The 108,641-nt window shown below is 52.4% G+C and overlaps 5 protein-coding genes across 15 annotated transcripts; 2 read left to right on the top strand and 3 right to left on the bottom strand.

The window, feature by feature from the left end:
* The first annotated feature begins 3,129 nt into the window (after positions 1-3,129).
* On the top strand, positions 3,130-40,240 carry CNNM4 (cyclin and CBS domain divalent metal cation transport mediator 4). 2 transcript variants are annotated; one of them, XM_070380014.1, is made up of 8 exons: positions 3,130-4,644; positions 30,095-30,238; positions 30,474-30,608; positions 31,590-31,759; positions 31,986-32,079; positions 33,596-33,658; positions 36,990-37,171; positions 37,686-40,240. In XM_070380014.1, the coding sequence occupies exons 1-8, from the start codon at positions 3,243-3,245 to the stop codon at positions 37,881-37,883; spliced, it is 2,388 nt and encodes a 795-aa protein (XP_070236115.1). In that variant the 5' UTR covers positions 3,130-3,242; the 3' UTR covers positions 37,884-40,240. The 2 variants fall into 2 exon arrangements, with proteins under 2 accessions (XP_070236115.1, XP_005891681.2); XM_005891619.3 differs by lacking the exon at positions 33,596-33,658 and having other exon boundaries at positions 3,131-4,644.
* Positions 40,241-43,332: 3,092 nt separating this feature from the next.
* Positions 43,333-76,811, top strand: CNNM3 (cyclin and CBS domain divalent metal cation transport mediator 3). 2 transcript variants are annotated; one of them, XM_070380016.1, is made up of 9 exons: positions 43,333-44,721; positions 69,095-69,238; positions 70,214-70,363; positions 70,618-70,787; positions 70,981-71,077; positions 71,414-71,547; positions 71,906-72,044; positions 73,909-74,007; positions 74,521-76,811. In XM_070380016.1, the coding sequence occupies exons 1-8, from the start codon at positions 43,371-43,373 to the stop codon at positions 73,956-73,958; spliced, it is 2,235 nt and encodes a 744-aa protein (XP_070236117.1). In that variant the 5' UTR covers positions 43,333-43,370; the 3' UTR covers positions 73,959-74,007; positions 74,521-76,811. The 2 variants fall into 2 exon arrangements, with proteins under 2 accessions (XP_070236117.1, XP_070236116.1); XM_070380015.1 differs by lacking the exon at positions 73,909-74,007 and having other exon boundaries at positions 43,334-44,721.
* Positions 76,812-79,751: 2,940 nt separating this feature from the next.
* Positions 79,752-85,680, bottom strand: ANKRD23 (ankyrin repeat domain 23). Of its 3 annotated transcripts, XM_070380017.1 has the most exons (10): positions 85,560-85,598; positions 84,414-84,521; positions 84,039-84,185; positions 83,733-83,861; positions 82,370-82,495; positions 82,116-82,214; positions 81,932-82,030; positions 81,736-81,834; positions 81,486-81,584; positions 79,752-81,407 (listed from the first exon to the last, which is right to left on the bottom strand). In XM_070380017.1, the coding sequence occupies exons 1-10, from the start codon at positions 85,581-85,583 to the stop codon at positions 81,312-81,314; spliced, it is 1,026 nt and encodes a 341-aa protein (XP_070236118.1). In that variant the 5' UTR covers positions 85,584-85,598; the 3' UTR covers positions 79,752-81,311. The 3 variants fall into 3 exon arrangements, with proteins under 3 accessions (XP_070236118.1, XP_005891682.1, XP_070236119.1); XM_005891620.3 differs by lacking the exon at positions 84,414-84,521 and having other exon boundaries at positions 85,560-85,680; XM_070380018.1 differs by lacking the exon at positions 81,932-82,030.
* A 2,180-nt stretch (positions 85,681-87,860) lies between these two features.
* Positions 87,861-95,149, bottom strand: ANKRD39 (ankyrin repeat domain 39). The gene is made up of 4 exons (XM_070380019.1): positions 94,968-95,149; positions 93,857-93,960; positions 92,887-93,090; positions 87,861-88,995 (listed from the first exon to the last, which is right to left on the bottom strand). The coding sequence occupies exons 1-4, from the start codon at positions 95,065-95,067 to the stop codon at positions 88,852-88,854; spliced, it is 552 nt and encodes a 183-aa protein (XP_070236120.1). The 5' UTR covers positions 95,068-95,149; the 3' UTR covers positions 87,861-88,851.
* A 1,662-nt stretch (positions 95,150-96,811) lies between these two features.
* Positions 96,812-106,893, bottom strand: SEMA4C (semaphorin 4C). 7 transcript variants are annotated; one of them, XM_070380011.1, is made up of 15 exons: positions 106,646-106,893; positions 103,674-103,819; positions 102,130-102,278; positions 101,743-101,805; positions 101,509-101,607; positions 101,338-101,434; positions 101,104-101,220; positions 100,867-101,018; positions 100,606-100,781; positions 100,175-100,319; positions 99,855-100,077; positions 99,613-99,725; positions 98,498-98,655; positions 98,338-98,408; positions 96,812-98,210 (listed from the first exon to the last, which is right to left on the bottom strand). In XM_070380011.1, exons 2-15 carry the CDS (start codon positions 103,780-103,782, stop codon positions 97,381-97,383), a joined length of 2,502 nt encoding a protein of 833 aa, XP_070236112.1. In that variant the 5' UTR covers positions 103,783-103,819; positions 106,646-106,893; the 3' UTR covers positions 96,812-97,380. The 7 variants fall into 7 exon arrangements, with proteins under 7 accessions (XP_070236112.1, XP_070236114.1, XP_070236109.1 ...); XM_070380013.1 differs by having other exon boundaries at positions 103,674-103,822; positions 106,646-106,663; XM_070380008.1 differs by lacking the exon at positions 106,646-106,893 and adding an exon at positions 106,257-106,447.
* Positions 106,894-108,641: the final 1,748 nt, after the last annotated feature.

Below are 108,641 nucleotides of genomic sequence, written 5' to 3'. Positions count from 1 at the left end.
ATAAAGCTGAAGATCCAATACTTTGGCCACCTGATTCGAAGAACTGAATTATTGCAAAAGATGCTGATGCTGGGAAAGACTGAAGGCAGGAGGAGAAGAGGGCGACAGAGGGTGAGATGGTTGGATGGCATCATCAACTTAATGGTCATGAGTTTGAGCAAACTCTGGGAGATGGTGAAGGACAGGGAAGCCTGGTGTGCTGCAGTCCACGGGGTCGCAGTTGGACACAACTTAGTGACTGTACAACAACGAGTCTTGTCTTCCCTGCAGGTTGAAGGCCTTGGGAGGGTGAAGAGGAATTTCTTTATTCTGTCTTTCTTCTTTCTCTCTCTCTCTTTTAAGACCGTATAAACTATTTAATAACAGATTCCTTCTCTTCCTTCATTTGCAGGACATCAAGGATTTTGGATATTGCAAAAGTTTCCCTTTAAGTTACACTGGGAACCCAGAGCAAGGCTGTATGGACCCCTGCTGGGGTAGCACAGAAAGGGGAATTTCATTTCTTGACTTCATTGGATCAGCTGTATTCACTTAATCACTGGTGTGAATAAGAGCATGGATGGGTATAATTAAATGAACTGTGGTGGTTTAGTCGCTAAGTCACGTCTGACTCTTTTGCGACCCCATGGACTGTAGCCTGCCAGGCTCCTCTGTCCATGAAAGGATTTCTCAGGCAAGAATACTGGAGTGGGTTGCCATTGCCTTCTCCAGGGGCTCTTCGTGACCCAGGGATCGAAGCAGCACCTCCCGTATTAACAGGTAGATTCTTTACCACTAAGCCACCAAGGAAGACCCACCCCTTGCATTTTTAACCTAAGTATCTCGAAAGCTTCTGTTTGTTCTTCCTTCTCTTTGCTGGTTTCTGTCATTGGGCTCAGTCCATGCATAGAACACTTCTGAGTACAGACATCTGAAAAGGGCAAAATAAATACAGCCAATTGGTTGATAATAGGATGGGAGTCTCTGAGGACCCTGGGGGAAGGTGCTGGTCCTAAAACTGGCTGGAAAGATATGAGGGCAGAAGATCCCTTGAGACTGCACTTGTTCCCAGGCAATGGCACATGCTGGTTGGAGGAGGTAGGTGGAAACAGCTGGTCAAAGGTTCTGCTTGTGTTCTGTGTTGGCCAGTGCCCACCTGAGGGTCCTGTTTTCTGAATAACTGGCAAGCTGGGCGCTCCCTGTGAAATATGAAGTGAGGGACCTCCCTGCAAAGGATTGCTTTAGGCTGGCCTGGGATGCCACACTCACTACCCCTGCTAACAGGGCTTATTTGAGTCAGCCTTCTGCCACCTTCCTAAACACTATATGATTGTTCCTCTCTGTTTAGTCTCTTTCCGGCTGCTATTGATTGTTGCTTTTACTGGCAAACAGTACACCATTATAAAAATAAACACCAGTGTTTGTGCAGAGAGACAGTGAAACGGATTTCTGTGTCTCCAGGGCCAGCAAAATCCTTGCTTCAAGACACAGTGCTCAACCTGGTACCTGATCCTCTCATCAGCACGCCTCTGTGATTATTATAAGGATGTTTGTCTGTCTTTCTCCTTCCCCCCTAACAGGAGCGGCAGCTGCGGTTGGTCTTCCCCCCACACCCTGAGTGCTTGGCACTCAATTCATAGTTGCTGACTGACACTGAGGAGGGCTGGCCAGGAAGCAGTCATTTCAGGGTTAGGCCTGGCGCCGTGCCTCTCAGCTCGTTTCCACACGCAGCTGTCCCAGCTGGTCAGTCACCACAATCTAGGGTTAGGAGTTTGGTCCCGGAAGGGCAGACAATAACAACAACAATAACAATAACAGCTACATAGTCAAAGAGCATTCAGAGTTGTCCTGTCCTGTTCCACGCCTAGGGCAGCTGTTCCTACAAGCTTAGTGAAGCGGTGCTCTGTTAGCATCTTTTGCTTTTTATTTATCGATTTGGCTGCGTCAGGTCTCTGTTCCCTGCAGTGCACCCGGTTTCTCTGGTTGCTTTGCGGGCTTAGGTGCCCTGCGGCATGTGAGATCTTTGTCCCTGGACCAGGGATCGAACCCACATTCCCTGTATTGGAAGGTGGACTCTTAACCAACTGGACCACCAGAGAAGTCCCTGTGTTATCATTCTTACCCCCATTTTACAGGTGAGGAAGCTGGGGCTGAGAGACATTCCAACTTGTCTTACTGAAGTCACACAAGCCTGCTCTAAAGATAATAGTCTAGATGGGCCCTGATTTGTGCCCAGACACAATTTCTTCATCTGTAATATGGAAATATTTAGGGTTGTTTGCGAGGATTAAAAAATATTATGTATTAAATTTTTTTTTGGCTGAATTGGGTCTTCATTGCGGCACAGGGCCTTCTCAGGCAGGCAAATTCTCAACCACTGGACCAACAGGAAGTCCTTGTACGTGCTTGTTGATTGCCCATTTCCTATCCTAGACTGCCAACTCCAGGGGGCAGGATCTTTGGCTCATTCACTGCTATATTGTTTGAGCCTGGAACAAGCGCCCGGCATGGGAGCGCTCAGTATTTGTGTCCTAAAGGAAAATGACAGACCATGCTCCTTCCATCTGCATTCCCTGCATCTGGTCCCCCAGATTTCCCCTCCACTGGCCCGAGAGATCTCTGGCCTGGTCCTGGGGGATCACCTTCTAGCCTCTGGACAAGGTGGGCAAAAGCCCCAGCAGTGCAGAGGTCAGAACAATGTCTGTGGACTTGAAGACCTCCCTCAGGCCTCTGCTTTCGGATTCTCCTTTTCTTTTCTTAAAGCAGGAAAAGCAATTTTCTGGCCCGAGCACCACGTGGTGCTGCTTCGGAGGTTCTTACAGAGGAGTCACCGCCTCCGTTGCAGCTTTTTTGGGGAAGGGGAAGGAGCCCAGCAAGCGAGGCCAGGATAGGCTGCGGAAGGGGAACAGTGCGATAGGCAGAGCAAGTCGGCGCGGAGGACAGCAGGACCCGCCAAGAGGGCGGAAAAGCTTGCGAGGAGGAGGGCGGGGCGGAGAGCCTCCCGCTGCTCCCGCGCTCTCGCGCCACGCCACCTTAAATGCCGGACTTCCTTAAGGGAGGGCGCCCGAGCCGCGCGCCACGGGGCGGAGCCTCCCATGCAAATGAGAGGCGTGGGTCGCGGGGCGGGGCAGATGGGGCGCTGACCTGACGTCAGGGCCGAGGCCGGGACAGTTGGCTCGGCGGCGGCGGAGCGGCAGGAGCGGCGGCGCGAGCGGGGCTGCGCGGCGGGGCGCGCGGAGCGGCGGCGGCCGAGCCGGAGCAACATGGCGCCGGTGGGCGGGGGCGGGCGCCCGGGCAGTGGGCCGGCCCGAGGGCGCCTCCTCCTGGCGGCGCTGGTGCTGCTGGTGCTGCTGTGGGCGCCGGGGGTCCGCGGCCAGGGCGACCCCCAGCGGAGCGCGATCCTGGGCATGAGGCTGGCGAGCTGCAACAAGTCGTGTGGGATAAACACAGATGGCATCATCTACGTGTCCGAGGGCAGCACGGTGAACCTGAGGCTGTACGGCCAGGGGCTGGACTCCTTCTCCAGCAACCTGATCTCCTTCACTGAGGTGGACAACGCCGAGACCTTCCACAACTCCACTGACTGCCCCGAGCTCACCAAGGACCTGGTCGTCCAGAAGCTGGTCAACGTGAGCCGCGGGGATACGTCGGGGATGCTGGTGGTGCTCACTAAGTTCCTCCGGAGGAGTGAGAACATGAAACTCTATGCGCTGTGCACCCGGGCGGGCGTGGACGGGCCCTGGCAGAGGTGGACGGACAAGGATTCGCTGCTCCTCATGAAGGAGGAGGCTGGGAGGCTCCTGCCCCTCTGGCTGCACGTCCTCATCATTATGGTGCTGCTGGTGCTGTCAGGCATATTTTCTGGCCTCAATCTGGGGCTGATGGCCCTGGACCCCATGGAGCTGCGCATCGTGCAGAACTGTGGCACTCAGAAGGAGCGGCGCTATGCCCGCAAGATCGAGCCCATCCGTCGCAAGGGCAACTACTTGCTCTGCTCCCTGCTGCTGGGGAATGTGCTGGTCAACACCTCCCTCACCATCCTTCTAGACAACCTCATCGGGTCCGGCCTGGTGGCCGTGGCCTCCTCCACCATTGGCATTGTCATCTTCGGGGAGATCGTGCCTCAGGCCCTGTGCTCCCGGCACGGGCTGGCCGTGGGTGCCAACACGATCATCCTCACCAAATTCTTTATGCTGATCACCTTCCCCCTCAGTTACCCCATCAGCAAGCTCCTGGACTTCTTCCTGGGTCAGGAGATCCGCACCGTTTACAATCGGGAGAAGCTGATGGAGATGTTGAAGGTGACTGAGCCGTACAATGACCTCGTGAAAGAGGAGCTGAACATGATCCAGGGGGCCCTGGAACTGCGGACCAAGACGGTGGAGGATATCATGACCCAGCTGCAGGACTGCTTCATGATCCGCAGCGATGCCATCCTGGACTTCAACACCATGTCGGAGATTATGGAGAGCGGCTACACCCGCATCCCAGTGTTTGAAGACGAGCAGTCCAACATCGTGGATATCCTCTATGTCAAGGACTTGGCCTTCGTGGATCCCGATGACTGCACCCCGCTCAAGACCATCACCCGCTTCTACAACCACCCAGTGCACTTCGTCTTCCACGACACCAAGCTGGATGCCATGCTGGAGGAGTTCAAGAAGGGTAAGGCCCCAGGATGTGGCTCCCGCATCCCTCTATGCGGCACCTCGCATATCCTGACCTGTTTTGTGTCTGCTGATCTTATCATTCCATTCGTGTGACTCTGTCCATTTGCCCAGCACTCCCTATGCCTCTGCAGAGATGGGCACTCAGGCCAGCAGAAATAGCTCTTAAGCATCTGCCAGGAACCGTGCTTTGTGCCCCAGGTGGATCCAAGCAGGGCAAGACATACTTGCCCGCGTGGGAGCAGGATGGAGTGAGGCTAATGCCTTCAAGGAGGCCAGCACCGGGGCATGGAGAGTAGGGCATGGTACTGGAGCCAGCAGGTCCTATTGGGGTCGGGTGCGGAAGGGGCTGGGGAACCCGGAAAACCTTCACAGCAGAGGGAACATTTGGGGAGATCCTTGAAAGCTGGGGAGACTTGGTCCTTGAGGCAGAGGGTACCCCTTGAGCAGAGAAGCTGAGTTGGGCAGCAGAGAATGTGCTTCTGGTTCAGCAGGTGGTTCCATTCCTGTGGGTACAGGCTCTGCTGATCAGTGGTCAGTAGGGGAGAGACCGAGACACCCAGGGCCTTGGGAAGAGCCTGAAAGTCAGGGCAGTCCGTCTGCTGGGCTCTCGGAGCTCTGGAAGGTTCTGGAGCCAAGCGAGTACAGTGTCACCGGAGCGCCTGGCCCCCGGAAGCCAAGTTGGGAGGGCACTCGCTGGCTCCCTGCCGAGAGCAATGCCAGGTAATGCTTTTGACTGTTCAGCAGAAGCGAGCAGATTAAGCTTTGGTTATTCTATCTTTCCCAGGCGCCGCACATAAGCGTTCCTCCTGTGGTCTGCTGGGCATCTTCAGTCGGCCTGGTGTTTTTTTTCTCACACGTGCTCTTGGTAGTTAGACACTTGGAGGGTTTACTCGGCAGCTTCAGCGCTCAGAGCACACACCCCTTTCCTTACTTCTAGCAAAACTTTCCTCCTGCTTCTGCCACTCCGAGTGACAGTAAACAAGCCAATTATGGAGCAAAACCCTCCTCGGCCAAAGGCCCAAAGGCGGTGAGGAGACCAAAAGGGGAGCTCTTTATAAAGGAATGGGGGAGGTCACCTAAATGCCAGAACTCTGCTTCACTCCCCACACATGGGACTCCTGCTGGCTGAGGCAAGACCTCAGCCCGTTGTTGCTCATTTCTGGAGAGCCTCAACTGGCTGGATCAGTGGGTGACAGAGTAGGATAGGGAGGAGCTGGCCTGGCAGGGATGCTGGGGTTAGAGCCAGGGTGGGGACTGGGTACCTTCCCTTTTTCAGTTTGACAGACTGACTCTCAGCATCAGATCTGAGGAGAACTCCAGTTATATAAGCTTGAGTGGGAGACAGCCTGTAAGGTGGTCTGCAGAGGGGCTGGTAATGGCACAGCCCCGGGGGAGCTTCAGTGTGGGCAGACCCAGGAATGGCGGAACCCAGGTATCAAGTCCAAACAGAAGAGCAGGGGGGATTTGAGTTCCACCCCCACCCTGCAGCCTCTAGGCCCGGAGGGCTTTTCCTGTGTTGCTTGGTCAGGAGCAGGGCTAGGACTCACCAGGGCGGCTTCCTCCTTAACCACCTCTATGGTCTTTGGGACTTGCTGGTGACACACCCGACAAGCACGTTTGCGTCGTCCAGCCCGGATCTGGATCCAACCCGTATGGACTGGCATGGTCAGGCGTCTCGGCCCCTGATCAGCAGGGTGGGAGCTTCCTGAATCCTGGCAGGGCCATCTTTGGGCTCATCTTTTTTTTTAATTTAAAAAGTACCACCACTTCCTGAAGCTGGGAAAACAGAGCTAGCATCTCTGAGGGCAGAGCTGTGTTGAGTGGGGCTCTGCAGATACACACTTTAGTCCCCTGGACCCTCCTCCTTATCAAGCCTGTAGCCTGAGGCTGACGCCTGGTGGGGCTGCTGGTGGTTCTGTGGGCGCACAGGCACAGTTTGCGTCCTGCGTTGTGGGGCCCTGGGCATCACACCATCATTTCTTGGTTCCTAGTTTTAACTCATGGCTGTGCTGGGCTCCCCAGAGTGTGATCTCTCACACATCTTCTCCTCGGGCATCTAAGGCCCTCTTGGACATGGCAAATGCTCAGTGTACACCTGCAACTTACTGCCTTTTCTTTACAAATCTGGTATTTAGAAGGCTTCTTTTTTATTTCATTTTTAAAAATATTTATTTGGTTGTTCTGGGTCTCAGTTGTGGCACATGGGATCTTTCTAATTTCTACCTGTGAAATCTTTAATTGCAGCATGTGGGATCTAGTTCCCTGACCAGGAATCAAACCCAGGTCCCTGCATTGGGAACCCGAAGTCTTAGCCCCTGAACTGCCAGGGAGGTTCCAGGCTGCTTCTTTTTTGTTGTTGTTAAGAAAAACCAATGAGTCGGGTTAACACAGCATTGTCAGCAGCACAGATATTTGAGCCGGGGTCCCTGCCTAGTCGAGCCAAGGGGCTTTTCTGTGTTCTGGGGACCCTTCATCACCTCCAGGCTGGATGAGGGCCCTGAATCCCTCCAGAGTCTTTCCGCTGTGGGTGTGACCCTCTTTTAAGGTCATTTCATCTCCACCTCACCCACCAGCATTGTGAGTTCATTGAGGGTTGGCATCGTGTGTACCAGCACTTTCTCCACTCATTTGCCTGGCGAAGAAACGAACAGTAAACGTTTGTTAAACAATGAGTGAGCAACAAGTGAGTGGCTCTGTCACTAGCCAGGCCGGCCTTGCTGGCCCTGAGGACACTCCCAGCCTGGAGCCTTTGTGCTGGCTGCTCCCGCAGGCGGAATGTTCTCCCCCAGACTCTGTGGCTCACTCTCCCCTCCCTTGTGTCTGCTTCATCTTCTCAGTGAGGCCTTCCTGCCACCCTTATTTAAAGCTGCAACCCCTGGTCCCTCCCTGACCTTCCTAATCTAACCTGACCCACCCTGTGCTCATTTTTCTTTTTCTCCTATCACTTTCTAACAACTGTGTGATTTACGGGTTTACATTTTTATTGTCTGACTCCTCCCACTGTACCAAAGGGCAGGTCTAAGTGTTGTTCACCCATATATCCCTGCCCATAAAATGGTTCTTGTTTAGTCCCTCAGTTGCGTCAGACTTTTGCGACTCCACAGACTGTAGCCCACCAGGCTCCTCTGTCCATGGGATTTCCCAGGCAAGAATACTGGAGTGGGTTGCTATTTCCTCCTCCAGGGGATCTTCCCAACTCAGGGATTGAACCCATGTCCCCTGCATTACAGGCAGATTCTTTATTGCTGAGCCACCAGGGAAGCCCTAAAATGGTTCTTGGTACATAGTAAGACTTTGATTAAAAAGTCACTGAAGGAATGAATGACCTGTCAGATTTGAGAATTACCCCCATTCCAGAAGTGTTAGAATTTTGAGGAGCTGATAAGGGATACAGACAAATGGGTGTGCGGTGCTGTTATCCAGGGACTTGACCGTTTCCAGCTGCACCAGGAAAGCCAGGAGGAGCTCCTGCAGAGACACACGTGTTAGAGGTTCGGGTCACGGCCTGAGAAGCAGAGTTTGGGGTCCTGGTTCCCCTTCCCTGTGCTTCAGTTTCTCAGTGAATAAGCGGTCTTTGAGCATCAGGAGCTGACATAACTTCACTCACCAGTGAGAATCATGGATATGCTCTGCACACTTAGAGACAGGTGCAGAGAGTCATTGCAAGCCTGCGGCTTTGAGCTTTGCCTTGAGACTAAAGCAAGGAGGTAACAGCTTCCTGGGCTTCCCAGGTGGCTCAGCAGTAAAGAATACACCTGCCAGTTCAAGAGACATAGGAGACACAGGTTCGATTCCTGGGTAGGGAAGATCCTCTGAAGGAGGAAAAAGCAGTATCCCTGCTCCAGTATTCTTATTCTTACTGGGACAATCCCATGGACAGAGGAGCTTGTAGTCCATGGGGTCGTGAAGAGTTGAACTCGGCTGAGCATGCCCACCTGACTGCTTCCCAGTTGCTTCTGCCTCCCAAAGGAAGGCAGCTGTTGCCAGGTGTTTACTGAGCCCTGTACAGTGTGTGAGACCTGGCGCCCGGCGCTGCGGGCCCCCAGAGCAAGGCCCGCCAGCTGGTGCAGGCTGTCAGGCCACTGGGAGGCTCCTGCTGTTGGAACCTTGGTCCTTCTCCTTGAACCTCCCCTAGAATGTTGGCAGTACCGCGTGTTGTGGTTGAGTTTGGCCACAGCTGGAAATCTGAAAACAAAGCCTCCCTGGGCTACTCCTGGCTGGCCATGTCTTTCTTTCACCACAGATGCCTGTGAAGACCCTGGAAGCACAGTAATGAATGAACTCTCCACTAGAGGGTTTGGAAGCCCCGCCCCTGATTGAAACCCACCCTCCAGCTTCTGCTCTGCCCCTCCCTGCAGCTCATTCCTCCCCGCCCCAGACATTCAGCTCTTCTTTAGTCATCTTATCTTTCCCCACCCACTTTATAACCACCTAGCCCCCAATAAAGAGCTGGGTTTAAACTCTGGGTTGGTCACTGACCCCTGAGGTAACCTTAGGCCTATTACTGTTCCTTATAGATAGTGGGTTATATATTGGAGGGAAAAAGCTAGAAATGATTTCATTAAAAACTCCTCCTGTATTTCCTATGCCATTCTTCCCCAGCGGCTTAATTTTATTCCTGAAACAACTTTATAAAGGCTGGAAAGAACACTGCATAATTTTTGCTTTCGGTTCCTACCATCTGGCACACCTTAAAAGCATCTTGTTTCCCTCCGCCTGCTTGTTCTTTCATTTGCTCAACAAACATCTAATTTTTGGAATCCTGTGTGTCAGACGGTGTGCTGGCTGTTGGGAGTCAGAGGACTAACACAGCCCTGTTCACAGAAGTCGTGGTCTACGAGGGAGACAGACGTGTAAACAAAACTTAGGTAGGCACTGTGGGGCTCCCAGGAAGGCCTAGGCTTCCAGAAACTTCTGAAGTTAGAAGGACAGGACCCAGTGATTATTTCAGAGATGTCGAAGTCTGACTGGGAAGTATTTGTGAACATGTGAGGTTTTTGCCTGGGATTCAGGTTGAAGATGTTGTCATTTAAGGGAAGTGGAGGAGGGAGCAGAGCCAGTGTGGCGAGGGTGGGGGGAGGGGCAGTAGTAAAGAATAACGGGATGACCCTTTCTGGGGCTGCAGGGTGTCTGGTGGGTCAGTGAGCATCCATACCCACCTGGGCTTCCTGTTCACGTGCAGATGGGGCACAAACAGAACTCAGTGGGGCTGGGGTGTGGCTCTCGGTCCTAGCATGTGCTTGCTGGTCCTAGACCACCCTGAGCGGCACGAGCGCAAATTCCACCCGGGTAGGTGTGCAGGCCAGGTGCCATGTGGGCTTGGGAGTGAGGCCCGTGGGGCTGAAAGGTTTGGGAGTCAGCTGAGAGCGAGCAGCATGTGTGAGGCATGGAGGAGCCTGGCTGAAGCGAGCCCAGGTGTGGGATGGGACAGTCGTCAGGAGGAGCTGGGAGAGGGCAGCCTGCAGAGTGGAGATCAGAGGCAGTCCTGCACCTGGACGGCGCCACCTAGAAACAGTCTCAATCTGAGCTGGTGATTTGATCTCCAGAGGCCTCTCTGGGGGCTGGTGTATCTGAGCGAGTGAGGGAGATGCCAGCGGGCAAGCTGAAAAGACGCTGGCCAGGCTGCTGCTTGCTTCTCTTCACTGTGAGGCTTGTGGGCACCTCTTCCCCTCGCTGGCATCGTGCAGCCCATGGACAGCTTCCACAGAGGTGCTGGGGCTGAGAGCACTTTGAGCCATCTTCTGTTTACAGACCTCTTCCTACAGCTCTTGTGTGTGTCTGGAAGGTGCTGCCTTACAGCCAGGCCCTAGTAAGAGCTGCTTAGAGCTTTACTTGTCAAAAGTCTTGTATTCCTAATTCAAAAGACCAGCTCCAGAGTTTTCCTTGACCGCTCTGGTCAGGACAGGGGGTATCGGACAGTGCACAGACATCAAACCCCAAGCCGCAGACCTGTGTCCACAGAAGTGGGTAAGAGGCAGGAGACTCCCAGGAAGTGAGGCTTGTCAGTAGAAGTCTGACGTTTCAGTTGGCTTTTCAAAGCAGAGTAGACATGGCTCTTTTCACGTGCTACAAGCACTTGGATAAGGTCATGGGGTGAGAGATGAGCTTCTCAGCTCTGGGTGCCCTCCTTGGAGAAAGCTGCTTCTGTGTGTTGTGACTGCCTCTCAGGCCTTCCCAGAGGGGCGGGGAGACTCCAGCATTGAGTGCCCATCCCCACGGTGGTGCTGTCATGTTGACCAGCCGGGTACCTGAACCGCTGGGACGTCCTTGAGGGAAAGGAATGATGCCTTGTGACGTTTTTCTTGTCTCCTCGATGGCAGGGACTGCGAGCCTGTTTATCAGACACTCTCTAACAGGGGAGTGTGCCCGGAATGGAAGGATGGACCGGGCCCTTCTGTCACTGACTTGGTGACTGATTCTGGTAGAGCCCCTGGTTACTACAGCCCCTCCCCGTGGGGAGGGACGGCTTGTCTTGTCCTCTCATCACACCTGAGCATCCAGGATGGACATCCGGTTGTACAGAGCTTCCTGGCTACAGCACAGACTCCTGGCTCGTTTCATGGACTGGATTCTAGACTACGTAGTCTATTCCTGTTCCGTTGATTATGTGATTTTCTTTTCACTGATGTTAATTGAAAAGACCTGTGTATTATTATCAGAATCTTTGAAAACACACAGAAATCAAAACAAAATATCTATAAGCCTGTGATCTTGTAGATAGAAAGAACCACTTTTGCTATTTTGATCTATTGTGATAAATTTTTAAGAAACTAAAATTTTTTTTTTAATTATTGTTGACTTTTTTTTTTTGGATGTGGGCCATTCTTAAAGTCTTTATTTGTAACAATATTGCTTCTGTTTTATATTTTTGTTTTTTGGCCTCGATGCACATGGGATCTTAGCTCCCCCGCCAGGGATTGAACCTGCACCCCCTGCATTGGAAGGTGAAGTCTTAGCCACTGGACCACCAGGGAAGTCCCTTAAATGTTTTTTTCTTCTAAGTTTATAAAGTCTTATGACAAAACAACAGGGTCAAAATCATTTTCATTTTTATTGTCATGCCCTCTCCATTGAGCTTCCCATGTGGCACAGTGGTAAAGAGTCTGTCTGCAATGCAGGAGACCTGGGTTCAATCCCTGGGGAGGGAAGATCCCCTGGAGAAGGGAATGGCAACCCTCTCCATTATTCTTGCCTGGACAATTCCACGGATGGAGGAGCCTGGCGGGCTACAGTCCATGGGGTTGCAGAGACGGACACAGCTGAGTGACTAACTCTGCTCTCTCCCAGTAGCTGTCCTTATGTGTGTTTCACACTGAAATCACTGTTTGTGTACACAGTTTGCTGCTCTGCTCTTTGGACCAGAGTTTAGATCCCTTCTTCAGATTTCCCCTTTGATAAGAAAGGAAATCCCTTTCTATCCCTGGGTTTCTTAGGAGGAGCGTCTAGGAGGATTTCCAAAGGCTGAGGGCTGGGCTGTGCCCTGTGGCTGACAGGGGAGCCCAGAGGGCTGGGGTGTGCAGCCTCCAGCCTGTTGTGTTGGGGGTTAAAGCTGCGATTGCTGGAGCGGTCCCCAGAGCTTACAGCCAGAGGCGCTCCCCTGCTGCAGGGCCCATTTACCGTGAACTGGGCAGGGTGAACTGGGCAGGGTGCTCGAAAGACTGGTTTCCCCGGGCTCTCTGGAACGCCTGGTCTCTGGCCAGCAGGCAGCCAGGAGCCTTGGTTGGAAGGTCTCCCCCTCCTCCACATTGTCACCGCCCCGGGCAGGCTCACTCACACACCCAGACACATCCACACCCCTACACACATACACAGTCCCCCACACGTCCATACCCACACACTCAACAACCCCCCACAGCCACAGCCACACGCTCACATAACCCCACAGCCACACCTGCACGCTCACACACACAGCCCCATACCCACACCCACACATTCACACGTACAACTCCATACCACACCCACACGCTCACACACACAACCCCATACTCACACCCACACATTCACACGTACAGCTCCATACCCACACCCGCACGCTCACACACACACACACAGCCCCATACCCACACCCACACATTCACACTACAACTCCATACCCACACCCGCACGCTCACACACACAGCCCCATACCCACACCCACACATTCACATGTACAACTCCATACCCACACCTGCACACTCACACACAGCCCCATACCCACACCCACACATTCACACGTACAACTCCATACCCACACCCGCACGCTCACACACACAGCCCCATACCCACACCCACACATTGACACTACAACTCCATACCCACACCCACACATTCACACTACAACTCCATACCCACACCCGCACACTCACACACACAACTCCCGCCCACCCACTGCACACCCAGACACATCCATACCCACCCCCTCACACATACAGTCCCCCACACGTCCATACCCACACACTCAACAACCCCCCACAGCCACAGCCACACACTCACATAACCCCACAGCCACACCCGCATGCTCACACAGCCCCATACCCTCACCCACACACTCACACAGCCCCATACCCACACCCGCACACTCACACAGCCCCATACCCACACCTGTACACTCACACAGCCCCATACCCACACCCGCACACTCACACAACCCCATATCCACACCTGCAAACTCATACACACAACCCCATACCCACACCCGCACACTCACACACACAACTCCATAGCCACACCCGCACACTCACACACACAACTCTTGCCCACCTACTGCACACCCAGACACATCACACAACACCCCCCCCCCACATCCACATACATGCGCACATCCCCCTACCCAGCCTCACACACCCCACACAGGCAGGCTGACTTACACACACACAGGGACATGCTTTTACACGGGCAGACAGGCATACGTATTTATCCCCTCCAGGCAGGTGCTTCCCTCTCTCTCACACACACACACGAAGGCCTGTGCACATACACTCAAAGTCATCTGGAGTCCTGCTTTTAATGTACATCCGTCTCTCATCAAACTTGCCCAAGAGTGAGTTTAAAGAGGAGCAAAAGCTTATGTAGTGGAGTTTATTTTGTTAAAGGCTCAAAACAGTGACTGGCTTTTGGGCTCTGTGGTGTCTGGTGACTTGGTCACCCACATTAATGACAGCATCTAGCCAGAGGCTGTGGGGAGGATGGAATGAGGTGAGGCACGCATGGGGCTTAGTTCAGGGCCTGGCACCGTGTCGTCATGCAGGGTCAGCTATCTTAAACATTACTGTTATTACTGTCCGAAAGATGCCCCCATTTGGACCATGGTGGTTCACACGTACCAGCTTTGCTGGCACCTGCCCCACCGTCTGGGCGTGGTGCCTTTCTTGGAATTATGAAGACATTGAGGTCAAAAAGAGCCTGCTATATAATTACAGGCTCTTTTTAATTCAGATGGCATCTTATCTGGACCCTAGTGGGTATGTTAAGGGTAACAGAAACCAGAGCTTAAGGAAAAGAGAAGTCCAGAACAGTAACTTAAAACTGAGGAAATGCTCCTCATTTACTTATAATTTTTTCCCTGAAAATTCCTGCCACCATCCCTATTGCCAGCACCATCATGGCAGGAGCACAGAGTGGAGGTCGCTGCCCTGGGGAGATGGCCAGGGAAGCAGCGTGGCTGCACCCCGTGTGGGTTCTCTCATCTCAGGGCCTGCCAGTCGCCTGTCCTCCTGGGTGCCCTGGTTAGGGAGGGCACCTGATAGAAAAGCAGGAACAAGAGGGGGACCCACAGCCTGGAAGAGGGTGGAGCAGGGATCATGAAGAAGGAAGTGCCTTCATGAGTGGTTAGCCTTTGTTGAGTCCTGGGTTAACCCTCCAAGCGCTGTAGACGGAGAGCCAAGGCTCAGAGAGGACAAAAATCTTTCTTTCTCAGCCACGTGACAGCTAAGTGGCCGCCCCAGACTGCTCCCCTCCCCGGGGCCAAGCCCTCAACTGCTGTTCTGTGTCACTTAGTGAGATTGTAGATTCTGAAAATGAGACCAGAAGATTGGGATATCCCAATAACCCCAGGCTAAAAAATGTACTGTCTGTTCTACATTAAAAAAAAAACTTATTTAACCAGTCAGGTAGGTGGGTGGTAGTATATCACTGTAATTTTCTTTTCTTTGTGATTTTGATATAGAGTTCCCCAGTGACTAATGTTGATCGCATTTTCAGTTGCTTATCGTCCATTTTGGTGATTAATGCCTTTGATTCCCTGTTTAAGATTCTTGGGGCTTCCCAGGCTGTGCAGTGGTGAAGAATCCACCAGCCAAAGCAGGAGACTCAGAGGCTCAATTCCTGGGTCGGGGAGATCCCCTGGAGGTGGAAATGGCAACCCACTCCAGTATTCTTGCCTGGGAAATCCCATGGACAGAGGAGCCTGGTAGGCTACAATCCATGAGGTCACAGAGAGTCAGACATGATTGAGCATGCACACATGAATGCATTAAGATTCTTTGCCCGTATGAAAACCAGGAGGAATCCTGTGTTATATTCTGGAAGCTGTATTGTTTACCTTAGAGATCTATAATCCTTCTGGAATTTGCTTTTTATGTGTTACAGGTTAAGATTTTTTTTTTTTAATTCCTATGGATGTCCAGCTACTCCAGTAGAACTCATTGAAAAGACTCGTTTCTCCACTGAACATGCTGTATGTGGGGGTCTGTCTCTGGACACTTTTCCATTGGTCTGTTTATTTTTTTTCTTTTTCCAGTACTGCATTGCCACAATTGCAGTAGTTTTATAGTGAACTATAGTTTTATAGTGAACTTTGGTTAATGTTAACACTTTGTTCTTTGTTGTTCTTCGAGATTTAACCTCTTGCCTGGGAATTATATGGAATTGCGTTGATTTCCTGCGTAGCTCAGTCAGTGCCCAAAATACGGGAGACCTGGGTTCAATCCCTGGGTGGGGAAGATTCTCCTGGAGGTGGAAATGGCAGCCCACTCCAGTAGTCTTACCTGGAGAATCCCATGGACAGAGGACCCTGGCAGACTGCAGTCTGTGGGATTGCAAGAGTCAGACTTAGCACTATCTTTTTTTTTTTTAAACATAACTTGAAGACTTAACATCTTTATAGTAAAGAATCTTCCAGTCTCCAAACATGGTTACCCCTGTCTTAGTACATGCTCTCTCTCTCTGTGTTTTCAAATCTATACTTAAAAATTTATTTATTTGGCTGTACCAGATCTTAGTTGTAGCATGTGGGATCAAGTTCCCTGACCAGAGATTGAACCCAGGCGCCTTGCGTGGGGAGCTCAGAGTCTTAGCCACTGTAATACCAGGGAAGTTCCTAATTTGTACTCTCTTAATTTCTTTCAACGATAATAGTCATTTTCTGTGTAGAAGTCTCACGCTTTTCTTAGATTTATTGCTAGATATTTGGTGATTTAAAAAAATTCTTTTTCCAGATGTTTGTTGCAGATTGTTCCAACCAGGGTGTTCTGCAGTTCAGTTCAGGTGCTAGCCACCTGGAGTTAGTAGACTCAGTCCCCTCTCGTGTGAGGGCTCAGACCTCCACAGACTGCCCTCACCTCAGATGCCAGCCTCAAGTGGGGTTCCCTACACCTGTGTACGTCTGGCCAACTGGCTCTAAATTCAGGGGTCTGAGAATTTGCTAGAATGGCTCACAGAACTCAGAAAAGTGCTCCACTCAGGATTGCAGCTTTGTTTTACGGGCTGTGCCTAGGATGGAGTCTGTCTGAGGGATGGAGCGCTCCAGGCCTTCTCCCCCTGAGCCCGGGTGTGTCACGCTCCTGGTTCATCAGTGGTTTTACCAGCCGGAGCGCTCCCCTGAGTTTTGAGATCCAGAGTTTTCATCATCAGAACTTCCTCAGCATGACTGGTGCAGGCATCGGGCCTCCCTGGAGGCAGGGCCTTGTGTAGCTTCTTGTATTTAACTGGTGACCATCTCCAGTCTCCCTCTAGGGTCCCACCTAGAGTCACCTTATTAACATCACAGAGACACTGCTGTCACTCAGCAAGTCCAAGTGTTTTCCAAGCTCTTTGACGGGAAGCAGGATCAGAGACCAGGTATATTCTTTTTATTAAAAATTAAAAAAAAAAATATATATATATATTTTTGGCTGCACTGTGTGGCATGTGGGATCTTAGTTCCCTGATCAGGGATTGAACCCGTGCCTTCTTTGGTGGAAGTGGAAGCTCTTAACCCCTGGACCACCAGGGAAATCTCAGATGTATTCTTTATTACATTATACAAATATAGTGAAATGTAGTTAATTTTTGTATAGTGACTCTGAATTTATTGACCTTACCAAGTTGACTATTCTGATAGTTTATTTTAGATTCTTTTGGCTTTTCTACATATATGATTATGTTGCCTATGAATAATGGCAACACTACTGATAAACTTTAAGCATTTTATATCTTGTTCTTGCCTTATTTCACTGGTTAGGATCTTTGGGATCATGTTGACCTGGTGACAGTGGGCATCCTTGTTTAAATATCTATTGAGATAATTGAATGATAAATCTCTTTTTTTTCTGAATTATACTGATTGATTTTTGAGTGTTAATCCTTAAACATTTGTTGCATAACTGGAATAAACCTAACAGTCACGATGTATTCTTTTTACACATCACTGGATTTGCCAGTACCTTTTTTAGAATTTTGGCATCTACATTCATGAGAGAGAGAGGTCTGTAATTATTTCTTCTGCCATTAAAAAAATAAACAAAAAACAATTGAGAAAGATATTATTACAAGGTGTCCCTGTTAGGTTTTTGTTTGTTGTGATAGGAAAAATAATTGCTTAATTATTACACCTTTTCCCTTCTTTCAAAATATCCCAATTTAGGCAAGCAGATTTGAACATGGTAAGTAATATTCTCACCCTCTCCTTCCCCCTCACCTGCTTCTCCTTCTGACAAGCCTCTTACATCACAGCAAATGTTGCTGCAGGTTTTTTTTTTTTCCCATTTTTTAGTTTTTTTCTCCTTCTTCGGGTTTATGATATCAAGGTCTTGAGTTATTTTAATAGTTTACAAATTATTTGGGAACATGTGTGACTATCAGGAACCAACTGAGATTCACCAAAGAAACCCCCCCGCCTCTTTTTTTTGTGTGTGAAAGGGGTAGGATTACTAGGTTAGTTCAGGAGAAAGCCAGCCCTAGACATAAGGTATCTTGATGTCAGCATTTAAGAGAATTTCCTGTTATGTCTTCATGGCTAACACGAGACACGTGGGCCATGAATGTCCCATTTAATTTTTTAAAATTTACTTTTAATGGGAGGATAATTGCTTTACAATGTTGTGTTGGTTTCTGCCTCACAACAAGGTGAGTCGTCCATACGCATACGTATACCCTCTCCCTGTTTGGCCTCTCTCCCACCCACCCCGAAGCCCAGCCCTCTGGGTCATCACAGAGCGCTGAGCTGAGCGCCCGGTGCTGTCAACAGCTTCCCACTAGCTCTCTTACACATGGTAATGTGTATATTTCAGTGCTTCTTTCTCATCTCACTCTCTCCTCCCCTCACTGTGTCCGCAAGACCGTTCTCTGCGTCTGCATCTCTGTTCCTGGACGGTGGTCCAGTTTTTAGATTGATTTGCCCGTAGTTATTAGTTGGTTGCACAAACAGGTCCGAAGAGTGGATGCCTCTCAAGGCAGTAAGTGCGCTGTGAGTCTGAGCCATCGTGCGAGGAGTGATGGGAAAGGAGCGCCTCCTGGGGTGGGGGGCTCTGGGGTGGGAGGCCAGGCAGCCAGGAGCTGGGGTTCTAGGGGGAAAGGCCAGAGGGGCTGCTGAGACCAGAGGACTGGGCGGAGAGAGAATCAGTTTGCTGGAAGTGTCTGAAGTCGGGAGGCTGGCGGCTCCTTCCTCCCGTCACAGGGCGGATCAGCCGGGCGGCATCTTCTCTCCTATTGCCTCTGCTGTGTAACGCTCCTCCAGTTCTGTGTTCCTCCCCGCCTTCTGCACCATCCCCGCCTGTGTCCTCCAGGAGAGGTTTTTATATCCCTGAGGACCAAGACACCAGCTCGAGGTCTGAACTCAACGCCTCAGCTGACTGAAGAAACTTCAGACAAACAAGAAATAACCCCTGTCCTTTGATCCAGGTATTCTCCTTCCAGATACCTATCTTAAGGACATGAAGATAGACCCAAATATGTTTATTACAGGGATTTTCATAATGCAAGAAACGGGGAAGGGCACACTTTAGGAACCCAGTGGGGCTTGGGATTATGTGTATGTGTGTACAATGAAATATTATGAGGCCATTCAGTCTCTATAGATATTTCTATGACATGGGCAAATACAGAGAATGTGAAATATTTAAAAAGCAGGGTACAAAACTGTTTACCCAATGATCCGGTGCGTGGAGAAAATATATTGGGTTGGCCAGAAAGTTCAAGTGTTTGAATACATGGAAAAACATGAATGAACTTTCTGGCCCCTGATGTACGGTTCCATTTTATTTATGTATATTTTAAAAGGCCAAAGAAAACATGCAGTTACCAGTACTTACCTCTGATGAAAGGTAAGATTAAAAGTTACATTAATTTCCTTTTTCTATTGTTGTTACTGGTATCAAAAAAATCATGTAAAAATTAGTTAAATGTGAGAAAAAATTACTAGAAAATTGGGAAAGTTAGAGCACTGACTGTTGAGGATCTTAAGGAATTACACGTTAGGGTGTGATGATACTGTTGTGGTTTTGCCTTTTTTTAAGGGTCCTTAACTTTTTGAGATGCTTAGTGAAGTGCTTTGGGCTTCCTTCCCTGGTGGCTCAGTTGGTAAAGAATCCGTCTGCAATATAGGAGCCCTGGCTTTGATTGCTGGGTCAGGAAGATCCCCTGGAGAAGGAAATGGCACCCACTCCAGTATTCTTGCCTGGAGAATCCCATGGACAGAGAAGCCTGGCGGGCTACAGCCCATGGGGTCACATGAGTTGAACATGGCTGAGCGACTAAACCATGGCCACTGAAGTGCTTGGGTAAAAGTAGCAGATGTTTACAGATAAGATCTGGGATTTCCTTCATAATAAACCAGTGGAGTGGGTGGGAGGAGAGAGGAAACAAGATTGGCCAGAGGAGTCGTTAATTGTTTCAGGTACGTGAGGGGTGTAATTATATTATTTCCTCTACTTTTGTATATGCTTTTATTTTCCATCATAAAAGGTTGGAAATTAGAGACTACTGGTTAACTGAAAAATCAAAGGCATGAAGACCTGTCCCCAGCGTGAGAGACCAGGCTTAGGGTCCCCCAGCATCTGCTTGTCAACAGCTTCACCCCTGGGGCACTTGGGTTAAAGAAGGCTCTTTGGGGAAGTCCCATTTCTGAGTCCCACCTTGCTCACTCCCTCACAGTGTGATCCCGGGCAGGGACCTCTCTGAGCAGGGGTTCCCTCCTGTGAAGAGTGGGGTCTATCGTAGGTGCTCCTCAGGGCTGGAGAAGAGGAGAAGGGCACAGTTCCCTGCCCCCTCCCCCAAACTCACTTGCCCTGACTGCTCGGTGCTGGGGTAGGGGGGAGTGGACCCTGGGAGGGACACCCAAGTGTCCACTAAAATGAAGGGACAATGAAAGTGTGGCTGCCTTTACAGGGAGGCTCTAAACAGCTCTTTAAACTTTTTGGATTATGGACCTTATTAGGAAAAAAAAATGTGTGTTTTTTTAATTGTTTTGGCCACGCCGCACGGCATGTGGGATCTTAGTTCCCTGACCAGGGATTGAACTCTTGCCACTTGAGTAAGAAGCTCAGAGTCTTAACCACTGGACTGCCAGAGAAGTCCTTCTTCTAAATTTTAAAAATTTCTATTTCCGTTCAAACACTGTATACATGTATGTTTTACTAATACAAATATTATAAAACAAAGGAAAAAATTTTTGAAGTAAAAACAGAATAACTGTTCTTTTAAAATGTTTTGCTAATAGTTATCACTTCCTATCATCTCTACCACATACTTTATATATTTTCTCAAAGCACAAAATACCCTTGTGCTGGGGTCCTTCAATACTGACAGTGGCTGTATGTCTATGTTTCACATAGTTTTCTTTGTTTTGAATTATTTTGGCCAGTCACTCAGCCCTGACTCCATCCTTACTGATTTCCCCCCAGTGCTGGTTGGGGCGGCTGGTGGCAAGGGGGCCTTTGTAGGGGCCTCTGTCTTCATCCCGGGATTTCCTTGTTAAGCAGCTCTCTATCTTGTGAGCTTTGCTCCGGTTATGTTTTTCACATCATGTGTAAATCCCTGTCTGCACTTGCTCTCGATTTGCTAAAATATGAGTGAGTGAGTGAGTGAGTGTGTTTGTGTGTGCAGGATCCCCGGAGCCCCTTGGTCAACCGTGATGGCTGGTGACTTGCTGGCTTGCAGACCTAGTCTGGGTCCACCCATGGTCAGTCTGTGTATTAACAAAAGCTAAAGTTGCTTATATATCTTGGATTTTCTGTGTAGTAAGAAAAGCTAAAGTTGCTTATATATCTTGGATTAAAAATCCATGGAAACTGTCAGGGATAGGTGCTGCCTTGGGAGAGCCTGTCCTGACAAGCCATGTCTGCGTTGCTGTCTTTTTTAATCTTTCTTTATTTGGCTGCGTCGGGCGTTAGCTGTGGCACGTGGACTCTTCTCTGCGTAACGTGGGGTCTTCTGTTGTGGCTCACAGACTCTCTAGTTGTGCTCGGGCTTAGTGGCCCTGCAGGTTGTAGGGTCTTGGTTCCCGGATCAGGGATCGAACCCCAGTCCCCTGCACTGGAAGGTGGATTCTTAGCCACTGGGCCACCAGGGAGCCCCTGCGTTGTTGTCTTGCTCAGGGTGGCTGGGCTGGTTGGTTTCCTGGTCAGCCTATGAACCCCTTTTACCTGCGCTCTCCTGTCCTGTGTCTTCATTTCCATTTCTCTTTTCCATGAGGCTGTCCCCATATCACTTTTTTTTTTCTGCTTTACTCTGTTGAACCCTTTTTCTTGCCATCCATTTTCATGTCTTTCCTTTTACAAGCCCACCAAAAGGCAGTATTTTCACTGGTGATATTTACTGAGTAGCTTACTTATCGAGTACCTGCTGTATATCTAGACATGGAGGAATGAGTCAGGAACCACCAAGTAAAATTTCTATAGGTGAGAGTGTAAATGCGGACACATCCTGGAGAAGGCAGTTTGGAGGTTTCTGTCAAATTTGCCCTTTGACTTAGTGACTCCACATCTGTAAATGTTATCTCACATGTGTCAAATGAGGGATTATCCTTGCGGGGCTGTCTGCAGTAGGAGGAAACCTGGAAACAGTCATGTGTCCAGCAGCAGAAGCTCCATCCTAGCCCCTACCAGGATTTCTCCACGGGCAGCTGAGGAGCCCTGTGCTGCAGCGACGTCGCCGAGTGCAACATGCCAGGTGCAGAAAGGTGTGCCTTATATTTTTAGTTATAATAAAAATAGAAGTAGTGGACTTTATCATAGAAACTTTCAGAAAAGTGGAAAATGATTAAGAATTAAAAGTCAGAGTCACCCTCATCCTGCCACTGGAGATGTTTGTTGGGTTTTCTTCCAGTGAGTCAGCAGTGAACTAGATCGCTTTTCCCCTTCAAATCGAGATAGGCTTCTTTTCTTTTCTGATTATAAATGGAAACATTAAAAAGTAATACAGATTGACTTTAAAGTCCATTTAAAATTCGACCCCATGAGCTGTGGCCTCTCTCCGTGGAATTCACCAGGCAAGAATACTGACTCGAGTGGGTTGCCATTCCTTTCTCCAGGGAATCCTCCAGACCCAGGGATCAAACTAGGATGTCCTGCGTTGCGGGCAGATTCTTTACCATCTTACCCTTAAAATGCATTAAGCCAAAGTGAAAGAAACCGCCGTCACTCTTACTGCCCTGTTTTGGAGCTGTCTGCTTTACACGGATGGTGAGCCACTGTCTTTTAAAATAAACCTGTATCTACATTAGCCTTTGTAGTGGCTGTCGCACTGTGTCATGAGCCACACCGGGTGGGCCCTCCTGGGCACACCTTGCTGGTGGCCTGGGCACTTCCTTTGCGTTAAGGCCCTTTTTAGGAGTGACAGAAAACTGGCCAGTCCAGGCCTTGCCTGTCTACATCCTGATGCACTGTCAGATCATGATGGAAAAGCTTCATTGTTCTTTCCAATGGCACTCTCCTTTAGTCATATTTTAATTTATTAAAATGATTCTAATGAATTAAGGACCTCCCTGGTGTTTTTTTTTAAGTAAAAAACTAAAAAGTTTTTTCATTGTTTTTTTTTTTTTAGTATTTAAAAACATTTATTTATTTAATTTTATTTTTGGTTGCCCTGGGTCTCTCTTGCTGTGTGTGGGCTTTCTCTAGTTGCAGCAAGTGGGGGAATACTCTAATTGCAGTGCTGCTGCTTTTCTTTGCTGTGGCTTCTCATGTTGCAGAGCACAGGCTCTAGGCTCAAGAGCTTCAGTAGTTGCAGCCCTCGAACTCGGTAGTTGCAGCTTAGGGGGCCTAAAGCATGCAGGTTTCAGTACTTGTGACACAGGGGCTTAGTTGCGCTATGCCACGTGGATCTTCTGGGACCAGGGATCGAACCTGTGTCTCCTGCATTAGCAGGTGGATTCTTATCCACTGAGCCACCAGGAGAGTCCCTCTGTTCTTTTAAATTGCTCATTGATTAAACAGTTCCCTTCCAGCCCTCCCCAGTCAGGCCTTCCCTGCTGTAGATATTCTGGGTTATTCTTTTCGTGTGTAACTCTCCCACCCCCTTGGAATTGATGGCACTGGGGGTTGGGAGGGCTGTGCTTTGCCGCTCTGGTTCCTCTCCTGTCCAGCCCTGCCTTCCTGCTGGGCTGGGCTGAGGCTCCTCCTGCTGGCTGAGGTCAGCACTATTAATAGTCAGCTTAATCCTGCCCTGGCCGGATGGAGGGAGGCAGAGGAGGGGGATTCCCAGGAAGTCGGGGTGCCCACTGTCTGCAAGTGCCGACCTGTGGCCCAGGGCTCTGTCTTCTGGCAGCTTGGCCAGCTCCTCTCCTGGTAGGGGTTGCTGAGAGTTCAGGGCCAGCCCTGGAACCTGGGTTGGCAGGAGATGGGACCTGCCAGGAGGCCAGAAAGAGATGCCGAGGACACCATTTTGGGTTGTGGGATGCCCGCGTCTGATCTGGGGCCCCTGGATCTTTCTGTGAGCAAAGGCAGCTAGAGCAGGTGAGCAGGGCCTCTTAGAGCCCTTGTGGACTTTGAAATCCAGCACCTAGTAACGTGTGTTTTTCTTACGGTCTTTTGAGAGACTATAAAGGTTTTTTATGGGGGAGAAGAGCACACAGGCGCTTGCTAAAAGGGAGTTGTGGCGGGTTGAGGAATGGGCTTTCCGGTGCCCCTGGAGACCTCCCTGTGTGTTTCTAGCAAAGACTTTGGAGTGTCTGCTGTGTGCCGGCATTGGGTGAGGGGTGGTGGGAGGATGCCTGGAGAGGAGTGAGTTACCGAGCTGAGCCGAGCCGCATCCTGACCTGGCTGGATGCCAGGCGGCTGATGAGACAAGCCCTGCAAGTACTGAAAGGAAGACCTGGGGCACGGCGGGGGCAGTGAGCGCTCACAGGGCACCCAGGGCTGAGCCTGGGCAGGGGGAAGGGTGGAGAGGTGGGGAGGGTTGTTGAGGAACTCAGGCAGGTTCTGGGTCCTCCCTCTGCTCGCCTCCTCTTCCCCGTGGGAGAGGGAAGTGAGAGGCCCAGGCTTGCTTGGGCCACTTGGCAGTCTGTACCTGCCAATCGCACCAGGGTTTCTCGAGGTCTCACGTGCAGGCTTCTGACCTGGGCCAAGGCTGACCAGGGCAGAGCGGGCAAGCTTGCAGCCAGATATGGCCCAGAGGTGACCTGGGGACAGCAGCTTCAAGGTGCCTCTGGCCCCACAGGACTTTCCCCGTCCTCGTCCTCGCAGTGCTTGAGTGTAGAAGGCATGGGAAGCCCTAAGCCCCAAGAAGCAACATGAGAACGTTTGTAAGAGTTTCTTTCTTATGCGTTTCTTTCTGATTGTACTATTGACTATGGAAATGTTAGAATTTCTATTTAGGAAAGTATAAAAAAGAAAACAGAAGCCATACTGAGTCCTCCTAGACTGGTTAAACTGTTTGAATTGAAATTGTCTTTTTTCTTTTTTTCGGTTGGAAATACTCAAACATCAGTAATTTCATATGGCTCAGCCAAATATAATCTTTTTGCTACATTTTTTTTTAAATTAAGACTGCTTTGGAAAATGTGGGATGATCAGTTTTTGGAGTAGACACATTATGTCAGTTTACATGTCTCATTTCTCATTCCTACCATCCCCCAAAACCCAGTTATCCAGTTGAATGGACACTCATAATCAAATGAGGTGGCTCATTAAAATAAAATTCTACATTAGATTTAATAAATATCATACAATGAGAGTCACAAGTCTGAGTCCTGAGTTGATCCTCTTATTCTAAATGGTAAATCAGCTAACAGTAATTTCTAAATTATAGAAGCTTCTTTTTTTTTTTTAGTATATTTTCTGTTTATTTCATCTGGTTGCCTGGGTCTCACTTATAGCATATGGGATCTGGTTCCTGGATCAGGGATCGAATCTGGGCCCCCTCCATTGGAAGCACAGAGTCCTAGCCTACTGGGCCCCCTGGGAGATCCCAAAAGCTTCTTGATGACTAAAACTCAGAAGGGTTCTTTGCCCAGTCTCTGTCCTTCTCCCCCTCCACCGTTGGTTCCTAAGGCACAACCACGTGAACTGTGTCATCCATTCCACGGGTGTTTGTTGCACACCTGTTACGTGCCGCTCGCTGTTCTGAGTTTGGGGAACACAGACGAAAGCCTCGGGCTATGATGGAGCTCTCAATCTAGTGGGAGAAGATGGGCCATAAAACGATAATCACAATAAACAAGCACTTTCTATTGTTTATTGTAGGTGATAAAGACCCGGGTTGTGGGGCTGGAGGAAGGGTTGCAGTACTCAGTGAGGCCCTCTGGGTAGGCCTCACCGAAAGGTGATGTTTGAACATTGAACGCAGGCCTGAAGCAAGGCTGAGCCGGCAGGTGTTGGGGGTGGAGCAGGTCAGGAGGAGGGAGCGGCCTCAGGTGTTTGAGGAAGAGCCAGGGGGCTGAGAGTCACCTGTGCTGGAGAGGAGCACAGCGTGAAGGGCTTTGGGGCCCAGGCCTCTGTGAGGTGTGTGGCATCTCTGTGGGGTGAGAGAGCCACTGGAGGGTTTGGGGTGCAGCAGGGCTCCCCCTTGCTGCTGTGTGGAGAGTAGACTCAGGTCCAAGATGAAGACTTAGGATCTCGCTCTTTGGGTGAGAGGAGATGCCCGGGGCTCAGCATACTCAAGACGGTAAAGAATTCGCCTGCCATGTGGGAGACCTGGGTTCCTTATCTGGTTGAGAAAACCCCCTGGAGGAGGGCATGGCTACCCGCTCCAGTGTTGTTGGGCTTCCCTGGTGGCTCAGACAGTGAAGAATCCGCCTGCCATGCAGGAGACCCAGGTTCCATCGCTGGGTCGGAAAGATCCCCTGGAGGAGGGCATGGCAACCCACTCCAGTATTCTTGCCTGGAGAATCTCATGGACGGAGGAGCCTGGTGGGCTGCAGTCCATGGGGTCACAGAGAGTAGGACATAACTCAGCGACTAAACAACAACAGCAGCATGTGGCAGTAGCAGTGGAGGCTCCCAGAAGCAGTTGGATTCTGGGTGTCCGTTGCAGGCAGAGCTGATGGGATCTGCTGAACTGGCTGGATGTAGAAGGGTAGTGAAGTAGTGGAAGCAGTTTATTCCCCCAGGCCCCCATCCGCTTCCACAGGTCTGGGGCAGGAGGTTGACTGAGTCAAGGTCAAGATATTGGGTTGGCCAAAAAGTTGATTCAGGTTTTTTTCCATAACATCTTACAGGAAAACCCCAATATTAGACATCCATGTGGAGCTAGCTGTCAGCCAGCAGCTGGATGTGAGTCTAGAGGGCGCAGGAGAGGGCTGCAAACAGTTGTTGGAGATGCCTTGATGTATAGTTTGTATTTAAAGTCGTGAGGCAAGGGCCAGGGGCAAGGACTGAGCCCCGGGACTCTTCTCAGGAAGGAGAAGCAGCCCTGGGGTCACAGGAGCACCAGGAGAGCTGTGCCTGGAAGCCGAGGGGAGGGAGGGTTTCCAGGAGGAGGGAGAGAGTTGCTCAGAAACTGTAGCCTGGGCAGGTCTCCTGGGAATGAGACGCCACCATTGGAGGTCATTGGTGACCTGGGCAAGGGAGGTTTTCTGGCCAGGGGAGAAGGTTCTGCTAAGACCGAAGAATGGCCTCTCTGGAGACAGATAAGTTAGGAAAAAGGCAAAACACAGCCCAGGGTCCATACTCGGGTCAGCAGAGGGTGACCTCTGTGTCGGGGCCCCACCTGGCCAGCCACAGTTGGCGCCAGGGCTCCAGGCTCTTAGCCTACAGGGCAGGGCTGGCCGAGGGCGGTGCCCCAGGTCCGCTCACCTACAGGGTACCTCAGTCCAGTTCAGCCTCTCAGTCATGTCCGACTCTTTGCGACCCCATGAATCGCAGTACGCCAGGCCTCCCTGTCCATCAACAACTCCCGGAGTTCACTCAAACTCATGTCCACCGAATCAGTGATGCCATCCAGCCATCTCATCTTCTGTCATCCCCTTCTCCTCTGCCTCCAATCCCTCCCAGCATCAGAGTCTTTTCGAATGAGTCAGCTCTTCCCATCAGGTGGCCAAAAGATTGGAGCTTCAGCATCAGCTTCAGGACTGGTTTCCTTTAGGATAGACTGGTGAGATCTCCTTGCTGTCTAAGGGACTGTCAAAAGTCTTCTCCAACACCACAGTTCAAAAGCATCAATTCTTCAGTGCTCAGTCTTCTTTATGGTCCAATTCTCACATCCGTACATAACTACTGGAAAAAGCATAGCTTTGACTGTATGGACCTTTGTCGGCAAAGTGATGTCTCTGGTTTTTAATATGCTGTCTAGGTTTGTCATAGCTTTTCTTCCAGGGAGCAAGAGTCTTTTAATTTCATGGCTGCAGTCATCAGTCAGAGGGGAAGACTTTTCCTCAGATTACTGGAACTGTCCTTTCTCTCCAGGGGCTCCGACTTCTAGGCTGTGAGCAGGGACCCCCTCTAACTGAGCCATATCCGACACCCACCTGCTCCCGGGGCTTAGTCTGCGGTAGGGGTTAGGCATGGAGGGTCCTTGTCTACCCTCTCTCACCACTTTCCCTTTTTTCCCTTTAATTTGTTTCTCCCCTTTATTTTTTTCTCAGTTAAAAAAAAAAAAACGCTGTAGAAGTGAAACATGCCCAGCAAGTAGAACAATATAGAAGGGTACTGAGGCCCTCCCTCAAACTCCAAATACCCGCAGAGGTGACCATCGTTAGCGCCCCCGACAGTGACAGGGCAGCTTAGCACCCCCACCCCCCGGGTCTGCAGACAGCGCCATGCATCCTGTCCCCTTGCAGTCTCACCAGGGCTTCCTTCCATGCTTGGTCCATCCCGCTCTGCCACATTCTCCCCAGAGCGGCAGTAGCCCCTGCTCCGTTGCCTTTTTTTAAAAAATTAATTAATTTTTAAATTTTAATTGGAGGCTAATGACTTTACAGTATTGTGGTGGTTTTTGCCATACATTCGCATGAATCAGCCATTGGTGTACATGTGTTCCCCATCCTGACCCTCCCTCCCACCTCCCTCCCCATCCATTGCCCTTGAGGTTTGAGATTGTTGAATGTTCTGATGAACCCTTTTGCTTTTTCTGCATTTTGAAATTTACACCCATAGAAAAAGTTCCTACCCCTGAAATTTCCAGATCCAAGGTTAGGAACCCTGAATTTTGAGACATACTGCCAGTTTGGCCTGCTGAAATGAGTGACCGACCTGCCCAACAGACAGAGTGCCTGTGAGGACCTGTGTGTCTCCCCAACACTGGGTACTGCCAGGCTTAATTAGGGCGTGTCGGTCAGAAAGTGCTAAGAGCTGCCTTGCTTTAATCCTGGCTCCCCTCCCCACCCCATGACATAGTTTAACTGGCTGCCCCAGGCCCCTGGGGACATTGCTTCTGTCTCCAGAGGGCATCCGGCAGGTCAAGAGGCTGGGGGCTTGACCCTAGGCTCAGGTCCCTGACTGGCCGCCGCCTACAGAGGACCTTGGCCAAGCTCTTGCTGGCTCATCTCTCAAGATCCTCGGGAAATTTTGATCGAGTCTAGCCATGGTTCTGCCTGGCAAGGTGCTGAGAATTATTTGACCATGTGCATGCGTGCTAAGCTGCTTCAGTTGTGTCCCACCCTTTGTGACTCTATAAACTGTAGCCTGCCAGGCTCCTCTGTCCATGGGATATCCTAGGCAAGAATACTGGAGTGGGTTGCCATTCCAGGGGATTCCAGGGGATCTTCCTGACCCAGGGATTGAAACTGCATCTCTATGTCTGTTGCATTGGCAGGTGGGTTCTTTACTACTAGTGCCTCCTGGGAAGCCCTTGTTTGACCACAAGTGGAAATCAGTGTACCACAGTGACTGGCACATTGTGGAAAAGTTTCATAGAAGGGGCAATACTTCCCCCATCACATGTGGTATACTCTGTGATTTTTGGCTTTATTTTATAAAATGCCAGTCACAGGAAGTGGCACTTCTCTGTTCCCCCTCCAAGGCCCGTGGGAGTTGTGAAGATGCGTCCTGGGGCTGGGCTTCCCAGGGACCCTGGAGACCTGGAGAACCTCCTCCAGGGACATGGTGCAGAGTCACGGCTACGATAGGGTCATGAAGGGGAAGCTGAGCGGCAGGCCTGACTTGACCTTCACTGCCCTCCGGCTCTTTTCCCCTTAGGCCCTTCCAGACCCGTGTCCCTGTGTGGGGGGCACACAGTCCCTTTCAACCCAGAGTGCGGGCTAGGCCCTGCCATTGTCACTTGCCGGGGCTCAGGACCTGCGAGACGCGGGGGGCCCCAGAAGGCCTGGGGAGCCTTGCCCCTCCACCCGGCTTTGTGGGGGGTCCTTCCACCCCACCCTCTGCCTCCCAACTTTCTCTTGTTTTGGGTTCAAGGGTGGCCCTCCTCTAATTATAGTACCCGCCTGGCCTAATTATAGCCTGGGCTAATTTGTTAATGGCTTTGGGAACTGAGAGCCTTGCCTTGGGCAGGATCATGGCTCCTGGGTACACGAAGAGGCGTTTTGCCAAGGGGCACTGAAGGAATGTGGGTGGCCCTGGAGGCCCCCCGGGGAGCCCCGTGTCCCCCGGCGCACACAGGGCTCTGACAGATGCTGTCTGTGTCTGCAGGTTGTCAGGGTGGGGTCTCCCCTTCCAGGAGCCCCTGATACACCACACCAAGCAGGGACTTGCTGTCTTCATTCTATTTAAACACATGGTCCTAAATTAAAAGATATTTTTGGTTTCCCTTTCTTTAAAAGCAATATCCGTTTCCAGCAACAGCTTCAGGACTCGTGACCCCAAATGTGTTAATATTTTGCTCGAGGAGTCTCAGGAATAGTCTCTCTGCTCCTCCAACTCATTACATTTTCTCCTCAGGGAAGTCCCACCTGGCCATCGTGCAGAAGGTGAACAACGAGGGCGAAGGTGACCCCTTCTACGAGGTGCTGGGCCTGGTCACCCTGGAGGACGTCATCGAGGAGATCATCAAGTCCGAGATCCTGGACGAGTCTGATATGTACAGTGAGTTCCCTGCCCCACCTGGCTCGCTCAGATGGACCCCTGCTGTCCTGGGGTGGGAAGGCCAAGTGTGAGGCAGGGCCATGCTTCCTCCCGGCCTTCGTGTCTCGGTCCAGATGCTGCTGCTGCTGCTTCTGGTGGAAAGAGGCCCCGCTCAGCTGGGAGCCGGCGGGTGGGCTCTAGTCTGTTCCCGAGTCCTTGCAGGACGCTGGCCTCAGTTTCAGATTCTCTCTTGCAGCTGACAACCGAAGCCGGAAACGGGTCTCTGAGAAGAACAAGCGCGACTTCTCAGCCTTCAAAGATGCTGACAATGAACTCAAGGTGAAAATTTCACCTCAGCTACTTCTGGCTGCTCATCGCTTCCTGTCCACAGGTAAGAGCAAGAGGGGGGCCCTTCGGGTAGGGGCAGAACATAGCCATGGAGGGAGACATCCTGGCTTCTCCTCCCCAGAGGGCTGTGGCAGATGAAGGGCCCGGGCAAGCTTGCCTGCCTCTGGAAGGGGGCGGGGTGTTGTCCCTGCATCCGCCCCCACCCCTGACAATCCCTGCAGTTTATTTTCCCTGTTAATGAGTTGCTGCTGCAAACTTCCAGGAAGCGTCCGGGTTTGTTTTGGAAGTTTTGTGCTGGGAGGATGGGAGGTGGGCACCAGGTTCCCCATTGAGGAGGGAGAAGGCCCTTCCACATGCCGCCTCCCGGTGGGTGTACCTGCAGCCCTGCCCGCTCATCCTCTCCAAGCCCCTGGATCCTGCTCTGTTCTCATCTCTCCACCTCCCCTCCGCCTGCATCTGCCGGGTCCCACGGGACCTGACCTCCCAGTCAGTCATTTTTCTCTCTTCTCACCCCTGATTCATAGCTCCCTTGGAGACCTCGGTGATTAAATGGGAGCATGCCTGCCTGCCCTGTCCTCTCCCCTCACTCTTGACTTCCTTCCCGCCCTCACTTGCTGAAGCTGTGATCCTGTGATTTCTCTGCCAGGATACGGATGCTGTGGACTCTGACAATAGCACTAGTCACGTGTCCCAGGCACTTCCCACACGGCAGGCGCGTGGCTCAGTGTCTTACGTCTGTTATCCCATTTCAGCAAGCAGTGACCCCATGACGTTTTAGATCCCCATTTTACAGATGAAGAACCTCAGACTCAGGTGAAGGAACGCGTCCGAGGTCGTGTTCTATTAGTGCGGGAGCCATGGTTACAGCAGGCAGACAGCTTCATGTCTACTGAGGCCGGAGCCGAGGCTGCACCCCTGCCCGCCCCAGGGAGGCAGGGCCAGGCGACGAGGAGCTGTCCAGTGCAGATGTGACCGAGCCCCAGGTGCCGCCTGGCCTGTGAAACTCTCCTCTCTCCTCCCTCAGAGGTCCCCCAGTTCAGCCCCTCTCTGGTATCAGAGAAGATCCTGCTGCGGCTGCTCAAGTACCCAGACGTCATCCAGGAGCTCAAGTTTGACGAGCACAACAAGTACTACATCCGTCATTACCTGTACACTCGCAACAAGCCGGCCGACTACTTCATCCTCATCTTGCAGGTGGGTCTGCCCCCCCGTGCCTGTGCTGCCCCCTCGCCTGCCCTCTGCCCACCCCCCACTGCCCATCCTCCTCCCGAGGCCCCCCTTGGCCTCCTCGCTGTCTCCCGGTCTCAGCGCCTCCGCTGGGTCTGCGCCCACTCACGCCTCGCTCCTCCCTTGCGCCTCAGGCTTTTCTCCCTGGTGGTGTTCTCCTCTCAGTCTGTGACCATGACCCTTGCTCTTTCAGGGGAAGGTGGAGGTAGAGGCCGGGAAGGAGAACATGAAGTTTGAGACGGGTGCCTTCTCCTACTATGGGACCATGGCCCTGTCCTCGGCCCCTGGTGAGTTGTTGGGCCACCCCCAGCATGCCTGGAGGGGTCGGGATATGGGCAGGCTGCTCCCCCGGAACCTGGGGCCGTCTACAGGCTCATAGCCCAGGTGCCTTCAGGGAGGGGAGGCCAGTGAGGGCCCGGGCTTTGAGGAGGTAGGCTGGAGAAATGATTTGCCCATGGGGACAGGGGTCTGAGGGTGGAGGGAGGAGATGGGAAGGGGATTCTGAGCAGAGCCTGGAGGGGAGTTGAGAGTGCGTTCTGAGATGGTGAGACCAGCCTGGAGGAGACAAGGGAGCTGGTGGGTGTGTGTCAGGGAGGCCCAGGAAGTCGATGGCGTTCGCTCATGATACGAAGCAGGAGGCCGTTAGTGGCCTGTGAGCAGGGGGACCTACACCAGCAGAATGGGCGAGCTGGGCAGGCAGGCCACCGTGGCCATGACGGTGGAGAACAGTTGAGAGAGAGGCAGGTGGAAGGAGGCTGTGTGGCCTCACTAGTGAAGACTGGGCCAGGGGAGTCGGATGGGGTGAGGAATCCGAGGCGCCTTTGGTCGGGGGCCAGGCCAGGGCCTGTTGGCCATGCAGTAAAGGGGCTGAGCCACCGCCTCTTGGTTAAGAGTCAGTTCTAATGGAGTAAAGGAGCTCGGGGACAGAGAAAGGACTGGGCAGCCTCTGAGAAGACCTCTCTTGCCACCACAGTGCCCTTTGCTTCCCCAGTGTTAGGTGGCTCAGGCTCCTGTTACCAGAGGGGCCTTGTGGCTGGAGTGGGCGCCCTGCAGACAAGGCCCACGTGTCACCCAACTTGGCATCTCGCTAGTGGTGTGATGCCTCCAAGCCTTGAGAGCAGCCGCGGGTTCTGCAGGCTGGAGAGGGGAAGTCTGCTTTGGTGCTGAGCGGTGCGTGGTAGTGGGAGGGGCGCCTCAACGCTATGCCTGCTGCTCTCCTTTGACAAAGACAACCCCCGTGTGGGCGGCCGGGCACACATGCGTTCTGACACAGTTCGGCTCATCTACCGGCATGAGCAGGCACCTGTAGGGAGGGGGATGGGAAACAAGGCTCCAGAGCCGGGTTTGGGAACAGGTGCCCCTGCCCAGGTGCCCCAGGCCTGGGGAGGACGTCTCTGCCCCTCCCAGGAGGACCTCTTACCATCTAGCTTGGGGAAGACTTCTAAAGCAGGGCACACCATCACAGGATGTTCCTCTAAGCTCTCTTTCTCTGCAGCGATGCCTCAGAGCCGGGTTGGGGGCCTGGGCCCTGTCTTGACCTGGAGGCCCCTGCTTTCCACTTGCAGTGGCCGGAAGGGAGGGGAGATGACTTCTGGGGGCTCTGTGTTCACTGTGAGAACTCTGGGCTCACTCCGCCAGCCTCCACCTTTCTCTGATCAGGGCTCATTAGTGGGCTCTGAGCACCCTCCCCATCAGAGCCAGTGCCCCATCTCTGCTCAAGGCAGCCTGGCCCCAGCAGGTCTGCTTCTCCTGTGGCTCTGTGTCCACCCCACCCATCACTGACCTTCTCCTCTTTTGCTCCAGTACCTTCCACCCTGGTTGGGTGTCCGCCTGGCAAGCGGAACTCCCTGCTCTCCTGGCTCTCAGGTAACAAGGCATGGCTAGAAAATTTGCACTGCCTCCTGTCGCCTGAGCCTGCATCCTGCTGCTGCATTAACCTCTCCCAGCAGGCAGTGGGGCCACCTCTGCCCCTCCTCCCAGCACCCCACCTGTTCACATGTGTGGGCCAGCCTGACAAGCGTTGGTTCTGCTTGACCTGGGGTTCTGTGTTACTGTGTCCCTTGGCCCAGGTCCTGGAAGCATTTCCCCAAGGCCCTTCAGTCTTTGAGAAGACTCGTGCATACCTACATACACCCGCAGGTGACAGGCTGGGAGTGAAAGGCTGTTCCTGGCCAGGCCAGGTGAGCCCTGCTGCTCAGGGCCACACAGACTTCAGCAGGATGACTTGTCACCTCTCAGTATTCTTGCCTGGAGAGTCCCAAGGACCGAGGAGCCTGGTGGGCTACAGTCCATAGGGTTGCAAAGAGTCAGACATGACTGAAGTGACTGAGCACACACACATGCAACTTTCTCTAAAAAAAACTTCCCACCTTTCCTCACAAGCTTTGCTTTTTTATTCTGTGGCTGAAATGGTGTCCACCAGCCATGGGGAGGCAGCCTCTGGGAGTTAGAAGTGCGGCCACTCAAACTGCCCTAGTTGAGTGGCGTCTCCGCCAAGACTGGCTGAATGGTTCTGGTAGCTGACTGACCGTCTCTGAGTATTGATTTCCTCCTGTGAAACGGGAACAAGACATATGCCCACTTCTTAAGAATTGTTGGCCACAGTAGGCAAGAGAATTGATATAAAATGTTTAGCTAGAGCTCAATTACTACTTGTACTTTCTCTATTATAGTCAAACCAGGAAGTATTCGGGCAAAGGCCAAAGGCCTGTGCTGTTTCCGGCCTTCCACAGGTCACACTCCTGAGCGCTGAACCAGGGTCAGCGGGAACCGTGTTGGCCCCAGCATCATTCAGTTCATGGGATCCCCGTATCCCATGTACACTGGGGCAGCAGAGGTCCTGATGGCAGACCCGTGGCCTGGGCTGCTGAGCCCGGGGGTGAGGAGCATGGCGAGTGTCTCTGAGCTCGTTTCAGTGCATAGCTTAAAGCAGCTTCCGGGACCCTGGCCGTCCTAGAAACCTATCGCTTCAGGCTCCTGTTTCCCATTGATGTTCATACAGTTGGGCTACTTTCCTTCCTAAATATACGAAAGCACACTTAAAAAAAACAAACGAATTCTCTTAAAAAAGTAGAAGGATGACTTAGCAGTCACTGGTCCCATTCAGACGCAGCCAACTTTTGGCTGTGACGAGTGGCCTTTGAGCAGGAGGCTGCCTGATGAGAACAGAGTGGACCGTGTTGGCCTTCACTGGCCAGCCCCTCAGCCTCCCTCTCCTCTCTTGCACTTGCTCCTGTCTCATAGATGGCGCGGTTGACACACACATGGCTTGAATCCTAATGTCTTTACCTGATATGGGAACCGAGACACTTTTCCATAAGCTTTCTAGTTAGAGCTATGCAGGGTCTCACTAAGCAGAGATGCCTTCGTTTGTTACTTCCCCTTATGCATGTTCATGGGGGTCTGTATTCTAAATAATGGCATGATATGACCTCTTTATGGAAAAACTTCTTCTGTATTTAAGATATGTCCTTGGAATATTTTTTAAAGAAATGGAATTACCAAGTCAAAATTACTGTGGTTTTCTTTTTTGTTACATTTTTGGGTTTGTTTTAATAGTAACATAGCTTATTTAGAAAATTAGAAAAGTAGGAAAAATCCTAAGAAAATTAAGTATCATAATTTCATTATTCAGAAACAAACCTTCATATTTTTTAAATTTCTAGGACCTCTGTTTTAACACACCATGTGACTAATGTATGTTGGTTTAAATTCACTTCCTGTCTCTGGAGTGCTAATAAGCATTAATTAAAAGCATTCTGTCATCCCAATAATTAATGTTAAACAGTAAGAAATATTGAACTTCCAGGTGTTACTTAGGTTTGAATGAGTGATAGATGCACGTGGTTCTCTAGTGTTTATATACCAGGGGTCCCCAACCTCCGGGATCTAATGCCTGATAATCTGAGGTGGAGCCGATGTAGTAATAATAGAAATAAAGTGCACAAGAAATGTCATGTGCTCAAATTGCCCCAAAACCATCCCCCCTCACCCCGGTCCACGGAAAACTTGTTTTGCATGGAACTGGCCCCTGGTGCCAAAAAGGCCGGGGACTGCTGCTGTATGCTACCCGTCATAGAATAACCAGACTGTGTGTTCCTGGTTTTATGAATGCATTCAGATGTGGAGTATTACTGAATTCAGTCTCATTTGGTTCAGTCAGTCACCCAGACTCAGTGGTTGCTTTTTTCACTGGGCTGTTTGTTAGAATAGTTAACTGAGTCATTAGTAAGGTAGTAGTTAACTCAGCAGATCAGCTTAGTGCACTACCTGTTTGTTTAAAACAAGCCAGCATGCCTTCACAATTAACTTCTGGATTTCATTGTTCTCTGAATGTTCCCCCAAAATATGAGCTAATGAGGTACAATAATGTGTGTGCCCTTCCTTTTGCAAAATAAGGAGCTGGTTCCTTCCTCGTTGGAAGTTGAGTCATTCCCCTTTCCTGGTTACTATCAGCTGAGTGAAGCCTGTTCTGCCCCTAGTGATGGGAAGAGGCACTGCTATAGCTACCCCAGGGCTCTGCCTCCTGGGACGGAGACTGGGACCAGTCTCCAGACACCCCAGCGTGGGAAGCTGGAGCTCTGGGGCCTCCAGGTTCCTGTGAGAAGAGTCTGCTGCCTCCATCCCCCTGCCAGACTGGCTGGGCTCAGCAGACACAGGCAGGACTGTTCCACACACAAGTCTCATGGAACACACTTTTGAGCTCTTACAAGCATTTTGAGATATGAACAGGATGTCACGTTGGGGGTGTCTGTATGTATGGTGAAAGAGTGCAAACTGTAGGTTCTTCATCTTCATATAGTTTAAAAGTGTGCAGTTTACATCCCTTGACAGAAGTGGTCATTGAGATGTTATCTGCCACACTCGGGCCATCTTTGTGCTGCCCCTGCCTCGTTAGCTGTCCGGGAAATGAGAGCTTCTGTAGACATAGACTTTCTGCGTCTCAGGTTTTTGTTTTCTGTTTTGTTCTCTGTTCGGGTAGACTTTTGGATACTTACTGCACAACACTTCTAAACAAACTAACTCGTTTGCTCTGATGAAGTCAGACCTTGCAGTAAGGGCTTTGTTTGCACCCAAGAACTCCTTCCCGTTTCCAGTGAGGGCTCCACTGCCCTGGCGTCTGAGGGACGCAGTTGGACAGGAGGCTGTGCGGGGCGCCAGGCTGGCCGCTGGCCTCACAGTCTCTGTCCCGCCACAGACCGCTCCCCATCGCACCCCACGGCCCTCAGCCGCTCGGCCTCCCTCAGCTACCCAGACCGCTCAGAGACGGCGAGCACCGTGCCCTTGGCAGGCAGCAGCAACCAGTTTGGCAGCTCGATCCTGGGCCAGTACATCTCTGACTTCAGCGTGCGGGCACTCATGGACCTCCAGTACATTAAGGTGAGCACTCCCCATAGCCCTCTGCCTGGGGCAGCCCCTCTTCTGCCTCCAGGCCACTGGCAGCTTCTTTGATCCACCGCACCCAGCATGGATAGCTTCCCAGGTATGGCTAGTGGTAAAGAACCCCCTGCCAGTGCCCGAAACACAAGAGACCTGGGTTCCATCCCTGGGTTGGGAAGATCCCCTGGAGGAGGGCGTGGCAACCCACTCCAGTATTCTTGCCTGGAGAATCCCATGGACAGAGGAGCCTGGCCGGCTACAGTCCATGGGGTCGCAAACAGTCGGACACGACTGAAGCGACTTAGCACACAGCACACGCACCCAGCATGGCGGGCCCGGACCTGGGATGTGTGTCCTTCCTACTCTAGTTTCTCACTCTGTGGTCGGGAGGGGGCTTCTGATACCCTCTGCCCTGGGTCATGCCCTCTTTCCTGGACTCAGCTTCCATCCCAGCCACGTTTCCCTGGCCCCCCAACCCTGCTCTCAGTGACCACCCCTGCCCACCCCCCTGCAGATCACCCGGCAACAGTACCAGAACGGGCTACTGGCCTCACGCATGGAGAACTGCCCCCAGTTCCCCCTGGACGGGTGTGCCATCTGCACCGAGAACTCAGCTGACAAGGCCGAGGCGCCGCCGGTGGATGAGACCACGAACCTGCTGAATGAGCGCAACTCCTTGCTGCACAGAACGTCTCACGAGAGCGCCATCTGACAGGAGGGCCCGGGGTCCCCCGCCAGCCCCGCGGGGGCCTCCCCAGTGGGCCCACAAGAAGACAGGGAGCCTGTTAGGCAGGAAGGGGTACAGTTACCCTGTCTGACTGAGCAGCCAGAGGGTCCCCTGCCTGAGGGGGATCTGGTCTCTGACAGGGACCTCTGAACAGCTTGGAGGTGGCAGCTGCACAGCCCTGGACTGCAGGGCAGTATACCGACGACCAGGAGCGCTTCTAAATTCAGCTCATTGCACCTCTTTTTAAATATCATAGGGGGAAGGGAAGACAGGGTTAAGGAACTTTATTTAAAAGCAATTTTTTTTCCCACAAAAACTTTAAAAGGGGTAGGGTTTCTCACCCCGGGAAGCAATAGCCATAATGTGCTCCCAGTTGTGACCTCCTGGCTGCATCCCTGACTCAGGGAGCCACTTCTCCCTGCTCCTCTTCCACGCCCTCCAGAGATGGCACCGCCATGGCCTCCTGGAGGAAGATTTCTTCTTGGGAGAGAAGACAGTTCTTCCCAGGAAGCAAAGAACCAAATAGCGCTGAGAACAACTGCCTGGACGCATGCTGAGGCTCACCTGTCGTCACCGAGGCCAAGGGATTTTTCTGGGAACCGTGGTCAGGGAGGTGATACTCCAACTGTGGAGAGGAGCACGCCTCCTCCTGTTAATCGCTGGACCCAGGAACCTCCTAGAACTCTGCTGATGGGGTCTCCTGGTGAGTTGGGCTGGGCCGAGGACTCTCAGCCCTGTCCCTGCGATCTGCCTCACATCCACCCCTTTGGACAGCTCTCCTCTTGTCGTGGGGCTGACTCCAAGTGTTAGGGCAGGGTCTCACACCTTTAAGACTGCTAATCAGACTGCTCCCCAGGCCCTGCCCTCAGTTTCACCAAAGGTTTTCCCCAGGTGGGGAGAGTGTCTGTGTTAGAGGGGCTTACCTGTGATGCTCTTTTCGGGGCCAGGAGGGAACTTGGTCATGAGCATCTACATTGTTAGCAATCAGTTTATCCCCCTCCCACCCCATAGCCAAAGTCAAGTCTCGTTACTGACCTACAAAGCCCTTCTTTTCAGACTCCCTGCTTCTAATTCCAAACCCCAGTGTCTCTTGGGGATTGAGGTCAGGAGGATGTGTAGGAAGCCAACCCAAGTGGGTTCTTCATGGCCTTTCCTCTGTGGCTGAGGCTCACCTGACCTTGTTCATGCACTTAAAGAACCCGGGAAAGGAGGTTTCCACCTAGAAGGCACCCAGCCAGCAGCCCTGTCCTACACACGTGTGAGATCCTAGTGTGAGCTGTCATCCCAGTCTTTGCTGAAGCCTGTGGTACTGCACCCTGAGTGCCCCAGCCCCATCTGCAGTCCTGCACCATCTCCCTGAGCAGTAGGCTTCCCACTGACGGGGAGGCTGTGGGACCAAAGTCCACTTTGACCCTTTGGTTGGGTGGAACACTTGCTGGGGGGCCTGGAACAGACGAGGGAGCCTCGACAGGCTTTCCCACATATTATTTATTCACTTCTTTCCTCAACCCGTGAGACCTGGAACCCCAAGTGCGCTGTTGGCAATGACCAGAAAATGCCTCGCACCAAGTATACTGGTCAGCTTAACAGACCTTCCCAGTGACAGAAGTGATTCCTACAAGTCTGGAGAGAAGGTGGTGACACCTATGGGTTCTCAGCCATAAGGAAGACACCAGACCTTCGTGCCCTGTTCAGGGAAACCCCTTAGTTTTCTCCAGGAGCAGCTTGCTCTTCGCGTCCACATGGGGGCTTGCAGTGCGGTTTTCCTGGGGCCTGAGTGCTGCCTGAGCCCACCCACTGCCCGAACCTAGTGTTTGTGTGTGAAGTCCATGGAGCAGGTACACACACTTCCACGGCTACCTCTGTGCACACACAGATGCTCTCAAGAGACGGTCCTTCCTCCCCACCTCTCCCTGTCCCCATTTATAATCACTTTCAGCAGAGGGTCATGGTTATTTCCAAATATTACTGGTCCGATGACTTCCTCTTCCCAGTGCAATTTCTCATTTCCTATTCCAGCCTCTGGTTCCTGGGCTGAGCTGTACCCTGGACCTGGCCCAGCCTTGCGTGTCTTCCCATGGAAGGGGGACCTCCGCAAACAGCAGGCCTCCATGTGGGTAGGCGAGTCACAGCCACCGTAGCAAATAACTCGTATTTATTTTGCATAAGATTTTAATTTGTATATTTTTGTGATTTATTTTGGCATTGTTATGAGTTTTGACTCTCGGGGAGTTTTGTTGTTATGACTCTTGTGTCTTTTGTCACAAAACAATGATAATATTTGCTAAACGATATATGGAATTTATTTTTGATTGGTAATAAAAAAATGAAATATGGATAAATCTTGGTGAGCCTGCAGTTGGCCTGTCTGAGCTCCGGACTTGTCGCAGAGCTCGAAGTGGCTGTGCTTAGCTATGACAGGGCAAGAGTTAAGCATCCTGGGATTGTTTAGCACTAAAATTAATGAAACGGACATGTAACATACAAAACATAATCAAGGCTGTTGTCACAGGAGCTAGAGAGTGCCAGCTGCTGCTAGACCGGTACGGCAAGTGTGCTCAACTGCCACCGTTACGAATCCAGTAAAATGGAAACCAGAGGACCAAGGACAGCTGGAATGGACAAACTGCCCCTCCTCTCTCCTCTAGGGGCTAAAGGAGAAAGGTGCTTCATTTAAACTATGATCGCATCGTCTAAAAACAGCAGTTGCCTCTCGGTCCAGACTTGGAGGCTGGTTGTGGTCTCCAAGTTGGAGTGCCCACCCCCGGAGAGCCCACCTAGAAGGGACCTCCCAGCATCCACTCCGGAGGCTTCAATCGGGAAGACGCCCACAGTGCCCCCCAGGTGCCTAGCCGGTGGGTAACCGAGTGCACCCAGGCCAGGGGCTCAAGGAACCCTGCTTTAGAGGGGAACTGGGGGGAACGTTAGGCATTGGGTAGACAGAAAGGAAAGAGAACATTTCAGATAAAAGGAATAACAAAGGCAGAGTCCTGTGTATAGGTGGGCAAGAATAAATTTCTTTCATCCATCTGCCCCACACACATTTCAGCCTCTGCTACATGCCACATGCCACCAACCCTTCAGGCTATCTTCTCCACCTGGAACATTCTCCCAGATCTGTGTGAGGCTCACCCCTTGCTTCATCTAAGCCTCTGTTCAAATGCTACCTCCTTGAAGAAGCCTTCCCCCATCAGACCACTCAAAAGAGTTTGGCCCCCATCCCTCTGTCCGTCTCCTCATCTTGCCTTGTTTTTTTCTCTGTAGAACTTAACTGCCAGGTATTAAAATAAGGATTTGTGTATTTTTTGTTGTCCTCACACTAGAGCTTAAGCTCCAACAGGTCAGGGTATTTGTTATTTCAACTGGCAGTCCCAGTGCACTGCAGGCACCGGATGCAGGAAATACTTGTTGAATGAATGAATGAATGGGCCTTACCAGAAGGTAAGCACCGGATTTTATTGGAGGGGAGCATGCTACTCCTATAACCTTGACTGAACCTAGTAGAGATGGTCGAGGAAAACTGGCTGGAGGAAGTGACGAATATAGACTTGAGAGAGGAGGAGGAGTCAGGGGTCACACACGATAGTTTTGGGTTTAAAACTCAAGAATGAATATTTCGATAAAACATGGAAATGTCTTGAGCTGAATGGCCAGAAAGGAAAATCACCCATGGGGGACCTGAAAGTCTGGTGACAAGTGTCTCCACCGATGCTGTGATAATGGACCAAAGAATGGTGCAGAGCCAAGGAAGACAGAAGCTGGTAAAGTGGTGTGGGACCTGTGCTGTTCATAGAAAGTCATTCATGGGCAACTTTGTTTGCCCTGTGCTGGATCCTTTGGGTCTCATGGTTTAAATCATCATTTGTGTTTTCCAAGTGTGATCTGATTGTTCTATCCAAAGGTTTCCCTGCCAAAATAAGTTACAGAGTTGTTTTCCAAGGGAGTCTGAGACCAGAGGAAAAGTAACTTGTCAGAGGTCAGAGCCCTGTGTAGATGTACTGGGCGTTTTTCCCACCTTGCCTCTGGAACTGTTCTTTGCTGGTTAACTTTTCAGGCATGTGGCTCATTTCAAGCTGTTGTCCATTCTATCTGTGTCAGCATTTTTATCTGGACTTAGAGACAGAAGTGTGAACCAAAGGGACTGAATCTATTATTATTTTTTCAAAAGAGGCATGCCAGTCCGGTGGAAAGGGTCAAAGGTCATAATTGCTTCTGCTGGCAGCTTATTCTGGAATTTTTCAGACAATACTTATGTTGGTCACTCACCACAGGTTTACTCATTTTTGTACATTACCTTCCACACAAGTATATTTCACTTAATTGTGACCGCAGTGCCTAAGCTTTTTAATAGTATTTTTATGACAACATATGTGTTTCTATACAGTCCTTGCAAAGACCATTTTAAATGACACGCATATGGATGGTCTTATCAGTCTACTTATGTTAGGAAAGTTGAAAATACATAAAAATGTAGAAAATACAAAAAAAATCATTTTGTTGGGACATTTATAGAGAAGTCTTGTTAGCTTGTCTATTTCCTTCCAACCAGGCAAAGTTCACATATAACAGGTTGAGGAACATTCCATAATGTCAAGCACCATACAGTCTTCTAAAACAACAATCCGGGGAGGATCCTCTTGAATAGTTCCTGTTGGTCGTTAGGAATTATTTTCCCAAGGATGCTCTGCTAGAAGTGAAGTGACCAGATACAGTAATTCCTGACAGAGATGCCAACTCCTAGTGTGGCTGGGATGGCGACAGGGTATTAGGCTGATCGCTTTGGAACCCATCATCCGTGCCCGAGTAGTGTTCACTTTTCTCTGGTAAAGTGTATTAATAACGAAGTAGCTGCGAGGATCCAATGAGGCAGTGATTTCGTGTGTTTAGGTACTTCGTTCTCTCTGGCAGGGGTGCAAGTTCATCTAAGGAGGGACTGAGTGTGTGTCACGTCCCAGACCCATAGCAGAGTCGCGCGCGATCAAGGAATACTTTCAATAAGCTTTAGCTTCCGACGCCCGGTCGTCGGTTCTTTTAGCCCTCTTCGAGATTTGGGTCGTTGGTGTCTGGGAAAACGGACCATCTCCCTTCGTTAAATTCTCTATCTGCAATTTCAGGAGCGCCACTCCTCTCGGCGGCCCAATTCCCGAGCCAGGGACTTCCCAGAGTACGGGCCTGGCCTCCCGGCGCTGGGGACGGCCGAAGGGAACTAGATCCCCGCGGAGAGCGGGCCAGCTCGCCGCCCAGCGTCCTCCGGGTTCTGCGGCCCAGGCCCACAGGGCCGAGAGCCCCACGCCCCCAGCCCGCCCCGGGATCGCGCCGCCGCTTGTTTACTCCCCGGCGCAGCCTAGTCCGACCCTGGGGCCCGCCTCCGCCCGCCGCCTATTGGCTGAAAAGACTCCAGGGCTGGCGACGATTGGCCCGGCGGAGGCGGAGAGGTAGGCTGCGCGGGAGGCCGAGAGGGGGCAGCAGGCGATGGCGGCGGCGGCGGGTCGGCTAGGCTGGTTGCTCGCCGCACTCTGCCTGGGCAATGCCGCCGGGGAGGCGGCGCCGGACCCGCGAGTGCTGGGCGTCTGTCTAGAGGAGGACGGAGCGGCGGGCGCGGGGTGGGCGCACGAAGGGGAGGTGCGGGCCGCGCCGGAGGCCACCTTCCGCTTGCGCCTCTTCGGCTCGGGCTTCTCCAACAGCTCCTGGTCCTGGGTGGCTCCTGAGGGGGCGGGTTGCCCCGAGGGGGGGCCGGCCGCAGCGCCCGACGAAGCGGCGGCCCCCACGGGCGAGTGGCGTGCGTTGCTGCGCCTGCGCGCCGAGGCCGCGCGCCCGCACTCTGTGCGGCTGGCGGTGCGCGGGGAGCCGGGGGGTTCGGCGGCCGAAGAGGCGGCAGCCCTCACGGGCGAGTGGCGCGCACTGCTGCGCCTGCGCGCCGAGGCCGCGCGCCCGCACTCGGCGCTGCTGGCCGTGCGTGTGGAGCCGGGCGGCTCGGCAGCCGAGGAGGAGGCGCCGCCCTGGGCTCTGGGCCTGGGGGCGGCGGGGCTGTTGGCGCTGGCGGCTCTGGCGCGGGGCCTGCAGCTGAGCGCACTGGCGCTGGCGCCCGCCGAGGTGCAGGTGCTGCGCGAGAGCGGCTCGGAGGCGGAGCGTGCGGCGGCGCGGCGCCTGGAGCCCGCACGGCGCTGGGCGGGCTGCGCCCTGGGCGCGCTGCTGCTGCTGGCCAGCCTGGCGCAGGCGGCGCTGGCGGTTCTGCTGTACCGCGCGGCCGGCCAGCGCGCCGTGCCGGCCGTGCTAGGCAGCGCGGGGCTCGTGTTCCTGGTGGGCGAGGTGGTGCCGGCCGCCGTGAGCGGGCGCTGGACGTTGGCACTGGCCCCGCGCGCGCTGATCCTCAGCCGCTTGGCGGTGCTGCTCACCCTGCCCGTGGCGCTGCCGGTGGGCCAGCTGCTGGAGCTGGCGGCGCGGCCAGGGAGGCTGCGCGAGCGCGTGCTGGAGCTGGCGCGCGGCGGCGGCGACCCCTACAGCGATCTCAGCAAGGGTGTGCTGCCCTGCCGTACAGTGGAGGACGTGCTCACGCCCCTCGAGGACTGCTTCATGCTGGATGCCAGCACCGTGCTGGACTTCGGCGTTCTGGCCAGCATCATGCAGAGCGGCCACACGCGCATCCCTGTTTACGAGGACGAGCGCTCCAACATCGTGGACATGCTCTACCTCAAGGACTTGGCTTTCGTGGACCCCGAAGACTGCACGCCGCTCAGCACCATCACCCGCTTCTACAATCACCCACTCCACTTCGTCTTCAACGACACCAAGCTGGACGCCGTCCTGGAGGAGTTCAAGCGAGGTAACTGTTGGGGAATCGCGGAGGGGACTCGAATGTCAGCTCTCTCTCCCCAGAGAAAGAGTGGGGTTTAGGGAAGCCTTGGGGAAAGGTCCCAACCCGGTGGACGACAGGGAGGCCTCTGCGCGGCCTTTTAATGAAGATGATGGTTTTTTAGCTCCGAATGATCTTGCCTTTGGTTCCGAAAATGACAGTACTGTAGACAACAAAAATCTTTTCCGGGCATGCTCCCAGTTTGGGGAGATATGTGTACTTGACTAACTCTCCAGCTTTTTACCGGGTCATTTTTGTGGGCTTGGGCTTTGTGGCAGGTCCAGACTCGGATACAAACTGAAAGAACATAGAGTATACAGTCTAGATACCTGGACGCTGCTGTTTGCACATGTGTAATACCAAATTAGCTGAACCTGTGATGTTTCCAGCGTGTCGTTGTTAAGGTCAGTGATGGGCTATTGCCTTCCTGGTTACAGAAAAGGGTATGATTGATCATTACTTCCTGTAGTGTGAAAGAAACTTCCACTTTAACCAGAAGCAACTTGATGGAGGCCAGTCAGTCTCCCCTTCCTTTAAAAAAAACAATAACCCAAGTAAGGGCTCAAGTTCTCTTAACTCCACATTTTTGTCCTCTCCTTTCACCTGCGTTCAGGTGAAAACTGAGACCCTCCCATTGTGAAGGTTCGGGTTCCCCTGCAGTCTCCCTCTCTGTGATTGGGCTTGAGGTCCTCCCCAGAGCTTGGTCATGCTTCTCACACCTGAACTTCTGTGGGGACACTTGTGGACTCTGAATGAGCTTGACCATAAAGACTGCATAATTGAGGCCGAGAAGTGAGCAAGGCCCCCTCATAATGACTTCCTGACATCTGTGAAGTCTCCAGGTCCCAGGATCCCATAGGAGGTTCCCTGTGAGCCCCTGGACTGTCAGGGCAGGGAGGCAAAGCTCTGCCATAGTGACCATTAGTACTGCTGTATGCCAGCCGCTTGGAGAAGGCAATGGCAAGGCACTCCAGTACTCTTGCCTAGGAAATCCCACGGATGGAGGAGCCTGGTGGGCTACAGTCCATGAGTCGGTCGTGACTGAGCGGCTTCACTTTCACTTTTCACTTTCACGCAATGGAGAAGGAAATGGCAACCCACTCCAGTGTTCTTGCCTGGAGAATCCCAGGGACCGCAGAGCCTGGTGGGCTGCTGTCTATGGGGCCGCACAGAGTCAGACATGACTGAAGCAACTTAGCGGCAGCAGCAGCATGCCAGCCACTAGTGGGCACACTTTAATCCTTTCAAAAGGCTGGGGTTTTAAAGAATTAGGCAGTTACTGTTACTACTGTTTCTCGGGATTGGGTGGGAGACTTTGATGGGCAGCTCTGGCTGCTGCACTGGAGAATCTCTGGATACTTCTACTTGTTTCCTCAGAATGTAGCCATGCAGCCCTGCTCTGGGGAGAGGAGCCCGGGATCCCGGCAGGCAGAGCCTCCCAGGAGCAAATGCTCCATCTCTGAGTAATACGGTATTTTCTGAGGCAGTGGTGGTTCTCGTGGCTGTGTGGCCAGCTGGCCTGGCCCTGGAGTCAGCAGGGGAGGGTACCATCTTGCCCCTGCCATCTTTCAGCTTGAGGCCAGGCTTGACCACCAGGGTGGTGGCTGCAGGCAGAGCATAGCACCCTGTTTAAGTGGTTTCCACAGATCACTGACTGGTGTGGAGACCAGAGTAGGGGGGTCCCCGTGGTTGGGGGGCCCAGTGAGGTGATGGTAGCCTGAACAAGGGTGCTCAGTGAGCATAGAAAGGAACACCCAAGAAGGCCTTGGAAGGTGGGCTTAGGATTTTGTGGTTTGCTGAGGGGTTGTGGGAGAAGGCAATGGCAACCCACTCCAGTACTCTTGCCTGGAAAATCCCATGGACCAAGGAGCCTGGTAGGCTGCAGTCCATGGGGTCGCTAGGAGTCGGACACGACTGAGTGATTTCACTTTCACGCATTGGAGAAGGAAATGGCAACCCACTCCAGTGTTCTTGCCTGGAGAATCCCAGGGACAGGGGAGCCTGGTGGGCGGCCGTCTCTGGGGTTGCACAGAGTTGGACACGACTGAAGCGACTTAGCAGCAGCAGCAGAGGGGCTGTGAGGCGGGAGGAGGAGCTGGGGATGAATGTGGGTTTGGCTTGGTGGTGGCCCTGCCTTTCCCTGAGACGGAGCACACGCAGGGAAGAGAGGGCTTGGGGTTGGGGCCGGGGCGGGCAGATGAGTTTGTTGTGAACACTGGAATTTGTGTGCAGTGGCCTGAGATGTGGGTTGCTAGGAGCAGCCCACGTGCAGTGAAGCACAAGTGAAAGTCTCAAGCAGGAGGGAAGGATCTGGATGTCGGTAGGGAGGTGGTCCTGGGGAGTGATCCTAGAAAGCCGAAAGAGAGGCACTAGCAGGGCAGGGGTGGATGGGCAGTGAGGACGGGTACTGAGGACAGCCAGGGCCCTGGAATGTCCTGGAAGCTGAGGGAAGGAGAGTGATCAGGAGAGGAGGCTTACATCATGTCCTTTGGATCCAACAACCAGGATACCCTTGACCTTGCAAGAGCAGTTGTGGCATGGCGTGGGGAAGCCGGGGTGGGGGCCAGCAGTGAAGGAGGACGGCCCAAGGAGACTAGAGAGCGGTGGCTCGGAGAGGCCCGGCAGGGCGGGAGGCCTTCTGCTCTGGTGGTGGTTTCGCGCCTTTTCTTCTTTAGCTTTTAAAACATTCTTAATTAGAGGAAAATTGTTTTACAATGTTGTGTTGGTTTCTGCTGTACAGTAACTCCAGCTATAATTTTACATATGTTCCCTTCCTCTGCTGTTTTTATTTATGTATTTAATTAGGCTGTGTGGCATGTGGGATCTTAGTTCCCTGACCAGGGATCGAACTGCAGCCCCTGCGGCCAGAAGCGTGGATCTTAGCTAACCACTGGACCACCAGGAACGCCCTGCTCTTTGGTTCTAGTATGCGGGAGTCCAGTAGGCTTAGGTCTAAATGTTGGTAGGAAGTTGCTGGTAGGGAGGGACAGCCACAGTGCAGGCTGGGGTGGTGGCCTTGGGGCAGCTCTGGAGAGCCCCCTTCTAGAAGGTAGTGGGTGGGGGTACAGTGTGGAGGTTGAATGGAGGACTCTTTGGTCCCCTTGACCTTCTGATTCCTGTGGACAGTGAGGGCCATTCTCAGGGCAGGATAGCCTTATCTTTCCTGTGTCACCTGAACTCTCTGCTTCTCCTATGCAATGCAGTCCTTTGGCAGCTAGCTTTGTGTTTCCTCACTGAAGTCCTCATTAACCCAGCCCTCTTCTTCATTCCTCTGCTCATGAACGTAGAGCATACTGTAGCCTCCGTGGTGCCCGAGGTTTTAGAAATCAGTCCCCTTCTTGTCTCTCTGCCAAGGGTATGAGGCAGGGGTCCCTCTGAATTCCCTGAGGCGGAAGGCCCTGGCATCTTGGCAGTTACCATTTCAGGCCCCATTCCTTTCTCTCTTCAGATTGTGGTTTGTTCTGGAACTTTAGAGTCTGGAAGAGGCCCTTTCCCCGGTGAGGTGCCCCTCAGTCAATGTGCAGACCTGAGGTGACAGCTGATTGTTTTGTGCACACGTTTCCAGGAGGAGTGTAGACTTATGGAGGTGTAGTTCAGTTCAGTTCAGTTCCTCAGTCGTGTCTGACTCTTTGCGACCCCATGGACTGCAGCACACCAGGCTTCCCTGTCCATCACCAAATCCCAGAGCTTAGTCAAACTCATGTCCATTGAATCGGTGATGCCATCCAACCATCTCATCCTCTGTCGTCCCCTTATCTTCCTGCCTTCAGTCTTTCTCAGCATCAGCGTCTTTTCCAATGAGTCAGATCTTCACATCAGGTGGCCAAAATATTGGAGCTCCAGCATCAGTCCTTCCAATGAATATTCAGGACTGTTCTCCTTTAGAATTGATTGCTTTGATCTCTTTGCAATCCAAGGGACTCTCAGGAGTCTTCTCCAACACCACAGTTAAAAGTATCGATTCTTCAGCTCTCAACTTTTTAAAAAACTTATTTATTTTAATTGGAAGCTAGTTACTTTACATTATTGTAGTGGTTTTTGCCATACATTGACATGAATCTGCCACGGGTGTACATGTGTTCCCCATCCTGAACCCCCTTTCCACCTCCCTCCTCATCCCATCCCTCAGGGTCATCCCAGTGCACCAGCCCTGAGCACCCTGTCTCATGCATCGAACCTGGACTGGTGATCTGTTTCACATATGATAATCTACATGTTTCAATGCTATTTTCTCAAATCATCCTACCCTTGCCTTCTCCCGCAGAGTCCAAAAAACTGTTCTACACATCTGTGTCTCTTTTGCTGTCTCACATACAGGGTTATCGTTACCATCTTTCTAAATTCCATATATATGTGTTAGTATACAGTACTGGTGTTTTTCTTTCTGGCTTACTTCACTCTGTATAATAGGCTTCAGTTTCATCCACCTCATTAGAACTGATTCAAATGTATTCTTTTTAATGGCTGAGTAATACTGCATAGTGTATATGTACCACAGCTTTCTTATCCATTTGTCTGCTGATGGATATCTAGGTTGCTTCCATGTCCTAGCTGTTGTAAACAGTGCTGCGATGAACATTGGGGTACACGTGTCTCTCTCAATTCTGGTTTCCTCAATGTGTATGCCCAGTAGTGGGATTGCTGGGTTATATGCCAGTTCTATTTCCAGTTTTTTAAGGAATCTCCACACTGTTCTCCATAGTGGCTGTACTAGTTTGCATTCCCACCAACAGTGTAAGAGGGTTCCCTTTTCTCCACACCCTCTCCAGCATTTATTGCTTGTAGACTGTTTGATAGCAGCCATTCTGACCAGCGTGAAATGGTACCTCATTGTGGTTTTGATTTGCATTTCTCTGATAATGAGTGATGGTGAGCCTCTTTTCATGTGTTTGCTAGCCATCTGTATGTCTTCTTTGGAAAAATGTCTGTTTAGTTCTTTGGCCCAGTTTTTCATTGGGTCGTTTATTTTTGTGGAATTGAGCTGCAGGAGCTGCTTGTATATTTTTGAGATTAATTCTTTGTCAGTTTCTTTGTTTGCTGTTATTTTCTCCAGTTCTGAAGGCTGTCTTTTCACCTTGCTTATGGTTTCCTTCATTGTGCAAAAGCTTTTAAGTTTAATTAGGTCCCCTTTGTTTATTGTTGCTTTTATTTCCATTACTCTGGTAGGTGGGTCATAGAGGATCCTGCTGTGATTTATGTCAGAGAGTGTTTTGCCTATGTTTTCCTCTAGGAGTTTTATAGTTTCTGGTCTTACATTCAGATCTTTAATCCATTTTGAGTTTATTTTTGTGTATGGTGTTAGAAAGTGTTCTAGTTTCATTCTTTTACAAGTGGTTGACCAGTTTTCCCAGCACCACTTATTAAAGAGATTGTCTTTTCTCCATTGTATATTCTTGCCTCCTTTGTCGAAGATAAGGTGCCATTAGGTGCGTGGATTTGTCTCTGGGCTTTCTATTTTGTTCCATTGATCTATATTTCTGTCTTTGTGCCAGTACCATACTGTCTTGATGACTGTGGCTTTATAGTATAGTCTGAAGTCAGGCAGGTTGATTCCTCCAGTTCCATTCTTCTTTCTCAAGATGGCTTTGGCTATTCAAGTTTTATTGTATTTTCATACAAATTGTGAAATTATTTGTTCTAGTTCTCTGAAAAATACCATTGGTAGCTTGATAGGGATTGCATTGAATCTATATATTGCTTTGGGTAGAATACTCATTTTCACTTTAGTGATTCTTCCCATCCATGAACATGATACATTTCTCCATCTATTTGTGTCATCTTTGATTTCTATCATCAGTGGTTTTTTTTTTTTTTTTATTTTTTTTATTTCTACCTGCACTATAAGCACTTTATCATCAGTGTTTCATAGTTTTCTATATATAGGTCTTTTGTTTCTTTAGGTAGATTTATTCCTAAGTGTTTTATTCTTTTCGTTGCAATGGTGAATGGAATTGTTTCCTTAATTTCTCTTTCTGTTTTCTCAGTGTATAGGAATGCAGGGGATTTTTGTGTGTTAATTTTATATCCTGCAACTTTACTATATTCATTGATTAGCTCTAGTAATTTTCTGGGGGAGTCTTTAGGGTTTTCCATGTAAAGGATCATGTCATCTGCAAACAGTGAGAGTTTTACTTCTTCTTTTCCAATCTGGATTCCTTTTATTTCTTTTTCTTCTCTGATTGCTGTGGCCAAAACTTCCAAAACTATGTTGAATAGTAGTGGTGAGAGTGGGCACCCTTGTCTTGTTCCTGACTTTAGGGGAAATGCTTTCAATTTTTCACCATTGAGGATAATATTTGCTGTGGGTTTGTCATATATAGCTTTTATTATGTTGAGGTATGTTCCTTCTATTCCTGCTTTCTGGAGGGTTTTTATTATAAATGGATGTTAAATTTTGTCAAAGGCTTCCTCTGCATCTGTTCAGATAATCATGGTTTTTATCTTTCAATTTGTTAACATAGTGTATTACATTGATTTGTTGATATTAAAGAATCCTTGCATTCCTGGGATAAAGCCCACTTGGTCATGGTGTATGATCTTTTTAATATGTTGTTGGATTCTGTTTGCTAGGATTTTGTTAAGGATTATGTTCATCAGTGATATTGGCCTGTAGTTTTCTTTTTTGTGGCATCTTTGTCAGGTTTTGGTATTAGGGTGATAGTGGCCTCATAGAATGAGTTTGGAAGTTTACCTCCCTCTGCAGTTTTCTGGAAGAGTTTGAGCAGGATAGGTGTTAGCTCTTCTCTAAATTTTTGGTAGAATTCGGCTGTGAAGCCTTCTGGTCCTGGGCTTTTGTTTGCTGGAAGATTTCTGATTACAATTTTGATTTCTGTGCTTGTGATGGGTCTGTTAAGATTTTCTATTTCTTCCTGGTTCAGTTTTGGAAAGTTATACTTTTCTGAGAATTTGTCCATTTCTTCCAAGTTGTCCATTTTATTGGCATACAGTTGCTGATAGTAGTCTCTTATGATCCTTTGTATTTCTTTGTTGTCTGTTGCGATTTCTCCATTTTCATATCTAATTTTGTTGATTTGATTCTTCTCCCTTTGTTTCTTGATGAGCCTGGCTAATGGTTTGTCTATTTTATTTATCTTCTCAAAGAACCAGCTTTTAGCTTTGTTGATTTTTGCTATGGTCTCTTTTATTTCTTTTGCATTTATTTCTGCCCTAATGTTTATGATTTCTTTCCTTCTACTAACCCTGGGGTTCTTCATTTCTTCCTTTTCTAGTTGCTTTAGGTGTAGAGTTAGGTTATTTATTTGATTTCTCTTCTGTTTCTTGAGGTAGGCTTGTATTGCTATGAACCTTCCCCTTAGCACTGCTTTTACTGAGTCCCTTAGGTTTTGGGTTGTTTTGTTTTCATTTGTTTCTATGCATATTTTGATTTCCTTTTTGATTTCTTCTGTGATTTGTTGGTTATTCAGAAGCGTGTTGTTTAGCCTTCATATGTTTGTATTTTTAATAGCTTTTTTCCTGCAGTTGACATCTAATCTTATTGCATTGTGATCAGAAATGATGCTTGGAATGATTTCAATTTTTTGAATTTACCAGGGCTAGATTTATGGTCCAGGATGTGATCTATCCTGGAGAAAGTTCTGTGTGCACTTGAGAAAAATGTGAAATTCATTGCTTTGGGGTAAAATGTCCTATAGATATCAATTAGGTCTAACTGGTTCATTGTATCATTTAAAGTTTGTGTTTCCTTGCTAATTTTATGTTTAGTTGATATATCCATTGGTGTGAGTTGGGTATTAAAGTCTCCCACTATTACTGTGTTACTGTTAATTTCCCCTTTCATACTTGTTTGCATTTGCCTTATATATTTTGGTGCTCTGATGTGGGGTTCATGTATATTTATAATTGTTTTATCTTCTTGGATTGATCCTTTGATCATTATGTAGTGTCCTTCGTTGTCTCTTTTCACAGCCTTTATTTCAAAGTCTGTTTTATCTGATATGAGTATTGCTACTCCTGCTTTCTTTTGGTCTCCATTTACGTGAAATATCTTCACTTTGAGTCTGTGTGTCCCTTGTTTTGAGGTGGGTCTCTTGTAGACAGCATATATAGGGGTCTTGTTTTTGTATCCATTTAGCCAGTCTTTGTCTTTTGGTTGGGGCGTTCGACCCATTTACATTTAAGGTAATTATTGATAAATATGATCCCGTTGCCATTTACTTTGTTGTTTTGGGTTCAAGCTTATACACCTTTTCTGTGTTTCCTGTCTAGAGAAGATCCTTTAGCATTTGTTGGAGAGCTGGTTTGGTGGTGCTGAATTCTCTCAGCTTTTGGTTTTCTGTAAAGCTTTTGATTTTTCCTTCATATTTGAATGAGATCCTTGCTGGGTACAGTAATCTGGTTTGTAGGTTTTTCTCTTTCATCACTTTAAGTATGTCCTGCCATTCCCTTCTGGCCTGAAGAGTTTCTATTGAAAGATCAGCTGTTATCCTTATGGGAATCCCCTTGTGTGTTATTTGTTGTTTTTCCCTTGCTGCTTTTAATATTTGTTCTTTGTGTTTGATCTTTGTTAATTTGATTAATATGTGTCTTGAGGTGTTTCACCTTGGGTGTATCCTATTTGGGACTCTGAGTTTCTTGGACTTGGGTGGCTATTTCCTTCTCCATTTTAGAGACGTTTTCAGCTATTATCACCTCAAGTATTTTCTCATGGCCTTTCTTTTTGTGTTCTTCTTCTGGGACTCCTATGATTCGAATGTTGGGGCTTTTGACATTGTCCCAGAGGTCTCTGAGGTTGTCTTCATTTAATTCTTTTTTTTTTCCCTCTCTACTCTATTTATTTCCACCATTCTATCTTCCACCTCACTTATCCTATCTTCTGCCTCAGTTATTCTACTGCTGGTTCCCTCCAGAGGTTTTTTTTTAAATCTCATTTATTGCATTATTCATTATTGATTGACTCTTTTTTATTTCTTCTAGGTCCTTGTTAAACATTTCTTGCATCTTCTCAGTCCTTGTCTCCAGGCTGTTTATCTGTAACTCCATTCTGTTTTCAAGATTTTGGATCATTTTTACTATTATTATTATGAATTCTTTTCCAGGTAGACTCCCTATCTGCTCCTCTTCTGTTTGGTTTGGTGGGCATTTATCATGTTCCTTTACCTGCTGAGTATTTCTCTGCCTTTTCATTTTGTTTAGGTTGCTGTGTTTGGGGTGGCCTTTCTGTATTCTGGCAGTTTGTGGTTCCTCTTCATTGTGGAGGTTCCTCCCTGTGGGTGGGGTTGGACGAGTGGCTTGTCAAGGTTTCCTGGTTAGGGAAGCTTGTGTCCATGTTCTGGTGGGTGGAGCTGGATTTCTTCTTTCTGGAGTGCAATGAAGTGTCCAGTAGTGAGTTTTGAGATGTCTGTGGGTTTGGTGTGACTTTGGGAAGCCTGTATATTAAAGCTCAGGGCTGTGTTCCTACATTGCTGGAGAATTTGCATGGTGTGTCTTGCTCTGGAACTTGTTGGCCTTTGGGTGGAGCTTGGTTTCAGTGTAGGTATGGAGGCTTTTGGACTTCCCTGGTGGCTCAGACGGTAAAGCATCTGCCTACAATGTGGGAGACCCGGGTTCGCTCCTTGGGTCAGGAAGATCCCCTGGAGAAGGAAATGGGAACCCACTCCAGTATTCTTGTCTGGAAAATCCCATGGACGGAGAAGCCTGGTTGGCTACTGTCCATGGGGTCGCAAAGAGTTGAACACGACTGAGCGACTTCACTATCTATCTATCTATGGCGGCTTTTGGATGCGCTCTTATCGATTAATGTTCCCTGGAGTCAGGAGTTCTCTGGTGTTCTCAGGTTTTAGATTTAAGCCTCCTGCCTCTGGTTTTCAGTCTTATTCTTACAGTAGCCTCAAGACTTCTGCATCTGTATAGCACAGATGATAAAACATCTAGGTTAATGGAGAAAAGATTCTCCACAGTGAGGGACACCCAGAAAGGTTCGCTGAGTTACATGGAGAAGAGAAGAGGGAGGAGGGAGATAAGGGAGATGGAGGTGACCAGGAGGAGAAGAGGGGGAATCAAAAGGGGAGAGAGCAGGCTAGCCAGTAATCACTTCCCTGTGTGCTCTCCACAGTCTGGATCCCTCAGAGACATTCACGGAGTTAAACAGAGAAGAGAAGAGGGAGGAAGGAGACAGAGGTGGCCAGGAGGAGAAGAGGGGAAATCAAAAGGAGAGAGAGAGAGCCAGTCAGTAATCAGTTCCCTAAGTGTTCTCCACAGCCCGGAACACACAAAGAGATTCACAGTGTTGGGTAGAGAAGAGAAGGGGGAGGGAGGAGATAGAGGTGACTAGGGGAGAAAAAGGAGAGTCAAAAGGGGAAGAGGGCAATCAAGCCAGTAATTATACTCCTAAGTAAAAATAGGTACTAAATAAAGATTGGATTCTTAAAGGTACAAAATTGATAACAAATACTAAAAAGCAAAGATTAAAAATCTAGAGTAGAGGTTAGACTCTCAAAAGTACAATATTAAAAAAACAAAACTAAATCACAAAAATTATAAAAATATATATATAATTTTCTTTAAAAGTAGGGTATTTTTTTTTTGCAAGGTAATAGGTTACAAAAATGAAAATTAAAGGAGTAATAAAGGACTAAAATTTTTTTTTTAGTTTAAAAAGTGATAATAGTAAAAATATATCTAGGAATTTCTCTGGAGCTGTTGTGGGCAGTGTGGGGTCAGTTCAGTTTCAGATAGTTCCTTGTTCTAGCTTATACTTCTCAAGGTCTGTAGGCCCCTTCCAGTGTAGTTGGTGCTAACTATAGGGTTTTAATCTGTTGCACCTGTCACTTCCAAAGCGGTTCCCTGTTCTTTGTTTATTTTGGCTTCCTCTGTTTGCAAGTCTCTTCAGTATCTAACTTCCGCCCTGACACAGGGGGGCGAAGGGGGTCACTTGTTTAGGCTAACTTGTTCAGTTGTGCTGTGGGGAGGGAGGAGCACTGCAAACAAATATCACTGGTGTGTGTGGGGAGTGCTTGCAGTGTCTGGGCCACACTGGGTTTGCCTCCACTCACGGCGTGTGTGCTTTCCCGGTCTACACTGCTCAGGCTCCAGGTTGTTCTGCAGGGGGACTGTCTAAAGGGGGCCCTGGGCTGCGTGCACTTCCCAGGTCTAAGCCCCTCAGGTTCAGGTTCTTGGGTACTCCACAAAGGCGCAGACTCAGTTGGGCCTGCGTTTGTGCCCTTCCCAGGTCTGAGCAGCTCAGGCGCCCAGGTGCTTGGCAAGCGCGCTCTCCCCAGGTGGGGCAGGGCGTCTTATCGCCTCCCCCGTCCCAGCCTCTCAGTTTCGTAGTCTCAGGTGTGCTGTGTGTCTCCTCTGGGGAGCTGATCTCTGGCTGCGATCCTCCTGGTGGATGTCAACCATCCAGAATCCCAGGAAGACTTGGTTAGCAACTGGGAGCCTGCTCGCAGTTTGGTAGAGGATGCCATCCCTGGGGCCGAGATTGCCCCTCTCCAGCTCTGGCTGCAGCCCGCCTGCCTCCCTGCCTCTGGTGGGGCATGGGCCGGTCCGCAGCTGGCTAGCTCTCCTCTGGTATTCGCTCAGTCCTTTGTTCTGTGAGCGGGCCTGGCAGTGCCCTAGGTTAGAGCTTTTTGCGGAAAAGTTCTTTCTCTCTCTCTCTTTTTTCTCTGGCTATGCACAGTCTGGGTTGCTATCTCACGTTATCTCCCTCAGATTGCCCTCAGGGCATTCAGTGCCAGTCCTTACCCTAAGCAGTGCAGGACGCGCCTCCCTGTTCAGCCCCCGCTTGCTGGTGGTGGATCCCAGCGTCTGGGCTGATCCCAGCCCAGCTGGGCTGGATCCCAGCAACTCCGCTGGGAGTTGCCGTTAGGCACGTCTGTTTTATTTATTTATTTATTTATTTATTTTTCCTCCTGGTTATGTTGCCTTCGGAGATTCCAAAACTCCCCACAGACCCGCGGGTGAGAGGGTTTCCTGGTGTTTGGAAACTTCTCCTCTTTAACAACTCCCTCCCTGGGATGGGTCTCCATCCCTAACTCTTTTATCTCTCTTTTTATCTTTTATATTTTGTCCTACCTCCTTTTGAAGACAATGGGCTGCCTTTCTGGGTGCCTGGTTTCCTCTGCCAGTGTTCAAAAGTTGCTTTGTGGAATTTGCTCAGCGTTCAGATGATCTTTCGATGAATTTGTGGGGGAGAAAGTGGTCTCCCCATCCTATTCCTCCATCATGTTAGGACTGCCCCCTCAGCTTTCTTTATAGTCCAGCTTTCACATCCATACATGACTACTGGCAAAACCACAGCTTTGAGTAGACGAACCTTTGTTGGCAAGGTAATGTCTCTGCTTTTTAATATGCTGTCTAGGTTGATCATAGCTCTTCTTCCAAGGAGCAAGTGTCTTTTAATTTCATGGCTGCAGTCACCATCTGCAGTGATTTTGGAGCTCAAAAAAATAGTCTCTCACTGTTTCCATTGTTTCCTCATCTATTTGCCATGTGATGGGGCCAAATGCCATGATCTTAGTTTTCTGAATGTTGAGTTTCAAGCCAACTTTTTCACTCTCCTCTTTCACTTTCATCAAGAGGCTCTTTAGTTCCTCTTCGCTTTCTGCCATAAGGGTGGTGTCAGCTGCGTATCTGAGATTATTGATATTTCTCCTGGCAGTCTTGATTCCAGCTTGTGCTTCATCCAGCCTGGCATTTTGCATGATGTACTCTGCATAGGAATTAAATAAGCAGGGTGACATTATATAGCCTTGTTGTACTCCTTTCCTGATTTGGAACCAGTCCATTGTTCCATGTCCAGTTCTAACGTGCTTCTTAACCTTCATACAGATTCTCAGGAGGCACATAAGGTGGTCTGATAGCCCCATCTCTTTTAAGAATTTTCCGCAGTTTGTGGTGATCCACACAGTCAGGGAGACCCGGGTTCAATCCCTGAGTTGGGAAGATTCCCTGGAGAAGGAAATGGTAACCCAGTCCAGTACTCTTGCCTGGAAAATCCCATAGACGGAGGAGCCTGGTAGGCTATAGTCCATGGGGTCGGAAAGTGTCAAACAAGACTGAGTGACTTCACTTTTCACACAGTCAGAGGCTTTGGTGTAGTCAATAAAGCAGAAGTAGATGTTTTTCTGAGATTCTCTTGCTTTTTCAATGATCCAACGGATGTTGGCAATTTGATCTCTGGTTCTTCTGCCTTTTCTGAATCTAGCTTGAAGCGTGTGAGATGTGTGCAATTGTGTGGTAGGTTGAACATTCTTTGGCATTGCCTTTCTTTGGGATTGGAATGAAAACTGACCTTTTCCAGTCCTGTGGCCACTGCTGAGTTTCCAAATTTGCTGGCACATTGAGTGCAGCGCTTTCACAGCATTGTCTTTTAGGATTTGAAATAGCTCAACTGGAATTCCATCACCTCCACTAGCTTTGTTCATAGTGATGCTTCCTAAGGCCCATTTGACTTTGCACCCCAGGATGTCTGGCTCTAGGTGAGTGATCACAGCATCGTGGTTATCTGGGTCATGAAGACCTTTTTTGTATAGTTCTTCTGTGTATTCTTGCCATCTCTTCTTAATATCGTCAACTTCTGTTAGTAAGTAACAGATGGTGTAGTAAGTAGCACATACTTTCTGTAAAGCCATTAACCCCTGCCTTCTTTGTCAACCCTCAGTTACCTCAAGGACATTCAGCCAAAGGAGGAATTAGAAGAGGGGAGCTTTTCAGAGTCCATTTCAGATTCGCTGAGTTCTAGTTCATTGTTTGGCAGAAACCAAAGGATTGTCTCAGCTCTGAAAATAGTTAGACCTGCTCAGGCATTTGTGAGGGACGATCACACGGTACTTTTCTCATAGGATACATTCAAACAGTTTAAAAAAAAAACTGAAGTGAGAAGACAGGAATTTTAACTCCAATTGCATTTTTAGGAATGTTCTAGAAATTAGGTCCTCTAGCATCCGTGTCATTGGTGAGGGTTCTCAAGCCTGCTAACTAAAATGAGAACGCTGGAGCTTTCCCCGGCTTCCTGGTTGGTATTGGCAGGTATGTGGTCCATCTTGGCCTTTTGCAGGGAGCGTCTGTCTTGGGGCGTGTATCAGTGTTTGTAGTCAGCCAGCCAGGGCCCCGTATCTTGTGAGCATTTTACCCGGTCAGATGAGGAACTTGAGTCTCTCCAGCTGCCCTTTCTCTGTGTGCCTCTTAGCCCTTTCTCCTGGTTGCCTCCTGGACCCCTCAAATGTTCTGTCTTAAGGTTAAGTCACGCAGCCAGTGTTTGAGGGATCTTCCAAGGCTCTGCTTTCTTCTGTTCATTATTGAATCATCTCCTCACTGAGAACTGAGCTTCTTCTGTAGAAGTTTAAAGCATGGGAGGACTTTGTCATTTCTGTAGTTTCCTGGAAGGAAGGGGATCCTCTCTGCTCCCAGGTGGCCATCTCGAACCTGAGCTTTGGTTCTCAAAATCCAAAAAGACTGTTGACCAATATTCTGTGTTGAGGCTCAGGCTTCCTCATGTGGCCTGATGAATTTATATTCAGTGGTTGTCTCTCCGGGACCTTCGTAGCAATGCTGCCTGCCCACTGGTGTCAGCCATTCCCAGCTCAAATATCATGGGCTGGGAAATGTGTAGAAGTTCCTCATTTGGTGTCTGTGTCTCAGCAGGAATGGGCGGGCAATGCCCCAGGCATCCCTCACCCATTCCTCATGGGAAGAGGGGAGGCAACTTAATGTGGGCTTTTCCACCTTTAATTTTTGCCCCGGGATGGTGGAACCCCCTGAAGAAGGCTGCTTGCATCTCTCCAGCTGGGCCCTGTGCTGAGGATGGTGCCTTGGCACCATGCGTGTCACCCAAAGAGAATGAGGCTCCTGAGATCCAGTCTGTTGTTCTCTTCAGTGAAAGTCACTTGTGCAGGGCATGAGGAGAGTGGACCCAGAGCCAGCTGTCTGGGTGCCAGATTGGGGGGGGCGAACACTGACTCTCTTGGCCTCAGTTTTCTCTGTAAACCGTAAAATGCAAATAAAAAATACTATGTGCCTCATAGAGTTAGTTGCCAGAGATTTGATAGGTTAATCAATGACTAAAGCACCTGGTGGCTGACACTCGCAGGCAAGCATACAGGACAGGCACGCCTCGGCTCCAGACCACCGTGATAAAGTGAGGCATGCAAATGGTTTGGTTTCTCAGTGCATATAAAAGTTATGTTTATGTTGCAGTCTGTTAAGTGTGCAATTGGCATTAGGTGTGAAAAAAACTATGTATCCTAGTTTAAAAACATTTTATGGCTAAAAGATGTTAACACCATCTGAGCCTTCAGTGAGTTATAAACTTTGATGGAGGAGGGTCTTGCTTCCATGTCAGTGGCTGCTGGCTGATAATTATGGGTGGTGGTTGCTAAAAGTTGGCATGGCCACAGCAGTTGGTTTTTTTTTTTTTAATTGGAAGGTAATTGCTTTACAGTATTGTGCTGGTTTCTGCTACACATCAATGCGAATCAGCCACAGATTCACATGTGTCCCCTCCTGCCCACCTCCCGCCCCATCTCATCCTCTAGGGTAAGCGCCCGACTGGGCTCCCTGTGTCACACAGCGTGTTTCCACTGGGCACCTGTTTGACACATGGTAATTCGTGTGTCTCCTTGTCCCCCTCTCCTGCCCCCACTGTGTCCACACGTCCCTTCTCTGTCTGTGTCTCCATTGCGGCCCTGCAGAAGGTTCATCCGTACCGTCTTTCTAAATTCCATGTATACGTATTAATACATATTTGTTTTTCTTATTTTGACTTCACTGTGTATAACAGGTTCTAGGTTCATCCACCTCATTAGGACCGACTCAAATGTGTTCTTTTCTATGGCTGAAGAAGAGATAAGAAAGCCTTCCTCAGCGATCAGTGCAAAGAAATAGAGGAAAACAACAGAATGGGAAAGACTAGAGATCTCTTCAAGAAAATTAGAGATACCAAGGGAACATTTCATGCAAAGATGGGCTCGATAAAGGACAGAAATTGTATGGACCTACCAGAAGCAGAAGATATTAAGAAGAGATGGCAAGAATACACAGAAGAACTGTACAAAAAAGATCTTCACGACCAAGATAATCATGATGGTGTGATCACTGACCTAGAGCCAGACATCCTGAAATGTGAAGTCAAGTCGGCCTTAGAAAGCATCACTATGAATAAAGCTAGTGGAGGTGATGGAATTCCAGTTGAGGTATTTCAAATCCTGAAAGATGATGCTGTGAAAGTGCTACACTCAATATGCCAGCAAATTTGGACAACTCAGCAGTGGCCACAGGACTGGAAAAGGTCAGTTTTCATTCCAATCCCAAAGAAAGGCAATGCCAAAGAATGCTCAAACTACCGCACAATTGCACTCATCTCACACACTAGTAATGCTCAAAATTCTCCAAGCCAGGCTTCAGCAATACGTGAACCATGAACTTCCAGATGTTCAAGCTGGTTTTAGAAAAGGCAGAGGAACCAGAGATCAAATTGCCAATATCCGCTGGATCATTGAAAAAGCAAGAGAGTTCGAGAAAAACATCTATTTCTGCTTTCTTGACAATGGCAAAGCCTTTGACTGTGTGGATCACAATAAACTGTGGAAAATTCTTCAAGAGATGGGAATACCAGACCACCTGACCTGCCTCTTGAGAAATTTGTATGCAGGTGAGGAAGCAACAGTTGGAACTTGTCATGGAACAACAGACTGCTTCCAAATAGGGAAAGGAGTACGTCAAGACTGTATATTGTCACTCTGCTTATTTAACTTCTCTGCAGAGTACATCATGAGAAACGCTGGGCTGGATAAAGCACAAGCTGGAATCAAGATTGCCGGGAGAAATATCAATAACCTCAGATACGCAGATGACACCACCCTTATGGCAGAAAGTGAAGAGGAACTAAAAAGCCTCTTGATGAAAGTGAAAGTGGAGAGTGAAAAAGTTGGCTTAAAGCTCAACATTCAGAAAACGAAGATCCTGGTATCTGGTCCCATCACTTCATGGCAAATAGATGGGGAAACAGTGGAAACAGTGTCAGACTTTATTTTGGGGGGCTCCAAAATCACTGCAGATGGTGACTGCAGCCATGAAATTAAAAGATGCTTACTCCTTGGAAGAAAAGTTATGACCAACCTAGGTAGCATATTCAAAAGCAGAGACATTAATTTGCTAACAAAGGTCCGTCTAGGCAAGGCTATGGTTTTTCCAGTGGTCGTGTATGGATGTGAGAGTTGGACTGTGAAGAAAGCTGAGCGCCAAAGAATTGATGCTTTTGAACTGTGGTGTTGGAGAAGACTATTGAGAGTCCTTTGGACTGCAAGGAGATCCAACCAGTCCATTCTAAAGGAGATCAGCCCTGGGATTTCTTTGGAAGGAATGATGCTAAAGCTGAAACTCCAATACTTTGGCTACCTCATGAGAAGAGTTGACTCATTGAAAAAGACTCTGATGCTGGGAGGGATTGGGGGCAGGAGGAAAAGGGGACAATAGAGGATGAGATGGCTGGATGGCATCACTGACTTGATGGACGTGAATTTGAGTGAACTCTGGGAGTTGGTGATGGACAGGGAGGCCTGGTGTGCTGCAATTCATGGGGTCGCAAAGAGTCGGACACAACTGAGCGACTGAACTGAACTGAACTGAATACTCCATTGTGGCTGTTTCTTAAAATAAGACTACAGTGATGTTTGCCACATCGATGAACCCTTCCTTTCACCAGCAGTCTCTCTCTAGCAGGCAGCAGAAATGTTTGGTAATGTTTTACCCACGGTAGACATTCTTCCAGATTGGGAGTGTGTCCTCTCAACTCTGCCAGCCCCTTATCAGGTAACTTTGTAGAATGTTCTAAATCTCTTCTTGCCATTTCAACAGTCTTTGCAACATCTTTAACATGAATAGCGTCCATCTCAGGAAACTGCTTTCTTTCCTCATCTATGAGAAGCAGCTCCTCATCTGTTGAAGTTTTACCACAAGATGGCAGCAATTCAGTCACTCTTCAGGCTCCACTTCTAATTCCCATTCTCTTGCTGGTCCCACATGTGCAGTTACTTCCTCTAGTGAAGTCTTGAACCCCTCAAAGTCATCCTTGAAGGTTGGAATTATCTTCTTCCAAACTCCTGTTAGTGTTGATATTTTGACCTCTTTTCATGAATCATGAATGTTCTTAATAGCTTCTTGAATGATGAATGTTTTCCAGAATATTTTCAGTTGACTTTGCCCCGATTCATTAGAGAAATCTTATCTATGACAGCTATGGCCTTATGAAATGTAGTTGTTAAATAATAAGACTTGAAAGTTGAACTTCCTCCTTCATCTGTGGGCCACAGTATGATGATGTGTTAGTAGGCATGAAAATAACATTCACCTTGTTGGACATCTCCATCAGAGCTCTTTGGTGACCAGATGCATTGTCAGTGAGCAGAACTACTTTGAAAAGAATCTTTTTTCTAAGCAGTAGGTCTCAACTGGGCTTAAAATATTCAGTAAACCACATTGTAAAATGACGTGTTGTCATTCAGGCTTTATTATTCCATTTGTAGAGCACAGGCAGAGTAGATTTAGTGTAGTTTGCATAGGCCCTAGGATTTTAGGAATGGTCAGTGAGCACTGGTTTCAACCTGAAGTCGCCTGCTAACTGCATTCAATTCAGTTCAGTTCAGTTGCTCAGTTGTGTCCAACTCTTTGCGACCCCATGAATCGCAGCACACCAGGCCTCCCTATCCATCACCAACTCCCGGAGTTCACTCAAACTCACGTCCATCGAGTCAGTGATGCCATCCAGCCATCTCATCCTCTGTCGTCCCCTTTTCCTCCTGCCCCCAATCCCTCCCAGCATCAGAGTCTTTTTCAATGAGTCAACTCTTCACATGAGGTGGCCAAAGTACTGGAGTTTCAGCTTTAGCATCACTCCTTCCAAAGAACACCCAGGGCTGATCTCCTTTAGAATGGACTGGTTGGATCTCCTTGCAGTCCAAGGGACTCTCAAGAGTCTTCTCCAACCCAACAGTTCAAAAGCATCAATTCTTTGGTGCTCAACTTTCTTCACAGTCCAACTCTCACATCTGTACATGACCACTGGAAAAACCATAGCCTTGCCTAGACGAACCTTTGTTGGCAAAGTAATGTCTCTGCTTTTCAATATGCTATCTAGGTTGGTCATAACTTTCCCCCTGACAAGAGGGTCAGCCTGTCCTTTGACACTTTGAAACCAGGTCTTGACCTCTCCTCTCTGACTGTGAAGTTCTTTATGGTATCTTCTTCCAATAGAAGGCTGTTTTGTCTACACTGAACATCTGTTTTTTTAGTGTAGCCACCTTCATTAATGATCTGAGCTAGCTCTTTTGGATAACTTGGTACAGCTTCTACATCAGCACTTGCTGCTTCACCTTACACTTTCTATGTTATGGAGTCAGTGCTCCTTAAACCTCATGAACTGATCTCTGCTAACTTCAAAATTTTCGTCTATAGCTTCCTCACCTGTCCCAGCCTTGATAGAATTGACAACAGGTTGTGGCTGGTTTGATCTTCTCTCCAGACCACTCAGACTTTCTCCATATTAGCAATAAGACTGTTTGGTTTTCTTGTCATTCACGTGTTCATTGAGTTGTTCAGTCGCTCAGTCGTGTCTCAGTCTTTGTGACCCCGTGAACTGCAACACGCTGGGCTTTCCTGTTCATCATCTCCCGGAGTTTGCTCAAACTCGTGTCCATTGAGCCAGTAATGACATCCAGCCATTTCATCCTTGTCGTCCCCTGCTCCTCTTGCCCTCTGAGTACTGCATTTATTTATATGCTTGTTTGTGTTTATTTTGAGGGAGTAGCTCTTTTAATTTCCTTCAAGAACTGATTCTTTGCTCTCATGACTTGGCTGTTTGATGCACGAGGCCTAACTTCTGGCCTGTCTCAAATGAGTCAGCTCTTCGCATCAGGTGGCTAAAGTATTGGAGTTTCAGCTTCAACATCAGTCCCTCCAATGAACACCCAGGACTGATCTCCTTTAGGATGGACTGGTTGGATCTCCTTATAGTCCAAGGGACTCTCAAGAGTCTTCTCCACCACCACAGTTCAAAAGCATCAATTCTTCGGCGATCAGCTTTCTTTAGAGTCCAACTCTCACATCCATACATGACTGCTGGAAAAACCATAGCCTTGACTAGATGGACCTTTGTTGTCAATGTCTCTGCTTTTGAATATGCTATCTAGGTTGGTCATTACTTTCCTTCCAAGGAGCAAGCGTCTTTTAATTTCATGGCTGCAGTCACCATCTGCAGCCTAGAAAAATAGTCAGCCACTGTTTCCTCTGTTTCCACATCTATTTGCCATGAAGTGTTGGGACCAGATGCCATAATCTTAGTTTTCTGAATGTTGAGCTTTAAGCCAACTTTTTCACTCTCTTCTTTCACTTTCACCAAGAGGCTGTTTAGTTCTTCAATTTCTGCCATAAGGGTGGTGTCATCTGCGTATCTGAGGTTATTGATATTTCTTCCGGCAATCTTGATTCCAGCTTGTGCTTTATCCAGCCCAGCGTTTCTTACGGTGTACTCTGCATAGAAGTTAAATGAGCAGGGTGACAATATACAGCCTTGACGTACTTCTTTTCCTATTTGGAACCAGTCTGTTGTTCCATGTCCAGTTCTAACTGTTGCTTCCTGACCTGCATATAGGTTTTTCAAGAGGCAGGTCAGGTGGTCTGGTATTCCCATCTCTTGAAGAATTTTCCACAGTTTATTGTGATCCACACAGTCAAAGGCTTTGGCATAGTCAATAAAACAGAAATAGATGTTTTTTTGGAACTCTGTTGCTTTTTCGATGAAACTAAGCTGTGTAGGGCTACCTACATGTGAAACTAGTTTTGATGAAACTAAGCATGTGTAGGGTCGTGGTGGAGAGATCTGCCAGAATGTGGTCCACTGGAGAAGAGAATGGCAAACCACTTCAGTATTCTTGCCTCGAGAACCCTATGAACAGTATGAAAAGGCATAAAGATAGGACCCTGAAAGATGAACTCCCCAGGTCAGAATGTGCTCTATATGCTACTGGAGATCAGTGGAGAAATAACTCCAGAAAGAATGAAGGGATGGAGCCAAAGCAAAAAGAACACCCAGTTGTGGATGGGACTGGTGATAGAAGCAAGGTTCGATGCTATAAAGACCAATAGTGCATAGGAACCTGGAATGTTAGGTCCATGAATCAAGGCAAATTGGAAGTGGTCAAACAGGAGATGGCAAGAGTGAACATCGACATTCTAGGAATCAGCAAACTGAAATGGACTGGAATGGGTGAATTTAACTCATGACCATTATATCTACTATTGGGGGCAGGAATCCCTTAGAAGAAATGGAGTAGCCATCATGGTCAACAAAAGATTCCGAAATGCAGTACTTGGATGCAATCTCAAAAACGACAGAATTATTTCTGTTTGTCCAAGGCAAACCATTCAATATCACGGTAATCTAAGTCTATGCCCTGACCAGTAATGCTGAAGAAGCTGAAGTTGAACGGTTCTATGAAGACCTACAAGACCTTCTAGAACTAACACCCAAAAAAGATGTCCTTTTCATTATAGGGGACTGGAATGCAAAAGTAGAAAGTCAAGAAACACCTGGAGTAACTGGCAAATTTGGCCTTGGTGTACAGAATGAAGCAGGGCAAAGGCTAACAGAGTTCTGCCAAGAGAACACACTGGTCATAGCAAACACGCTCTTCCAATAACACAAGAGAAGACTCTACACATGGACATCAGCAGATGTTCAACACTGAAATCAGATTGATTATATCCTTTGCAGCCAAAGATGGAGAAGCAGTTGGTGGTGCCCCCCAACAACAACAAAAAAATAGTTACAGTAGAACATCACAGATCGCCACAACAGATACTATTATATCTTGTTATATCTTGTTATTACAGTGAAAAAGCTTGAAACTCAGCAAAAATGACCAAAATGTGACACAGGCACTGAACAGATGCTCTTGGACAAATGGTGCCAGCAGGCTTGCTCAATGAAGGGATGCCATAAGCCTTGCATTTGTAAAAAAAACGCAGTGTCTTTGAAGCACATTGAACCATGTAGGCCTGTACTGCATCTCATCATTTCTCAGATGCATGATTTTTTTGCATTTTAACATCTCTCTAGTCTCATAATTGATGATGTCTTGGATTTGATGAAATACAGTAAATGTGATCTTTTTTTTTACAGCCTCATTCCTTTTTAAAAAAAAATTGAGTTCATTGTGTTGTTTTTATATATGTATAGTGGTTTGAAGTTTTTTTTTTTCTTTTTTTACTTCATATGTTTTTTAAAATTATTTATTCAGTTTTGGTTGCGCTTGGTCTTCGCTGTGGTACTTGGGCTCCTCGCTGCGGTGGCTTCTCTAATTGTGGAGCATGGGCTCAAGGCCTGCAGGCTCAGTAGACAGGCTTATTTGCCCTGCAGCATGTGGGATATTCCTGGACCAGGGATTGAACCCTTGCATTGGCAGGTGGATTTCTTTACCACTGCACCATTAGGGAAGTCCCTTATTCCTTTCTTGACCATCTGGTTAGTGGTCTAGTAGTAATAGCTTTTGGTTGACTCTGGACAGTTTCATTCCATCCAGCTTTGGAGCAGCAGCTGCTGTTGCTGCTAAGTCGCTTCAGTCGTGTCCGACTCTGCGCGACCCCATAGATGGCAGCCCACCAGGCTCCCCCGTCCCTGGGATTCTCCAGGCAAGAACACTGGAGTGGGTTGCCATTTCCTTCTCCAATGCATGAAAATGAAAAGTGAAAGTGAAGTCACTCAGTCGTGTCCGACTCTTTGAGACCCCATGGACTGCAGCCTACCAGGCTCTCCCGTCCATGGGATTTTCCAGGCAAGAGTCCTGGAGTGGAGTGCCATTGCCTTCTCTGGCTTGGGAGCAGAGGTCTTCCTATATCTGATTACTGGGGGCAGGGGAATGGGCTGGGGAGGAGCGTGGAGCATAGATGCTGAAAGAATGAGGCAGGGCATGATGCTTCCAAAGAACGTGCTTCTGAACCCGGTCCCCTGCATTGGCACTGAACCCAGGGCATGTAAAGTAGGATTCACACATAGACGTGAACTTGCCTTTCTGCTTTGCCAGAAGATTCTTGAAGCAAGCACACCTTTGTGTGCAAGTCCAGGCCAGCCTCTACCCTGCGCTTTTTTCACTAGTGACAAAAGGCATGGCTGAGATGAGTTTGCTCCAGTTCTTGTACCCAGATCTGCACAGCCTGGGCCAGTAGTCACTACCCACCTGTGGCTGCTAAGTTCTTGAAAGGTCACCAGTCTGAATTGAGGTTGAGGTGTGCAGTGAGTACCGAACACAGAGCAGATTTCCAAGACCTAGTACCCCCCAAAGGCAAAGTATCTATTCATATGTTTATGCTGATTGCATTTTGTGATATTTTGACTGTACTGAGTTCATCATAATATATTATTAATTTCTTTTTATATTTTTTAATACAGCTACTCAAAAATTTTGCCTTGCATTCTATTTGTTTTGGACAGGCATAAAGGTTTATAGCTTCCCTGGTGTCTCAGTGGTAAAAAAAAAAAATCCACCTGCCAGTGTAGGAGTTGTGGGTTCAGTCCCTGGGTTGGGAAGATCCCCTGAAGAACAAAATGGCACCCCACTCCAGTATTCTTGCCATGGACAGAGGACCCTGGCGGGCTACCGTCCATGGGGTCACACAACTTAGTGACTGAAGAACAACAATAACAGGCTTATAGAGGGGAAGCACTTAGCTGAAGCAGAGTAAATTCTTGAGGTTTCCGCAACAGTCCCCAGCATTCTGAGGCTGGGCTTCTCTCAAGCTTACGTTTTCTCTTTAAATGAGCAGCTGCCTGACCTGAGGAGGAAGGACGAGAGTCACAGCCTCATGCTCTTCCTCCACACAGTTTGGGCTCTAACTGCCCAGGTTACCACTGTCTTCATACCCCTGCGTGACTTTCGTGAGAACAGAAGGCAGCGTTCAGAATTGGGGACGCTTCCCTTGGAGACTTCCGACGTGGCCCCCTTGGCTCCTGCGTCCAGATGGTCCCTGGGAGCCGGCGTCTCTGGCATCAGGGCCCTGTGTCCTCAGTCCAGCTGCTCATTACCATGTCTGTTCTGGTCCAGACGCCTCCTCGGCTAAACCATGTTTGCAGCGTGGAGTCACGCAGACCTGGGGTGACTCCAGCTGTGCCGCTGCCTGGGGGTCCTTGGGCAGGTGGATGTGGGGTCTGAGATTTAATCCTCACAGGCACTTGGAAAGTTAGGTAGTGAGAATCTAGGAATAATCTCTCCTGATGCATGGTGCGTCATGGGAACACAAATCGGCTTCCGTCCTTCTGGTGGGCTTGTCAGTTGGGACGAGGGAAAACAAGAGGCCTCCAGCAAGCTGCAATGTTAGCGTCCTCTCCCTGCAGGGAAGTCCCACCTGGCCATCGTGCAGAAGGTGAACAACGAGGGCGAAGGTGACCCCTTCTACGAGGTGCTGGGCCTGGTCACCCTGGAGGACGTCATCGAGGAGATCATCAAGTCCGAGATCCTGGACGAGTCTGAAGACTACCGTGAGTCCGGGCGTCTGTGTGTTTCCAGCTCATCTGGTCTCAAGTTTATGGAGACATGTGTATATCAGAGGCTGGAGGTGCCCATGTTGTTGGAAGTGGGGCTGGATCTCGGGGCAGAGCTGTCACGTCCCCAGGCCCGTGTCCTTACCCCTGCAGGGGCTGGGATTGCCTCTCACTGGAGGTGGGGCTCACCTGTGGCTGGACTGTCCCACTGGTGGCTTTGCAGTCCCGGCACTGGACCAGGCTCTGGCCCGAATGGGCGCTGCCCAGTCTTCCTCTTCCTTGCAAGGCCTCTTGTGCTGTTGTACATTATAGAAGTTCTCAAAGAACCCCCAGCTTTACTGCCGAGAGGTTCTTCCCCAACCAGATGATCTTGGGGCCTGTGGTTGTGTCTTAGGAGGGCCTGCCTCTCAAGTGGCTGCGGTCTGCAGGGCAAACACAGCCCGTGCTTGGTGGGGACTCACAGGGGCCCCAGAAAACTAGCTGCCCGCCCCTGTGAGTTTGCACGTGAATCTCTTTACCCGTGTGCCTGTTCCCCAAATGCGACGTCTCGGTTCGGCTCCTCAGACAGCCATAGGCACGGGGTCTGCAGATCAGCGGCTGTTTGGCACGAGTGATGCTCATACTCACACTTCCTGGAGGGGGGCTGCTGTTTTATGTAAGCTTTTTGCTGTTACATCTGCATTATCTGCTCCCAACTTCAAGGAGGGAAGCAGGCCTTTCTGCTACTTCTCAGGCCATCCCTGGAACGCAGGCCGCTGCCCCTCTGACACGGGTACTGGATCATTGGCCTGGTGGGGGTGGCAAGGCAGGTTCCGGCAAAGCAGCGGTGCCCGGGACAGGGCCTGGGGTCCTGACGCCATTCCCGCAGGAGCCCCAAGGCCTTGGAGGCGGGAGCGGCAGCAAACCCCTCTGTCCGGTCGTGTTGGTGGAGAGCTCCTGGCGCCTCAGCAGGCCCTCTTCACCCCACCCCAGGAGACACCATAGTGAAGAAGAAGCCTCCATCTCTGAACGCCCCTCTCAGGCAGAAAGAGGAGTTCTCCTTGTTTAAGGTGTCTGATGACGACTGTAAAGTGAAAATCTCACCTCAGCTGCTCTTGGCCACCCAGCGCTTCCTGTCCCGAGGTGAGAGCCGGGGTGGGCCTCGTCCCTGCTCTCTGGCTCACCCCGCTACCCCCTGCCGTTTCTGGCGTTCCTCTCTTCTGCCCTGTCAGCATCTTGGTTCACCGGAGGGTGGCTGTCCTCTGCTGACGACAGAGAGCCGCATCCGGTGGGTGTCGGGGAGGCTGGGGGAGCTGAGACGGGCAGTGGTGTGCTGACACAGGCTGTGCTGGGCCCAGAGGACAGTGTCCCCATCCCTCTTTCCCGCTGTGGGGCAGAGGTGGACGTCTTCAGCCCGCTGCGGGTCTCTGAGAAGGTCCTCCTGCACTTGCTGAAGCATCCCAGCGTCAACCAGGAAGTACGGTTTGATGAGAGCAACCGCCTGGCCTCCCACCACTACCTGTACCAGCGTAGCCGGCCGGTGGACTACTTCATCCTCATCCTGCAGGTACGTGCCAGCCGGCCTGCAGCCCACCGCTTGCCCAGGATGTGGGGAGGGTATAGGAAGAGGAACATCCAGGTGCATGCCCCTGGATAGGCGGGGTCCATGCTCTCTCCTCCTGTTCTTTGCTGGCAGGAAAGGTGACCTGTCCACCCCTCTCCCTGTCCACTTTTCCTCCCTCTCTCCTCGCACCTCCCAGGGCAGGGTGGAGGTGGAGATCGGTAAGGAGGGCTTGAAGTTCGAGAATGGGGCCTTCACCTACTACGGGGTTTCCGCCCTGACAGCGCCATCCTCGGGTAAGCTGGGCACTCCTCTTGTTGCTGGAGGTGGGGGTGGGTGGGCACTCTGGGGGCTCCCCAGGCCCCTCTTGCAGGGCGGTCTGCCTGGGGACCTGCTGGCCCTTACCGTCTCCTGGCTGTGTGGAGGGGAGGGCAGGGTTTCTTCAGGCCTCGTCTTTGCTGTTCTTCCCACCCCTGCCAAATCTGTCCCCGGAGGAGCGCATTTGCCCTCCTGTCCGGAGTGCCGGGCTGCATTCCCTCGCTGGGGTGATCAGTAGGGTGGCTCTCAGAGGCTGGGCAGGGCCTGGCCGCTCCCCCGTTGACAGCTGACGTCACTAACTGTCCTTTCTGCAGTTCACCAGTCCCCTGTGTCCTCGCTCCAGTCCCTCCGCTACGACCCACCGCCCGAGCCCACTGACGGCACCTGCCTGTCTGCGTATTGTCCCGACTACACCGTGAGGGCTCTCTCGGACCTACAGTTCATCAAGGTGACCATCTGGGTTGCTCCTTAGTGCTGGCTTTTAACCAGCTTTGTGTCCCCAAGGGCTAGAGTGGCTGGTCACACGTTAAAATGGATTAAATCGTGATTGAGTCTCAGAACAAAGCCTTGTAGCTGCTCTGAAGGACAGGTTGCCTGGCCGCTCTTTCTGCTGGCGGCCTAGGCGCCCAGAGTCCTTGGGGACCTTAACGCCGTAGCCAGTGGCCCCGGGCGCTTCCTCTCCCCTTGTCCTGCAGGCTGTGGCTCCACCCCTAGTTTGAGTGCTGGAGGGCAGGAGGGGCTGCTGTGGGCCTGCGTCTCACTTTGCCTGCCTGCCCGCACGAGTTGCAATGCTTCCTGCACCCCAGGTCACTCGGTTGCAGTACCTCAATGCACTCCTGGCCACCCGCGCCCAGGCGCTGCCACAGACCCCGGAGAACACAGAGCTTCTGGCCATCCCTGGCAGCCAGACAAGGCTCCTCGGTGACAAGGCGGCCACAGCCCCAGGTAAGCCCGGGTCCTGCAGTGTCGACCCAGGGTGAGTGTGCCCTCTGCCCTCCCGGCTGCACACACACGGTCCTGCTCTCTGCCTCGCCCTGCCCTCCGTCCGTTCTTTCTCCTTTCATCTCCCCATCCTTTCTGTCTCCCTTCTTGTGTTTTTAATAATTTGGACAATACTGAGCTACAGCCCAGCTGTCATTTTGAGTAGAGCGCATAGGTCAGCATTTCCTCTCAGGGGCCTGCAGTGGGGGTTGGCTTATTTAGGGAACACAGTTAACCCTTGAATAACATGGTAAGGGGCGCCAGTTCCCTGTGCAGTAGAAAATCTCTGCTTGTCACATGGTCAGTCCTTTGTATCCGCAATTCCACATCCACAGATTCAGTCAGCTACGGCCTGTGCAGTGCTCTAGTATTTACTATCGGAAAGAAACCCACATGTAAGTGGACCCACGCAGTTCAAACCTGAGTTGTTTAAGGGTCAGCCCTAGTTGCTAAATGGGAGTAAGGGTGGATTCAGACACACTATTGGTCATTTAGGGAAGATCCCCTGGAGGAGGGCCTGACAACCCTCTCTAGTATCCTTGCCTGGAGAATCCCCACGGGCAGAGGGGTGTGGTGGGCTACAGTCCTTGGGGTTGCAAAGAGTCAGACACAACTGAATGACTAAGCACAGCACAGTGCCTGGAAAATGAAGATTTAGGTCCAGTGGGCCTGACTCAGAGATTGGGTGGCAAGTAGACCCCATCCCAGAACCAAGAGGGGCACCTGCTGAGGCGTTTGTTCAGTGTACCCCTCCAGTGGGACTCCTGGGAGCAGGAGAAAGAGGACTCTGCAGGGGGAGAGGGGAAACCCCACCCTAACTGTGTAAGGAGGGAAAGCAAAAAGGAGTCTAAGCTAGGGGCTTTGGGTGGGCGTGGCAGGACAGGTGAGAGAGCTCTCCTGGCCTGGTTGTTCAGGAAGCTCCCGGGTGCGGCCCTGAGGGCCAGGGTTTGTGGGGCTTTGGAGAGGCCGCAGGGGGCCTGCAGGGGTCTGACTCCCCTTGCTCCACCCCCCAGCGCATCCCACCCTCCAGTGGGGACACCGAGATCTTCCTGAAGGCTGCCTGTGCCTTGCACTGTTTTGAGAGCCCGCCCTGTCCTGACTTGGCTAAGATAACTTCCCTGAAGCTCTCAGAAGTGGTAGTTGTTACACCCATTTTCCGGATGAGAGTTGGAGCCCAGGAGAGACAGGCACTCTGGCTTAGAACCTGGGCACACCCTTGGCCAGTGGGTTGTGGTGCCTCACAGGAAATGGGTCTGGTTACTGGAGCCACAGTTGGGAAGAAAACATGTTTCAGTAATGGCCAGGTGCTTCCTGAGATGTCGGGGGCAGAGCCCACCCCGGGCCTCGCTGTGGCTCCACTCCATGAGTCTGGTGCTGGTGAAGGACTCCTGGGTTATACTTGGTCCTGGAGCCGGGCACAGTCTCAGCCCTTTCTGAATGAACAGATCGTTCGTTCCCTTCAGCCCGCTCCCGTGTTTACCCACCGTGATCTTCTTTTATTTTGTGAGACACCCCCTGCACAGAAATTCACACCATCTCTTTAGACTCAGGTCTCGAAATCCAGGGTGATTTTGTTTTTCAGAATGTGAGCCCTTTGGTTTTAGTTTTCTCACGTGTGAGCCTTTTCTGGCGAAGCTCTCCAAGCCCATTGCTGCCTGAGCGGGGTTGCCAGGGAGAGCCGCGCTCAGTGCTGAGCCGCCCAGGCCCCTCTGGCTTCGTGGCTTCGCCTCAGCCGCGCTGCTGATCGGGGGCCCTGCGGGTTCAGCTCCGGAGCTCGCATCCTCTCTCTCTCCCCTCCTCCCCACCTCTTCCTCTGCTCTCTCTCTAGCCTTCCCGGTAGACCTTTCCCTCTTTGGCACATTTGGAAACTGCAGTTGATAATTGACTGTGGACTAGTGAGCATTTTTTGTTTAAGACAACACCCCAGGTAAATATCTCTCCTTTTACTTTACCTCCTCTTTGCTTCCCTTCCCCAGCCTGTTAGCTACTGGCGGGGCCCTGCAGACCTCTCCCCCCAGAAGGGAGGCTCTTCTCTGTGAGGGATGAGTGGCACTTCCTGTCCCTTGTTGCTGCTTCTCGGGTCATTTTCCTAGAAGGCAGGAGGCCTGGCAGTGACCGTTCCTGCTGGCGCCAGGTGTGCTATCAAGGGCAGGTGTCTCCCCCCTGGCCGTGTGGCCTTGGCCTCCTGTGGGCAGCAGCCCTGCCTCCCCTGCCTCTCGGTGATGGCCTCTGTCCTCACAGTGGTTTTCTCTCATGAGGCTGACCAGGCTGACCATTTTCCTAACTAAATCCTCCCGGCTCTGCCTCAGTGCCTCCCGAAGAGGCCTGAGGCTCCCCTGCCTCACCCGCCCACTCCCTTCCTAAAGAGGATTTACACCTGATTTCATAGGACCCACTCCCTTGATTGATGCTCTAACGCTGACTCTCCTCTCCTCTCTAGGATCCAACCACAGCAGACCCGGCCTCCCAGCAGAGGAGAGCCCCGGGCGGAACCCGGGAGTTTAGCTGCTTGTCAGGCAGCCCCAGGTCTGGGGAACAGACAAGCACGTGGGGAACTGGAGCAAGCCGGAAAGCAGCTTCCTGCCAGCCCATCCCGTCCCCTGCAGGCCACGTTTTAGATGGCCTTGTACATGCAGGTCCTGGCTGTTCTCCGAACCAGACATCAGTGCCAGGAACCTTCAGCAGGTTCTGCGCCCCCACCCCTAGAACATGGGGGTCAGTGGGGGCCAGCCCTCCAAGTCTGCTTCCGAATGGAATGAAAGGAACAGCGTCATCTCCAGTCCCCAGGGCCAGCCTCCCTGTGACAGTGTATTTATACCTCTTCCGGCCAAGCCATGATGTGAGCGCGGTAACTGCCTTCCTGTGGCCGTGACCTGTACTCTCTCTGCTTTATTTGCCAACCTTCTGCTGCTGGCAGCATTTCTTGAGCAAACCAAGAGCACCATTGTGGGCTGGGGGTTCACATCCATGGCCTTGGCCACAACCACCTTGTTGGCTTCCCTTATGACACTATGCTTCGGAGCACGCACCTGGCCTGTCCCACGTGCCAAACCTGGAAGCAGCTGTGTCCCTCCAGGCCCGCTGCCTCCCATGGAGGTGGCTTTTCCTGCCCTGTCCCAAGCCCAGAGCGAGCACACTGGCCCCTGGGGGGCTCAGGAGCCCCTCCTTCCTGCCGCGCCTCCACCTGCCTGGCTCAGTGACCACTAACAGTATTGTCGTTTTCCACGTGTTAAGAAGAGGGAGGTCACAGGTGAGGGGAAGGGCTGCTGTGATGCGCCTGGTCCGCTGTCGTCGGATCCGAGTGGGTCGCCGGTGGCCCCGAGGTGCTGTGTGGCTAGAAGGCACCTAGAGAGCAGCAAGGGAGGCAGGGCTGGGTGTGGCCCAGGTAGACCCCCATCACCTTTCTCTGGAAAAAAGGTGACATCACAAGTTTTTCTTAGAGCTCTGAAACATTTTAAGCTCTTGGCTTCATTCCCGTTCCAGCTCTCTGGGGCTTTAGAGAAGTGGGAACAAGAAGGCGTTTTTGTCGTCTTCCGGTTACCTACATCCACCTTCCATGGTGCTTTAGCTGCGCAGAAACTGGGGCATCATGGGGACCCCGGGGAGGGAGGCAGGAGGATTTCTGGAACCTTTCTCAGTGGCATTTGGGTCCTTATCCAGGATCAGTGGGCGTGAAGGCCAAAAACAGTGGCAAGCTCACTTAGAAACTCTTCTCAAGGAATTCTCTCCCAAGAGCAAACCCAGGTGGGAAATAGATACTTGAAAATTTTTTCTCTCTGCAGAAGAGTGTTTGTTAACCTTGGCTGCACGTTGGAATCACATGGCAAGTCAAATATACTGCTCCCTGGGCCGCTCCCCCCAGCCCACCCACCCAGGGGTTCTGATTTACTCAGTCCAGGCATCAGGATTTTATTCTGTAAAATTATTTTATATTCACAGATCATGCCTGCTTACCTGAATGTTAACATCTTCTATAACCTTGGTGCACTTATCAAAATTAAAAAATTAACATTGGTACAAAACTATTAACTAAATTACAGACTTCACTTAGGCTTTTATCTAATTTTCCATAATGTCCTTTTCTGTTGCAGGACCCAGCCCAGGACACCAAGTTGCATTTAGAGCTCTTGCCTTTTCCCCTATTTTCTCCTATAACTTTCTACTTTGAAATAATGACAGATTCATAGGAACTTGCAAAGATAGAGATCCCATGTAGCCTTCCTCCAGTTTTCCTCCATGACGACACTGTCTTGCATAGTTAGACTACAGTATGAAAGCCAGGAATCTGCCTCTGGTGCAATGTGGGTATGTAGTTCTGTAGCATCTTATCACATGTAGGTCTGTGTAACCACCACTTCAGTCTAGATGCAGAACTGTTCTCACTAGGATCTCCCCACAACGGACAACAGACGCTCTTAACGCCACACCCACCCCCTCTGGCCACTGTCCCCAATCCCTGGCAACCACTAATCTGTACATCATCTCTGTAATTTTGTCATTTCAAGAATGTTGTATAAATGGGATCCTACGGTATGTAAGTGTTGGGACTGGCTTTTCTCACTTGGCACATTGTCCTGGAGTCTCCTCCAGGCTCCTGCACGTGTCAGTCAATCATTGCTTTGTGATTGCTGTGTGGTATTCTACCACAGGCTCACTGTCCTGTCTAAGGACATCTGGGTGGTTTCCAGTTTTTGGCTATTCCAAATAAAGCTGCTATGAACATTCATCACAGGTTCTTGACGCAAACATTGGTTTTCTTTTCCCTGAGGTAAATGATTAGGCATGCAGTAGCTAGGTCTGTATGGTTATTGCATATTTAGGTTTTAAAAGAAACTGCCAAACCTTTTCAGAGCACCTGTACAACTTTACATTCCCACCAGCAATGTGTTGAGTTTTTCCATGTCCTCCCCAGGACTTGGTGGTGTCAAGTATTTTAGCCCTCCTGGTAAGTGTGTAGTGCTGTCTCGTTGTGGACTTTATTTGCATTTCCATAACGTGTATTTTTTCATGTGCTTACTTCACTTTGTGAAAAGTCTGTTTGTCTTTCGTCCATTTTCCAGTTAGATTGTTTGGTTCTTTTACTGCTGAGTTTTGAGAATTACTAGGCTTGATTGGGTTTTTGGTTTGCAAATATTTTCTCCCAGTCTGTAGCTTATTTTTTTTATCTTAACGGGATTTTTTATATAGCAGAAATAAATTTTGATGAATTCCATTTTACTCATTTTTTATGGATCATGCTTTTGGTATCATGAAATGGCAGCCCACTCCAGTGTTCTTGCCTGGAGAATCCCATTGACAGAGGAGCCTGGCGGGCTACAGTCCGTGGGGTCGCAAGAGTCAGACATGATTCAGCGCCTAAACCACCTAAGAAATCTTTACCTAGTTTTTTTTTCTTTTTTTCTTTTTTTAATTTAGACTTGATTGTGAAGATTGTTTTTATAAAGTGTTTATAGTTTTTCATTGCATTTAAGTTTGTGATTTTTTTTTTTCTTAATCATTTGTTTTTGGCTGTGCTTGGTCTTTGCTGCTCGGGCTTTTCTCCGGTTGCCAAGAACGGGGCTGCTCTTCGTGGCAGTGTGCAGGCTTGTTGCCAAGAACGGGGCTGCTCTTCGTGGCAGTGTGCAGGCTTGTTGCCGAGAACGGGGCTGCTCTTCGTGGCAGTGTGCAGGCTTGTTGCCGAGAACGGGGCTGCTCTTCATGCAGTGTGCGGGCTTGTTGCCGAGAACGGGGCTGCTCTTCATGGCAGTGTGCGGGCTTGTTGCCGAGAACGGGGCTGCTCTTCATGCAGTGTGCGGGCTTGTTGCCGAGAACGGGGCTGCTCTTCATGCAGTGTGCAGGCTTGTTGCCGAGAACGGGGCTGCTCTTCATGCAGTGTGGGGCTTGTTGCCGAGAACGGGGCTGCTCTTCATGCAGTGTGCGGGCTTGTTGGGGTGGCTGCTCTTGTTGTGGAGCTCAGGCACAGTGGTTGTGGCTCATGGGCTTAACTGTTCATGGTATGTGGGATCCTCCCAGACCAGGGATCGAGCCCATGTCTTGTACATTGGCAGGTAGGTTCTTCACCACTGAGCCGCCAGGGAAGCCCTTTGTGATCCATTTTGAATAAAGGGTGTTTTTTCTTTTTTTGCCTATAGATGTCCATTACCTTAAGTACCATTTGTTGTAAAGCATATCTTTCCTCCAGTGAATAACTTTTGGATCTTTTGGCATATTAATCTATTTCTGGGTCATCTCTTCTGCTCCACTGACTGATGTGTCTCTCTCCATTGGTACCACCCTGTCTTGATTACTGAGTGCTGCTGAGTGACTTCAGTCGTGTCCCCACTCTGCGACCTCATGGACTGTAGCCCACCAGGCTCCTCTGTCCATGGGATTCTCCAGGCAAGAACACTGGAGTGGGTTGCTATGCCTTCCACCAAGGGATCTTCCTGACACAGGGATCAAGCCCACGTTTCTTAACTGTCTCCTGCATTGGCAGGCAGGTTCTTTACCACTAGCACCACCTAGGAGCTATTTAGTAGTTCCCTGAAATCAGTAGACTGATTTCTCCCATTTTGTTCTTCTCCAGAGTTGTATGTTTTAAATTTTCAAATAACTTGTCTAATCTACAAAAAAAAAAAAACAACAAAACTTTGCTGGGATTTTATCAGGAACTGGTTAAACCTGTGTATCAATTCAGGTGGCACTGACATCTTTATTATAACTTTCAATCCGTGCGTATGTCTCCATCTATTTAAATTTGATTTCATTCATCAGCACTGTGTAGTTTTCAGCCTGCAGGCCCTTACACGTTTTGTAAGACTCACACCTAAGTGGGTTTCCTTTTTAGCAAATCGTAAGTACTACTGTGTGCTTTAGTGTTCAGAATCATCACTAGTATATAGAAAAGGGTTTTGTATCCTGAGAGCATTCTAGGTGCTGTTTTCATTTTTTTTGAAAAGAAGATTCCTTAGGATCACCTTCATAGACAGGCATGTCAACTGTATAAAAATGCTTATTCCTGGGCCCACCTTGGGGTTCTGATTTACTCAGGCTGGACATCAAGGCTTTGTGATGTTTTAACCTTTTGGCCATACGGCATGCCGGATCTTAGTTCCCTGACTAGCGACTGAACCCCTGCCCCCCTGCAGTGGAAGCACGGGACCACCAGGGGATTTTCAGAATTCCCTGAACGTCAGGATTTTTTCAAATTAATTTTTTTGACTGTGCTGAACCTGCGTTGCTGCGCTGGTTTTCCTCTAGCTGTGAGTGGCGCCATCCTAGCTGTGGCTTCTCGTGGTGCTGAGCGCAGACGGTAGGCCTGTGGGCTTCAGTAGTGGTGGCTCCCAGGCTCTAGAGCGCAGGCCCAATGGTTGTGGCTCACAGGCTTAGTTGCTCTGCATGTGGGATCCTCCTGGACCAGGGATTGAACCCTTGTTGCCTGTGTTGGCAGGTGGATTCTTAACTCCTGAGCCACCAGGGAAACCCAACATGAGGATTTTTGAAATCTTTCCTCCTCATTCTAACAGGCAGCCTAGCTGAGAAACACTGCCCTGCCTGCCTGCTCTGATTTCAGGGGCTGGTCTTGCTCTCAGGCCAGCACGGTGATCAGGCCTGGGGTTTGCTGCTGAGGAAGACGAAGCCCAGAGCCAGTGGAACTGGCCCTTCTGGCCCAGAACAGACAACCAGGCCATGGTGGATAATCAACCAGTTTTAATGAACAAAAAATAGTGATGCGTATAAAAAGGTATTTCTGTCACTTAAGTGTCCCCATTTTCTAGATGGGAAGTTGTCTTCTCCGTGGACTTGACCACCTGTTCACCTGTGGCCCCCATGTCTGGGTGAACGGGGGGCTTTGTCACAATAGGGCAGGAGCTGCCCGTGTGAGGGGAAGGCGTGCGGCCGTCCTTCGGAGCTCTTGCCAGCTTTTGCACCGAGTAGAAATTGCCTTGTCCTCAGCCTGAGAAGGCGGCCATTGAGACGAAAAATAACTGCTGCAGAGTGGCTATCAGCCCAGGTTCCTTACGTGAGGGAGGCTGACCTCCGTCCCGGAGCCCATCGCTCTGCCTGTGGTTCTCCATTTGGGGCAAAGTTGTTCTCAAAGGTTTGCTTTCTGGTTTCTGGCATTAAAGGACCCAGCCCCGCCAGCCGTAGAGGTACAAGTCTGCATGTGCGTGGCGTGACCCGGGAAGGATGGTGAGAGGAAGCTTTGGGGAGTGTGCAGGGAAGGATGGTGAGAGGAAGCTTTGGGGAGTGTGCAAAGGCTGTGCCTTCAGCCACCTCATCAGGGGAGAAGGGGAAGGAGCAGGCGAGCTCAGAGCCCTCCACGTCCTGCCCTGAAGGAGGGCGAAGTGGCATAGCCACAGGGGCCAGGCCACGGTGCCGCGCTCGGGCCAGGCCACGGTGCCGCGCTCGGGCCAGGGGGCATCCGCGCCCAGGGCAGAGCAGGGTTACGGGCCACCGCCCCAGAAGCTGAGTGGGCCACAAGCAACCCCCAGCACCTGGGCACTTCTCTGCAAGGAGCTGCCAGCTGGCGGACGAGTGCGGCAGGCGGGCCTGACCGAGAGCACAAGGCTTCCCTGGGGTAAACGTTAGCTCCAGCTCGTCAGCCCTGGGGCTGCTGAGGCAACCGGGCTGGGGCTGGCCTTCTGTACTGGGGAGCTCAGACCCGCTGAGCAGCCCCCTCCAGACAGCAGACCCAGCTCAGAGCCTCAAGGCTGAAGCATCTGGAGCCACTCCGGACGCTATCAGGGTTGCTGCTGATAGGAACTGAGGCCCCTGGAGAAACCTGTGCCCAAGGGCACCTGTGTGGCCTGGATGGCGGTGGCCATGCGACATGTCACCCCCTGACGGCAGGTGGGCCCTCGTGGAGGGCTGAGCTGGGTCATCTCCTGGCCGCAGGCCTGGTGGACACTGAGGAGCTGTATCCTGCACTGGCCCTGGAAGCCTGGGGCTCGCTCCCTTCCCGTTCCATCCTGGCGCCAGCCCCCTGCTGCCCCTCAACTGGACCCAGTTTCCTGCCCTGCATACCCGGGTCCTCTGCTTCGGCCCCCAGCTCGCGCCCTGCTGGGCACGGCTCAGCCCCAGACTGCAGGTAGGAAGGCTTTCCTACCTGTCCCCTCTCGGAGTGGCCCTGTCTGACAGGGCTGCCTGGAGACGAGGGGTCAGGCCGGGGTGGGGGTGTACCAAGGAAGGACCACGGGGAGGGCGGGGGGTGATGGGGCTGGAATGAGGCTGTGAGTGGCCCGCAGGTCGTCAGCACCGGGTCCGGGTATGCCTGACATGGGCCTGCAGTGCTTCCTGAATGCCCCTCTGCCAGTCCCGGGCCAGCTGCACTGGGGTCACTGAAGCCTGGAAGGAGGGCGCTGGCTCAGTGCCCAGTCTCGTCCCTGAGCCGCCCACGCCGCCCAGCCGCCCGCCCGCACTCACCGCATTGCGCACGCCCAGCCCAGCTCCGTAGAGCAGCAGCAGCTTCATGGCTCTGTAGCGCCCGTGCCGCACTGCCTCGTGCAGAGCCGTGTCACCTTCCTGTCGAGAGGGATGGGGTGTCATCCTCCTCAGCCCCGCTCCCCGGGAGGGGCAGGCAGGTCAGCAGGCGCCACGCGTGGCTGAGCTAGGGCTCCCTCAGTCCCCGGCCGCGGGGGTGAGCATCCCCAGCCTCTGGTGACCAGACGCTGACCTTGTCCTGCGCGTCGATGCGGGCCCCACAGGCGATGAGGTGCTCCAGGCAGTCGCAGTGTCCCGTGCGCACGGCCACGTGCAGGGGTGTGCTCCAGATCTGAGGGAGCAGCGAGGGGCGGCAATGTCATCACAGGCTGGCACGGCTGTGTCCCGACCCCAAAGAGCATCGGGCTTCCCCCGGCCCGTGCCCTCACCTTGTCTCGGGCGTTGACCTGGGCGCCCCAGTTAAGCAGCTGTTTGAGGATGTCCAGGTGCCCTCTGCGGCAGGCCCAGAACACTGGGGTCCTGTCCAGCTGCAAACAAGCACCCAACTCACCCTGATGTTGGGGGAAGCCAGTGGGAGGCTCACCATGGGGGTGGCCCTTCCCTGAGTCTCACCAAGTCCCGAGTGTCCACGGCCGCACCTGCCTCCAGCAGCTTGTTCACAAGCTCACAGTGACCCTTCAGACAGGCCCAGTGCAAGGCCGTGCGGTGCAGCTGGGGAGAGTGTGGGAGGTCAGGTGCAGGAAGCTTGGCCACCCTTGGCGGTCCCACTCCCTCCCCACTCAGGAGGCACCATGGGACTTGAGCCCCATGGAGCAAAAGCCCTGTGGTTTCCGAGGCATTCACCATGCCTGCACCACCCTCGATACCTTGTCATGGGCATTGGGGTCCCCTCCGTCTGCCAGGTACTTGTCAATCAGGGCCTCCTGGTTCTCAGCAGCTGCCTTCAGGAACACCTCCAGGCCCACGGGTTCCAGCTGGGCCTGTGGCTGCGGCTGAGTAAATTTAAAGTGTTAGTCGCTCAGTTATGTCTGACTTCATTGTGACCCCATGGACTACAGCCGTCAGGCTCCTCTGTCCTTGGGTTTTCTGCAGGCAAGAATACTGGAGTGGGTTGTCATTTCCTACTCCAAGGGATCTTCCTGACCAAGGGATTGAACCCTGGTCTCCTGCATTGCAGGCAGATTCTTTACCATCTGAGCCACCAGGAAAGCCAGTTAAGTTCAAGGACAAGGCCCACTCACTCGAGAGGCTGTTGGGATGCACGGCCTCACCAGCCTAACCAGAGAGCCGGCTGAGGACCAGCGCACTATCAGCTTATACAAACAACAGATTAAAAAAACCTGCCCCCAGGGACTTCTCGGGTGGTCCGATGGTTGAGAATCTCCCTTGCAATGCAGGGGACAAGGGTTCCATCCCTGATGAGGGAACTAAGATCCCATATGCCACGGAGCAGCTAAACCCACACATCAAAACTACAGAGCTTGTGCACTTTGAAGTCCGAAAGCCACAACTAGAGAGTCCATGCGCTGCAACCAAAGATCCAGAATGAGGCAATTAAGACCCCACACAGCCAATTACGTAAATAAATATAAACTTTAAAAACACAATCCTGCCCTCAGAAGACTGACTGAACAGGTATGGGGTGGGGTTATGGATTGAGCTGTGTCTCCTCCAAGCTCATAGGTTAAGGTCCTAACCCCAGCACTCTGAGCATGACCTTACTTGGAAATGGGGTCACTGTAGCTGTAATTGTTTAAGATGAGGTCATCCTGGAGTAGGTGGGCCCTGTTCCAATATGACAAGTCCTTACTGAAAGGGGACATTTGGATACAGGCATGCACACATGGAATGCATTGTGGACTGTGTGAGCTCAGAGCAGAGACTGGAGCAACGCATCCACAAGCCAAGGAAATGACAGCAGATTACCACCAACCCCTACGCCGGGGAGAAGCATGGGCAGATCCACCCCCCAGAGCCTCGGGATGAACCAGCCCTGATCAGAGATGAACCCTTGATCTCGGACTGCCAGCCTCTGAGCAGACCGTACATACACAGCTGCTGTCTAAGCCCCCAGCTTGTGGTACTTTGTTCTGCCAGCAGCCGAGGCAGACTGACACCGGTGGCAAAGGGGTCTCCAGGTGGGGGCTGGGCAGCTCCTCCCCAGGTCTTTCATGGGGACAGGAGGCTCCAGCTCATGAACTCCAGCCCGGGTGTGGCACCCTCGCTCACCTTGACCTCAGGCTGGGGTGCCTTGGGGGGGACCCTGCGTTTCAGTCGCTTTTCTTTCCGTCTTTGAACCAACTTTTCCAAATCAGCCAGGTTCTCCAAGTTAGTTCTGGAACTGTTAAATCTTTCAAGCTGTGGCAGAAACAGGACCATGCCAGCCGTCAGCCGCTGGAGCCCTGGGGCATCTCTTGGTTGGTCTCACCCTCGTCTTTAGGCAGCAGGAGTGCCCACCCAGGCCATCAGCCCCTGAGCCCCGCCGCTCAGCCTGCCCGCACCCAGCCCCCCGGGCCACCACCTCTGGCCACTCACTCTCCTCTTCTTCTCCTCGTCCAGTTTCTGCCTCTCCCGGGCCTCGGCCTCCTGGGGCCCCAGCCTCCAGCTGCGAAGGCCCCCTCCAGGATCAGGAACTCCATGTCCACATTCCAATTTCGTCCTTTCAACTCTCTCTCCACTTACCTGTAGGAACATATGAGGACAAAGACTCAGGAAAATTAGGAGGAGCCCTAAGGCAATGGCTACCCACTCCAGTCTTCTTGCCTGAAGAATTCCATGCACAGGGGAGCCTGGTGGGCTGCAGCCCATGGGGTCGCAAAGTCAGACACGACTAAGTGACAAAACTTAGCAAACACAATTGTGCTGGACGGGGTCCTGCCAGGAGCTGACACGCAAGATCAATGAGCCTACCTGGACCTGTGCAGAGTGCCGTGGCGGTCCACCTGCTCCTTGTTGGCTCTCACCACCTACAGCATCGTCTGAGACCCAGGAGGGCAGCTGGCTGCTGCCCACTCTGTCCTGTCAGCAGAACCCAGCAGCAGGCGCCTGACGCGCATCTATTTATACTGCTGGGCCGCATCCAGGTGAGCTCAGGGCCTCCCTCGTGGGTGGCTGTCCTTAACATTCCTACCAGATCACGCCACACTGCCACCTGACCCCAGGTGGGGGCAGGGGGTAGGGGGACCGCGGAGATGCTCCTGGGTAAAATGCGAAATCCCCGCATTCACTGGCTCTTTGGGAAGCTAGCTCTTTCCTCCCGGTGCCGAAGATGAAATGAGTTACTGGGGCTGCGCTTAGGGTGGAGCCCATTGTACAGCGAACCATTTTCTCCCTCCCCTGGCCCCTGCCCCCAGGATTCAGAAGCCGGCGGCACCCAGGAAGAAGCAAATTGAGGAGAGAGAAGAGGCTGGGACGATAGGATGGCAGAGGTTATGGCTTCCAGCCACATGGAACTATTCCATTGCCTTCTAAAGTGAACTCAGGCAATCAGACAGTTCCTGGGCCCTGCAACCCGCCTCCCAGCACAGGCTGAACTGGCTGGCAGTGGGGCTGGGGGCACAAAGTGACCCCTGCGGCCTCCATGCCCGGCCTCCTGCAACAGACAGCCTGAAGCGTCACCGGCGTCCCTGCTTCTCTCTCTGCCCAGGGAACGCAAGCACCTTCTCCCCTTCCCCAGGCAAGGCGGTCAGACCCTCCAGACCATTTCCCCAGCAACGACCAGCAACACAACCCAGCTCAGCCAGCACCTGGGCCATACTCGTGTCTCCCGGGGTAACGTGCCACTTCCCAATCCTCTTCTGCCATCATAGTCAAGGGCAGAACCCACTGAACTCAAGGAATTTCTTGTCGACCATTGCCTGGCCCCTTCCTGTCTCCTCCCTCTCTCGCTCCCTAGCCCCTCCAGTGAGACCTGGGCAGACCGACCAGAACGGAACCACATGTTTCTACTCCTCAAACCTCCAGAGGCTGCACGAAGCAGCTGCCCAACACCCTCGTTCTGCTGAGACAGTCCCGGGGTGCCCAAACCACTGCCCGGCCCCTGCCCCAAGTCCTCACCAACTGCTGGATGCTGAAGTTCATGGTCCCCCCACTCTTCAGGCCCTCAGTGAGAGGAGCCGAGCAGCTCAACCCTTTTATAGTAGAGCCAGCCGGGGGGCAGGGGGAGGGCAAGGCAGAGGCCTGGGCCCAGGCCAGATAACTCTGTGGCTCTGTAACTCTCACCAAAATACTGCCTCGGGCACTTAGCCTGTGCAGGCAGGAGAAAGAGCTGTTCTCAGCTGAGTCAGCTGCATCCTCAGACACCCCCATCTTGCACCTACTCAGAGGTGCTTCAACCAATCAACACACATCCTGGACGCGGGGCCACCAGCCCAGGTTCAAGGGGAAATATCTCCCATTCTCCCAAGTGTGGGCTTCTCAGGCAGCGCTAGTGCTAAAGAATCTGCCTGCCAATGCAGAAGATGCTGGTTTGAACCCTGGGTCAGGAAGATCCCTTGGAGGAGGGCATGGCAACCTACTCCAGTTTTCTTGGCCTGGAGAATCCCAAGGACAGAGGAGCCTGGCAGGCTACGGCCCATGGGGTTGCAGAGTCGGACACAACTGAAGCGACTTAGCACACATACATGCTCCCAAGTGTAGACACCATGGAGAAAAAGAAGTGTGAGCCTCCGTGTTGCTGTGGAGGGAGACCCTGGGAGACAGCGCAACTACCCTGGCAATAGGAGGCCAGAATCCTGAAGTGGACCTCCAAGGGAGAGACCGAAGAGGCTGATTTCTGCCTCAGGAAGCTCCCTGGCTCCTACAGGAAGAAACCAAGTGACTTCCCACCTCTCGGCCAGTTTCCAGCCTGAAACCCGGCTGCTCCCACTGGTTTCCTTCCCCAGGCAACCCCCTGCCCCCTCACCACTCCAATGGTCAAGGTCAACGTCCTAAGCTAGGCCACCTCAGGAGCCAAGCCCAGTCTGTCATTGGCACCTCATGCCTCTGGAAGAGACTTCCATGGCTCACATGCAGGTCCCCAGCCAGATGCCCTGCCGGGTCAGGGGCACATCCTTCCCCAGCAAGGTGAGGTTCAGATGCGCTCCAGGTCTAAGAACAAACGTTAACCATTAACCCAGTTGCAAAGCGATTCATCTGCAGCTACTGGTCAACCTTCCTGATTCTCCCCAAGACACCAAGCATGCCTTCCACCCAGCTGTGCCTTGAATTTCTGCCTTGACCTTTGAAAGGAAACCTGATAGCTGGTAAGATTCGGCCTGGAAGCCATATGAGCAGAGATGAGCAGGACGGGTGGCGGGGGAGGGAGAGCCGTGGGTCCAGGGCCGCCGAGGGCCGAACTGCAGTTGGCTCTGAGCTCCCAGACCTGGGGAGCCCAGGGCTTTTTAGAGCAACTCTTCTGTGCTTACGGCCCAGGGTGTTTTTCTCAAAGGTGACTTTTGGCCTGTGGTCCTGAGGAAGGGAAGAGTTACCTGGAGGAGAGTGAGGTGAAACCGACAAAAATAAGCAGGATTTGAACTCGGACTCCACTGCCTGCCACCGACACCACGACTCCTCTCCTCCAACATCCCAGGGCGAGGATATCGACGCTGTATCTGAAATGCTCAGCGGAAGACCGTTGGTACTCACATGGAGCTAACTAGTATTAATTTATCGTTGGTATTACTTTATTGAAGAAAAAAATTACCTCTTATAAATAAGTCCACACATAGCAAATCACGCTCAGGACCCCCACCTGGGGAAACAGTGGGTGCAATTTCACACACCTCCTCCTGAGTGTGTGTGAGCGTGTTTGAGTTCCTATGTGGCTCTACCTACTCTACTGTGGTCACGACTCAGCACTCTCTCCAGGTCAGCACAGGCTGCACTCATGGCTGGGAACCTCAACTCTGCCCATGTGGCTCCAAGACCGGAGTCTTACTTGTCCCCCTGTTGGGAGCACTGGGTTTAGCTCTACTTTTTTTCTTCTTTTTTAAAACATTTCACCCCATGCTCCGGTGCACATCTTTGTAAATGCATCTGTAAATAAACATCTTTGGGGACTTGCGGTTAAGACTCTGCTTCCAATGCAGAGTACACAGGTTCCATCCCGGGCGAGGGAACTAAGATCACACACACACACACACGATAACTTTGTATACATGGATATTTCTCTAGGGAGCTACAGAGAAACTAGAAGTATTGGTCTTGCTCACTTAAATTTTAGTAGATATTGCCAAACTGCCATCCACTGTACCAATTTTCATAAACAGGTAACAACGAACACAGTTAAGACAAGAGACAGCATGAAAAAGATATATATGGATATACATATACAAAACAAAGGATCAATGTCCAAAATACATAAGTGACTCCTATGAATCCAGGAAAAAATTTTTTTAATTTTAAAATTTAAGTTTGAACAAGGTCACAGAAGACAGGCATTCAACCTCACTGGCAATTAGCAATGAATGCAACATAAAACAACAGCACCTTGTAGTCTCAGACAGAGAAGGCGATGGCACCCCACTCCAGCGCTCTTGCCTGGAAAACCCCATGGATGGAGGAGCCTGGTGCGCTGCAGTCCATGGGGTTGCTGAGGGTCGGACAGGACTGAGCGACTTCACTTTCACTTTTCACTTTCATGCGTTGGAGAAGGAAATGGCAACCCACTCCAGTGTTCTTGCCTGGAGAATCCCAGGGACGGGGGAGCCCGGTGGGCTGCCGTCTCTGGGGTCGCACAGAGTCGGACACGACTGAAGCAACTTAGCAGCAGCAGTCTCTCAGACAGTTAACATGAATGGAATTATGGTATAGATGCAGGTGCGGGTCAGGTTTTCGGGAGGTGGGAGCTCAAATGCTGTCTGCAAGGCTCTGGGCGCCCCCTCAGTGCTCCTCAGATCTTCACTTGTCTCATCCCCACAGGGACCCCACCACAGTCACTCCTATCTGAGCGATGGAGACACGGGACACAGCAGGTACCGTGACTTGTACCGAGGTCGCCTGGCTAGAAAGCAGCTGTTCATGTGTCCCGTATTCCATAGCTTCTTCTCATGCTTACATAGATTTATATTTTCAGATTTGGGTCTTAACTCCAAATTTATTTTTGTGCAGGGGATGAGGTAAGGCTGTAACTTTATTTTTTCTAAATGGATAGATGTTTCCACACGAGCTAATTTAGAATACGATCATCTGTCCAGGCGACAACCCTGGCAGCCCCCGCAAGCTGAATTCCCTCGCTTCGAGGGGTCAGAACGTGGCTCTGCCAGTCCTTCGGCCTCAGGCTCTCACCCTGCGGCTCGGGTGCTGTCCAGGCGGGGGCTGGGAGAGCTGTCCGAGTCCTCAGTGCGCTGCTGAGACAGGAGGTGGCGACTCAGCTGGCCAGCAGGTCCCGCAGGTCGCTGTTGCCAGGCAGCAGGTCGCAGGCGAGCCGGGACTTCCGGTCCCGCACGGCCTTCAGGGCTGGGCTGTGCTGCAGCAGGAGGGAGCAGATGTCCACGTGACCCTTCTCGGCAGCCTGCGGGGAGAGGAGCCCGATCAAAAGCTGAACCCCACTGCGCCCCGCTCTTTCTTGCTCTACGTCTGGGGCTCTTTAGGTCCTAAAACAGGTCTTGCTGGCTGGCTGAGCAGATTTCCCTTGACTCCGGCCAATGATGCGTGTGCAGGGCGGTGGGGCGCCCTGGTGCCGCTCGGGCAGTCGGCTTGAGCTTTCCCTCCTGCGCCCTTTGCTCAGGGGCCATGCTTCTTTGCTGAAGCCTGCACATTAACGACAAGTACAGAGGACGTCCCTGGCATCCAGTGGTTAAGACTCTGCACTTACACTGCAGAGGGTGCAGGTTCAATCCCTGGTCCAGAAAAATTCCACGTGCCACAGGGATCTGGCAAGGAACCAAGATCCTACATGCCGCCAGGTGCAGCCAAAGAGGGGAAAAAAGAAAGAACAAGTACAGTGGACCACAGCCTCAGTGGTCCAGTGGCTGAGAATCTGCCTGCCAATGCAGGGGACACAGGCTTAATCCCTGGTCCGGGATATCCCACATGCCACAGGACAACAGCCCACATACCTAGAGCCACGCTCTGCAACGAGAAGCCTGTGCACCACACTAGAGTAGCCTCCACTCGCTACAACTAGAGAAAGCCCATACACAGCAACAAAGACCCAGCACACGCCAAAAATGATAAAATTAAAAAAAATAAAGAACAGCATCTATACAAACATGCGTATTGTCTAGAGGGGGCACCATGGGCACAAGAACATCAGACATGGCCCTTGTCCTGGGGAACTTTCAGATGAGCAGAGAGAAATAGGTCTACTACCCAGGTTTCTCCTCTTCCCTCTGAGATAAACAGTTCAGATGTTAATTCTAACCCACATCCTCCAAAAAAGAACAGAGTTAGGTGACTTACACAGATTATCTTACTCAACGTCTCCAATAACCATCAGAGGTAAGAAATACTATTGTTTCTATTTTATAGATGAAGAAACTGAGGCTTATAAAAATTGAGTAACTTATCCAAGGTCACAGAGCTAGCGTAGCAGCCTGGGGAGTTCTAAGTCAGGTCTGTCTGACCCCAAAGTTCGAGCTCTCAATAGCTGTGTCACTCTATTCCCCGCTTCTTCCAACAGACAAGGGCTCCTGAAGGATATCAAGTATTAGTACCCAACACCATCTCAAATTTGAATCTAAATCTTTACTAGGCATAAATATCTTGATGAGGACAGACCTGGGGTTCTGAATATTATTGCTTCAATTCAGGCAGGTGAGTTATGAGCAGTTGTGAGACGAATTCCAAGTAATTTTTAGCAAAAAAAAAAAAAAAAACCAAGGTGCCAACATTTGCAGAAGGGAGGGAGGGAGGGAGGGAGGCTGGAAGGAAGGGCCGGGTGATTCAGATTCCTCACACATACTCGCTCTCTGAATTTCTCGAAAATGCTGCAAGCCGTGGGTGAAAGCAGCTGGTCTGTCCCCGGGAGTGTCCTGCCTGTCAACACTCATCGCGGGCGCTGTGGTGGTGAAACACTCGAGCAACACCAGTTCAGACCACTGGGAAATGAGCAATCTGCCTCTCCAACCGGCAAGGGTCTCCACACAAAAGGGCCCCCAGCTGGTCTCTCAGCATCTGAGCCTGGTGCTCTGGCTGCAAGAGGAAACAAGGCCAACTCCAGCCGCCCCAGTGAGAGAGGCAGAGATCATGGAGAGGGGGCTCCAAGAGGGAGGAGGCAGGAGGCAGGTGCAGGGTGCTCTGGGCATCCGGGTGGGGGAGCTGCCCTCCGCAAGGAAGAGGAAGGTCTCTGAGCGTGTGATGGTCCAGAAAGAACAGACACAAGCCAGAGGGCAAAGGGAGAGGAGAGGCCTCCGGACAGCAGGAGCCGCTGCCTGTGGCTTGCAAGGGATACAGAAGTGGGTTCTAGAGACAGGAGACGGGGGCTTCCCTGGTGACTCAGTGGTAAACAATCTGCTGCCAACACAGGAGACACGGGTTCATCTGGGAAGATCCCAGATGCCGAGGAGCAACTAAGCCCGTGGCCCATGACTGGAGCTGTGGTCTGAAGCTGGGAGCGGCAACCACCGAAGCCTACATCTCTACAGCCTGTCTTCCAGAACTAGAGAAGCCACTGCAATGAGAAGCCACTCACTACAATGAAGAGGAGCTCCTGCTTGCTACAACTAGAGAAAAGCCCACACAGCACAGCCAAAAATAACCAAATAAATACAATTACTTAAAAGAAAAAGAAAGAAAGAAACTGAAGACAACAAGCGGGGCCTGAGCATAACAGGCAAGGGGCCGGGAAGGAGCTCAGGACAAGCCGACAGGCAGGCAGGGGCCAACCCCAAAGGCCTGTTAACCAGCTTAAGGACTTGGTAGAAGCAAGCCTTCAGAAGACTCAAAGGCATGGTGTGGTCCGAACTGCGCTTTAAACCATGGCTCTGGGAGAAGATCAAGTGGGCTAAGAGAGGATCAAATTATACACACAGGCCTTACAGACGCATCAACTGCCTTTCAAAGATAAACAAGAAATTGGCAAAAGGGGACGCCCTAACACATGACTGACCAGAGACATATCAATACGTTTTCAGACAGTGATACAGTTAACTCACTGTGCACTGCTGGAGTTAAAACTGATCAGGGTTCATTATATAACATAACCGTCGGCATCATTTACATTTTGCTCCATTAGGTTCCTGTCCCAACGCTGTATATGCTATAAATGTAAAATTTTCAAAAATGATGCATCGAGAAATTTTGAGTGAAGAATTTTTTGGTGAATTTTATGAAGATACTTTCTCCAATCCTCCAAGTGACACATATGCTAGTGTCTAAGAAGATGCTAGTTCTCCAGAATAAAGCTCTGATTCAGACGATACGAATGTTAGACCAACAAAAAGACAGAATGCTCCTTTGCTTCTACAGCAGAGTGGACTGAAGACAACGTGTCACAAAAATCAGAAGCCTTTACAGGTGTGTCCAGTGGTAACTGCTGAATGTAATAACCCACAACGCGTGTGCTCAGTCACATCCGACTCTGTGCAACACCATGGACTGTGGGCCGCCAGGCTCCTCTGTCCACGGGATTTCCCAGACAAGAATACTGGCGTGGGTTGTCATTTTCTCCTCCAGGGGAATCTTCCCGATCCAGGACCAAACCCACATCTCTTGCCTTGGCAGACGAATTCTTGACCACTGCCCCACCTGGGAAGCCCAATAACTTGCAAAGTGTTGGTGAAATAACAGAATTAATTTTTGGCCAAAAGAAAAATCGCCAGCCACAGGTGTTAATTTCTGCAGAAAATCCCCTCAGTCAATAAAGTGACCCAGAAGACTGAGCTGCTGGGAAGGGGGGCGGGGAGCGAAATTTGTGTCCAGAGCAGGTATTCTGTGCTCCTCAAGCTGTTCACTGCGGGTACGTGTTTCTAGGCAGAAAACTTTTAATTAAATGATCACTCTGGTCACAGTGTGGAAAGTGGACTAGAAGGACAGGCAAGGGTAGGTACAAGTTTCAAAACCTACGTGAAAAAAGCATTGAGGATGCATCACTAAAAGAAAGAAAATGACACCTTATGTTTTGCACTAATTTACGTGCACAGGAAACTGGCTGGAAAATTATATGTTAATCCTCAAGTGATGATAGGCGAGCACTGAGATTACAAATGATTCCAATTTTCTACTTTACGCTTTGCTGTTCTCCCCATGTTTCCTGCCATGAACATGTTATACCTTTTTTATTTTTGGCTGTGCCGTGTGGCCTGTGAGGTCTTAGTTCTCTGACCAGGGATGGAACCTGGGCCCAAGCAGTGAGAGTGCCACGTCCTGAACACTGGACAGCCGGAGAGTTCCCATGTTCTAGGTTTTACCATGACAAGAGACAGGTTCTCGCGGCCTGTGAGACTTCTGAGCGGCCACGCACCTTGTGCAGACTGGTCATGCCGTCGGCGTCCACCAGCCTGGGGTTGGAGCCGTGCGAGAGCAGGAGCCGGGCAATGTCCGTGTGCCCGCAGTAGCTGGCGCGGTGCAGGGCGGTGGCTCCCCCGTGGGTCTGGGCGTCACACTTGGCCCCACTCTCCAGCAGGAACTGGCACACGGCGTAGTGCCCATTGCGGCTGGCGTAGTGCTGCGGTGAACAGAGCCGGGGTCAGGAGGCAGAACCCTGGGCGAGGGCCACAGCGGCGGCCGGAGCCCCCTCTGGCAGCTGGGTGACCAGGGCGAGCCTGCATGCCTAGCTTCAGATTCAGCCACTGGAAAGTGGGAATAATAACCATTCCTTTTAAAAATATGTTTGTTTATTTTGGGGTGTGTCAGGTCTTAGTCGCGGCATGCGGAATCTTTCCTTGAGGCACTCGGGCTCAGCAGTTCCCAGGAATGTGGGATCTTGGTTCCCCAATCAGGGGTAGTACCCGTGCTCCTGCATGGGAAGGTGAAATCTTAACCACTGGGTTGCTGGGGAGTCTCAGTAATTACCACTCCTATCTCACAGCATCATTATGAAAGTGAAGAGTGAAAGTGTTAGGCGCTCAGTTGTGTCTGACTCTTTGCGACCCTATGGACTGTAACCCAAGAGGCTCCTCTATCCATGGGATTTTCCAGGCAAGAATACTGGAGTGGGTTGCCATTCCCTTCTCCAAGGGATCTTCCCGACCCAGGGATGGAACACAGGTCTCTCACGTCTCCTGCATTGGCAGGTGGATTCTTTACCGTTATGAAAATGATGTTAAACAATCAGTGAAAAGCACCTCGGCTAATTAAAAAAAAACCAGGTTCATAAGATGCTTAAACAGAAACCCTGCTGGGAGAGAAGAAAGAGTGGGAGAAGACAGAAGGCAAACACCATCCCCGCCCAGAGAGCAGGAACCCAGAGCTGAGGCTCCTCCCCAACTCACTAGAGCCGTGTAGCCTGCGGAGTCAGGCTGGCTGGGGTCCACTGCCTTTTGGATTAAATACTTCACTCGGCTCAGGTCTCCGTTCAGGGCTGCTGACCAGATTCCTGCAGAGGCAGAACCCAAGCATTGAATGATGTTCACGGACTGGGGGCTTCTAGCACTTCCTTTACCTCTCGACCTCAGTCTTCTCATCTACCAAATGGGAATTCGTCTGCTCAACAAATGTGAACTGAGCACCTCCTCTGAGCTGTGCACTGAGGGGCGCTGGAGCAAGACAGACCAGGGGCGTGTCTAACCAGGACAGGAGACTGGCCAGACACAACTTCCCTTCTTCCCCACTTCAAACACACCAGTGTTGGATAAAGTACTATTTAAGATGCTTGAATATACAGTCACAACCGAACACTGTCAGGTGTCAGCCCCAAGTGAAAACCACAGGCAAAGTGGTGAGCAGGCATCTAATCTGTGGAATCCTCAGAGTCCTCGGAACCCTACACACATCTCAGGGGCTCTGGCTGGAAGGCCTGAGCAGAGTCGGGGTCAAAGGTGGCAGGCCGTGCGGGTGCTGGGGAACCAGACAGAGCAAGGCTCTGCGCACACAGCTGTGGGCACCATGGACAGTCTGGGGCAAAGGAGTTACCCCGCTTGACGCACACGTAAGGATGACACCTGCAGTGCCGACAAACAGCCCGGAACAGCGCAGCCCCCTGGTCTGAAGCTCCATACCCTCGGGGTGGGTGCAATACCCTGGAAGCAGACTCTGCCGCCCGGTCCCTCTCAGACCCCGGAGCGGGCCTGGGTGTCCCGGGGTCGCACCAGGTGGAGAGTCGGATCCCGCCGCACCACTGCGGAAAGTTACCGAAGCCAATGCCTGTTTCTCGACCTGCAGACGAGCCGGCGTTTCTATTGCCAAGCTCGCGCCAGGTCCCCGGCGGGCTCTCATTACGCGGGAGCTGCGAGCCCACAGCCGGCCCGCGCTCCGACCAGACCCGCTCCCACCCCCACCCCGGCCGCTTCCCTCCAGGGATCCCGGTTCACGGCCACCTCCTTGGCCCCGGGGGCCTGCGGACGCCGGAAGGCGCCGGGCCGGCAGAGCCGCGTGCCCCCTCACCCCTCTCGAAGTCCATCTCGTCCAGCGTCTGCTGCACGCCGGGCGCCGCGCTGGGGTGGGAGCAGCAGGGGCCATCCGCGCAGGGCCGCGGCGCCGCCATGTCGCTCTCAGCGCCCGCCCACCGGCTGCCGGGCGCGGGCACCGCCACGGGCCAGCCTGGGCGCGGTCTCGGCGTACCGCCCGGTCTGACCATTCGGCGTCCGCACGAACCACGGGGCCGACCAATCAAGCGTCTGAGTCTGGGCCCGGGAGCCAATCGCGACGGCAGGGCGGGACCTGCGGCGCTGTGCCGCGCCGGCCCGAAGCAGCCACGAGAGGGCATCCCAGGCTAAGCGGAGGCCCGGGCGCGCCCGCTGAGACGCAGGACCGACGCTTGGGGAGGGCAGCCGGCCTTGTATGTGCCCCCCCTCCAGGTTCTCCTGGTCCCACCGGGATCCCCAGGGTCAGGGGTCACCAGGCGGGCCCCAAGGCCCTTCCCCACCTATTTCCCCCACCATCTCGGGCTCAGATTGATGGGTCCTTACGGCCGCGCAGTGACCAGTTGAAAGGCCAAGACCCCCTCCTTCCTCTTCTGCCCACTTCCTTCTGCTGCCCACTTCTTGGAACGCCATGGGAGGCAGATGGTCAGAACTTGTATTGGCTCCTGAAACCACCTTCAAGTAGGCCCGGGGTAGCGGCTCGGGGGGCAGGGAAAAGAAACTGGAACCGTCACCCCGCAGTGGACACCTAATTTACTGAATCAACTTCCTTCGGCTGTGGGTTACTGACCGTGCAGGAAGCTAGCTGCTCAAATCAGCACATGTCAGGCCTCTGTTACAGCAGGACACCGCAGCAGCTTGTTCCAGCCGCAGCAGGCCCCTCAGACCGGTCAAGGGTACAGAGGACTCTTCATTTCCACTGCCTGTGTGTGGGCGTGAATTATAGAAGCCAGGCTAGGTCCTGGTTTTCTTAAAAATATCTTGGCCCTGGACAGGCTCCTTCCTATAGCAAAGGGGCTTGGTGCCTACCTGTGGCAGTGGAGGAAGTCCCACACTGCATGGTTATCTGAAACATTCAAGACTAACATTCCTGGAGGGAAAGGCTGCAAGTAATCATTCTCCTCTTAAAGTGGCGGGGAGCCCCATCCTCACATGAGCCAGTCCACACAAGTTTAAGCTGCTTCTAGGACGTTCCTCTCCACAGCCCCCACTCCCGTTTTCCCTTCCCAGAGTGCTGGGAAGCCAGCCCCCTCCCCCTCTACTGCTTCTCTCCCCCAAGCCCCGACTTCTCCCTTTGGCCAGAAGCCACGGTTGGCTCCCCAGAGGCTGTGGCCCTGGTCTGGTTCCCAGCCGACCCACCACTGTGGGAAAACACTGGAGCCTGGCCTCTGGACCCGGCTCTAGAGGGGCACAAGCAGGAGGGGGGCCGCTGAAGGGCGGACTGAATGAGGCTGGTCCAGCCCCACTCAGCCCATAGGGAGCCTCCCTCTTGGCATCCAGGTTTCAGCCCAAGTGTCTTATCTCCATGACAAGAACGGTTTCATTTTCTCCATTTTATTTGTCAATATAAAAATACTCAAATATTTACAACAAATAAATACGCGGGGACACAATAAGTTACACTGCTGGGAGCCCTCCTCCTAGGGCTGGGAGAGGATATGCCAGATCCACAGCATGTCCACCCCTCTCGCCTCCCACCCCCTCCCCCCCACACACAACCTTTCCCAGCCCTGCCAGGGAGGACAAGTATAAAATACCACTGAACCCCAGGGCCAAGTGGGAGGCCCCTCCCAACCCTTCCCCCCAAACACACAGGAGGCTGCATCTCCCTCCCCCCCACCCTGAAAACATTCGTAGCCCTGGGAGCAGGACCAGGCCCCACCCCAGAGCCCTGACTCCCCCAAAGGGGCACAGCACCCTGCCCAACCCACCCCCATATGTACACGGCTGCCCCCTACTGGGGACAGGTGGGGGCAGGAGAGGCAAAGTGCTGCGTCCCCTTCCCCTTCATAGCTCCAATGACCCACCAGGAGGACCCCAGGTCAAGGGAAGACTTGACAGAAACAGGAAGACTGCGTCTCACACACGCGCACACACACACACGCACACGTGTGTACGTACATATGCGCACACATCTGCATTCACACACATACGTACACAAACACACCCACATCTGCAACTTCTGCCTTGAAAAGTTTTGGCTGTTGGGGTCCCACGCGTCTGTGATCCACAGCCTCACAGAGGAGGAAGGTGCCCTCTGCAAGGCTGGTGCCCTGGTAAGCCACACCAAGTGGCAGTGCCCGTGCTGGCAGAGCAGGTCCTCATGGCCGGGCGGTGCCGGGCAGAGCAGGTTGCCCACGCCATGTCCCTGAGGTAGCTGGTGCCTGTGCAAAACGTAGGGAGCCATGCCTCCCAGGCTGCCGCCCGAGGGCCCCTCATACTGAGGACTCCTCGGGGTTGGAGTCCGGCAGCGGCTGGCGCTGCTGCAGTTTACGCCTCAGTTCGTCGGCAAGCTCGGGCAGAGGATGCCCGAGGCCGCCGCGGTCCTCCCCTCCCAGCTGGAGACGCACGTAGCCATTGGCATTGGAGTTCCGGCCACCTCCCAGGTGGAGCCGTGTCGGAGAAGGCAGGGGCTGGCCGGGGATGCCGGGGGGCGGTGAGGGGGGCCCACCGCCAGGCTGGCACCGGGCGTGGCCAGGCACGATCTTGAGAGAGCCATCTGAGTAGTAGTAGCCCACAGGGTCCCAGAGCTTCTCGTCTGTCTCAGGGCCAGGCCGGAAGGGGGTGCTGGTGGGCTCCTTGGGCAGCTCCAGCGGGTACACCAGGGTCCTCTCGGCCGCCTTGGCACCTTTCTCCAGCTCCTCGCGCAGCCGCCGGCGCAGGGACAGAACCAGCAGCAGCAGCACCAGGCACACGGCGCCCAGGGCCACCACAGCCAGCCACACCAGCCCCAGGTTCTCCAGCGGGGCCCGGGCCTCCAGCGTCACCGATGGGCCCGCCACCACCGCCACGAGGTAGCCCTCGGCAGCCAGCCGGGCCCCCTGCTCCTCCGAGAAGCAGTGGTAGGCGCCGGCGTGGCGGGGTTGGGCAGCCATCACCACCAGGGCCTGCAGCCGGGCATCGTAGAGGAAGGAGCCAGGCTGCTCCGCGGGCAGGTCACGGCCCCCGAAGGTCCAGCGGGCGTGGGCGAGGTTGGAGGAGAGACGGCAGGGCAGCACCAGGTCTGTGCCTGCCACCACCGTGATGTTTTTGGGTGTGAGCCTGACTGTAGCGGCAGAGAAAATGAGAGTCAGTGGGTGCAAGACGCCCAGGCCAAGGGGGGACAATGACACCCCGGTTCTGGTCCCCCGAGGCCCGTACACCCTACAAGGAGGACTAAGACAACAGCTCACCTTTCTTACTGCCCCGGAAATTACAGATGCTTGAGGTATCCGAGACCGTCACGTGCTGGATCAGCAGGGACCTGGTGGGGGGAGAGGGATCCATCAGCGTCCCAGGTCCTGCCACCCTCCTCTCCCCGCTGGTCCCCGCACACGCAGAAGCCCCCCTCACCCGGAGTGACCGCCCACGGCCACGCAGCGGCTGCTGTTGGCGTTCCAGGCACAGTAGGGGTCCCGGGCGAGCACACAGTCGGCACAGGAGCGGTACTTCATGCAGTCGGCTGGGGGCAGCTGCACCAGCTGGGAGCGGGAGCCCGCGAAGAGCAGCTTCTGCCAGAAAAGCACAGGAGGGAGACTGAGCCAGGTCCGGACACGGCCCGGGCGGGGGCTCGGATGACTGCCAGGGCGCCGGGGCCCAAAGCAGGAAGTGGGCTGTGCTCGCGTCCCAAAGCGGGAAATCTGAGGGCTGGGAAGGCACGGAGGGCTTACTATAAGCCAGGAGCAATCCTAAGCCCCTTACAGCCATGACCTTGTTAGAAACAAACAGCAGACCTGGGAGGCTGAGAAGTATCCTTGTGCCTGCTCACTCACACCCATGTATACACATTCTCACACTCACACAAACCCACTCACACACACTCACAGTCCCCCCACACACAAGCGCACACACATACTCTTACACTCACACACACTCTCTCTCTCTCTCTCACACACACACGCACGGCTCCAGAATAGTATAAATAGCGCAGGAAGTTCAGTTTCCGCAGATCCCGTCAGCCTCACAATAGCACCAGCAAAGCATAAGGCATTTTCCTCTGTTTCAATGGAGATCGCCAATCTGTGTGTTTCTGCAACTACAGGCTTTCTTTCTGCCATGGTTCCACGTTCTGGGGAACAACCCGAGCCTCCAGAGTTGGGAAAAGCCAAGCATGTGAAAGTGCCACAGACACGCGGGAAGAGAGTGGATGGGGGAGGGAAGCTTCGAGTGGCACTTCAGGGAACTGCTGACTACGCTGGGGGCCGGGGCTGGCAGGCAAGGAGGCATCACGCGGGCGTCAGGAGCCACAGTGGCACAAGGCCGGGCGGGTGGCGGCACAGTCCCCTCAAGGGGCCCAAAAACAGCTGACAAGCGCCGTCAGGACCAGGCTGTATAGAAGATAGGGCGCCGCAGAGTGCAGATTCCACGAGCGTTCTCGCTTCCCTCTCGGGCATCTCCCCGCCCCTGGACTGGCCAGGCACACGACTGGGGGCCATGCGGGGACACGGTGGGTGGGGCCTGATGGCTACCTTGCTCCGGGACAGGACCAGGCTCTCCACAGGCTCCTGGTCAAACAGCTGCAGCTCCTCAATCAGGTGAACCCAGGGCCCCAGGCTCACGGCCTTGAGCAGCCAGCCGTCTCCTGCAGGGGTTGGGGGGAACAGGTGTCAAGAAAAGGGCAGGAGGGTCCCGGGGTGGGGCTGTCTCTGGATCTCCCTGCTTCGGGCACACAGGCCTTCGCCTAGCCCTCAGCTGCCACGCCCGTACCCACCTGTGCCGATGAACAGCACGGTGTAGGTGGCCCCATCGAGCCCCGTGACGCGGTCCGCCACCAGGTGGGTGAGGTTGGCGTTCTTCTTCACCAGCAGGGGGCGGCCCCAGCGAGGCCGCACCTGCTCCTCCATCAGCGGGTGCTTCTTGATGAAGTTGAGGATGTTGTCGGGCAGCTCCAGGGAGCTGGTGTAGCCGTGGCGCCGGTGCCAGTTGTTGATGCACTGGGGGGGTGGGCAGGGTTTGGGGGGCAGCTGTCAGCCCAGAGGGCAAGGCACTAGAGCGGAGAACGTGCGCGCATCCCCGCCTGGGACAACTCACCGAGCCGGGCCGCGGGCTAGGGACAGGGTCAGTGTAGCGGCCCCACTTCTGGGCCTGCTCGTGGTACTCCTTGTAGGGCCCCTCGAACACCTTCTGGATCTCCTCCAACTGGTACTCGCACACTGCTGACAGGTCCATGTCGCCCCTGTCACAGCAAGGGAGGGACCCCAAGGGTCAGAGCTGGGGTGCCCACAGCTCAGGGCGTGCAGCAGAAAGGGAGGGCCCACAGGCACAAGAAGGCCATGGCCACGTGTGATGTGGTGGCAGCTCAAAGCACCACTGGGGGCACCTCTCACGGAGGGGTGGTGAAAAGGGCGGGAGCCCAACATCATCCTGGACCCCCAGGACCTCCCCCAGAGGCCTGCCCCATCAACCATCCCTAACCCACAGACCCGCTCCTCCCCACCCCCAAGGGCTCCTAGCCAACTCACCACCGCGCCCGAAAAACCCCGAAGAAGGTGGTGTTGTGCCAGGAGGCATCCTGGAGCGTGTGTAGCGCCTGCAGCCGGTTGAAGTAGAGCTGCCAGTCGGGCGCGGAGCACACCAGCCGTGCCTTCAGAAACGTGGTCCACTTCCTCTGCAGCGTCCGCGCGCCCCCCACGTCGCCCTGGCAAACAGCAAGGGGACGCCACGGCCGGTCAGCCCTGCTGGGCTGCCGGGCACACAGGGCCGCCCGCCCCGGCGGTCTGTACCTTGCAGACGCGGGCCACGCGGGCCACCACCTGCTCGGCGTAGCAGTCGTACTCCACAGCACGCTCGCTGAAGAAGAAGTACACTTTGTCGTCGTCCCCCGTGTAGCTGCCCACGCTCTCCGGGACGTAGGCGGAGCCCACGAAGTGAGGCTCTGGGGGGAAGGGGGGGGGGTGTGTCAGCCCAGACATCGGGCCCTCCAGGTGCCTCCCACACCCAGCTGGCTTCTCAGGTCTCACCGTTGAGCCAGAAGGCCAGGTACTCGGTCTTCATGGCGTGATGGGGCCCCATGTTCCGCAGGATGACTGGCTCCGTGCCCAGGAAATTGTTGAGCGTGGCCGAGTACAGCTCACCGTCTACAGGAGACACGGGGTCAGCCCATGCAGAGGCGAGGTGCAGACACTCAGGCCACGTGGTCCCAGAGTGGGAACAAGTCCTGGGCACCCCCAACCTGCAATGCGACAGCCACTCACCCACAAGGAGGCCGGTGTGGCCCTTGGCCGGGTCATAGGGGCACTTGCCCTTGCCATCCTCAAACTCACTCCGCTCCAGGGTGAAGGTGAGCATGTCCTAGGGGTGGGGACAAGGCCGTGAGAATGCAACAGGGACAGGCCTGGGGGCTGGGGGAGAGGAGCAGCACTCACAATGTAGGTGCACTTGGGCTGGAAGGCATAGGTACCGCACACGTACAGGTGGGATGTGTTATATGGCTGCAGGAAGCGGATGAAATTGAAACACTCCGTCTGGGGACAGAGAGGCATCTGTTAGTCTGAGTGCCTGGAACACAGGGACCCCAGGACCCAGACCAGCACTGGGACGGAGCAGAAAGAGCGTGCATCATGCACCCCCCGCCCGCCAGCAGGTCCCAGAGAGCCGACCTGGTTACTCTTCCCTTTCTGGATACACTCAGCCTTCTTTTCCACTGGCGCCTCCCATGAGATCTGAGGACAGGGAGGGAACGCGTCAGCATCGCTGCAGGTACACACCAAGCATGTGTCATCAGCGCGGCTCGTGGCAGCAACATGGGGACTCCAAGTGAGAAGACACTGTCCCCACTCTCTGGGAGCTTATTCCAGAGAGGACCAGGGCCCCCGCTCCCCCAGCGCAGCGGTCCCAGCGAGTGCTGCAGACTCGTGAGCGAAGCGACATGCTCACCGGGGAGGATGGGGTGGGGGCGGCCAAGCCCAGGGGACAGCCTGTCCAAGCGAAGCCCCCAGGTCCTTCCTCTCTCACCCCCATGTGCCTCCCGCTCCCCCACCTCTCACCACTCCCTGCAGCTCCAGAGCCTCCACGCTGAAGGCAAACAGGGCCTCCCGGGCCCCGACGTACAGGAGCCCCGTCTGCTCAGTCAGGGTCAGCGTCAGGAAGTCCTGGATGCCCGTCTGGGAGAAGCGCCGCACCACCGTGGCCAGCTCTGCAGGAACAAGGCCGGAGTGACCAGGGCTGGGGTGAGTGGACCTTCCCGGGACTCCAGGCATCCCCTCTCCCCCAGAATTAGCCCTCCTCTGACCAGTGTGGTCACCGCACATTAGAGCCAGCACCCCACAAGCAAATGCCAGCCAAGCTCCTCTGACCAGCAATAAAGGGCATTTTCTGAATAGGCTTTTGACTCTGACAGCTCCACCCAGGCCTCCCTGGCTTTCCCCACCCAGGGAGGCAAATCTGGGCTGGAGAGGAGGAAGGAAGGATATCTCAGCCACAGCTTCCGGCCAGAGGAAACCATCAGACTGATGGCTCTCACTCTCAGGGTCAGTAGCCACCTCCCCATCCCGCCCCCACTTCCTTCTCTGCTCTGTTGCCCACTGCCCCCACCAGGGTCCAGCCTTGCCCTGGCTCCTGATCCAGCTGGGCAGGATGGACGGAAGTTGAGAGCGTTCCTTGTCTTAGAGAACCCTTCCCTCCAGTGGGTCCCAAATGCAGGCTGCTAGGGGTACGAGCAGAGCCGGCCATGGGATGTGGAGACGGAATCGGGCTGGGAGACCAGGGATAGTGCTGCAGCCTGGGGCTGGGGAGACCTGCTGCCATCCGTCGAGCAGGGTGCCACGACATTCATGTAGCCACAGGATTCCCACGTCAACCCCCAAAACAGCTGCTGGACTGTCCTCAGGGTCCCCCTAAACCACCCTTAGTGTTTGGAGCCAACGATGGGCCCAGACACAGACCGGCAAGGGAGGGCTTCGTTAGCACCGAGGAGCCTGTGGGAGGTGAGCTCATCCCAGGTCCCCAGAGCGCACGGATGATACAAACACCTGACATCACCTCTGCATCCAGGTGTGTGTGCACAGAAGGGCTGTCAGGCCCACTGACCCCCTCCCCCACAGGAGCATGTGCACACACACACCCCACCCAGGGCCATCAGATGGCACGCGTATCAGGTCAGCAGAAGGGGGAGTCTATCATATCAGGGTTGCTAAGGGGGCTCCTGGGGGCACAGAGCTTGAAGACTTGGGAGTGGGCAGTAACACCCTTTGCTTCGTGCTTATCTCGGCTCAGGTTTCTCTCTTTAGGCTCTCAGTGCTAGGGATAATTCCAGAAGTGAGATGTGGGGAGAGAGGTGAAGAATGATCACTCTTGGATAACAAGGCAGCCAGGTCCTAAGCGTAAGGAGGGCCACCCCGGATCCTGGCCTAGACAACCAGTTCTGGGTTCCTAGAGTCACTCATATTTCTTAGAAAGCTGTGTCACGTACATGAGGGCCTTGAGCCCAACTGCAGAATGAAGCCAGACGTTCCAGAAGGCAATTACTTAGCACCCATCTTCCCCCAGCAGTCCCTCCTGGCCTTCTGCTCCCCAGCCTTCAGACACTCACCCCCAGAAGATACCGTCTTCCGGGGTACCAGGTTCCACCACACCTCAGCCCCAAGGCCCAGGCCCCACAGCTCCAGTACCAGCAGCCAGACGGCCCAGTGTGGGGCCATGGCACACGCCCGGGCGCCGAGCTCCAGGCCAGCTGCCCTGCTGGGGGAAAGAAAGGGTCAGAATCATAGCCAGAGAAAACAGACCGGAAGGGGGCCCACACAAGCCGTGCCAGGAGGCACTGACAGAACAGAGGATCTGATCGGGCCTCCCAGGGCTCCCCCCACTGCCCCAGCCCTGGGAGCCACGACCTAGTGTCCTCCCGCACCTGGCCTCCCTCCCCACAGCTTCCAAAGGACCGTGGGGTCTCCCCGAGGGAGCGGGGAGAGCTGAGTCAGCTGGAAGAGTGGACACTCAAAGGTCCTCCGGCCCTCCCCCACTTCTCGACAGGAAGTTGTTTAAGAAAATAAAGAGAGGACCCTCCTCCTCCCCCACTCGGGCCTGACAGATTGGAAGGACTTCTTAAAATAACCTCTGCGATCAGGACCTGGCCCTACTGGGGCTCCAGTCAGCCCAAAGGGGATGAACCTGTAAGTGGGGCAGGCGGTAGGAAAGGCCCCCGAGAGGACTCGGTGCATCAGGCCTGCGGGGGTCGCGGTCCAGCCTCTCCCCTCCCCCAGCGCAGACAATAGCCGGGCAGAGCCCAAAACCCCGTTCCACATCACAGGGCTGAAGTGGGGCCGGGAGCTGGGCCCCCTGCTTCCCGAGGCCCCTTTGTTGCCCAAGAAGGCAGGCAGGAAGTGGAATGGGATGGGCGTGGAAAGGACCGGGGCTTCATCCTGTTCCACGCACAGCCTCCTAGGAGACACCAGCCCTCGGGCTGAGGGGCCGCGGGACAGATCTCTGGTCTCATCAGGGATCTTTCCTGCGGCGCTTTCAGGCGGGTGCAGGGGCAAGTAAGGACCTGGTGGGGAGCGTCGGGGGGTTCCTCCTGAACCGCGGGGGCGCCCGGAGCAGGGCCAGCGCCTGCTGCGCTCTCCCGGGGTCTGATGAGCCTTCCCAACTCAGGGATCGCGCCGGGACCCCGGCCGGGGCAGGCCATCTGGATTAATTTCCACTGCTTCGGCCCTCCAGGGCACAGAGACACAGAAGCTGAGGATCTGTTCACCCCAAAGCAAAGGGTCCAGTTGGGACCCCGTCCTGGGTTCCCCCTCGATTCTCCCCTCCCCCAGCTCCGGGGATTTGAATGCAAACAAAGCGGAGGCTCTGGGAGCGTGGCGGAGCCCGACTGACGGACGCCCCCTGTCGGCCCAGTTCCCCAGCGCGGGAAGGGCGGCGGGGGGCGGAAGGGGGGCGGGGATGCGTTCACCCCCCAACCCGTCCCCAACACACTCCCAGCCTTCCCTCGGTTCCTTACCCCAGGCCCAGGCCGGACCCCGCAGCGCGCTCCGAGGCTCTGCCGGCACTACTCCTCCCTGGGCGGCGGAAACGGGCAGCCCCGGGGGGTGGAGGTGTGTAGAGGGGTGCGGGGTCCCGGCGGCGCGACCCCCACCCACCCTTGCCCACCCCGAGCGGCGGGCTGCGGACGGCGCCCCAGCAGCTGCAGGGCGAGCGCTCCAGCGGGGACTGGGCGGCGCGGCTCCGGAGCCTGGCTTTCCAGGACAGCCCGCCTCCCCAGCGGAGCGGGCGCGCGGCCGGGGGCCGCGGCAGGGAAATCCGATCTCACAACATCGGCCTCCGTCCAAGCCCGCCCCAAACTTTCCGTCGGGGGTGGGGGAGCCGGGGGCAGTTCGGGGGCCTGGAAAAGATCGCGGGCGTGGACCGGATAGTACGAGGGACCCCCCCCCCCCGGCACCCTGAGCCCCATTCCCCATGGCCAGTCCGTGCCTCCGGACCCTGGGGCTGCGGGCGACGCTAGCCCCGCTCGCGAGCCCCCGCGAAGCAGCCCGCGGGGGGCGCAGGGAGGCGCTCGGGCGGACAGCTGTCCTCGCCGCCGCCCTTCCCTGCGCCCCCAGACCCTGTCCCTCGCGCGTGCGGCGTCCCCTGCTCGAGTCTGGGGACAAAGCGGCGGCCCCGGAGAGCCCCTTGGCTCTGGCTCCGTGCAACCCCGGCCTCACTCACCTCTTCTTCGCTGCTTGAATCTCTGGGCGCCGCCCTCGCGTTCGGCTCCGACCACGGTCCGCCTCTTCCCGCGCGCCGCCGCCCGCCCGCCCGCGCGCGCCTGCCCTCCCTGCTCCGCTGCCCCTCTGCCACCGCCCCTCGGCCCGGCTCGGCTCGGCGCCCCTGGGCTCGGGCTCCCCGCGCCACCGCGGCGGGCGCCGGCTCTTTCTCCGCCGCTGCCGAGGCTCTCCGCCACCTCCCCCCTGACGTCAGGCGGGGTGGGGGCTGTCGTCGGAGGCCGGGGGCGGGACGCGAAGGCCCGCCCCGGAGGGGGCTGCGACCCGCACGCCTCCCTGTTCCCTGCCTGGGGGCTCGGACCCCCGCCCTTCCCGGTGCCAGGCCGCCCCGCGCCCAGCAGCAGAGATCTGCGCCACCGCGCCGGGAGGTGGGGCGGGGGAGGAACATCGGGCCCTAGCAAGGCGGGTGTCGGACTCACCCGGTTTTTCCGAAGTGTCCCAAAGCCAACCGTGCTGGCTGGGCAGCCCGGTTCGGGAAGGGGTCTAAAAGGCTCCCCACGCTATGGTTACTGGAAAGAAGGCGGGCGGGCCACCTCCTGGAGAGTATCCCAGGCTTCTCTTTGGGGCGCACCAGAGTGGTCTTTTGGTCCCCGATTCTGTTTCCTTTAACTCCCACTGACCCCTGCGATCAGACCGGAACGGGCCTCACCAGCCAGGAAGACGGACACCCCCCCCCCGCCCGCCCCCGCCTCAAATCTCCCGAGACCTTGTGTCTCTTGTTTCTCGAGCTCCAGAAGGGACCCGCTCAGCGACCCCCTAGTCCTGATCCGGGTGAAACCACCCTCGACTCCAGTTGCGCTGAGCTTACCCTCAGGAAATGACTCCTCCTGGTGCCGCTAGAAGGCTGAATAACAAGTGACATGAGCCCTGACGTTCAGATGAAAGGGACTGAAGGGAGCCACGCTGGAGAAGGACTCGAGCCTCCGCCCACAGCCGCTCCTAGAAGTATCTTGTAGCTCTGGCCTCCTGGGTGGTGCTGGGCTGTCCTCCTTGTCAGCTAGTTAGTCCTCTGAACTGGGCAGGTGAACAGAGGAACCCCAGGGAGGCCACCCCACTGGGACCTGGAGACAGGTGCCACCTCCTGGTCAGGGACAAAGGGCAGAGGTGAAGAGACTGGCAGCCCAGTGGCTTGGGTGGTAACTTTAAGCATGGTGCAGCCCTGGAGGGGAGGGACCCTTTAGGGCCTTGTCAGCAGATCTGGATTATAAATCAGTCCCGACAGGAGCTTTTGTTCTGGGTTAAAACTTGGCATCAGAAAAAGTGGAGACCAGAAGAGTAGTGGAGATAATTGGGAAAAGCAGCCCAGTTTGGATTCAGTAACAATTGGGTCTTTGCTGGTATACATAAAGGCCCCTTCTCCTGCACTGGCCACAGCCACATCTCCCAGCTCCTTTGCACCAGAAAAAAAAAAAAAAAAAAAAAAATGCTGAGGCCTTGGAGATACTGGAGATAGGGGGTGAGCCAGTGAATCAGCAGGGGTGGGCAGGGAAGGCTCTGTTCTAGTTGACAGGGCGGGAGATGTGTGACCCCCTTGTCCCAGTTAGACCCTGCTTCCTTAATTTAAGGGCAGGTAAATCCATAGGCAGGTACGCTCACATTTGGGTCTGTGCTTTAGACTTTGGAACCTGCCTTCACTCTGTCCTCATGACCACCCTTTACAAAGTAGGTACTGCTTCTCTCATTTTATAGATCAGAGGAGTGGCAGAAAGGCATAGCCTGCCCAAAGTCACACTGATAACTAGCAAGGTCAGAATGTTAAATCAGGCTTTATGACTCCTGATCCCATCTCTCCACTAAGTTATGGGATATCCTAATGTTTAGGCCACGGACACTTCGTTTTCTGCTGTCTTTCCTCACCTCTAGGTGTGAGGATTACCAGGCCAAGACCTGAGCTCTTGGCCCCACTTGCAAGACTGGCCCCAGTGGAAACTCTCTGAAGGGGTTTGGTTTCACTGGCAGGGACGTCTTCTGTAGCTCAAGGCGGGCTTCTTGGTTCCTTATCACAGAGCTGTTCCTTTCAAACGCTCCTTGTGTGCTCCCCTTTTCTACCTTGCTCATTTCCTGCTAGATTCTCTTCCTTTCCAGTGCTCGCCTTTTCCGTGGGTGGGTGGGCAGGGGATAAAGTTTCCTGCATGACTGTTTGCTCGTGATTCATACTTTAAAATGAGGGTTTCCCTGGTGGCTCAGATGGTACAGAATCCGCCTGCCAATGCAGGAGATACGGGTTGGATCTCTGGGTCAGGGAGATCCCCTGGAGGAGGGCATGGCAACCCACTCCAGTATTCTTGCCTGAGAAATCCCATGGACAGAGGAGGCTGGCAGGCTACAGTCCATGGGGTCGTGCAGAGTCAGACTGAAGTGCAAAGTTGTACTTCAGTGCAACTAAGTGACTGATCACACTCTTATGGAAGGGGCCCAGCATTCATACCTTAGGCCTTGACAGTCCCTCTTACTTACCCCATTTGTTTAACTGCTTGTGGCCAAGAAAAGGCAGATGTGCTAAATGCCGCGCCCCCCTCCCCCTCGGCCGCCAGGTTCCCTAAGGACCTACTGGCAGCTCATGCTGGTCCCTAGAGACAGATCTGGGAGTCTTATCTAGATAGCTAGGCCCCCCTTGTCCCCATGTCTTGGTCACCCGCCATGGTGCCCCTTCCTTTTAACTCCAGCTCGCCAGAGGCTGCCTTTTGCCAGGAGCGGGGCCCAGGGTTCACGGTAGGGTTCTCTAGTCCACACTGCTTGGCCAACTTCCAAGGCAGTCAGGAGCTGCAGTCAACCCACAGCGGGGAAATGAAACAGCCTGGGTC

Source organism: Bos mutus, chromosome 11, assembly GCF_027580195.1.
Source record: "Bos mutus isolate GX-2022 chromosome 11, NWIPB_WYAK_1.1, whole genome shotgun sequence".
In the NCBI taxonomy this organism is placed as follows: Eukaryota; Metazoa; Chordata; class Mammalia; order Artiodactyla; family Bovidae; genus Bos; species Bos mutus.
The sequence above is the reverse complement of the archived record's forward strand: the minus strand, read 5'-3'. Positions and strand labels throughout refer to the sequence as shown.

Bases quoted from the DNA above. Each gene is read 5' to 3' on its own strand.
- CNNM4 (XM_070380014.1), top strand. From the start codon at position 3,243: ATGGCGCCGGTGGGCGGGGGCGGGCGCCCGGGCAGTGGGCCGGCCCGA. The intron at 4,645-30,094 runs GTAAGGCCCCAG...TTTTCTCCTCAG, and splicing joins GCTGGAGGAGTTCAAGAAGG to GGAAGTCCCACCTGGCCATC. The intron at 32,080-33,595 runs GTGAGTTGTTGG...CTTTTGCTCCAG, and splicing joins GGCCCTGTCCTCGGCCCCTG to TACCTTCCACCCTGGTTGGG.
- CNNM3 (XM_070380015.1), top strand. From the start codon at position 43,371: ATGGCGGCGGCGGCGGGTCGGCTAGGCTGGTTGCTCGCCGCACTCTGC. The intron at 71,548-71,905 runs GTGACCATCTGG...CCTGCACCCCAG, and splicing joins CGGACCTACAGTTCATCAAG to GTCACTCGGTTGCAGTACCT. The intron at 72,045-74,520 runs GTAAGCCCGGGT...TCTCCTCTCTAG, and splicing joins CAAGGCGGCCACAGCCCCAG to GATCCAACCACAGCAGACCC.
- ANKRD23 (XM_070380017.1), bottom strand. From the start codon at position 85,583: ATGAACTTCAGCATCCAGCAGTTG. The intron at 82,031-82,115 runs GTGAGACTCAGG...GCTTGTTTGCAG, and splicing joins CCGTGGACACTCGGGACTTG to CTGGACAGGACCCCAGTGTT. The intron at 81,835-81,931 runs GTGAGGGCACGG...CTGCTCCCTCAG, and splicing joins AGGTCAACGCCCGAGACAAG to ATCTGGAGCACACCCCTGCA.
- ANKRD39 (XM_070380019.1), bottom strand. From the start codon at position 95,067: ATGGCGGCGCCGCGGCCCTGCGCGGATGGCCCCTGCTGCTCCCACCCC. The intron at 93,961-94,967 runs GTGAGGGGGCAC...CTGCCTCTGCAG, and splicing joins CGAGATGGACTTCGAGAGGG to GAATCTGGTCAGCAGCCCTG. The intron at 88,996-92,886 runs GTGCGTGGCCGC...CTCTCCCCGCAG, and splicing joins GCATGACCAGTCTGCACAAG to GCTGCCGAGAAGGGTCACGT.
- SEMA4C (XM_070380011.1), bottom strand. From the start codon at position 103,782: ATGGCCCCACACTGGGCCGTCTGGCTGCTGGTACTGGAGCTGTGGGGC. The intron at 101,221-101,337 runs GTGAGTGGCTGT...TGTCTCCTGTAG, and splicing joins CCACACCGGCCTCCTTGTGG to ACGGTGAGCTGTACTCGGCC. The intron at 98,656-99,612 runs GTAGCCATCAGG...CTTTTCTGGCAG, and splicing joins TGGTCCTGTCCCGGAGCAAG to AAGCTGCTCTTCGCGGGCTC.